This window comes from Rhinolophus ferrumequinum, chromosome X (genome assembly GCF_004115265.2).
Source record: "Rhinolophus ferrumequinum isolate MPI-CBG mRhiFer1 chromosome X, mRhiFer1_v1.p, whole genome shotgun sequence".
NCBI classification, from domain to species: Eukaryota; Metazoa; Chordata; class Mammalia; order Chiroptera; family Rhinolophidae; genus Rhinolophus; species Rhinolophus ferrumequinum.
The window spans coordinates 54,453,503-54,597,681 of record NC_046284.1 but is presented as its reverse complement, the minus strand read 5'-3'; the positions used below and the strand labels follow the sequence as shown (position 1 = coordinate 54,597,681).

Below are 144,179 nucleotides of genomic sequence, written 5' to 3'. Positions count from 1 at the left end.
GACCATATCAAGAGTGGTAGAAGGGGTGGAGATGCGAGGCAGGCTGACTCCAGGCCCAAAGAAAGGGGCTCAATGGCAGAAGTTCCCCTGAAGAGGGAGGGGGGCCCCCAGCCTTACACCAGGCTCCTCGGCCCAGGGGTCCTATGCTGGGAAGGGGAGTCCCATGACAGCTAATAGTAGAAATCAGTGAGGACTCTCTCTGCCCATCCTGGTGGGGTGGAGGGCAGCTAGAGGCCCAGACACCTTCCTGTGAAGCCAGCACATAGACTTGCTCACTGGCAAGCATTCACCTGGTCTCTGGTGGATCAAGTAGCAGCTCGGGGATCCCAGGAGCCTGTGGCGAAGGACTGAACTGAGTGCCTTTGGCACAAGAGTTGGAGGGACTGGGGCCATTATTCCCCCTGTGCAGAGCCTGCACACGTGTGGATTACAGGAGGGCACCAACTTTTCAGTGTTAATCCCTCCCCCAAAGGGCCAGATTTGGGATTGCTTTCGTCTAGTGGAATTTGGTCTGGAGGAATACGTGCGTGCACGCATACTGCCTTGATGATGCCCTGGTTCCCTGCCCTCCACATTGCTTTTGTGGTGCTGCCTGGGACATACCTGATTGCAGGGCCACTGGCCCCATCCCATAGTCTGCAGACTGAGACAGGCAGAGAGACTGTGTAGCAGGAGGGCAGAGCATTTGCTGGAGGGCATTGGTCCAGGAGCTGTGTTGCTCCTTGGGACCCATGGCTGGCCAAGGCATTCTTAGTGCATTTTTGCAGGCTGGTTGCTGGTGCAGGGGCAGAGGCTGCTCTGACTTTGTGGGTGCCACCGACCAAACCCCAGGGTGCCCTGGGGGCCTGTCCCACCCACCTAGAGCTGCGTTGCCAGGGTCACCCTGGGCGCCTGGTGGCCAGCCCCACCTCCACAGGCCATGGAGGTTTTTGCAACAGCAGACAGCCCAGCGTGAACAGATCATAGCATCCTGGGGATATTTTGGTGGTGAGCAGTATCTCCGAGCCTGCCACAGCTAATTGCAGGCAGCTTTTGGGAGCCTGCAAGCCTGAGGTGGTGGCCAGTGCACATGTGGCTCACAGGGATGTGCCATTATTTCCAGGTCTTCCACTGGCGGGCCATATCTGGGACCTCATTGGTCTGGTGGAACTCATGCACAGGCACTGCCTTGTGGTGGGCTGGATTCCTGCACTCCAAACAGCTGGTGTTTAGTAGCCTGGACACTCTTTACTTCTGGGTGGCTGGCATTGCCCAACAGGCTATCTGCAGACTAGAGTAAGTGGAGAGCCTTTTTTTGTTTTTCTTTTTTTCACTTTTCTTTTTTCTTTCCTTTTTTTTCTTTTTCTTTCTTCTTATTTTTTTTAATTTATTTTTAATTTATTGGGGTGACAATTGTTAGTAGAATTACATAGATTTCAGTTGTGCAATTCTGTATCACATCATCCATAAATCACACTGTGTGTTCACCACCCAGAGTCAGCTCCCCTTCCATCACCATACATTTGTCTTTCTTCTTTTCCTTTTTCTTTTTCGTTCTCTTTTCTTTTTTCTGTTTTCTTTTCGGTTGTTTCTCTTGTTTGTTTTGTTACTGCTTTTGGTTACTTTTGTTTTGTTTTGTTTTTTTCTGTTGGTTACTTTTTTTGTTTTGTTTTGTTCTATTGTTTTTGTTTTTTGTATTTTTGTTTGTTTTGTCTGTTGTATTTTTTGTGTGATTGTATTTGTTTTTTGTTGTTTTGTTTTGTTTTGCTTTGTTTTGTTTTGTTTTGTGAGGCGGTCACAGGCCCAGCACTGGTCCAGGAGCCAAGACTACACTGAATTTGTAGAAACCACTGACCACAACTTTTGGTCCCCTGTAATACCACTCCACCAACCTACAGCTGCATTGTCAGGGGCACTCTGGGCGCCTGAGTGACCAGCCTCACCACCACAAACCACGAACGTTTTTTACAGCAGTGGATGGTCCGCAGCACCTTGGAGAGATTTTGTTGGTGAATAGTGACTCAAAACCTGCACCAGAGCTACTCTGGAGCTGCTCTCCGGAATTTGTGAGCCTGAGGTGGAGGCTGGCTGCAGTGCCCTTGGGGCTCTGTACAAGGGGTCACAGGCCAGGTACTGGCGTAAGTTCTGAATCTGCATTAACATTGTAAAAACCAATGGTCTCATTTCGTGAGTCACATGAACTCCATCCTGCCCAGCTAGTGCTGCATCACCGAGGGCACCCTCAAAATGGGGTCAACCAGCCAGATGCACACTCCTAAGGATCCTCTTTCAACAGTTGGGCCTTATGGGGAACTAACAGGTAGCAACAGGACTAGGGGCCTTAGGCCTTGTCTCTAGGCCTAGCACAGGCAGCAGCCAACCACATGTAGCTTTGAGGATCCTACCAGGTAGCCACAGGCCATTAACAGACAGGGTTGAAACTACCCTGAGCAGGAGCCCCATTTTTGATACACCAAAAACAATACACACAGAGGTGAGCCTCAGACCAAACCAGAGCATTACCTGATTCATTCTACAAGTGCAACACCAAAGGAAATTCTCTACATGCACAAGAGCCCACAGGGACCAAGCCTCCTCTGAGGGGGTCAACTTTCACACAGAAGCTCATACACTGTGGACATAGCCAGTTCTCACAGCTTGTCAGCCTGGGAGTCAATCACACCCACTGGCAAGACAAACACAATTTAATCTCACCTTCAACAGGAGAATGCATACAACACAAGGGACACCTCTAGAACACATGCACAGGAGAATAGGGAGACTGTGCAGTTGGAATATAAAGGACACACACTACATAAGGCCACACAGAAAAGACTGAGAGACATAGGAGATCTACCTACTATTACATACAAGCAAACACAGAGCAACAACCAGAATGAGGAAACAGAAACATGTCCCAAATAAAAGAACAGAAGAATCCTACAGAAATGGACCTAAATGAATGAGAGGCAATTACCTTTCAGAGACAGAGTTTAGAACACTGATTATAAGAATGTTTGAGGAACTTAGTGAGATTCTCAACAAAGAGATAACAAACACAAAGAAGGATACAGAAATAAAAAAAAAAATAACCAATCAGAGATAAAGAATACAATAAGTGAAATGAAGAACACACTTGAAAAATCACCAGCAGATTAGATGAAGCACAGGACTGAATCAGTGATTTACAAGACAAGATAGTAGAAATCATTCAATCGGAACAACAAAAAGAAAATAAAAGAAAAACAATGAAAATAGTTTAAGAGACCTATGGGATAACATCAAGTGCAAGAACATTCACATCATAGGAATACCAGAAGGAGAAGAGAGGAGAACAAGGGATCGAGAAACTATTTGAAGAAATAGTGACAGAAAACTTTCCTAACCTGGTGATGGAAAATTATATACAAACCCAGGAAGCACAGAGAATCCCATACAAGATAAACACACAACATGATATATAGAAGATGTATTACAGAATTGTACACTTGAAACATAGGTAACTTTACTAATAATTGTCACCCCAATAATCTTTAATAATAAAAAAAAAGATGAATCCAAACTGGCCCACACCAAGACACATCATAGTTAAACGGTTAAAGACAAAGTGAGAATCCTAAAAGCAGCAAGAGAAAGCCAACAGGTTACATACAAGGGAACTCCCATAAGACTATCAGCTGACTTTTCTACAGAAACTTTGCAAGCCAGAAGGGAGTGACAGGAAATATTCAAAGTGATGAAAAACAAAGTCCTACAACCAAGATTGCTCTACCCAGCAAAACTGTCATTTAAAATTGAAGCACAGATAAAGAGCTTCCCAGAAAAGAATAATCTAAAGGAATTCATTACCAGAAAGCCAGCATTGCAGGAAACATTAAAAGGGCTTCTCTAAGCAGAAGAAAGGTGAAAACAAACTAACAAAGGAAGACCAGAAATATGAATAACAAAATGGCAATAAATAATCACTTTCAATTTGAATGGACTAAATGCTCTAATCAAAAGACATAGGGTGGCTGAGTGGATAAGCAAACAAGACCCATGCATATGCTGTTTACAAGAGACTCACCTCAGATCGAAAGACACACAGAGACTGAAAATAAAGGGATGGAATAAGATATTTCACTCAAATGGAAATAAGAAAAAAGCTGGGGTACCAATACTTATATCAGACAAAATACACTTTAAAACGAAGACTGTAATAAAAGACAAAGAAGGACACTACATAATAATAAAGGGATTGATCCAACGAGAGGACATAACCCTAGTAAACATCTATGCACTCAACATAGGAGCTCCTAAATGTATAAAACAGATTTTGGCCAACATAAAGACAGAGATCAACATTAACTCTATCATAGTAGGGGATTTCAACACTCCATTGACACCAATGGACAGATCCTCCAGACAGAAAATAAACACAAAAATAATGGCCTTAAATGATACATTAGACCAGTTGGAGTTAATCAATATTTTTACAGCATTTCACTCCAAAGCAGCAGAATATACATTATTCTCAAGTGTACATGGAACATTCTCCCAGATAGACCACATGCTAGGCCACAAAACAAGTCTCAATAAATTTAAAAAGATTGAAAGTATATAAAGCATCTTCTCTGACCACAGTGCTATGAAACTAGAAATCAATTATAATAAGAGATCTGGAAAACACACAAATACAAGGAGGCTGAATAACATGTTACTAAATAGTGAGTGGGTCAACAATGAGAATAAGGAAGAAATCATAAGATACCCCGAGACAAATGAAAAAGAAAATACACTGACCCAAAATCTATGGGATGCAGTGAAAGCAGTCCTAAGAGGGAAATTCATAATAAAGCAGGCCTACCAAAAGAAACAAGAAAAATATCAAATCAACAGTCTATCTTTACACCTAAGGGAACTGGAAAAAGAACAGCAAAATAAACCCAAAGGGAGTACAAGAAAGGAAATAATAAAGATAAGAGCAGAAAAGAGACCAAAAACAAAAACAACAACAACAAAATCAATGAAACCAAGACCTGGTTTTTTGAAAAGATAAACAAAATCAACAAACCTTTAGCCTGACTCACCAAGAAAAAGAGAGAGAAGACCCAAATTAATAAAATCAGAAATGAAAGAGAAGTGACAACAGACACCACAGAAATACAAAAAACAAATTAAGAAAATACTAAGAAACAACTATACGCCAACAGATTAGACAATCTGAAAGAAACAGATAAATTTCTAGAAACATACAATTGTCCAAGACTGAATCAAGAAGAAACAGAAAATTAGAACAGACCTATTATAACCATCGAAATTGAACCAGTAATCAACAAGCTCCCAACAAACAAACGCCATGGACAAGATGGCTCCACAGGTGAATTTTCACCAATATTCAAATAAGAATCATCACCTATTCTCCTCAAACTATTATAAAAAATACAGAAGGAGGGAAGGCTCCCAAACACATTTTACGAGGCCACTACTACTCTGATTCCAAAACCAGACAAAGATATTACAAAAAAAAAGAAAACTATAGGCTGATATCCTTAATGAACACAGATGCAAAAATCCTCAACAAAATATTAGTAAAAAGTATTCAGCAATATATTAAAAAGATCATACACCACGATCAAGTGGGATTCATTCCTGGTACACAAGGTGGCTTCAACATCTGCAAATCAATTAATGTGATATACCACATTAACCAAATGAAAAATAAAAAACGTGTGGTTTTATCAATAGACGCAGAAAAAGCATTTAACAACAACTATTTATGATAAAAACTCTTAGCGAAGTGGGAATAGAGGGATCTATCTCAACATAATAAAGGCCACATATGATAATCCCACAGCTGACATCATACTCAATGGGGAAAAGCTGAAAGCATTCCCCTTAAGATCAGGAATAAGAGAAGGTTGCCCACTTTCATCACCTTTATTCAACATAGTACTAGAAGTTCTAGCCACAGTAATCAGGCAAGAAAAAGAAACGAAAGGTATCCAAATTAGAAAGGAGGAATAAAACTGTCATTATATGCAGATGACGTGATACTATCTATATATAGAGAAACCCAAAGATCCCACACAAAAAAAATGATTAGAACTGATAAATGAAATTAGTAAAATAGCAGGACACAAAATTAATATTCAGAAATCACTTGCATTTGTATACACCAATAACAAACTATCAGAAGGAGAAATTGAGAAAACAACCCTATTTACAATAGCCTCAAAAGCAATAAAATATTTAGGAATAAATTTAACTGAGGAAGTAAAAGATCTGTACCCAGAAAATTATAAGACATTGAAGAGATAAATCAAGGAAGACACAAATAAATGGAAACATACACCATGCTCATGGATAGGAAGAATTAATATAGTGAAAATGTCCATACTACCTAAGGTAATATATAAATTCAACACAATCCCTACCAAATTACCAATGACATTTTTTCACAGAACTAGAACAAATAATTTTAAAATTTATGTGGAATAATAAAAGAACCTCAATAGCCATAGCAGTCTTGGGAAATAAGAACAAAGTTCGAGGTATCACTCTACTTGACATCAAATCATCCTACAAGGCTATAGTAATCAAAACAGCACGGCATTGGTATTAAAACAGACACATAGATCAGTGGAAAAGAATGGAGAGCCCAGAAATAAATCCATGCTCACATGGTTTTTTAATCTATGACAATGGAAGCAAGAATTCACACTGGGGTAAAGACAGTTTATTCAATAAATGGTACTGAGAAAACTGGACAGATACATGCAAAAAAAAAAAAAAGAAAGAAAATGGACCGTTGTTATGTCTTGCACAAGAATAAATTAAAAAAGGATTAAAGACTTAAATGTAAGACCCCAAACCATAAACTCCTCGAAGAAAATATCAGAAGTAAATTCGCAGACATCACCGATAATAATATTTTTACTGATATATGTCCTCAAGCAAGAGAAGCAAAGGAAAAAATAAACACGTGGGACTACATTAAACTAATTTTTTTTTTCACAGTGAAGGAAACCATAAATAAAACAAAAAGGCATCTACCGACTGGGAGAAGATATTTTCCAACAATACATCTGATAAGGGATTAATATCCAAAATTTATAAAAAACTAATACAACTCAATACCAAAAAAATGAACAACCTTATTAAAAAATGGTCTGAGGACGTGGGGAGACATTTCTCTAAAGAAGACATACAGATGGCCAGCAGACATATGAAAAAAGGGTCACATCACTAATCATTAGAGAAATAAAAAAAAAAAAAAAAAAACCTACAAGACATACCACCTCACTCCTGTCAGAATGGTAATCATCAATAAATCAACAAATAAGTGTTGGCGAGGATGTGGAGAAAAGGGAATCCTCATGCAATGTTGGTGGGCTTGCAGATTGGTGCAGCCACTATGGAAAACCAGTAAGGCAGTACCTCAAAAAATTGAAAATGAAACTACCTTAGACCCAGCAATTCCACTTCTGGGTATCTATCCAAAGAAATTCAAAACACTAATTCAAAAAAATATATGCACCCCTATGATTATTGCAGCACTATTCACAATAGATAAGATACAGAAACAACAGAAATGCCCATCAGTAGACAACTGGATAAAGAAACAGTGGTACATTTATTCAATGGAGTATTACTTGGCCATAGAAAAGAATGAAATCTTACCATTTGCAACAACATGGATGGACCTTGAGAATATTATACTAAGTGAAATAAGTGAGACTGAGAAAGACACATACCATATGATCTCACTTATATGTGGAAACTAAAGAACAGAATAAATGAGCAAGCAAAACAGAAATAGACTCAGAGATATAGAAAAAATATCTGTTGGTTGCTGGATGGGAGGGGAGAGGGGATGGGGGAGAAGGTGAATGGTTTAGAAAGTGTAAATTAGTAGACACAATATAGTCATAGGGATATGAAATACAGTATGGGGAATATAATCAATAATATTGTAAAGATTATGTAAGGTGACAGATGGGCACTGGAATTATCAAGGGGGTCACTCCATAGACTGTGTAGATGCATGCCCAATGTTCTGTACACCTGAAGCTAAAGAACAATAATATTGTATGTCAAATATATATATATATATATATACACACACACACACATATATATATAATATATACATTTGTGTGTGTGTGTGTATATATATATATATATATATATTCACAGGAGGTAGAGTATAGCATAAGAAGCATAGACAATTGTATTGTAACAGATATATGATCTCAGAGGCATAGTAGCTTGGAGCAGGGGGCTTATCACTTTGTGAGGGGTGTAAATATCTAACTATTATGTTGCTTTGTACACCTATGTCTAAAAGCAAACACAACAAAAACGAATGAACTAATGAGAATTAAAAAAAAAAACAAAAAACATGAATGCACTACAAGAAATCACCAGCTGTCTAAATGAAGCAGGGGATCGAAATCACCAGCTGTCTAGATGGAGCAAGGGATCGAATCAGCAATATGAAAGACAAGGTAGCAGAAAATACACAATCGAAAGACCAAAAAAAATGAGGATAGTTTAAGAGACCTCTGGGGCAACATTAAGCCTAACAACATTCACATCATAGGGGTATCAGAAGGATAAGAGAGAAAGCAAGGAGTTCAGAACTGATTTGAAGAAAAAAATGACAGAACACTTTCCTAACTTGGTGAAGAAAATAGACATACAAGCCCAGGAAGTGCAGACAGTCTCAAACAAGATGAACCCAAACAGGCCCACACCAATACACGTTATTATTAAAAAGGCAAAGTTTAGAGACAAAGAGAGAATCCTAAAAGCAGCAAGAGAAAGGCAGGTAGTTACTTACAAGGGAGCTCCCATTATATTGTCAGCTGATTTCTCAACAGAAACTTTGCAGGCAAGAAATGATTGGCACAAAATATTCCAAGTGATGAAAAATGAGCACCTACAACTAATACTACTTTAACCATCAAGGTTATCATTTAAATTTGAAGGAGAGATAAAGAGCTTCCCAGACAAGAAAAAGCTAAAGGAGTTAATTACCAATTAACCAGTATTACAAGAAATGTTATAGGGACGAGGAGGAGGAGGAGGAGGTGGAGGAGGAGGAGGAGGAGGAGGAGGGGAAAACTAGAATGTAAATGTGAACAATAAAATGGCAATAATGATGGATCTATCAATAATCTCTTTAAATGTTAATGAATTTAAATGTTCTAATTAAAGACTTTGGGTAGCTGAATGGATAAGAAAACAAGACCCATACATATGCCGTGTACAAGAGACCCACTTCAGATCAAAAGATACAGACAGACTCGATGTAAAGGATTGGAAAAAGATATTTCATGTGAAATGAAAAAAAAAAAAGGAAGAAAAGCTTGGGTAGTAATATTTATACCAGACATAACAGGCTTTAAAACAAAGGCTAAGAAACAAAGAGGTACACCATATAATAATAAAGGGATTAATGCTACAAGAGGATATAACCCTTGTAAATATTGATGCACCCGATATAGCAGTACCTAAATATATAAAGTAAATATTGACCCACATAAAGAGAGAGATCGATAACAATACAATACTAGTAGGGGACTTTAACACCCCACTGACACAAATGGACAGATCTTCCAGACAGAAAATCAACAAAGAAACAGCGGCCTTAAATGACACACTAGACCATATAGATTTAATTGATATTTTTAGAGCCTTTCACCACAAAGTAGCAGAATATACATTCTTTTCAAGTTCACATGGAACATTTTCCAAGACAGACCACGTGTTAGACCACAACACAAGTCTCAATTAATTTTTGAAGTTTGAAATCATAGCATGCATCTCCTCTGGCTACAATGATAATAGAAATAAATTACAAGAAAAAAACTGAAAAACACAAACACACGGAGGCTAAATAACATGACACTGAACAATGAATGGGTTAAAATTGAGATCGAGAATGAAATCAAAATATTACTTGAGACAAATGAAAACGAAAACACAATGACCAAAATTTTATGTGACACAGTGAAAGCAGCCCTATAGAGAAATTCATAGCAATAGAGACCTACCTCAAGAAACAAGAAAAATCTCAAATAAACAATCTTACCTTACATTTATAGGAACTAGAAAAATAACAACAAACAAAGCCTAAAGAGGAGAGGAAATAATAAAGATCTTAGTGGAAATAAACAAAATAGAGGCAAAAAAACCAAAAACAAAATATCAGTGAAACCAAGAACTTGTTCTTTGAAAAGATAAACAAAACTGATAAACTTTTAACCGAACTCATCAGGAGAAAAAGAGAGCACCCAAATATGTAAAATCAGAAAAGAAAGAGAAGTGACAACTGATACCACAGAAATACAAAGAATTATAGGAAAATATTACAAACACCAACAACTTGGCAATCTGGAAAAATGGACAAATTCCTAGAAACATACAATCTTCCAAAACTGAATCAAGAAGAAACAGAAAACTTGAACTGACCAATTACTACTGCCAGAATTATATCAGTAGTCAAAAAACTCCCAAGAAACAAAATTCAGGACTGAATGGCTTCACAGGTGAATTTTACCAAACATTCAAATAAGAATTAACATCTATCCTTCTCAAACTATTCAAAATAATTCAAGATGAATGAGAGCTCCCAAGCTCATTTTACAAGGCCACTATTACCCTGATTCCAAAACCTGCAAAGATATCACGAACAAATAAAATTATAGGTTGATATCACTGATGAACATAGATGCCAACATCCTCAACAAAATACTAGCAAACCAAATTCAGCAATACATTACAAAGATTATACATCATGTTCAAGTTGGATTTATTCCTGGGATGCAAGGTTGATTCAATATCCACAAATCAATTAATGTGATATACCACATAAATGAAATGAAGTACAAAAATCATGATTATATCAACAGATGAAGAAAAGGGATTTGACAAAATCCAGCAACCCTTTATGATAAAAAAAAAAAAAAAAACTCTCAGTAAAGTGGGAATAGAGGGAACATATCTCACCATAATAAGGGTCATACATGAAAAACCCACAGCTAACATCACACTCAATGGGGACAACCTAAAATCATTCCCCTTAAGATCAAGAACAATACAAGTATGGCAACTTTCGCCATTTTTATTCAACACAGTACTGGAAGTTCTAGCCACAGCAATCAGACAAGAAAAAGAAATAAAAGACATCGAAATTGGTAAGGAAAAAGTAAAACTGTCATTATTTGCAGATGACATGATACTGTATATAGAGAATCCTAAAGCTTCCACTAAAGAACTATTATAACTGATAAATAAATCCAGTATAGTAGGAGGACACAAAATCAGTATTCAGAAATTGGTTGCACCTCTAAACACTAATAATGAATGGTCAGAAAGAGAAATTAAGAAAGCAATCTAATTTATAATTTCATCAAAAAATACCTAGGAATAAATTTAACCAAGGCGGTAAAAGATCTGTACTTGGAAAACTGTAAGACACTGAAGAAAGAAACTGAAGAAGATATAAACAAATGGAAGCATAAACTGTGCTTATGGTTAGGAAGAATCACCATAGTTAAAATGTCCATACCACCCAAGCAATCTATAGATTCAATGAAATGCCTATGAAAATACCAGTGGCATTTTTCACAGAACTATAACAAATAATCCTAAAATTTACATGGAACCGCAAAAGATCCTGAATAGCCACAGCAATCTCTAGAAAGAACAAAATTGGAGGTATCCCAAACAAATACTACAAGGTTATAGTAATCAAAACAGCATGATACTGGCATAAAAGCAGGCACAGAGATCAATAGAACAGAATAGCAAGCCCCAAAATAAACCCATGCCTATATGGTCATTTAATCGATCACGACGGAGGGAAGAATATACAGTGGGGTAAAGATGGGCTATTGGATAAATGGTGTTGGAAAAACTGGACAGATACATGCAAAAAATGAAACTAGGCCACTTTCTTACACCATATACAATAATAAACTCAAAATGGACTAAAGACTTAAATGTAATACCTGAAACTATAAAACACCTACCGTATTTCCCCCAAAATAAGATAGGATCTTATATTAATTTTTGCTCCCAAAGACGCATTAGGGCTTAATTTCAATGGATGTCTGATTTTCTTCATGTACAACAATCTACATTTACTCATTTATTCATGTAAAAAAATCTACATTTATTCAAATACAATCATGTCATCTTCTTCTGGAACATCGTCATAACTCTCCAAACCCCAAATTTTGGCTTGAATTTCTTGCATCTCCATTTCCTGTAGAACCATCAGCCCCAGTCTCTCATGTCCAGCAATAGAGCTCTCCTTAAATGAGCATTTCTTGTCAGTGTAGCCTGCTCACAGTGCATTGGCAACACAGCTGTCAGTGGTTTTACCCCATGAATTCTTCACCCAAGTCATGCATGACCTCTTGCAGGCTAGGCTTTACAAAGTTTCCACGCTGGTTTCTCTCAATTCTATTTTCAATGTAGTCATTGATTTCCATGTGCAAATGATTCTTGAATGGCTTGTCTCTTGCAATATCATGAGTCTGGAGATAGGCAGTCATTCCTGCGGGAATCATTATTTGATCTATTCTTCTCTCTGCAAGGAAGTTCTTCATGTATTTAGCGCAGTGAATGCTGGCTGAATCCCAGACTAGCAGACCTCTCTGGCCACCTCACAAAACAAGTGGAAGCATTAAATCGATCCACTTCTTTATAACTGCTTGTGTATACCAGGCTTTTTCGGTTTCAAGAACATAAATGCCTGAAACACATTCAACCTTATCTTTCTTGCCCTTAGTGATGGTTAGAGGTGGGGCTTTCTTCCCATCCAGATGAATTGCCAAAATACAGGTAACACGTGCACTTTTGTAGCAAGTGGAGGGAATGTAGTATATTGATGAGGCACCCCTCTGATCAATTGTCATTTGAGATCTTTGGCCCATAAACACTGCAGTTTCATTCATAGCAATCACATCGAGAGTTGGTATTTAGAAAAGTTGATGCCATCAACAAAGGACTTGAATGCAAGTGCATGTTTAATAACTTCGGTATCTTCCAGCTTGAATAGTGTTGTCAATCTTCTTAGAGACAGTTCATATCACTGAAGGAAGCCATTCAGCCAATGAACTGTGGTGCCATTGCAAGGGCAAATGCTTGACTATCAGCCCTGTGCCCAACCAAAGCCTTTGCTCTCCTGTCAGCAATCCATTCACAGATGATGTCTTCCAGCTCAGGAAATAATGGTTGCCGACCTGATCCACACTTGCGCTTCTTAGCATTTCCCTCGTCCACCTGTTGACTGAGGTTATTGTACTCTGCTCGCCACTTTCAGACCATTCGGAGATCCTACTTCTTCTCTTTGCAGAAAGCCATAAGATTCTTGCCCTGGGAGTCCTCCACAATTCTTGTACTCGACGGAATAACTCTTTCTTTTTGCATTCATCTTGTCTGGGGGCCAAAATATTATTCCCTTTAAATCTACCATTAAATCAAGTGTTAATTGAAGACTTACAAGACAGGAGTGGCAACAAAAATGATGACAGTTAAGAATGATGGTCCACACAAAAGCGACGAAAAATTGCAGGCACCAAAATTCAGAAAACGTTTCTTTATTTCACATGAGTGCATTAAGTACATCCATTACTACACACAACGTATTGAATTATGAAGATTCATATTAGACACAACGATGTCTGTTCGTTATCAAGTGCACATGTTATTCGTGCGTTGTGCCTGTACTCCGATTGGTCATTAGGCAACAAGTCTTGAGTTCATCTGTTTACATAGGCATTTACCTCTCATCCAAAGGCGCCTGCTTGGATATTTACAAATACTTAATTATAATTTATATTACATTTATTTTAAGTATTAATGTCAATAATATTAATTTATATTTAATTATATATTAATATTATTTTATAATTCAATACATCTGTCGTGTGTTGCAATGGATGTACTAAATGTGTCCGTCTGTCTGACGATCTTAATTGGGGCTTATTTTTGGGGTAGGGCTATATAGTATGAGCCTCCTGAAAAAATCATGCTAGGCCTTATTTTCTGGTTAGGTCTTATTTTCAGGGAAATACGGTAGAAGAAAATATAGGCAGTAAACTCTCTGACATTGCTCTTAATGATACCTTTTTCTGATCCATCTCCTTCGGCAAGAGAAGAAAAAATACATAAGTGGTACTACACCAAATTAAAAACTTTTGCACAGCAGAGGACACCACCAACAAAATGAAGAGACAGCCTACTGAATGGGAGAAGAAATTTACCAATGATGCATCTGATAAGGGGTTAATATCCAAAATTTATAAAGAACTCACACAATCAACACAAAATCAATCCCCCAAACAGGCCAATCAAAAAATAGGCAGAGGACCTGAGTAGACATTTTTCCAAAGAGGACATACACATGGCCAAGACATTTGAAAAAATGCTCAACATCACAAAGCATCATAGAAATGCAAATTAAAACCACACAATAAGAAACCATCTTACACCTGTCAGAATGGTTATCATCAGTAAGTCAAAAACAAGTATTGGCAAGGACATGGAGAAAAGGAAACCCCTGTGCAATTTTGGTGAGACTGCAAATTGGTGCAGCCACTATAGAAAACAGTTTGCAGGTTCCTCAAATAATTAAAAATAAAACTACTTTATGACACAGCAATCCTACTTCTGGGTATTTATCCAAAGAAATCCAAAACACAAATTCAAAAATATGTATGCATCCTGCGTTCACTGTAGCACTATTTATAAGAGTCAAGATATGAAAGCAATCAACATGCCCATCAATAGATAATTGGATTAAGAAGAGGTAGTGCATATATGCAATGCAATATTACTCTGCCATACAAAAAAAATGAAATTTTACCATTTGCAAAAACTTGGATGGACATAGAGGGCATTATGAAAAGTGAAATAAGTCAGAGTGAGAAAGACAAATACCATATGATCTCACTCACTTATATGTGGGATCTAAAGAACAAAATGAAGGAATAACAACAACAGAAAACAAAAAAAACAAACAAAAAAAACAACAACCAGAAACAGACTCATAGATGCAGAGAACAAACTGATGGTTACCAAACAGGAGGGAGTTTGGGGAGCTGGATGAATAACATGAAGGGATTAAGAAATACAAATTGGTAGTTACAAAATAGTCACAGGGATGTGAAGTACAGCATAGATAATAATAATCAATAACGTTGCAATAACTATGTATAGTGCCAGTGAGTACTAGACCAATTGGAGGGATCATTGCATAAATTATATCAATGTCTCATCACTATGTTGTACACTTGAAACTAATATAAAATAATATTGAATGTCAACTGTAACTGAGAAAAATATTTTTAAATAAATAACAAATTCCATGGCAATTATTTTACTTTTTTCAGTATGTGTGCTGCCAAAGTGAGCACTATTTTACTTTCTCTATGAACCAGAGAAGACTATAATTTTGAATATGTTGATAGAAAGATAGGGATATAATTATTTTTTTTTAATTTGGCTGATGGAGAAAAGATGTATTTTTACTCACTTCCAAACCAATGAGGAGAAATAAAGAGAGAGTGTAAAGGATAAAAGTTCTTTCGAGTGGCAAAAAAATGTCAGGTGAAAATATTTTCTACAAAGGTTTGTAATATTGGCTTATTATATACTTATTGTTTACTGATGAAACTTAAAGAGCTCACCAATTTTATCTTATACTAGAATTGAGGCCATATCAGTGTGGATTTTAAAGATATATGACAGCATGAATTGATTAGTACAGTCGTTCATCACAAATACTAAAACAATCCATTTTTACCCTGTATCAGGACCCTGTATCACTCAAAATAAAGTTATTTGGTTGCATCACATTTGAGGAAGGAAAAGGAATATAATTTTTTGGCTTAACTACAATATTTGATAAGACGATTGTATTAAATATCCTAGGCATTTCACAATAATACTAAAGTATTATACAAGACATCGTTTAACTTCCTTGAAAAAAAGAATCAAAACCAAAATTCAGGATAATAGCCAAGCCTTTGAGATGCAACTATAGCTGCCATGATTGTTTCAGAGCAGGATGCCCTTTGGGATTAGATGCCCTTTGGGATTATAACCAGATTCTAAGGAACTCAATGATTTTTCCTAAAGGAACAGGATGCTACAGAGAGCAATAACGGTGTGTTGGGATCCAACAGAGAGAAAATGGAAATAGGCCTGGATCCAAGACTATCCAGATAAAGATCCTTACCCAGGGCTTTTGTCACAGTAGAAGCCTTGTGAAAAATCTGTTTAGTTTTTGAAAATAAATTTGGACTGTATTTTTTTCCTTTTTTGGTCTGTATTTTTTGAACATTGTTGTGACACATCTCTGTTAAGTAAAATTCACAAAAAAATCTCACTCAAGTTGCAGTTTAGTGAAATAATCATCAAAACTCTGGATCCCCCAACCCATTGGGAATTGTGGAAAAAACTCAACTTACTCTCATTCATCGTAACAAGAGAAAGGAAAAATTAATTCCAAATGCTTCTCCTATTTATCTGCTAAATGAGACAGTGACTTACCTGAGTTGATTTAGCCCCTTTAGGATAAAATTAATGATAATGAAAATTTTAAAAATGAATAATAAACTCTGATCATATAAGCCACACTTTAATGCTCTAGAGGGAAGAGTGTGTGCGTGTATGTATATCAAACACTGATATTAGATAAGAATGTCTTGTGGGTGATCTCAAATGATGATTTCTCAGCAAGTCAATGTGAAAGGCAGTAGCCCAATATCCATTCATGCATGCCTCTCAATACACTCTATAATACCATATCTGTATTCTAAACAACAAACCCATTTGACTTATGCTTGTAAACTGAAAGTGTATGTATACTGTGGGATGCCAGAGTTTGAGGGATAGCAAGTAAAGGCACTATTATCATTCTTCCTTACAATTATCCCCAGTAATATTCATAATTCACTATACCTTAGGTCAGAGTAAAGCTCTTAGTGACTCACAGCGTATGAAGTACCATGTTCCTTTTAGCACTGTCTGCCATCATTAAACATGGAATACAACAAACCCATCCATGCAAGACAGTTTTCCTACCTACAGTTCATAATTCATTAGCATGTCCCCTGTCAAGAAAAACGATTTGGAGACTAATGTTATTTGCCATTTAAATGTATGACTTGGACAATAGAAGAGAATACAGATTGAGCTGTGCTTTATTTTACCCAAATCTGTACAGGTAAACATGACTATATCTTTTGAACTGTAAATGACCTCAGGCATCTTGAGACTGGATTAGAGACCTCAAAAAACACAAAACAAAAAGATCTCACCAAGGATAGATTTTCAGAGTGGCATACCAAAAGAAGAAAAATGAACTGCACAATACATCCTTCTTCCCTTTTTCCTGATCATCCATTATCCCTCAGATTTTCCATTCCTGTTTGTTTGTCTACTTTCCCCATTCTTATTTTATTTTAGATGTGTAATTTTCAATGGGCCATGTTTTTAAGTTCTCTGTACAGTGCCTTAAGCTTTTAGGGAAGAAAGCACTATATAAATCTAATAAATAAATAATAAATAAAGGAAATAACTGGCTATGTGTGAGTGGGGCTAAAAAAGATCTATGGGGCATGGTGATAAATAGAGGCTGAAAATAAGTCAACAATGTAGTATCACTGTTAGTAAAGCCAACCCAGTGCTGGGAGGCACAAATGAAAATGGAGTTGTAATGCAACAACTAAATCCTAAACGCACTTTGCAAATGATTATATAGCTAAAAGGTGACAGCTAATGGGGTGGTATCCACTGGTTACGCATCCTAGTACAATTATTACTTATTTTTGTACCAAATAAATTGGTCAACTCCAACATAGAACTTGCTAAAATTGAAATCACTGAGTTTATAGTTAAGCAGAAAGGTAAGTGGCAAACTTAACATGCACTGACTACTTTTTATGTAGCAGAAGGTTTATATCAATTATTTTATTTAATTCTCACAACAATGCTACGAGGTAGGTATTATCATCCTCACTGAATTAATAAAATTGAGATGCAGGGAGGATAAGTCACTTGCTTAAGATCACACAACAAGCAAGTAACCAAGTCAGGAATCAGTCTAAATTAAAAGCCTATGGTATTTTCACCCTATCATGACACCTTAAGACTACTTGAATTCTAGGAACTAAAGTTGCCCTTCCTGAAAATGGTGAAGTAAAAACTCCTGAAAATCTGCTTTTCCATAAAAGCACCATAACACTGGCAAAAAAAAATTGTCAATTTTTTCAGAACAATAAAAATTAACCAAAGGTTTGCAACAATCCAAGGAGTGTTGGTTCAAAAAAAGTGGCTGAATGTCACTAAGAACAGTGAGCTTTATGGTATTTCAGTTTACTCTGTCCTCGTTGTCTCCAGCTCTGCAGTAACCTTGAAAACTGACAGTCTCACAATGACTGAAGCTGTGGAAACCAACACCCCAGCAGACACTGGAGGGGGAAATGGGTTTATAGCTCCTAAAAGCCCTACTTCAAATTAATTGTCATCATTCCACCTGTCTGGAGACTCCCTGAAAAGCTCCATTCTCAAGGTTTTTCTTTATTTGATCTGACTCAGAGCTCACTCTGTGCAAACAGCCCTTTTCCTATCAAAAACAGTTAGCAGCACTTCTTTAATATTGCAGCTGCCTGAGGTAGCAATATCAGTTGGGGGTAACAAAAGTATGACAAAAAAAATCAGCAATTAAATGTTACTGGTGGCTTTAATAAACCTTCAGTATACTCCTATGAATCTAGAAAGCCATATGCATGTTCAGGGCTTTGTGCAATCCCAGGAAAGATATAAGAAAGCACTAAAACTCTCATATATGTTTGACATTGATATTCTGTGCAAGCAGGGAACATGCCCCCAAAACACATACAGAGCTCTTTGGCAAAGGCAGGGAGACATATTGGTTCAAGGTGCTTAAGGAAATCTCTGATCAGTCATTAGCTGACCCCTAAGATAACCAAGCAGAAACATCAGTGGTCATACATGACAAGAATGCTCACTTTACAGAATAAATTTAGGAAAACTAAACTATCAAACAACATCAACATCAAACAGAAACAATATCTCTAGACCACGGATAAATCACATTTCCAGAGTTCCCATATTACATATTTTAAGTGCCTAGTTTTCAACAAAAAATTATGACACATGCAAGGAAACAGGAGAGTATGATGCACACACAGGTTTAAAAAAGATCTGCCCCTGAAGAACCAAAACATTGAAATTACTAGACTAAGACTTTAAAACAAGTGTCTTAAGTATGCTCAAAGAGCTAAAGGAAACCATGAACAAAGCATTAAAGAATAGTGTGAGAACAATGTTTACCAATAAAGAATATTAATAAGAGATAGAAATTATAAAGGAGAATCAAACAGAAATTTTACAATTAAAAAGTACTGTAACTAAAATGAAAATTTCACTTAGGGCACTCAACATTAGATTTGAAGTCAATAGAACACTTCATCCAACAACAAAAGAACACGCATTCTCCTCATGTGTACATGTAACATTCTCTAGAATAAACCATATGTAAGGTCATAAAGCAATTCTAAATAAATTCAACAAAACTGAAATAATAAAAAAGTATGCTCTTAAACTACAATGGAAGAAAAATTGGGGAAATTTACAAATATATGGAAATTAAACTATACAGTCCTAACTAGACAATGGGTCAAAGAACAAATCACAGGGAAATCAGAAAAGGCTTTGAGATGAATGAAAACAAAAATACCACATACTGATACTTATGAGATGCAGCTAAGTGGTGCTTAGAAAAAAAATTATGGTTATAAATGCTTGTATTTAAAAAGAAGATATTGGGTGGACGGGTGACTCAGTTGGTTAGAGCGTGAGCTCTGGGCAACAGGGCTGCCTGTTCGATTCCCACATGGGCCAGCAAGCTGCACCCTCCGCAACTAGAATGAAGTTAATGAGCTGCCACTCAGCTCCCGGGTGGCCAGATGGCTCAGTTGGTTGGAGCACGGGCTCTCAATCACAAGGTTGCCAATTCAACTCCTCAACTCCCACAAGGGATGGTGGGCTGTGCCCCCTGCAACTAATAACGGAGCTGAGCTGCGTCCACCACAACTGAGATTGAAAGGATAACAACTTGACTTGGAAAAAGTCCTGGAAGTACACACTGTTCCCCAATAAAGTCCTGTTCTCCTTCCCCAATAAAATCTTTAAAAAATAAATAAATAAATAAATAAATAAATAAATAAATAAATAAATAAATAAATAAAATATGAAGATATCAAATAAATAACAACTTTTCACCTTAAGAAACTGAAAAATAAGATAAAACAAAACCCAAAGCCAACAGCAAAAAGTAAATAATAAAGATTAGAGAAGAAATAAAAGAAACAGAATAGTAAAACATCAGAGAAAATTAATAAACCCAAAATTGGTTCTGTACAAAGAACAACAAAAGTGAAAAACCTTTCGCTAGATTAACCCAAAAAACATGAAAGAGACTGGGATTATGAAAAACAGGAATGTAAAAGGAGGCATTACTATTGACTTTAAGGATTATAAGGGAATAATGTGATCAACTGTATGCTAATGAACTAGATAGCCTAAATGAAATGGACAAAATTCCTAGAAGTTACCAAAATTTACTAAAGAAGAAATAGAACATCAAATAACCATATAACAGCTAAAGTAATTTAATTAGTAATAATGATAATGATAATTTAAAAAAAAATTAAAAACTTCCCACAAAGGAAAGTCCAGGTCCAACTGACTTCACTAGTGAATTCTACCAGATACTTAAGGAATACTTAACACCAACATTTAACAAACACTTCCAGAAATTAGAAGAGGAGCCAATTTCCACTTCACTCTATGAGACCAATATTACCCTGATACGAAAACCAGAGAAAAACATCACAAGAATTCGAAACAAAAACTATAGAACAACATGTCTTAAGAATATAGACACAAAAATTTTCAACAAAATATCAGCAAATAAAACCCAGCAACATGTAAAAACGATTGTAAATGATAACCAAGTAGGATTAACTTCAAGAATGCAACATAGGTTTAATACATGACAATCTATCAATGTAACACACCATAATAATAGAATGAAGGACAAAAGCCACATGATAACCTAAACAGAAAAATAATTTGACAAAATCCAATATACTTTCATGATAAAACAAAAGTCAACAAAATAGGAATGGAAGAGATTGTCCTTCAACCTGATAAAAACCATCTAGAAAAAGCTCACAGCTAACATAATGCTTAATGGTGAAGGACTAAATGTTTTTCTCCTAAGATTAGAAACAATATAAAGATGTTTACTCTTGCCATTTCTGTTCAACATTGTAGTGGAGGTCCTAGTCAGAGCAACTAGGCAATGAAAAGCAATAAAAGATATTCATAAGAGAAGGGGAGAAGTAAAATGATCTCTATTTGAGGATCGAATGATCTCAATATTTAGAAATTCCTAATGAATCCATTAAAAAGAGAACCCTATTAGAATGAAGAAACTGGTTGAGCAAAGAAGAAGGATATCAATTTCAAAATTAATTATATTTATATACACTACCAAAGAACAATGAAAAAATAAATTAAGAAACAATTCTACTTACAATAGCAACACAAATAAAATATTTAGGGATAAATTTAACAAAAGTAGTGCAAGACTGATACACTGAAAACTACAAAACATCATTGAAAGATATTAAAGATCTAAGTAAATAAACATGTATCCCATCATTACTGATTGGAAGCCTTAATATTGTTAAGATGGCAGTATTCCACAAATTGATCTACAGAGTCATGAAAATCTCAGGTAGTTTTTTGAAGAAACTTACAAGCTGATCCTAAAATTAACATGGAAATGCAAGGGTGCCCAAATAGTCAAAACAATCTTGAAAAAGAAAAACAAATTTTAATGAGTCACACTTTAGAATTTCAAAACTTACCAAACTACAACAGTAATCAAGACAGTGTGGTATTCAGGTTAAGAACATCGATAAATTGAATAAAACTGAGAGTCTGAAAATAAGCCCTTACATTTATTTTTGTCAATTGTTTTGGACAAATGCACAAAGACAGTTCAATGGAAGAAAGAAAAATTATTTTTGTTTGTTTGTTTTTTGTTTTTGTTTTTTTAACAAAACACAGGAAACATTCAAAAGAATGAAAGTGGATCCCTACCACACACCATATACAAAAATTAACTCAAAATAAATCAAAGCTCTAAATGTAAAAGCTAAAACTCTTAGAGTAAAACAGAGGAGTAAGTTTTCATAACATTGCAATAGACAACGATTTTTAGATATAACACAACAACACAAGAAACAAAAGGAAAAATGGATGAAATGAATTTAATCAAAAATTTAAAATTTTGTGCTTGAAAAGATGCTATGTTGAAAATGAAATGACAATCAACAGAATGGGGAAAACATTTGCAAATCATATATCTAGTAACAGACTAGTATCCAGAATATATTAAGCACACTTAAAATTCAATTATAAAAATAAAAATAGCCCGATTGAAAAACGGGCAGAGAATATGAAAAGATCTTTTGCCAAAATACACAGATATCTAATAATTATATGAAAAGATTCCCCACATCAGGAGCCACCAGAGAAATGCAAATCAAAACCAAAATGAGATACAACTTTACAACCACTACTATACATATAATAATTTTAAAAAATACAATAAAAACTGTTAGAGGGGATGTGGAAAAATTGGAACCATTATACATTCCTGATGGACATGTAAAGATGTACATCTACTATGGAAAACAGTTTAGCAGTTCCTCAGAAAGTTAAACATAGAATTACCACATGAAAAATTATGAATAGAATTACCGTATGACCCAGCAATCCCTCTCCTGGGGATCTACCCAAAAAATCTGAAAACATTTATCCATAAAGACGAGTGTGCTCCAATGTTCATTGCAGCTTTATTTACGGTGGCCAAGACATGGAAACAACCAAAATGCCCTTCGATAAATGAATGGATAAAGAAGTTGTGGTATATATACACAATGGAATACTATTCGGCAGTAAGAAAAGATGAAATACGACGCTTTGTGACAACATGGATGGATCTTGAGATTATAATGCTAATAAGCAAAGTAAGTCAGACAGAAAAAGCAGAGAACCATATGATTTCACTGACATGTGGTATATAAACCGAACACAACAAAAGAACAAGACAAACAAACGAGAAACAAAAACTCATAGACACAGACAATAGTTTAGTGGTTACCAGAGGGTAAGGGGAGTGGGGGATGGTAGATGAGGGTAAAAGGGATCAAATATATGGTGATGGAGAACTGAGAACTGACTCTGGGTGGTGAACACACAAGGGGATTTATAGATGATGTAATACAGAATTGTACACCTGAAATCTATGTAAGTTTACTAACAATTGTCACCCCAATAAACTTTAATTAAAACAAAAAGAATTCCCACATGACCTAGGAATTCCAACACTAGGTATATGCCCAAAAGAATTGAAAACATGTCCTTAAAAAAACTGTATGCAAATGTTTAATAGCAGCATTATTTATGATAGCCAAAAGGTGAAAACAACTCAAATGTCCATCAACTGATGTATGGATAAACAAAATGTGTCATAGTCCTACAATAGAATACTTCTGGGTTACTAAAAGGAGTGAGTAAAAACTCATAAGCTGATATAGGCAAGAGGGAGGATTTGTTACTCCAAATCTAGTTCTACTATGTGGCTTATTTAATTTTGAAGAAAGTATATAAAAATAATAGGAAAAAGAAACAACCAAGAAAAATATCTGATGTGTGTAAAGCATTTTATAGCTGCTATTATCATTCATTAATTAGTTCATTGATTGCTTTATTCACTCAGTAAACGTTGGTTATGTAAGCACTGGGACAGTTCAAAAAATGAATCAGAATTTGTCTCAAGGAACTCAAAGCCTAAGCTAGGAGTTTGTGTTTGGAGAGGGATGGCAGGCATTCAAAGAAACAATCATAACACAATAAAATAATGTGATTTATAAGTTTTAACTATATAAGTAATCAATAAGAGTACAGAAGAAAAATAACTATTCCTTGAAGGAAGCTAAGGAATGAAACACATGCAAATGATTGGAAAAGTTTCAAAGAGAGGATGCTTTCTTGAATGATAATTAGGAACCAATGAAACTAACAAAAGGGAGCAATTCAACAAAACATTTACAAATCATTTCATGGAGAGGATACTCCATGTGCTCTTAACACCAGATTTAAAAGACATTTGCACATGTATTGCCCAGTCTCGTCATTGGCCTGAGAAATAAGTAAGACAATTATTATGATCCAAATTTTACAGCCAGGGAAACCAATGTTCAGGTTAGGAGAGAAAGCAACTTCCTTACAAATGGCAAAATCAAGTCTCAGGCCAGGTTTTCTTTCCACTTCTACAATAGGAAAAAGTAAACGAAAAAAAAGTTATATGGACCTATAAAGCGCAGAGTCAGAAAGGTAAAGGTAAGACATTTAGGCTGAGATAAAGGACTTTTTCGTTCTTTTTGTGATTTTTCAAAACAAGATAAAGAGAACAGACCCTCTGCCCAGATAAAATGAGAAAGAACTGCGCCACTGATGTCTTACCCGTCAAGGATAATGATTTTAAACAGAAACAGTTAGAATAAACCTCTCTAAGAGAAAACTGAAGTTTATAATATATCAGAAGAAAACACCTAGTTGCTGTAAAAGAATTTAAATCTCCTGGACCAGGAGAGTTACATCTGAGGGTCTTGAGTGACCATGTAACTTCAACGTAATAAAAAAAATTACTGCTGTTAATTTTGAGAAATCATGGAGACCTGAATAGGTATATGTTAGAAATATGGAGATAGGCAACTATCCTATTGTTGTCTGGACAAAAATAACTCTCCAGAAAATCCACCAAAAGAATGGTTTATTCGGGAAAAGAAAAAGAAACACGGTCACCCTCAGAGTGTGTGAATGCACACTTGCCAGCCGGTGTTCCAACCAGCTGTCCACATGCAAAAAGCCCCGATTCTAAGATGGTCTCTCTATTTATTAGCATCCCTCCTCTGGAAGTTACCACAGGAAGTCAGGACTAGAGAGTTAACAAGGGGCCCAGCTTCACGCATAGTCCTCCCAGTTCTACAGTTAATTATCTTAAGATGCCAGTTCACTTTTATCATTACTCCCTCTTGATCAAGATCATTTCTCTGAAAGATTATTGATCAACAGTCAGGTCTTCTAGTCTCGGGTTTTCCAGTGTTCAGCCTTTTGTCCCTCAATGTCTGTTCAGCCTTTCATCCCTCAATGTCGGAAGGGCGTCCTCTGGGTGTCATCTCTTACATCATGGGGAAGAGTGCATGGATCGGGAAACAGCTAGTAACCAGTGTCAACCAGCATCAGAAGCAGAGCTTAGATAGATCAAAGTTAAAGGTAGAATTAGAACAACATAGCAACCTAGCTTATGTGGCAGGGGCTAAATGCATAGGACGTCCTATAATTATCTCAAAAGATGTTAGCTTATGGATCCCAAAAGGGGTATATCTGAGATTTCAAAGGACTAAGAGCAATGCTTTTTGGCCAAAGTATTTGAAGTGTTTCTGTAAATCTTGCCAACTGAGTCTTAATAATACTATTAGTGCATTCAACCAATCATGAAGATTGAGGATGGTAAACCCAGTGAAATTGTTGTAGGACTGGCCAAACAGTGCAAACTTGCTTTAGCACCTGACCAGTGAAATGGGTTCCTTGATAACTGTGGAGTTCAAGATGAGTTCCCCATGTAGGAATAATCTTTTGTAACAGTAGCTTGTCTGCAACGGAAAGCTTCAGTCCAGTGAGAAAACATATATATCATGACTAGAACATACTTGTATCTATTTGACAGACCTCAAATGGAGGTATGTTTCCATAACATTCCAAAGTCATGGGCCACCCCAAAGGCATATTTGTTGTCAGTATAAATGTTGACAGCTTTACCCTTTGCTAAAATGCAAGCTCAAGTGAGGGCATATAATTCAGCCTGCTGTGCTAAAGTGGACAGAGACAAGGGTGCTACCTCAATGACTTCAGAAAGTTACAATAGCATAATGAGCACAGTACTCACCATTGTCTTTTTTTAAGTACAAACCATCGGTAAACCATGACAAATCAGCTTTACCCAGAGGAGTCTTCTGCAAATCATCACGAGGAGTCAGAAGGTGATCTGTTAATGTCAGGCAGTCATGAGGGGCTTCCTCAGTCTCAGAATCAACAAAATCCAGCGTGATACTTCTCTAAGAAGTCTCTGCCTAATAAATGGGTAAGGGCAGAAGAACTAAGGAGAAATTGATGTTAATGTTCACCTCTTAAGGGACCTAGACAAAAGGGAATAGGTTCAGATACATAAAACTGTTTCTCCAAGATGATTAAGGGGAAGGACTGGAAAAAGCCCCTCTAATTCCTCAGAGCCCCGTCACAGGGAATTAGGAAGGCCTGAAACAGACTGGTTATCTAGCAGAGAGTGTCTTGTCTGTTTCAACTTATGGCAATCCGTTTTTCAATGTCCTTGCTCCTTGCAGTTATAGGCAAAAAGTTGGAATTCTCTGATTTCCCACAGGGTCTCCCATTTGCCACAGCTGAAACTCAAAAGTCTTCACGGTCTTGCCTTTAGGTGGCTCATCTAGGGTACTAGCAAGCTCATTAGCCAAGTTTACCAAGTCTAGGGTAAACATAGTTCCCCATCCCACTCTGGATCTCATAAACAGGAGGGAAAGGTTTTTATTTAGCCTGTTGACAAACAAAGAATTAAAAGTTACACGTGTGGTGTCAACATCTGAAGGAAGACCAGAATTTTTCTTAAAAACTACCTGAAGTAAAACAAATGAGAAAGAGAAACTCATAGACACAGACAATAGTTTAGTGGTTACCAGAGGGTAAAGGGGGAGGAGGGAGGTAGATGAGGGTAAAGGGGATCAAATATATGGTGATGGAAGGAGAACTGACTCTGGGTGGTGAACACACAAGGGGATTTATAGATGATGTAATACAGAATTGTACACCTGAAATCTATGTAACTTTACTAACAATTCTCACCCCAATAAACTTTAATTTAAAAAAAAAAAACTACCTGAAACCTATTATAATAGTCATGAACAGATTTGTCAGGCCTTTGTGAGCAAGTATGAATTTTGCTCCAATTGATAGACCTTGGAAAACCTTCGGGAATTACTCGATGTAGTTTTTGAGCAAGTTCCCTGGCTTCCTCCCAATAATTGGAGGTTTGCTTTTCTAAATCCCTATCAGGATATTCCCATCCGGCAATCCTCATCCAATGTCTAGCTTGGCCTTCACCAACCAACATATGGATTAGCTGGTACAAATCAGAAAACCCAGACTGATAGGCTTGAATAGTAATATCAAATTCCTCACCAAACTTATTAGAATCCTCAGTTACCTTAGGAAATTCCTTTACAATGGCTCATAACTCAACTTTAGTCCAGGGGATGTAGGAAATGTGAGGTTTATTAGGATCTCCAGAGGGTTTAATCTTAAATTAAAAAGTACTGATAAGTTCCGAGGAGGAAGAGAGAAGAGTAGATTTGAGAGAAGGTGACCCTGGGGGTTGAGTAGAAAGTGGAAGAGGCAGCAATGAGGGACAAGATGGCGTCAGAGGTGGATTTTAAGACAAAGGAGCAGTGGGGGAAGGGCAAGGCAGTGCTGTAGACAAAAAGTACCAGGTTTCAGGTGCCATTCTGTCTCTTTCAGAATTTTTAACAGTCTTCATTAGCTTTGAGACTTTATTTTGTAAAAAGACAACTTTAGATTTACACTCTTGTTTGGAAGCCTCAATATACCACTCCAAATAGGCATTCCATTCCTCTTTCTCAGTTACAACACTCTACTATCCAATTTAGTTTTAAGAAAATCAAGTTTGGGAATCTCAAAAGTTCCCCAAACTGGCCTCTGATTTTTAAAATTACTTAGTCAAATTTGTCCATTTAGTTAAATATAAGCACGGAAATGCCCCGTGGGTTTTAAACATATACTTGGCTGGTGTCCCTGGAGGAGGGACAGTTTTAGAAGTCTTAGACATCAGAGATCTCATTTTTAACACTGGGTCCAAACAATTTACTACTTGAACAACCTGCAGTTCTTTAGCTCACCTCACTCTCACTCTGGAACAGTCTGATCACTGTGAATCAGACCAAAGCTAGAGCCAGTTCCAGGCAAATAACCAACTCTAGGGAGTTCCGTTACAAGCTGAGCTGGGTGGCACTCCGTTAACTTTCTCAATGAGACAGCACAATCTAATACTGGCTAAAACTGACCAATTTCAGTAGAAATAACCTCCTATCTCCAAAGGGGCATTAGGTGATGGCCAGTTTTTTGTCTCAAAGACAGCCTGCTTTCCGAAGAATTCAAGCTAACATGCTACAAGTACTCAGACAACACAAAAAAACAGGCCTTAAAGTATTCACACACGCACACACAGGAACAAACAAAACAAACAAAAATTTTCTAAAAAATTCCTGAATAAAGCCTGGAGAGCACCAGACACAAAAGCCCGCTGGCTCAGATCCAGGAGAGAAACTCACCTGAGGCTTCTAAGCCAGGAAGCAAAGAATCCAGCCAAAACAGCTCAGTTAGGCGCCATAGTTTACTCACCAGTCAGAAGCCATCAATTCTGTTCCTCTCTGTATCCCAGACAGGAACCCCCAAAATGTCGACTGGCCAAAAATAACTCTCCAGAAAATCCACCAAAAGAATTATTTATTTGGGAAAAGAAAATGAAACGAGGTCACACCAGGAGTGTGTGAATGCACACTTGCTGGCCGGTATTCCAACAGGCTGCCCACATGCAAATATCCCGATTCCAAGATGGCTTCTCTATTTATTAGCATCCCCCCCTCCCCGGAAGTTACCACAAAGTTTAACAGGAAGTCAGGACTACAGAATTCACATGGGGCCCAGCTACACCCCATAGTCCTCCCAGCTCTATGGTTAATTATCTTAAGATGATAGTTCACTTTTATCCCTAACTTTCAGGATGTACAATAAGGCATATGTCAAATATGACAAACTGTGAGCTTGGAGTTTATTCATGGCATGACTATAAAATGTATTAAGTGAACATTTGTGGGCATTTAATAAAGGAAGCAGTGATTATTCAGAGTTAATATGGATTCACCAAGAACAGGTCACGCCAATTCCACACAACCTCATTTCCTTTTTACAAACATTTTTCTGATTATAACAATCACACATATACATTTTAGGAAATACAAAACTATAAATAAGAACAGTAAAATAACTCATAAGCTACCCTTACACTCAACTAGAGATAGCTATTTATTAATACCGTGGTGTAATTAAGACTTTTTAAAAATTACATATTTTATATAGTTGATGTATTATACATTTACAATTTTGTGTCCTGCTTTTTTATTTATTATCATTTACCTCAGTATTCATCTAATAAACACATAGTTAATTCCTATTATATACCAGGTAATGTGCTTATTCTGAGCACAAAATGTTTAATTATAAGCTATCCTTCCATTTATTATAATTTATCAAAAATCAGAAATTAATAATTGAATGATATTCTATTATGTATGTGTATCATTTTTTAATCAACCCTTCCCTCATTGATTTTTAAAAATCATTTCCTATTGTTTGCTATCATAAGCAATGTTATTTATAATAAATATGCTGGTAAGGCTTTTTTCTAACTTTTGAATATATCATTGAGACAGTTTCTAAGAAGTGTGATTATAAAGTCAAGGGATACTTTAAGATGAGAAGTAAGGCAGCAATGCTCACTTCAGCCACTTTTATTCCACATAGTCCTAGAAGTCCTAGCCAGAGCAATTAGGCAAGAAAAATAAATAAAAGACATGCAACTTGGAGAAGTAAAATTGTCTGTTTATAGATAACATGTCCTATATGTAGGAAACTGTAAAGACTCCACCAAAAAAACTGTTAGAGCTAAACAAATTTGGTAAATTTGCAGGATACAAAATCAACATACAAAAAATCAACTGCAATTCTATACACCAAAACTGAACTATGAAGAAAGAAAATTAAGTAGATAATCCTATTTGCGATAACACTAAAAATAACAAAATACTTAGGAATAAACTTGACCAAGGAGGTGAAATATCTGTACGCTGAAAACTACAAAACATTTATAGAAGAAATTAAGATTAACACAAATAAATGGAAACATCTGCACTTATGGATTGGAACAATTAATATTGTTAAAATGTGCATAATACCCAAAGCAATCTACAGATTCACTGCTATCTCCACCAAAATCCCAATGGCATATTTTACAGAAATAAAAAAAAAATTCCAAAATTCATATGGAACCACAATAGTCAAGGTGATCTGAAGAAAAAAGAACAATGCTAGAGAATCTAACTTTCAGATTTCAAAATTTATTAAAGCTAAAGTAATTAAAACAGTATGGTACTGGCATAAAGACAGATATATAGACCAATGGAACAGAATAGAGAGATGAGAAATAAACCCACATATATATAGTCAACTGATCTTTGACCCTATATGCCAAGAATACACAATGGGCAAAGGTTAGTCTCTAACAAATGATATTTGGAAAACTGGATATCTGCCAGCAAAATATTGAAATTGGATCCTTACCTTGCACTGTACACAAAATCAACTCAAATGGATTAAACACTTAATCTTCACACCTGGAATTACAAAACTCCTAGAAAACTTCTAGAAAAAATAACAAATAGGGAAAAATATTCTTGAGATTAGTTTTGGAATTGAGTTTTAGGATATAACACCAAAAACACAGGCAACAGAAGCAAAAATAGACAAGTGCAAAGCAAAAAGAATGAAAAAGCAATCTACAAATAGGACTAATATTTGCAAGCCATATATTTGATAAGAGGTTAATATCCAAAATATATGAAGAACTCCTATAACTCAATAGTAAAAGAAAAAACAAACAAACAAAAAAGCTAAGTGAAAAATGGACAGAGGACTTAAGCATTTCTCCAAAGAAGACATACAAATTCACAACAGGCATATGAAAATATGCTCAGTCATTAATTAGGAGGGAAATGCAAATCAAAACCACAATGAGGTATCACCTCACACCTGGTAGGATGGCTATTAAAAAAAAATTGTTCACAAGTACTTGGAGAAAATATAACTATTGCACACTGTTGGTGGGAATGTAAAATGGTATGTCAGCTATGGAAAACAGTACAGAAGATTCTCAAAAAATAAAAATATAACTACCGTATTAACCACTTCTGGTTATATGTCCAAGAGAATTAAAATCAGGATCTTGAAGAGATACCTACCTGCACGCTGACGTTCATTGTTCATTGCAGCATTATTCACAATAGCCAAGATATGGAAACAACCCAATTGTCTATTGGCAGGTGAATATATAAAGAAAATGTGGGAGATCCAAGATGGTGGAGTAGAAAACCACTAAGCTTGCCTCCTCTCATGAATACATCAAAATTGCAACTAAATTATGTAACAATCAACCAGGCTAACCATATGAAGTCATGCTGAACAGAAGTTTTATAATTAAGGATACAAAGGAGAAGCCACGTTGAAACTGGTAGGAGGGGCAGAGATGCAAAATACGCCAGCCCCAAACCACCGTGTGGAGGATGAAAATTGGGCGGAATATCTTGGCCACAGAGGTTCCCCACGGAGGAGCAAGGAACCCCAGCCTCACACAAGCCTCCCCAGCCTAGAGTACCGGTGCCGGCAAGAGGAGCCTTCACAACATCTGACTTTGAAAAACAGTGGGCCACAAGTTTGGGAAGTTCTTGTCAGGAAAAAAACCAAACAAAATAAAAACAGTGGGGATTCCCAACATTTGGATGAGACAGAAGGTGGCTGGAAACCCAGACATCCTCTTAAAGGGCCTTCACAAGCACTCACCCTGGGCTCTGGTGGAGAGACAGTGACTTTGGGGGTGTCAGTGACATATGGGGAGAGACTGAGTTATGTAACTTCAGGGTGAGGATGGAAGGGGCAGTCTCCATTTTCCGAGTGTGGGGGGCCTCCTCCTATGTAGCTGGCAGACGGGTGACATTTTTACTGTGTTGAACCCACCCCACACAGGCCAAATCTGAATCTGACTGGCCTGATGAGCTCCACTACTCCACCCTGCTAACTCACCCTGCTCCACCCAGCTGGCATACCACAAGAGACTTTATCAGCTGCTGAACCTTACAAGAGTCCGCAGGTGGCAGCAGGCCTCAGAGTGTCCTGACTTTTTGTGGAACTACCCCAGACCCAGTACTAGTGGCAGCCACACTTGCTTCACAGTGTGGTCTCTCTCATGTGCCTCCAGGTACAGTGCAGCAGCAACCAACCATGTATGTCTTTATAGCTCCTACTAGGTACTTCCTGGATAGTCACAGGCAGTGGCTGATCTGGGACTACCTCGTAACACCTCCCAAGAGGCCCCAGAACCAACATACTTGGAGGTTAGTTTCGGACTATAGCAGAGCACCACTCAAATAGCCCCATAAGAGACACACAAAAAGTGCAGTCTCAACAGGCACCAGAGCCCACTGGGACAAATTTCGATCCTATGGGTTAAGGCTTTGCACAGCAATCCATAATCTGTGGATGTGGCTAAACCCCACAGCCATTTAGCTTGAGGGTCAATATAACCCACTGACTTGCCAACAGCAATCAAGGCTCTGCTATAACAGGAGGGCACACACAACCCACACAAGGGACACTCCAGAGCACCCAGCTCAGGTGATCAGGGAGACTGTGCCACTGGGCCCCACAGGACCCCTAACATAAGGCCACCTGGCAAAACTGGGAGACATAGGAGCTTTACCTAATACATAGAAACAAACAGAGAGGCAGCCAAACTGAAGAAACAAAGAAATACATCCTAAATTAAAGAACAGGAGAAAACTCCAGAAATAGAACTAAATGAAATGGAGGCAACCAACCTACCAGAGACAGTTCAAAACAATGGTTATAAGGATGCTCAAGGAACTTAATGAGAACAAGAGATAGCAAGCATAAAAAAGGACATAGAAATCATAAAAAAGAACCAGTCAGAAGTGAAGAATAGAGTAACTGAAATGAAGAATAATTAGAAGGAATCACCAACAGACTACATGAAGCAGAGGATTCAATCAGTGATTAGGAAGATAAGGTAGCAGAAAACACCCAATTGGAACAGCACAAAGAAAAAAGAATCCCCCCAAATGAGGATAGTTTAAGAGACCTCTGGAACAATATCAAGCATAACAACATTCACATCATAGGGTTACCAGAAGGAGAAGAGAGAAAGCAAGGGATTGAGAACCTATTTAAAAAAACAATGAATGAAAATTTTTCTATCCTGCTAAAGGAAATAGACATATAAACCCAGGAAACACAGAGTCTAAAACAAGATGAACCCAAACAAGCCCACACCAAAACACATTATAATTAAAATGGCAAAGGTTAACGACAGAGAGTATTTTAAAAGCAGCAAGAGAAAAGCAGTTAGTTACCTACAAGGGAGCTCCCATAAGACTGTCAGCTGATTTATCAACAGAAATTTTGCAGGTCAAAACTGATTATAACAAAAGTCAGTGATGAAAAACAAGGACCTACAACCAAGGGTACTTTAACCAGCAAGGCTATCATTTAAAATCGAAGAAGAGATAAAGATCTTCCCAGACTAGACAAAGCTAAAGGAGTTCATCACCATCAAACCAGTATACAAGGAATGTTAGAGGCCCATTTTTAAGATGGAAAAAAATCAAAATTATTAATAATAAAACGGCAACAACTATCAAAAATTGCTTTCAATGTAAGTGGATTAAATGCTCCAATCAAAAACATAGGGTGGTTAAATGGATAAGAAAACAAGAACCTTACATGTGTTGCCTACAAGAGACTCACTTCAGATTGACAGACATGCACAGACTGAAAATAAAGGGATGGAAAAAGATATTTTATTAAAATGGAAACAAACAAATCTGGAATAGCAATACTTGTACCAGACAAAATAGACATTAAAACAAAGCTATAATGAGAGACAAAGAAAGACCCAATAGAGTGACATCATAGGAATGGCGGCAGCAGGGCGCACTTTCTGAGTTCTCCTCCGGATCTTATTACAAACAGGACCTATAACCCATCAAAGAACTCTTTGCTCATCACACAGAACAGCTAAGAGACTCGTGGATTACTTGAAGCTAAGGATTACTTGAAGGTGGGCTAATTGGGCGAGCACGAGAAGGAAGGAAGGGAGCGGAGTGAAAAGGCGCGGCCGGCGGCCGGAAATCCCAGCCCGCAGCGGAGTCTCAGCCAGCGGCGGCGAAAACCACGGTGGCACCCGCAGCTCCGGGCACGCACGGGATCCCAGGGCGGAATGGAGAGCACAGAGACCAGGAGGTGGGCTCTTTCCCTGCGTCCCACGGCTGATTTCTCCCGCCGGGAGGGCGGTCAGTGGGCCCTGGGGCAGACAAAGAACACAGACTCCATACCTGGGCCCCTCCCCAGCCCCTCTCTTCCAATCCTACCTCACCCTTCCAGAGACTTAAACTGGCCCCTGAACTGAGGAGTAGTGTCAGATTACAGAGGAGCTGTAGTAGTGCTCAGGCTCTGGGAAGCCTGACAGGCAGCCCTGACCCAGGGAGGAGACTGGGAAGTGTGTGATTTTGGCTGGGCTAGGAGAGAAGAGACTCCTCCACCCCCAGCCACCACCTTTTCTGGCCTGCCTAGGGCGGGGCAAGTGCAACTGCAGAGACACACCCAGAGATCAGCAGTAAGGCAGGCGCAGCTCTGGGCTTTCAGCAGATCAGAAATCTCCCGCCCGCACCCCCCCATACACACACACACTGAAGAAGTGCCCTAAGACTCAGGAGTACTGGACACGGGGCTGGTGGTGCTACTCTCAGTGTGCATATGTGCAGGCAAGGGCAGAAACTGCACTGACTTTGTAAAAACTATCATCCAGACCCCTCAGGCCCACGCATTTAAGTCTGCAATCCCAAAGTCACTCTGGGCACCAGGTGACCGGCTCTGCCTGCGCAATAAGCAGGGGGCTCTTTGGTACAGCAGAGGACAACCTGGACATTGCTTAGTGGGCTTAGGCCGAGACTGTCGCTGCTTTTTGTTTTGCTTTGTTTTGTTTTGTTTTGCTTTGTCTTTATATCTTTGATATCTTTGCCTGTGTCGAGTGGGGGTTATCGGGTGTTTTTGCATGTGAATGTATTTGATTTTTTTCTTTGTTGTTGTTGTTGCTGTTGTGCTTGGTGATTTGCTTTGTTCTGAAACTGCCTTGCCGGGGCCCAGCTTGAGAGGCACGGGATTCAGCATATCCAGGGGCCAACTCCAGACCAAACCAGAGTGCTGCCGGGTTTGACCTGCAGGTCACACACCCAGAGGGGGTTCTCTGCAGGCACTGGAGCCCATAGAGGCCAAACCACATCTGGGTGGTCAACCCTCACGCAGCAGAGCGCCCTGCGGGGGGCAGAGCCAAGTCTCACAACGGGTCAGCCCAGGAGTTAACCCCACCTACTCACAAGCAAAAAGCAATTAAAGATCTTCTTGAACGGGACAGTGTGCACAACAAAGGGACAGTGTGAGTCACCTTTGGAGCACACGCAGAGGAGAAGGACGACGTAGTACGAGTCAAATATAAAGGACACATACTACATAAGATAACCTAGCAAGAACTAAGAACTCTAGAGGATCTACCTAATATATCAAAATAAACACAGAGAGTCAGCCAGAATGGGGAAACAAAGATACACGTCCCAAATAAAAGAACAGAAGAAGCCTCCACATCTGGAACCAAATGAAGCAGACGTAACCAACCTTTCAGAGACAGAGTTCAGAACACTGGTGATAAGAATGTTTAAGGAGCTTAGAGAAGACATAAAGAAGGATGTAGAAATCATAACGAACAACCAGTTAGAACTAAAGAACACAATTACCGAAATTAAGAACTCACTTGAAGGAATTACCAGCAGGTTAGATGAAGCAGAGGATTGAATCAGCGACTTAGAAGACAAGGTAGCAGAGATCACCTAAACGGAACAACAGAAAGAAAAAAGAATAAAAAACAATGAGGATGGCTTAAGAGACCTCTGGGATAACATCAAGTGCAACAACATGCGTATCATAGGAATACCACAAGGTGAAGAGAGTAAGCAAGGGATTGAGAACTTATTTGAAGTAATAATATCTGAAAACTTTCCCAACCTGATGAAGGAAACCAACATACAAGCCCAGGAAGTGCAGAGAGTTCCAACCAGGATTAACCCAAACAGGTCCACACCAAGACACATTGTAGTTAAAATGGCAAAGCTTAAAGACAAAGAGAGAATCCTAAAAGCATCAAGAGAAAGACAGAGGGTTACATACAAGGGAACTCCCATAAGACTATCAAATGATTTTTCTACAGAAACATTGAAGGCCAGGAGGGAGTGGCAGGAGATACTCAAAGTGATGGAAAACAAAGGCCTACAACCTAGATTGCTTTATCCAGCAAGGCTATCATTTAAAGTTGATGGAGAGATAAAGAGCTTTCCAGATAAAATAAGCTAAAGCAATTTATTACCACCAAGCCAGCATTGCAAGAAATACTAAAAGGACTTCTGTAAATAGAAGAAAGATCAAAACAACCTAACTACAAATTTGAAAATGGCAATAACTATGTACCTATCAATAATCACTTTAAATGTAAATGGATTAAATGCTTCAATCAAGAGAAATAGGGTGGCTGACTGGATAAGAAAGCAAGACCCTTGTATATGCTGTATACAAGGGACTCACCTCAGAACAAAAGACACACAAGCTGAAAGTGAAGGGTTGTAGTAAGATATTTCATGCAAATGGAAACGAGAAAAAAGCTGGAGTTGCAATACTTATATATGACAAAATAGACTTTAAAATGAAGAACATATTAAAAGATAGTGATGGGCACTATATAATAATAAAGGGATCGATCAGACAAGAGGACATAACCCTAGTAAACATCTATGCACCCAACATAGGAGCATCTAAATATATAAAACAGGTACTGACTGACATAAAGACAGAGATCAACAGTAACACTATCATAGTAGGGGACTTCAACACACCTCTGACAACCAGCGACAGGTCTTCCAGACAGAAAATCAATATGGAAACAACAGCCTTAAATGATACATTGGACCACGTGGATTTAATCGATATTTTCAGAGCATTTCACCCCAATGCTGCAAAATACACGTTTTTCTCAAGCGCACATGGAACATTTTCCAAGATAGACGATAGGTTAGGCCATAAAACAAGTCTTGATAAATTTAAGAAAATTGAAATCATACCAATTCTCTTCTCTGATCACAATGCTATGAAATTAGAAATGAACTACAGGAAAAAAACTGAAAGACACACCAATTCGTGGAGGCTGAATAACTTATTACTAAATAATGAATAGGTCAAGCAGGAGATCAAGGAAGAAATCAAAAGATATCTCGAGATAAACGAAAATGAAAACACGAAGACCCAAAATCTATGGGATGCCGCGAAAGCAGTCCTAAGAGGGAAATTCATAGCTTTGCAGGCCTACCTAAAGAAACAAGAAACATCACTAATCAACAGTTTATCTTCACATTTAAGGGATTTGGAAAAAGAACAGCAAAATAAGCCCAAAGGGAGCACAAGGAAGGAGATAATAAAGATCAGAGCAGAAATAAATGAAATAGAAACCAGAAAAACAATAAAAGATCAATGAATCCAAGAGTTGGTTCTTAGAGAAGATAAACAAAATCGACAAACTTTTAGCCAGACTCATTAAAAAAAAAGAGAGAGAGGACCCAAATTAATAAAATCAGAAATGAAAGAGGAGAAGTGACAACGGACACTGCAGAAATACAAAAAGTTTTAAGAAGTTACTATGAGCAACTATATGCCAACAAATTTGACAATCTGGAAGAAATGGAAAAATTTCTAGAGGCGTACAACCTTCCAAGGCTAACTCAAGAAGAAACAGAAAACCTGAATAGACTGATTACCACCACGGAAATTTAATCAGTAATCAACAATCTCCCAACAAACAAAAGCCCTGGACCAGATGGCTTTACAAGTGAATTTTACAAAACGTTCAAAAAAGAATTATCACCTATTCTCCTAAAGCTCTTCCAAAAAATCCAGAAGGAAGGAAGACTCCCAAACACTTTTTACGAAGCCACTATCACCCTGATCCCAAAATCAGACAAAGACACCACAAAAAAAGAAAACTACAGGCCGATATCTCTAATGAACATAGATGCAAAAATCCTCAACAAACTATTAGCGAACAAAATTCAGCAATACTTTAAAAAGATCATACACCATGATCAAGTGGGATTCATCCCTGGTATGCAACGGTGGTTCAACATTCGCAAATCAATTAATGTGATACACCACATTAACAAAATGAAAAATAAAAATCACATGATCATATCAATAGATGCAGAAAAAGCATTCGATAAAGTCCAACAGCCATTTATGATAAAAACCCTTAAGAAAGTGGGAATAGAGGGATCATATCTCAACATAATAAAGGCCATATACGACAAACCCACAGCTAACATCATACTCAATGGGGAAAAGCTAAAACCATTCCCCCTAAGATCAGGAACAAGGCAAGGTTGCCCACTATCTCCGCTTCTATTCAACATAGTGCTGGAAGTTCTAGCCACAGCAATCAGACAAGAAAAAGAAATAAAAAGCATCCAAATTGGTAAGGAGTAAGTAAAATTATCCTTGTATGCAGATGATATGATACTATATATAGAGAACCCTAAAGACTCCACCAAGAAGCTATTAGAGCTGATAGATGAATTTAGTAAAGTAGCAGGATACAAAATTAATATTCAGAAATCAGTTGCATTTGTATATACCAATAATAAAACATCAGAAGGAGAATTTAAAAAAAAACAATCCCATTTACAATCGCTCCAAAGACTATAAAATACCTGGGAATAAATTTAACCAAAGAAGTAAAAGATCTGTACTCAGAAAATTATAAGACACTGAAGAAAGGAATGAAGGAAGATATAAATAGATGGAAACACATATCGTGTTCATGGATAGGAAGAATTAATATAGTTAAAACGTCCATACTGCCTAAGGCAATATACATATTCAACGCAATTCCTATCAAACTACCAACGTCGTTTATCACAGAAATAGAACATATAATCCTAAAATTTATATGGGACCATAAAAGACCCCGAATAGCAAAGGCAATCTTGAGAAATAAGAACAAAGTGGGAGGTATAACAATACCTGACATCAAATTATACTACAAGGCTACAGTAATCAAAACAGCATGGTACTGGCATAAAAACAGACACATAGATCAATGGAACAGAATAGAGAGTCCAGAAATAAATCCACGCCTATATGGCCATTTAATCTACGACAATGGAAGCAAGAATGTACGATGGAGTAATGACAGTCTATTCAATAAATGGTGCTGGGAAACCTGGACAGACACATGGAAAAAAATGAAGCTGGACCACCTCCTTACACCATATACAAAAATAAATTCAAAATGGCTTAAAGACTTAAATGTAAGATCTGAAACCATAAAATACCTAGAAGAAAATATAGGAAGAAACTTCACAGACATTACCCGGAGTAAGGCTTTTACTGATATATCCCCTCGTGCGAGGGAAGTAAGAGAAAAAATAAACATGTGGGATTATATCAAACTAAAAAGTTTTTTCACAGCAAAGGAAACCATCAATAAAACAAAAAGGGATCCTACTGAATGGGAAAAGATATTTGCCAATGATATATCTGATAAGGGATTAATATCACAAATCTATGAAAAACTCACTCAACTCAACTCCAAAAAAACAAGCGACCCAATTAAAAAATGGGCAGAGGACTTGAAGAGACATTTTTCTAAAAAGGACATACAGATGGCAAACAGACATATGAAGAAATGCTCGACCTCACTAACCATCAGAGAAATGCAAATAAAAACCACAATGAGATACCACCTCACTCCAGTCAAAATTGCTATCATCAATAAATCAACAAACAACAAGTGCTGGCACGGATGTGGAGAAAAGGGAACGCTTGTGCACTGTTGGTGGGATTGCAGATTGGTGCAGCCACTATGGAAAACAGTATGGAGGTATCTCAAAAATCTGAGAATGGAACTACCCTATGATCCAGTAATTCCACTTCTAGGTATCCATGCGGAGAAATCCAAAACTCCAATTCAAAAATCTTTATGCACTCCTATGTTTATTGCAGCACTATACACAATAGCTAAGACATGGAAACAACCAAAATGCCCATCAGTAGATGACTGGATTAAGAAACTGTGGTACATTTATACAATGGAGTATTATGCAGCCATAAAGAAGAAAGAAATCTTACCATTTGCAACAACATGGATGGACCTAGAGAACATTATGTTAAGTGAAATAAGTCAGACAGAGAAAGATAAGTACCATATGATCTCACTTATATGCGGAATCTAAAGAAAAGAAGAAGTGAAGGAACTAATTAGAAACAGTTTTGGAGACAAAGAGGAAAAACTGAGGGTTGCTAGATGGGCAGGGGGGTGGGGGTGGGGGGGAGGGTGAGGGGATTGGAGGGCAGTCAGTGACCACAGAATGGCCACGGGGTTTGAAAATTAATCTGGGGAACGTAATTTAGTGGTTACCAGAGGGTAAGGGGGTTGGGGGGTGGGTGATGAGAGTAAGGGGGTTCAAATATATGGTGATGGAAGGAGAACTGACTCTGGGTGGTGAACACACAATGGGATTTATAGATGATGTAATACAGAATTGCACACCTGAAATCTATGTAATTTTACTAACAATTGTCACCCCAATAAATTTAAAAAATAATAAAAATAAATAAATAAATAAATTCAAAAAAAAAAAAAAAAGAAAGACCCAATAATCCCACTTCTGGGTATTTATCTGAAGAAACCCAAAACCCTACTTTGAGGAAATATATACATTCGTATATTCGTTGTAGCATTGTTTACAATGGCCAAGATGTGTGGGCAGTCTGGATGTCCATCAATAGATGAATGGATAAAGAGTAGGTGATACATATATACAGTGGAATATTGCTCAGCCGGGGAATGGGTTCTTGCCATCTGCAGCAGCATGGATAGACCTGAAGTGTATTGTGCTGAGTGGAGTGTATCAGACAGTGAAGGATAGATGCAATGTGATTTTGCTTATATGTGGAATCTAAAGAAAAAATAAACAAACAAAACAGAAACAGACTTACAGATACAGAAAACATTTTGATTGTTGGAGACAGGAGAGGGTGTGTGGTAATGGGTGAAAAATGGGAAGGGATTAAGTACAAATTGGTTGTTATGAAGTAGTCATGGAGATGTAGGGTGTAGTATAAGGATTACATAATATTGTAATAACTACATATGGTGTTAGATGGGTACTAGATTTATCAGGGTGATAAATGGGAGGGGGTTTGGGGGACAGGGTGAAAAAGGTGACGGGATTAAGTAGTACAAATTGGTAGTTACAAAATAATCATGAGTCTGTAACGTATAGGAAATATAGTCAATAATATGGTAATAACTATGTATAGTGCCAAGTGGGTACTAAAGTAGTCAGGGGGATCACTTCTTAAATTATATAAATATCTAACCATATGCTGTACACCTGAAATTAATTTAAAATAATACTGAATGTCAACTGTAACTGAAAAATGTAAAAAGGGGGGAAAAGGTGAAGGGGAATAAGAGGTCCAAATTTCCAGGTGTAAAACAAATAAGTCATGGGGATGTAATGTACAGCATAAGGAAAATATTCAGTAATACTGTGATAGCGTGGTAGGGTGTCATATCGTTGATGGACTTATCATGGTGGTCACTTCTTTAGGTATATGAATGTTGAAGAACTATTGTGTACACCTGAAACTAATATAATATTGTATGCTAACTATATTTTTAATAAAAATCTTGAAAAAATAAAATGTGGTATTTTTAATATAATAATGGAATATTATTTACCTTTTAAAAAGAAGGGAATCCTGCCATTTGTGACAACACAAATAAACCATGAATGAAATAAACCAATCATAAAATGACAAATAATGCATGATTTCACTTGTATGAGACATATAAAACAGTCAAACTGATAGAAGCAGAGAATACGGTCGTGGTTGACAGGGGCTGGGGTGAGGTAGAGGAAATGGGGAATTGTTCAATGAGCGTAAAGTTTTAGTTATGCTTGATGAATGAGTTCTAGAGATCAGTTTTTCAATATGGTGCCTATAACTAATAATATGGCATTGTGATCTTTAAAATTTAAGACAATAGGTCTCATGTTAACTTTTCTTACCACAAAGAAAGGGGGGACAAAAGGAAACTTTGAGAGGTGTTAGATATGTCTATTACCTTAATTGTGATAATGCTGCCACATGTTCTGCATATGTTCAAATTCATAAAGTTGTACACATTAAATATATGCAGTTCTTTGTAAATCAATTATAACTCAATAATGCTGTTAAAAATAAAGTCAAGGAATATGTGTATTTTAATACCCTTGATATATATTGCCAAATTGTTTCCCATAAGAGTACTATCAATTCCTATTCTCGTCAGTGTAAGTGGATGTCCATCTTACTGAACAGTTGTCAATACTGTTTATTTCTTGGACAAATTGATTGGTTTAAACAAATAATACCATGTCCAAATTTTCAACTTTTTGAACAGCAGTGAAATTGTACATCAATTTTTATATTTAATCATTATATATAACTCTTCTTTTTTGATCTGTCTTGTCATGAACTTTGACCATTGTTATTGGGTCTTGATATTTTCTTATTGATTTGGATAAGCACATAAAATAAACATGAAAATAATACTTTTCCAGTCATACTTGTTATCAATGTTTCCTCAATTAGTGTTTTTATTCTGTTTCTATATTGACGACATGTGATAGCTTTAAAAATGTGTAGTCAAATTCATTGGTCTTTTTATTTATTTTCAAGTGTCTTTATGCTTTACAAATTCTTCTTCATTCAAAGTTTGGTGAGGGACCTCTATTTTTGTCTTTTTGCTACTTCATTTTTTTATATTTCATTTCCTTTTTAAATAGTTATTATGCTGGTAGCTCATTAACATGCTTTAGACACAGTGTATCTAGATTTCTGAAAGGCATTTGTGAAGGTTCTCAGCATCTGCCACCTCACTGGATTCTTTCCCCATGTGCCTGCAATTATGTTCAATTTGTCCTTATTCTGCAAACATAAACTTTTTTTTTTTTAAAGAACTTTCTTAAAATGCTCTCCTTTTTTGACTTCCATGGTAACATTATCATCTCTGGATTCTCCTCATTTCTCTTTTAACCATTCCTTTCCTCTTTGTATTTGACCCTTCTTTTGAACACCCTTTAATACTGGTGTTTTCCTAAACTCTGTCAGTTGTTTCTGCAACCTGTCTGGAGCATTCCAACTACTAACTACCATACCTTCAACTATCATCCATATACCGATGAGGCCCAGATTGATGTCTAAAGTTCAAATTTCTCCCATGAGCTCTATATCTTTATATGAAAGTGCCTTTTGGACATCCATCTGATTGTCCTACTTGGAAAACTGGGTGAATGGCCTTTCACACCCTGCCATCAAATTTTCTTTCCATAATTATTACCTTTTATTTGTTACTCAATCCACTTTTCAGAATTTACAGACCTTACATCTCTCTCACATTTCATGTTCAACATTTGCTAAACCTAATCTGTTCTTAACACCATACTTTGAATGACCGTTCTCCTTGCCTAGGGCATCTTACTTTTCACAAACCCCTACTCATATGTTCAAGATACAGCTCAAATGCCATTTCCTCAATTATGTCTTCCCCACTTTTGTCAGACATGATTATTCTAGTCTCTATATTCCCAGAGCACTTTACCCTTATTTGTCACCACAATGTACTTTCATTCATATGATTAAGTTTCTGTATTCTCTGACTGAACGTGGACTTCTAACTAGTAGGGTATATACTATTTTCATCCTCACAGTCCCAGTGCCTAGAACCTTTCCTATATAATGTGGCTCAATAAATGTTTATTGAATGAGTGATGTATTTGAGGACAGGTAATGAAAGGCAACCTGAATAATATTATTAGGTAAATGATTGGTTCTCAACCTCGGCTACTCAAAATCATGTATGGAGTTTTAAAGAGGCATAATGTGGTCCTGTTATGCAGATTCTTAGTTAATAAATCCAGTCTAGACCCGAGGCATTTGTATGCTTAAAATGCCATGTGTCAATTTGATGCACAACCAGGGTTAAATATCTCTGATATAGAGTCATAAATATACTCACAAATACTCTTTAATAATTGATGTCAACGTAGATGAAATCTCTTTTTAAGATAGTGAAGGGATTTTTGTCTTCGCCCTATCTCATTCAATATTTTCTTCAGTGATTTGGATGAGATCAGAGTGGTATAGTTACTCAATTTACAGATAATCAAAATGAAAGGAGGTCTGTTAATAAACTTTTATTGAGAACTTATTCCATGCAAGGCATTGTGAGATTTATATAAATATCAACTGTCTCACTTAACCCTCAGAATCCCATTTTACAGATGAGGAGACTGAGTTTCAGAGGAATTAAGTTATTTGCCCATGGCACACATTAGATAATAGAGGCAAGAGTCAAATCCAGACCTGTCAGAAACCAAGCCTTACATACCCAAAACAAAGGACAAAGCCAAGATTAAAAAAAAAGCACTAAAAGAATCAAATGATGTGAATTAAAACAATTCAATAGGAGCATGAAGCAGTCTTAGGTTCATAAAATTAACTGCACAAAATTTTAAATAAAAAAAATCAAAGATGAAAAGCTGACACTAGTAAAGCAAATATGTTTATATGCTGCCAGTGATACCATCAATTGATAAACTCATTTTGGTAGGAAATTTGGCCTCATATATTTTAACAAACACTAATTATTCATATACAAATATTTTACCATTTAGCAAGATCCCATTTTGCGTTTAAAAAATAAAACTTGTTTGTGTTTGTATATATGAGTGTGTGAGTTTGTGTGTGTGTGTGTGTGTGTGTGTATGTGTGTGTGTGTGTGAATGCATATGTGTCCTGAAAAGGATGTACACTAAACTGTTAACAGTGATTTCCTGTGTGCTATGGGTTGCTGGGTGAGGAAAAGAGAATTTTTTTTAAATTCATACACAATAAAAATAAATAAGGATGAATTATAGGTGATTTTTACTTTTGTGCGTGTTTTGTGTCTTTCAATTCCCTAAGTATTTTACAATATGTGTACTGTATGATTCAGTATTTCAGTCTCTCAGAACTTTTCTTAATAAAATAATTCAAAATAATAAAAAGCTCTATTACAAACATAACCATAATGATGCCATTTTTAAAAGCAAAATTCTATGAACAACTTAAAACGCTAATAATAATGTAATGGTGAAATAAACTGGGGGCACATAAACGTGACAGACTGTTTTTTCATAAATTAAAAGTAACAACTGCAACCACAATGTAGCATTATGGATATTATTCACAAAATAACTTTTACTAATAATAGAAAAAATAAGTTTCACATATGTACCCTAAGACTATATAGAGTACAAACATACACGGATGAAACTTAGAAGGCATGGAAAGTATGGATTCTTGAGTCAAACATCCTGGATTTCACACTCACCTTAGCCAGTTTTGTAACTTTAGACAAGTCACTTAACCTTTTTGTGATCAACTTCCTAATCTATAAAATAAGGATTATACTTATTAAATCAGGTAGTTTGAGAATTTAATGAAAAGTGCATTTTAAAAGATTTAGAACAATGTCTGGAACTTCCTAATAACCATAGCGTGCATACTGTTGGCTAGGCATGTTCTATGGGTATTATATATATTAACAGGTTTATGCCTTAAAACAACCCCATGAGGTATACATTATTCTTAGCTTCATTTTGTTTGTTTTTTCTTTTTTTTTGGTAAGGAAACTGAGGAACCGAGACATTAAGCAACTTGCTAGTCACATAATCAGTAAGTAGTATGGGCAGAAATCAAACTCAGGCAAGCCTGACTCAAGATTTCATACTCCTAAACATTATGCTACACTATAGGTCACACAAATGAGAGCTTGAAAACTTTATTATTTTTTAACATAGCAAATTTAAAACAAGAGAGATTTAAATGTTGTTTCAATATTGTTTAAATTAAAGAAAAGGCTTATTTAAAAGATATAGCTTGAAATTAAAAAGCAAAATTTTAAAACTGAAAAAAATATACTTTAATACTGAAGTAAAAATAAGAAAAAAAAAACTGAAAACTAAAATTTGTCCCAATCCTTAGAAAAACATCTGCAATCCTTTTCTATACCACATTTTTAGGTAATGAATTGTATCTATATGTTGTCCAAACTGAAGAAGCATTCCTTCTTGTCCTCAGAGTTCCTTATTCACACTTTAAAGTCATTCCTAAAGTTGACAAATGAATCTGTTCTCACTTTTCTACCTTATTTAGATTTGTCATGTCCCCTCTCAGGCTTTGCTGTTTCAGGAAAGTATTTTATAAACCTTTTGTGACAACTTGCTTTGTCTTCTTGTACCATTTGACTTTAGATATTCTGTTTACCAAATGTAACTCTTCTTGCACAACTGGTGATTCAACTTTCAAATTAAACATATTAAGAGAAAAGAGTCGTATTTGATTAGTTGTTTCTTCAACCCTCTGTTGTAATGCTCTAAAGAACACTAAACAATTATTTTATTCAGTCTGAAACACATTTAGCTTTAACTTTCACCTATAAATCCATCATCCTGTTAGATTCTAGCTAGTAGAAATCATGGGATCACTTCATTATCAAAAATCACATTCCTCAAAATTGATAGGTTACAGGATGTGGAGTACAGCATAGGGAATAGTCAATGGAATTGTAACAGCTATATACGATGCTATAGGGGTAGTAGATTGGGGGTGGGGGATTACCACTTTGTGAGGGGTGTAAATGTCTAACTATTACATTGTTTTGTACACCTGAAACTAAATTTAAAAAATTTATAGGTGATACCAACTTTCAACTTTACCAATTAAGAAGAAAAAATAGTCATCACAAAATCCACCATCAAGCATACTTGCTTTCTGGTCTTCACACCTATATATCAGTGTTTAATTGCTTCATCTTTCCTTCCAGGTTGAACATCTCAGGCAGATAAATTTTCCTTTTTTTCCTCTATTTTATAAAATATATATATATATATATATATATATATATATATATATATATATATATATATATATATATATATATATATGTAGCCATTTGTCTACATATTTGCTACTTGTTTTCTGGCCCTCCAGTGCTACTGTACTTTCAGTTATAACATGCAAATACCATCCTGGCTCTAACCTTCCATATTTGACCTCTACTTTCCTCCCCCAAACTCTAATGATTTTTGGAGCAGGTACAGTGACATTATGGAGGTCAGAGAAGATCTAATGCCCCAGTGCTCTTCTTTCAGGTCTCAGCTCAAGAACTCCTTCCTCAGTGAAGATTTCCCTCCCCTCTTTGACAGGTCAAGTCCCATTATCATGTTCTCATAACATCTTACACTTCTCCTTTACAATATTTTCATTCTTCTGAAATTCATTCATTTATGTGATTATCTGATTAATGTCTATCTCCTCCACTAAATTAAAAGTTCCATGAGGGAAAGCTGCATGTGTGTTTTTGTTCTCCACTGAATAACAGCACCTAAATCATGTCTAGAAAATAGTATTTGCTGAATAAATGTTGAATAAATTAATGAATCTATGACCCTATATTTCTCATATACAAAGATTCAGAGAAACAGTACCACCTCTGTATAAATACCCTACATCTCCAAAATGGCATCTGATCACAACAGCAAATTTACTTCAAAATTTGCCAAGACTGGAAGCCAAATTCAAGCCTTGAGGTAACCACACAATTTAAGCTATTATAGGTATACACTGAGCACAGTGCCACATTCATAGTTTGGAGTTGAAAAGTCCTTGTTGAATCACTGACTTGGCAGACAGTGAGGAGTTATTTGAATATTGTGCAAAATGGGATAAATTAAGAAAATGTGTCGGCATTTTTTTCTTTTCTGAAGCAGTTTTTAAAAATTGAAATGGAAAAAAAAAGGCATATATACAGACTTCGAATTGAGGAAGACTGAAGCAAGAAGAGGTATTGGTAGACGCTATTTTTTTCTCCATTTAATTGGATTTCAGCAGGTTGCGGTTGGCCGAAGTGGGAAAATGCTCTGGGGAATTGAGATTTTGAGATGGATTTCCTTCCCACCCATATATTAATCTTAAAGAACTGTGTCCAATGTTGGAATACACATTTTTAAATAGCTATAAAGAGGTTGAATAGCATCTAGAAAATAATGACAAATGTGACTAAAATGTATTCAAATAAGATGTAGAGAAGAATTAAAATTCTTTGGACCAGAGAAGAGAGGGCTAAGCATTGTTTTGTAATTGTTTTCAGGGTTTTTATTTTGTTTTTCACCCAAAAGTAACCATTCCCCATATCAACTATGTCAAATTAAAAGGAGCTGTTTTTAACAGAAACTTGCCAAGCCTGTTTAACACAAAGAATTCCCTGACAGTAGAGATTATTAGTTATAGAAATGAGTGATTTATGGAAGCCAGAAATCTCCTTTACTAAGGATCTTTAAGAAAACAGATCAGCTCTTCATAAGTTGGAAGCCTTTGTGGTGCTAGCTACTTCAAGGCAGAAACAGGGCTGATATGGCTGTAGTGTGGACTGTATGACCTCTTAAGTCCTTTCCAGTCCTGGATATCTATAAATAATGAAAAGTTCACCAAAGCACGTTAAAATGCTTAACACATGCAGCTCTCCAGACAAAACCATCATGCTGATTTTATGAAATGCCTAGATATTACCTCCCAGCAGCAGTCCATAGAAGCAAATATTTATTGTATCCTGATAGAAGTCACATTTAACTATAGATTTATATGAAGTGTGAAGGTATTATAGTCAAGCATTAAAGGGATAATACTGAACATGAGCTCAACAGGTTGAGCCTAAGATGTGCGGGCCATTTCCACATTCTAAGCATGGTGCAAACATGAAAAATAATATGTCATATTATATATGCCAAATATATCACATTCAACAAAATGAGATAACTGGACCTATATGCTTCAGAATAAAAAATAAATAGCCATAGGACTGCTGTACAACACTGAGATTCAACAGAGACTAGATAGCTGCTTACACAAACCATCACTAAAGAAAAGAAAAAAAGAATCCAAATGGTCTCCTTAATGTAGCAGTGATGGTTTTTTCATGTGACTCATGATTTATATGCCTAACTTGATTCAGTATATACTGAAGTTCTGTGCATGTGGACTGTAGACAGCATATAGCCTTTAGTATTTATAGCAGAAATGTCACATTATATTAACTACACTATATAAAAACCTACAGTTCTGAGTTAAATTGCAAAATTAAATTTATTATTGGAGCACCAAAAAAAATATGTGTGTGTGTATGTATATATACAGAGGGTGACAAAAAATGTATACGCATTTTAAGAAAGGAAAAAACTATTAAAATTATAATACTCAATATATACCAATAACAAAAGATGAATACAAGTCTTTCATATATATAATGAAATACATATACATATGTATATGTATTTCATTAATCGGTCTTTCATAGTTTTATACACAGTAAGTGAACAATATGTATAATCAAGCAGAGAAAAAATTGAATGAACCAACCTAAGGGACTCATGGAATGTTAGCAAACTAAAAACATCCACTCTGGGGGAACCATAGAGCTAATCACCTTTAATTTTAGAGTATCCCCCCCATTCATAACTTTATTCAGAGAATCACACAAAAATCTCATGTTTGGAAACTTTCCATTTACTTACCTTTGGTCATTTGACTCTGAAATATCTCATCTTGATGAGGCCAAAGAGGTCAGATAGACTTGCAAGTGAAAATGAAATACTCACTCCCCCATACCCCTGACTTCTTAATCTGGTGATTTACCATTTAACAAGAACTTCTGCAACTTCATTAAGAATTTGTATCTGAGGTCCCAACAACCTGGATCCCTTAAGAAGCTCTGCCTGTAGCCAACTAGACTTAAGTCAAAGGGCCACTGAAGAATAGGAGTAGACCTGTGACCACACTTCACCAGAACAATCCTAAGGCAGGTCTTTGGCAACCTAAAATTCTGGGACCTTCCCCAGGGATAACTAGAAGCCCTGTGAAGCTCTTATCTTAGTTTATATAGTCCTTTGATAGATGGCACAAAGGAATTAATACAGTTTCCAACATCAATTATCCTTCACACATAGAGTAATTAATATGCTAAGAGAAACCATTAATAATATTAAAGCCAGCAATGTAACCTATGGATCTGCCTCATTTACACTTTTGGAGAGTTCATTTTAAACAGAGACACAAGGTTGATTTAATTTAGATACTGCAGCATTCAGTTGCTGCTATCCCTTTTTGACAGGAAAGAAACCAAAATCAAAACCAAGGTTTCTCCAAGATCTCCTCCTCCTCATAAAAGAGACACATGCGGACGTCATAGGAATGGCGGCAGCAGGGCGCACTTTCTGAGTTCTCCTCCAGATCTTGTTGCAAACGGGAACTATAACCCATCGAGGAAATTTTCGCTCACCACACAATATAGTGGAGAGATTCGTGGATTGCTTGAAGCTAAGAAATTCTTGGGGGTAAGCTAACTGGACGGAGCAAGGAGAGGAGGAGGAGAAACGGCGTGGGAGCGCCCGGCCGGCAGCGGCGGGAGAGCCCAGCCCCCAGCGGAGCCTCAGCTGGCGGGGGCGAGGACCGAAAACCACGGAGCCGGGCAGGCGCGGGATCCCAGGCGGAGCGGAGAGCGCAGAGACCGGGGGTAGGCCCTTTCCCTGCTCCCACGGCTGATTTCTCCCGCCGGGAAGGCGGCGCGCCCTGCGGCGGACGGGGGGGCGCAGTCTCCATACCTGGGCCCCTCCCCCCCGCCCTGCTCTCCCAATCCTACCCCGCCCTTCCAGAGACTTAAACAGGCCCCTGAACCGAGAAGTGGTATCTAACGCTCACGCTTTGGGAAGCCTGACGGGCAGCCCTGACCCAGGCAGACTGGGCAGTGTGCGTGATTTTGGCTGCGCTAGGAGAGAAGAGACGCCTCCACCCCCAGCCACCACCTTTTCTGGCCTGCGGGAAGAGGGCGACGCACGGCTGGGCTGGGAGAGTGAAGACCCCTCCATCTCCAGCCCCCACCCTTCCTGGCTTGCCTAGGGTGGGGTGGGTGCAGCGGCCGAGACACACCCGGAGATCAGCAGTGAGGCAGGCGCAGCTCTGGGCTTTCAGCAGATCAGAAATCTCCTGCCCGCACTCACACACACACACTGAAGAGGTGCCTTAAGACTCAAGAGTTTTGGTCACATATCTGGTGGTGCCACTCTCAGTGTGCATTTGTGCAGGCAAGGGCAGAAACTGCACTGATATTGTAAAAACTATCATCCAGACCCCTCAGGCCCACGCTTTTAAGTCTGCAGTCCCAAAGTCTCTCTGGGCACCAGGTGACCGGCTCTGCCTGCGCAATAAGCAGGGGGCTCCTTGGTACAGCAGAGAACAACCTGGACATTGCTTGGTGGGCTTAGGCCGAGACTGTCGCTGCTTTTTGTATTGCTTTGTTTTGTCTTGTTTTGCTTTGTCTTTATATCTTTGATATCTTTGCCTCTGTCGAGTGGGGTTATCAGGTGGTTTTTGCATGTGAACGTATTTGATATTTTTCTTTGTTGTTGTTGTTGTTGTTGTGCTTGGTGATTTGCTTTGTTCTGAAACTGCCCTGCCGGGGCCCAGCTTGTGAGGCACGGTCAGCAGATCAGAAATCTCCCGCCCGCACCCATACACACACACTGAAGGAGTGCCCTAGGACTCACGAGCTCTGGACAAAGGACTGGTGGTGCTCCTCTCGGTGTGCATACGTGCGGACAAGGGCAGAAGCTGCACTGACTTTGTGGAGACTATCATCCAGACCCCTCAGGCCCACGCTTTTAAGTCTGCAGTCCCAAAGTCTCTCTGGGCACCAGGTGACCGGCTCTGCCTGCGCAATAAGCAGGGGGCTCCTTGGTACAGCAGAGAACAACCTGGACATTGCTTGGTGGGCTTAGGCCGAGACTGTCGCTGCTTTTTGTATTGCTTTGTTTTGTCTTGTTTTGCTTTGTCTTTATATCTTTGATATCTTTGCCTCTGTCGAGTGGGGTTATCAGGTGGTTTTTGCATGTGAACGTATTTGATATTTTTCTTTGTTGTTGTTGTTGTTGTTGTGCTTGGTGATTTGCTTTGTTCTGAAACTGCCCTGCCGGGGCCCAGCTTGTGAGGCACGGTCAGCAGATCAGAAATCTCCCGCCCGCACCCATACACACACACTGAAGGAGTGCCCTAGGACTCACGAGCTCTGGACAAAGGACTGGTGGTGCTCCTCTCGGTGTGCATACGTGCGGACAAGGGCAGAAGCTGCACTGACTTTGTGGAGACTATCATCCAGACCCCTCAGGCCCACGCTTTTAAGTCTGCAGTCCCAAAGTCTCTCTGAGCACCAGGTGACCGGCTCTGCCTGCGCAATAAGCAGGGGGCTCTTTGGTACAGCAGAGGACAACCTGGTCATTGCTTGATGGGCTCAGGCCGAGACGGTCGCTGCTTTTTGTTTTGCTTTGTTTTGCTTTGCTTGGTTTTGTTTTGCTTTATCTTGTATCTTTGATATCTTTGCCTGTGTTGAGCGGGGGTTATCGGCTGTTTTTTTTTTTTTTTTTTTTTTTTGTTTTTTTTTTTTCCTCTTTGCTGTTGTCGTTGCTGCTGTGCTTGGTGATTTGCCTTGTTCTGGGACTTCCCTGCCGGGGCCCAGCTTGGGTGGCACGGGACTCGGCATATCTGGGGGCCAACTCCAGACCAAATCGGAGTGCAGCCGGGGTTGACCTGCAGGTCACATACCTAGAGGGGGTTCTCGGCAGGCTCTGGAGCCCATAGAGGCCAAATCACATTGGGGTGGTCAACCCTCACGCAGCAGAGTGCCCTGCGGGGGGCAGAGCCAAGTCTCACGGCAGGTCAGCCCAGGAGTTGACCCCATCTGCTCCTTAGCGGGAAGCAATTAAAGATCTTCTTGAACGAGACAGTGTACACAACACAAGACTCACCTTTGGAGCACACGCAGAGGAGGACGACGTGGTGCGAGTCAAATATAAAGGACACATACTACACAAGATAACCTAGCAAGAACTAAGAACTCTAGGGGATCTACCTAATATATCAAAATAAACACAGTCAGCCAGAATGGGGAAACAAAGATACACGTCCCAAATAAAAGAACAGAAGAAGCTTCCACAACTGGAACCAAATGAAGCAGACGTAACCAACCTCTCAGAGACAGAGTTCAGAACACTGGTGATAAGAATGTTTAAGGAGCTTAGAGAAGACATAAAGAAGGATGTAGAAATCATAACAAACGAGCTTAGAGAAAACATAAAGAAGGATGTAGAAATCATAACGAAAAACCAGTTGGAACTAAAGAACACAATTACCGAAATTAAGAACTCACTTGAAGGAATTACCAGCAGGCTAGATGAAGCAGAGGATCGAATCAGCGACTTAGAAGACAAGGTAGCAGAGATCACCCAAACGGAACAACAAAAAGAAAAAAGAATAAAAAACAATGAAGATGGCCTAAGAGACCTCTGGGATAACATCAAGCGCAACAACATGCGCATCATAGGAATACCAGAAGGTGAAGAGAGCAAGCAAGGGATTGAGAACATATTTGAAGTAATAATGTCTGAAAACTTCCCCAACCTGATGAAGGAAACCAACATACAAGTCCAGGAAGTGCAGAGAGTTCCAACCAGGATTAACCCAAACAGGTCCACACCAAGACACATTATAGTTAAAATGGCAAAGCTTAAAGACAAAGAGAGAATCCTAAAAGCAGCAAGAGAAAGACGGAGGGTTACATACAAGGGAACTCCCATAAGACTATCAAATGATTTTTCTACAGAAACATTGAAGGCCAGGAGGGAGTGGCAGGAGATACTTAAAGTGATGGAAAACAAAGGCCTACAACCTAGATTGCTTTATCCAGCAAGGCTATCATTTAAAGTTGATGGAGAGATAAAGAGCTTTCCAGAAAAAAATAAGCTAAAGGAATTTATTACCACCAAGCCAGCATTGCAAGAAATACTAAAAGGTCTTCTGTAAATAGAAGAAAGATCAAAACAACCTAACTACAAATTTAAAAATGGCAATATCTATGTACCTATCAATAATCACTTTAAATGTAAATGGATTAAACGCTCCAATCAAAAGACATAGGGTGGCTGACTGGATAAGACAGCAAGACCCTTGTATATGCTGTATACAAGAGACTCACCTCAGAACAAAAGACACACACAGGCTGAAAGTGAAGGGTTGGAGTAAGATATTTCATGCAAATGGAAACGAGAAAAAAGCTGGAGTTGCAATACTTATTTCTGACAAAATAGACTTTAAAATGAAGAACATACTAAAAGATAAAGATGGGCACTATATAATAATAAAGGGATCGATCCGACAAGAGGACATAACCCTAGTAAACATCTATGCACCCAACATAGGAGCACCTAAATATATAAAACAGGTACTGACTGACATAAAGGCAGAGATCAACAGTAACACTATTATAGTCGGGGACTTCAACACACCTCTGACCACAAGGGACAGGTCTTCCAGACAGAAAATCAATATGGAAACAACAGCCTTAAATGATACATTGGACCACTTGGATTTAATCGATATTTTCAGAACATTTCACCCCAATGCTGCAAAATACACCTTCTTCTCAAGCGCACATGGAACATTTTCCAAGATAGATCATATGTTAGGCCACAAAACAAGTCTTGATAAATTTAAGAAAATTGAAATCATACCAATTGTCTTCTCTGATCACAATGCTATGAAATTAGAAATGAACTGCAGGAAAAAAACGGGAAGACACACCAATTCATGGAGGCTGAATAACTTATTACTAAATAATGAATGGGTCAAGCAGGAGATCAAGGAAGAAATCAAAAGATATTTCGAGATAAATGAAAATGAAAACACGACGACCCAAAATCTTTGGGATGCCGCGAAAGCAGTCCTAAGAGGGAAATTCATAGCTTTGCAGGCCTACCTAAAGAAACAAGAAACATCACTAATCAACAGTTTATCTTCACATTTAAGGGATCTGGAAAAAGAACAGCAAAATAAGCCCAAAGGGAACACAAGGAAGGAGATAATAAAGATCAGAGCAGAATTAAATGAAATAGAAACCAGAAAAACAATACAAAAGATCAATGAATCCAAGAGTTGGTTCTTAGAGAAGATAAACAAAATCGACAAACCATTAGCCAGACTCATTAAAAAAAAGAGAGAGAGGACCCAAATTAATAAAATCAGAAACGAAAGAGGAGAAGTGACAACGGACACTGCAGAAATACAAAGAGTTTTAAGAAGTTACTATGAGCAACTATATGCCAACAAATTTGACAATTTGGAAGAAATGGACAATTTTCTAGAGGCGTACAACCTTCCAAGGCTAACTCAAGAAGAAACAGAAAACCTGAATAGACTGATTACCACCACGGAAATTGAATCAGTAATCAACAGTCTCCCAACAAACAAAAGCCCTGGACCAGATGGCTTTACAGGTGAATTTTACAAAGCGTTCAAAAAAGAATTATCACCAATTCTCCTCAAGCTCTTCCAAAAAATCCAGAAGGAGGGAAGACTCCCAAACACTTTTTACGAAGCCACTATCACCCTGATCCCAAAATTAGACAAAGACACCACAAAAAAAGAAAACTACAGGCCGATATCTTTAATGAACATAGATGCAAAAATCCTCAACAAAATATTAGCAAACAGAATTCAGCAATACATTAAAAAGATCATTCACCACGATCAAGTGGGATTCATTCCTGGTATGCAGGGGTGGTTCAACATCCGCAAATCTATTAATGTGATACACCACATTAACAAAATGAAAAATAAAAATCACATGATCATATCAATAGATGCAGAAAAAGCATTTGATAAAATCCAACAGCCATTTATGATAAAAACCCTTAAGAAAGTGGGAATAGAGGGATCTTATCTCAACATAATAAAGGCCATATATGACAAACCCACAGCTAACATCATACTCAATGGGGAAAAGCTAAAACCATTCCCCCTAAGATCAGGAACAAGGCAAGGATGCCCATTATCTCTGCTTCTATTCAACATAGTTCTGGAAGTTCTTGCCACAGCAATCAGACAAGAAAAAGAAATAAAAGGCATCCAGATTGGTAAGGAGGAAGTAAAGTTATCATTGTATGCAGATGATATGATACTATATACAGAGAACCCTAAAGACTCCACCAAGAAGCTATTAGAGCTGATAGATGAATTTAGTAAAGTGGCAGGATACAAAATTAATATTCAGAAATCAGTTGCATTTGTATATACCAATAATAAAACATCAGAAGGAGAAATTAAAAAAACAATCCCATTTACAATCGCTCCAAAGACTATAAAATACCTGGGAATAAATTTAACCAAAGAAGTAAAAGATCTATACTCAGAAAATTATAAGACACTGATGAAAGGAATGAAGGAAGATATAAATAGATGGAAACACATATCATGTTCATGGATAGGAAGAATTAATATAGTTAAAATGTCCATACTGCCTAAGGCAATATAGATATTCAATGCAATTCCTATCAAACTGCCAACGTCGTTTTTCACAGAAATAGAACATATAATCCTAAAATTTATATGGGACCATAAAAGACCCCGAATAGCAAAGGCAATCTTGAGAAATAAGAACAAAGTGGGAGGTATAACAATACCTGACTTCAAATTATACTACAAGGCTACAGTAATCAAAACAGCATGGTACTGGCATAAAAACAGACACATAGATCAATGGAACAGAATAGAGAGTCCAGAAATAAATCCACGCCTATATGGCCATTTAATCTACGACAATGGAAGCAAGAATGTACGATGGAGTAATGACAGTCTATTCAATAAATGGTGCTGGGAAACCTGGACAGACACATGCAAAAAAATGAAGTTGGACCACCTCCTTACACCATATACAAAAATAAATTCAAAATGGCTTAAAGACTTAAATGTAAGGTCTGAAACCATAAAATACCTAGAAGAAAATATAGGAAGTAACTTCTCAGACATTACCCGGAGTAAGATTTTTACTGATATACACCCTCGCGCGAGGGAACTAAGAGAAAGAATAAACATGTGGGATTATATCAAACTAAAAAGTTTTTTCACAGCAAAGGAAACCATCAATAAAACAAGAAGGGATCCTACTGAATGGGAAAAGATATTTGCCAGTGATATATCTGATAAGGGATTAATATCACAAATCTATGGAAAACTTACTCAACCCAACTCCAAAAAAACAAACGATCCAATTAAAAAATGGGCAGAGGACTTGAAGAGACATTTTTCTGAAAAGGACATACAGATGGCAAACAGACATATGAAGAAATGCTCAACCTCACTAACCATCAGAGAAATGCAAATAAAAACCACAATGAGATACCACCTCACCCCAGTCAGAATGGCTATCATCAATAAATCAACAAACAACAAGTGCTGGCGCGGATGTGGAGAAAAGGGAACGCTTGTGCACTGTTGGTGGGATTGCAGACTGGTGCAGCCGCTATGGAAAACAGTATGGAGGTATCTCAAAATTCTGAAAATGGAACTACCTTATGATCCAGTAATTCCACTCCTAGGTATCTATCCGGAGAAATCCAGAACTTCAATTCAAAAATCTCTATGCACTCCTATGTTTATTGCAGCACTATACACAATAGCTAAGACATGGAAACAACCAAAATGCCCATCGGTAGATGACTGGATTAAGAAACTGTGGTACATTTATACAATGGAGTATTATGCAGCCATAAGGAAGAAAGAAATCTTACCATTTGCAACAACATGGATGGATCTAGAGAACATTATGTTAAGTGAAATAAGTCAGACAGAGAAAGATAAGTTCCATATGATCTCACTTATTTGCGGATTCTAAAGAAAAGAATAAGTGAATGAACTAATCAGAAACTGTTTGGGAGACAATGAGGAAAAACTGAGGGTTACTAGATGGGCGGGGGGAGTGGGGGGTGGGGGGGAGGGTGAGGGGATTGGAGGGCAGTCGGTGACCACAGGATGGCCACGGGGTTTGAAAATTAATCTGGGGAACGTAATTTGGTGGTTACCAGAGCGTAAGGGGGTTGGGGGGTGGGGGGTGAGGGTGAGGGGGATCAAATGTACGGTGATGGAAGGGGAGCTGACTCTGGGTGGTGAACACACAGTGTGATTTATGGATGATGTGATTCAGAATTGCACAACTGAAATCTGTGTAATTCTACTAACAATTGTCACCCCAATAAATTAAAAAAAAAAAAAAAAAAAAAAAAAAGAGACACATGCATACAATTTTTACAAAGACAAATGTAGCTTACCATATTCTGGAAAGGCAGCTCAACATATCAAAGACCAGTCGCTCTAGTAATCTTAATGTTATAGATCAAAATATATGAAAGAGAGGAAAATAGAGAGGAGGATGACAAATTACTGAATTTATAAATGTATAACTCAGTGAGATTTTTGCAATTCTCATTAGATGTCCTTAGTATTGAATGGATCTGAAGGTTCTGATTGCCTTTGCACAGATTATGTTCCAGCTGTCTTCACATATTTGAACACTCAGGTATTGGTCCAAGACTGTGCTCTCAGCCTTCCATGTATTCTGCATACTAGGAGCAATTTATGAATCTATCTACAAAGCCATTCACAGTGCATGCAAGAAAGGGTAATGTAAAGCTCTAAGATTGAAAACAGTAGCTCCAGATGGAGGAGATCCAAGATGGCAGAGTAGATAAACAGTGTGCCTGCTTTTTTCCATTAACACATTAAAATTACAAGTAAATTATAGAACAATCAACCTGGAGAATCATCTGAAGACTGGCTGAACATAAGTTTTATAACTAAGGGTATAAAGAAGAAGTCACGTCAAGACTGGTAGGATGGGCGGAGACATGAAATAGGCTGGCCCGAAACCACTGTGTGGCAGTTGAGAACCACGAAGAATATCTTGGCCACAAAGATTACCCTGGAGGAGTGAGAGACCTCAGGCCCACACTGGCATCCCAAGCCTAGAGTTCTGGTGCCAGGAAAAGGATACCCCACAACATCTGGCTGTTAAAAACCATGAAGATTCCGACCATCCAGGTGAGATGGGAGGTTGTGAGAAATCCAGACATCCTCTTAAATGGCACACACACAGACTCTCTCACTTGCAGGCACTAACTTTGTGCTCCAGCAGAGGGACAGTAACTTGGGGGGCATTGGAAGCATATGGGGGACCGACTGAGGTATGAGGCTTAGGAGTGAGGAAGACAGTCACCATGTTTGATGGGTGGTGGACCTCCTATCATGCTGCTGCCATATGGACATCATCTTTCCTGTGTTGAGCATTCCCCCACATGGCCAAATCTGAACCTGATTGGCCAGGTGAGCTCTGTTGGGAACCCACCCCACCAAACTCCCCCAGCACCTAAGGAACTTTCTCCATGAGCAGCTAGCCCTACCTGCATTGCACTCTTTCTTGAAAAACTATGAGAGTCTGCAGGACCCAGGTGGGTGGCAGCTGGCCTCAGTGTGCTCTGAGACTTTTGCTGAGTAGCTCCAGGCTCATCCCTGGCACCAAACCAGAGTCTATATTAACCTGGTGACCACAGCTCTTCCCACTCTACTGACTCCCTGAGACTCTCCTCACCCAATTTGTGTACTGTACAAGGCTTTATCAGGGCCTGAACCTTAAGAGAGCTGGCAGGTAGCAGCAGGCTTCTGGGTGTCTGGGTTTTTTGTGGAGATATCCCAGGCCTGGTACTGGTAGCATCCATCCTCAGTTTGCAGTGTGGCTTCTCCCACATGCCTCCAGGGTTATCAGAGGGAGTGAACAACCATGCATTGCTTTGTAGGGCCTACCGGGTAGACCCAAGCTGGTAACATGCGGTGGGTGACCTGGGCATGCACCAGAGCCCCTTGCAAGAGGACCGAGAACCAACATATTTGAAAGTTGGCTTCAGATCACAGCAGAGCACCACCCAGTTTGCCCCACAAGTGGCACAACTAAAGGGCTGTCTCAATAGACACCAGAGCACACTGGAGTGAATCCCACTCAGTGGGGTAAGCTCCCTGCACAGCAGCCCATAAGCTGTGGATGTGGCCAAACTCCACAGCCAATCAGCCTGAGCGTCAATCCCACCCACTGACATGCCAATAGCAATCAAGGCTCAACTACAAGAAGAAGGCACACACAACCCACACAAGGGACACTCCAGAGCACCCAACTCAGGTGGCCAGGGAGACTGTGCCAGGACCCCACAGGGTACCTACTACATAAGGCCACCTGGCCAAGACTGGGAGACATGGAAGATCTACCTAATGCATAGAAACAACAGAGAGGCAGCCAAAAGAGAAAACAAATAAATATGTCCTACATGAAAGAACAGAAGAAAACTCCAGAAACAGAACTAAACAATGTAGAGGCAAGCAATGTACCAGATACAGAGTTCAAACAACGATTGTAAGGATGCTCAAGGAAGTTAGTGAGAACTTCAACAAACAGGTATCAAGCATAAAAAAGAACATAGCAACGATAAAAACGAACCAATCAGAAGTGAAGAATACAGTGACTGAAATGAAGAATTCACTAGAAGGAATCACCAGCAGACTAGATGAAGCAGAGGATCAAATTAGCAACTTAGAAGTTAAGCTAACAGAAAAAAACCAAATCAGAACAACAAAAAGGAAAAAAGAATCCAAAAAAAAATGAGGAGAGTTTAAGAGTCCTCTGGGAGAACAGCAAGAGTAACATCCACATCATAGGAGTACCAGAAGGAGAACAGAGAATGCAAGGGATTGAGAACCTACTTGACGAAATAATGACTGAAAACGTTCATAACCAGGTGAAGGAAATAGAAGCAGAAGTTCAGGAAGTGCAAAGAATCCCAGACAAGATGAACCCAACAGACCCATACCAAGACACATTATAATAAGAATGGCACAGGTTAAAGACAAAGAGAGAATTTTAAAAGCAGCAAGAGAAAGGCAACTAATAACTTATAAGGGAGCTCCTATAAGATTGTCAGCTGATTTTTTAACAGAAAGTTTGCAGGCCAGAAGCGATTGGCACACAATATTCAAAGTGATGAAAAGTAAGGACCTACAACCAAGATTACGCTACCCAGCAAAGCTATCATTTAGAATCAAAGGACAGATAACAAGCTTCCCAGACAAGAAAAAGCTAAAGGAGTTCATCACCACCAAACCAGTATGCAAGGAATATCAGAGGGACTTCTTTAATATGGAAAAAAAGATCAAAATTATGAATAATAAAATGGCAATAACTATATATTTAGCAACAATTACTTTCAATGCAAATGGATTAAAAACTCCAAGAGAATCACTTCAGATTAAAAGACACACACAGATGAAAACTAAAGGGATGGTAAAAGTTATTTCATGAAAATGGAAATGAAAAAATAAAATAGCTGTCATAGTAATACTTATACCAGACAAAATAAACTTTAAAAGAAAGGCTGTAACAAGAGACAATGAAGGACCCAGTAATCCCACTTCAGGGTATTTATCTGAAGAAACCGAGATGCTACTTCGAGGGGACATGTGCATCATTATGTTCATTGCAGCATTATTTACAATGGCCAAGATGTTGAGGCAGCCTGGGTGTCTGTTGATGGAAGAATGGATAAAGAGCAGATGCTACATCTATTCAGTGGAATATTACTTGGCCATGAAAGGGAATGAGTTCTTGCCATCGGTATAAATGGACCTGGAGGGTACTGTGCTAAGTGGAGTGTAAGACAGAGAAAAACAGATGCAATGTGATTTCACTTGTATGTGGAATCTAAAGAACAAAATAAACAAACAAAACAGAAACAAATTCATGGATACAGAGAACTATTGATGGCTGCCAGATAGGACAGGGTTGAGGGTGAGTGAAAAAGGGGAAGGGATTAAGAAGTACAAACTGGTTGTTACACCGTAATCATGGGGATGTAGGGTATAGTTAAGGAATATAGTCAATAATATTGTAATAACTATGTATGGGGTCAAATGGGTACTAGATGTGTTGGGGTGACAGATGAGAAGGAGTTGGGGGACAGGGTGCAAAAGGTGAAAGGATTAAGTACAAATTGGTAGTTGCGAAATAATCATGGGGATGTAAATTAAAATGCAGGGAATATAGTCAATAATAATGCAATAACCATGTATAGTGCCAGGGGAGTACTAGGCTAGTCAGGGGGATCATTTTTTAAATTATACAAATGTGTAACCACTATGATGTACACCTGAAATTAATACAAAATAATACTGAATGTCAACTGTAATTGAAAACTTTAAAAAGGGGGGGGCAAAAGGAGGGGAATAAGAGGTCCAAATTTCCAGGCATAAAAGAAATACTGTGTCTCCCCGAAAATAAGACCTAGCCGGACCATCAGCTCTAATGCGTCTTTTGTGTTATATAGATGATGTATTACGGAATTCTAGACTTGAAACCTAAGTAGTTTTACTAACCATTGTCACCCCCAATAAATTTAATTAAAACAATAAATATAAATCTTTTTTTTAAATTTAAAAGTCCAGTAAACTCAGTAAATGATCCAAACATAGCTATTATGTTTTAGCTGATTTACAAATCCCACAGATTTTTGTCCTGTTATCTATACACTTTATAAAAGGGGAAGAGGGAACAAAAGCTTTGATGACACAGTCTCTACATAAGTCTCAAGCTGCTGCAATTCCTTTACCTTGCTCTCTCATATTCATTAAACAGTCTTGCAATTTGTGAATCTAAGACAAGTAGTAAGAAAAGGTAGGCATTGTGAGATTCAGCCAGTGCAAACCAGGTGGAGCATAAAATGAAACCTCCAAAATGGAGGTTTTGCAATTCTTCTCAATTGTACATCTGAAGGATTTCCCTTAAAACTAGCCCTAAAGACCCATTCAAATGAAAACGGTTGCAATTTTAAGAGGAAACATCTCTGAAATGGCTCAGACAGCTCTTGAACATTGTGGCCAGCCTTTCTTTACCTGGGCCTTTTCTTACTCACCTCTGTCTTCATCCTCCTGCCATCAATGACAGGTGACCTCTTTCCTCCTATATGTTATCCTGCTTTTACAGGGAAAGATTTCCTGCAATCTTACTTGAGTTCCTGCAGCATTCTCTCTTTTGCCTCTGTTTGCATTAGGGTTTCCAAGTGGGAATTCCCTCCTGTTCTCAGGAATGTTTTTCGCTTTCCCATTCCCAAATCCCAAGAAAAGTTGGTCAGGAAATCGGAAAAATAGGCTCCTTGAACTCAGTAATACCCACAGTGGGAAATAAACGTACTACTTACAATGTATCTCTAGACATTTTTCCTATTTATCACTAGGTTTTCTGGGCGGGAATTCCCGCCTGTTCTCTGGAATTTTTTTTCTGTTTTCCATTCCCGAATCCCAAGAAAAGTTGGTCGGGAAATTGGGAAATTAGGCTCCTTGAACCCAGGTGGTTGGTATTATGGGCTGTCACTTTGTGGAAATGATTCATCGTAGAGAACAGAAAACAGTTTATACCTCGGGATTCGGGAACCGGAAAGAGAAAAACATTCCTGAGAACAGGAGGGAATTCCTGCCTGGAAACCCTAGTTTGCATCTTTGTCTTTCTTTTCTCTTCCATTCTTACTTTGAGCTCTTTTCATTATCACCACTTGTTAAGTCTCTTAAAGCACTTCCTTCTTCTGCTCATATTCTGAGTACTCAATACACTTTTAGCAAGGTTCCTGTATTTTCTCTGATTTTATGGTTTGCAAGACCAGTACTCTGAGAACTATTTCCACATGAGTTTATTGCCATCAATTCAGACATGTTGTCACCAACTGTAGGACCTTGACTGGGAGTTTGGTCTGAACAACCTCCATAGATGAAAAAAGGGGAATATAATATGCTTTGCTACTCAATTCTCCTTTTCAAAAGGCAAAAATACAAATTTTCATAGAATTAGCCTATCACAAATATTAACTGCTTTCAAAGTACTCTTTAAAAGATGATAGGAAATTCAGAATAAGTTACTGAACTCACCAATTTAAAATTATTCTCAGCCACTGCATAATTAAAAAATATTACACCAAATGTGTGAATTTGGAGTTAGTCCTTGTTAGGATTTAATCATGGTTCTGGTAAAACTAGCCAATAGAGCATCAAAAGTTGAAGCAGATTGCTCTCCTCTTTGATAACTATTAGATAAAATATTGTTTTGGCAGACATTCTGCTACCTTTATGATCCTTTTTCTGGAACTTTTGAACAAATTTGTGTACTAAGACCTTCCCATATCTGAAAGCTGACTATAATGCATGCTTATTATTTTTTTTACTCATGCTAAAACATGTAATACTGTCCATTATTTTCATAATCCCCACTCCCAGAGAAAAACAATCTGTCCTCCCCTGACTTCAACTCTTTCTTTTACTTTTACTCCCTAATCCAATATTCTGCTAATATTCTGCTAATGTCTTTCAGTACAATTTCAATCATGAGTTTTCCTAATGCCATTGTTCAATTGCTAAATAAAACCAACAGATTTATTCAAAGACTTTACCACAACATGTTTTAACAATTTTGACTCTCTTAAATCACTACAGATCTAAATTTGTCTCAGTCTCCTCTAGACCTGGTAACTGGATGACTATATATACCTTGGGATCATTCTCAAGATATCAATCATTTCAAACCTTGGCAAATATGGGATCATTTGCCTAAATGTCTGACATAGCAGACAGAGTCTTTGCTTCATTGGATTTTCACTGTAGCTTTATCAAACAATATTTCCCCCCTTTTAGGCACCTACACCATCCCCTTTATCCTTCTTTCAGTCTGGAAAGAAATTAAAATACCATAATTTTTCCCATGTCTCACCTGCACATATACTTTTCAAAATTGTGTACCATTTCCCCAATCTACTCCCTGCAACAACTGACTTCTGCTCTAGCTTTTCCGGTCTCCTATTCAATTATAAACATATCACAATTCCAAGATTATTCCTAGGGGAGACAATTCTGATTCTCCCCCATTCTCTCCCTCTCTCTCTGACCCCCAATCTCCCTGTCTCTCCGCCTTCCTCTACTTCTTATTTCCCCTTTTCCCCCTCTCCCCCTTTTGCTCTTTCCCTCTTTTTCCCCTTCCTCTTTCTTTTTCTCCAGCAGATCCTACCTATCCTTGAATTTGAGCCTACAAATAGTCATCTAGTTTTCCAGAGCCTCATTCCATTTGAGACTCTCTTTTCTCCCCACACGTGCTACAAGTACTAGAAATACACACCACAATCTCAACAACATCCAGTATCTAGGAATTTTATCATCCTCTCTAAAATTTTGCTTGAGAATACTTACCATTAATTAATCTTCTATTACATATAAACAAACTGAGATGTGGCTCAAAGTGATAATTATGACGTGCAAAATTTATGACTATGGTCTATTCCTTTTGGAACGTATCTTTACCATTTATTTTTTTAAACAAACTTAATTTTGAAATAATTTTAGATTTACAGAAATGTTGCAAAGATAGTAGAGATGTCCCCATCTACTCAGTTTCTCCTGGTGCTAGCATCTTGTATAAGCATGCTTCATTTGTCACAACTAAGGAAATAATATTGGTACATTACTCTAGCCAAATTTGAGACTTTATCCAGATTTCACTAATTTTTCATTAATGTCCTTTTTCCATTTGAGGTTCCCACATCACCAGCACATATTGTAATCATGCCTCTTTATTTTCCACTGTTCTGTGACAGTTTTTCAATCTTTGCTTACATTTCTTCATGACTTTGACAGTTTTGGGAAGTACTTGTCTGGTGTTTTACAGTATGTCCATCAATTTGGTTTTGCCTGATGCTTTTTGTGTTTTTGTTGTTGTTGTTGTTGTTTTGTTGTTGTTGTTTTTTTTGTTTTGTTTTTAATAGTTAGACTGAGGTTATGGATTTAGGGAAGTAAGATCATAGAGGTGAAATGCCATATTCATCCCATCATACACAGGGTATATATGATCAACATGTCTTATCACTGGTGACGTTAGCCTTGATCACCTGACTTAGACAGTATGTTCCAGGTTCCATCATTATAAAATTACTTCTCCTCTTCATTCCATACTCTATTTTTTGGAACTGAGTCACTAAATCAATACCTCATTCAAGGGGGTGGAATTAAGTTTCACCTCTCAGAAGGAAATTTATCTATGTAAGTTATGCATGGGCGATTTGTCTATTCTTTATTTATTCATGTATTTACTTATTTACTTTAAAATTTATTTATATCAGTTTGGATTCATGTATATTTATTTATATTTAGGGTCATAATCCAATACTATATTATTTATTTCATTCAACTAATTGTTCTGGCTTTGGTTACTGAGAGCCCTTTCAGATTGGTGACTGTGTCCCTTTGACATACCCCCATCAGTTTTTGAGCACTTTCTTAATTTATGGTACTACAAGATGTGCCAGCCTCATTTATATGTCCCATGCCCCAGTCATAGAGTGAACCATTTCTTCACGGAGCCCTATCTCCTTTTATTAGAGAATAATATTGAAAACCATGATCTTACCTACCATTATTTTGCCCCTTTCTTTAGATGCCCCCTGTCCTAGGCCTATTCAACTCCTCATAAACCCGGTACTTTCATGTTGTTTCCACATTAGCCCCATCTTTGTCAACTCTGTTGGAAAAGTGTACTATTCCCAGCCTTAATCTTAACATTCTTATAATTAATTGGAGCACTTCTTTGCTTAAAAATCATAATAAAAGTCCTTGAAGGGACAGCAAGAAAGACTGGAAATAGAAAATAACAAACTACTGGATTAAAACACAATTTATAACTTCTTAAAGCACCATCTCTGACCAGACAAATGAAATGAAAACAAGCCTGAGGAGTCGACTAACACAGACTCATATCAGCCAAATAATTTAAATAATATAGATATGAAAACCAACAAGCAGAATATTTTTAGATATTCACATATTGGCAGAAATATTTTTAGAATGTCTTTGCAATGTTTTGTTTGTTTCTTTCTTTCTTTCTACCTCTTAAATGTATGGATAGTTTTTAAAGGCCAGATGGTCAGTAATTCATTGTTTAAAAAAAGGATGGGGATTGCACAGGTGTCACTGCCACGAATACTGATTCATGAATTAATGGTTATCTTGAACTCCTTCAAGTGGATTGCCTATCAAAAAAGCCTTGAAGGTATAATCCATATAGATTTAATAAAAGAGAACCAAAAACTCATCAGAATACTTTCTTTAAAAAGAAAATTTTGATTGTGAAATTTATATCCCTTTATGGAAAATTTCAGTTTCTCTGTGCATTTCAACATCCTTGGTTTTGAAACAAAGGAAGATTTTGTTAGGGAAGGAAATGTTCTCTTCTTTGAAAATACTTTTCTTAGACAGTTGCTGTACATGTTAATAAATATTGACTAATTTTCACATTATATAAAAGCCAAAATGATTTTTTATTTATGTCAAGCATCTTGACACATCCTAAAAACTTAATTTCTTAACCTTGAAAAGCAGAAATGAAAAGGAAGTCAATCCTTTTCTTAGCTCAGTTCCAGATGGGCACAATCAGTATTTGTTGGTTGAAGAAGCCATGAATGCACATTTTAAAGTTATTTAAGAGAAAATAGACTTTTTTCCCTTTAGTCTTCCTGTAGATGAAACAGGCTTGAATCAAAAAGGGATTTTATTTGAATCCATGTGTTCGAGGCCAAGAAATACAGCTGACAAGGTATCCCCTGCTAGGAACCAGAAAGGAAACTAGAGACATTTCAAAAGGACAAAGGGAAGGAAACTTTTAAAAATTCTTATCTGTCTTTGTTATGTCCTTTTCTTAAACTATATAAGGTTATGCTTAAGATGGGTTTCTCATTTCCTCTTTGAAACTACATGATGAAGAAGAAATGCATAAAACACAGCATGTGTTTGAAATAATATGCTGTAAGCTAATCCAAGCCAGAAAGATTGAAACAAAAAGAATAACCATGCTTTCATTGAAACCTTCTTTCTAGAAGGTTGACCAAAATTATAAATAGTGTTGTTGTTTTCCTGGGGTAAAACCAATTTTCATGCTTTGGTACTAATAGTGACTAACTGAAATTGCAAAGGAAGGTGTCACATGAAGAAAACAGCCATGTTGGAGGGGAAGGAGAAATGAGCCTAGAGAAGCAGAAAATCAAGCAAAGAGGGAAGAACAAACTGAGTCTCAAAAAGAACATTTTCTGCCACAGAATGAAGAATAAACCCAAAAAATTATGGCTAGGGGAAATGACTGAAATGTGCCCACTTGCAACTGGGCACATACTGCTAGTAAACGTGGAAGAGGATCCAAGAGATAATAATATGGTTTATCTTTAATTTTGGTAGCTTGATAATGAGGTCGGCATCTTTGTTAAAGGTATAAAAATTGAAAAGAAAAACATCTCACTGCTTCAAGGATGAAATTCTCCTCTATACATAACTGCACACATTTTATATGTCCAAATAAATAATGTGTTACACATTATAAATTTTTATAGTTATTTTTTTTTTATTTTGTTGGTGTCATTTAGCCCCAAAAGTGTGCTTTAAAAAGGATGAAATTCTCCTCTATACATAACTGCACACATTTTACATGTCCAAATGAACAATGTTACACATTATAAATTTTTATACTTATTTTTTTTTTATTTTGTTGGTGTCATTTAGTCCCAAAAGTGTGCTTTTAAAAAAAGAAACCCTTAGAGGCAAAAGAATAAGTGTAGACAGAATTTGTCACTTCCCCAGAATTAACATCCACATAGTTCAGATAATTTGAGTCCTCCTGATAAGAACAGAAAAACTATCAGTTAGATAACACATTACACTCAGGATTTGTCAGCCTGGGCAATATTTATTCATTTCAGGAACTTCTACATAAATGCCTTAGATTTCCTCTATTGCTTTTCTCTATTCCCTCCCTTATACATAGAACAAGTGTTTGGGAGGTCATTCTTTCCAACTTGAATCCAAAGATTCTATCTTTAAATGCTGAGTTTGAATATACAAATCATATACGAGGTCTGACAATAAAGTTCACGAATTTGTTGAAACAATGTCACTAACCTGTTTTTTTCCTCTCTCTTTTTTTTTAATTTATTGGGGTGACAATTGTTAGTAAAATTACATAGATTTCAGGTGTACATTTCTGTATTACATCATCTATTAATCCCATTGTGTGTTCACCACACAGAGTCAGTTCTCCTTCCATCACCATATATTTGATACCCCTTACTCTCATCTCCTACCCACCACCCCTCTTACCCTCTGGTAACCACTAAACTATTGTCTGTGTCTATGAGTTCTTGTTTCTCATTTGTTGGTCTTGTAATTTTGTTGTTTTTGGTTTATATACCACATATCAGTGAAATCATATGGTTCTCTGCTTTTTCTGTCTGACCTATTTAGCTTAGCATTAAATTCTCAAGATCAATCCACGTTGTCACAAATGTTCGTATATCATCTTTTCTTACCACCGAAGAATATTCCATTGTGTATATATACCACAACTTCATTATCCATTTATCTATCGAAGAACATTTTGGTTGTTTCCATGTCTTGGCCACTGTAAACAAAGCTGCAATGAACATTTGGAGCACACATGTCTTTATGTATAAATGTTTTCAGATTTTTTGGGTAGATACCCAGGAGAGGGATTGCTGGGTCACATGGTAATTCTATTCGTAATTTTTTGAGGAACCTCCACACTGCCTTCCATAACGGCTGCACCAGCCTGCATTCCCACCAACAGTGTATGAGGGTTCCTTTTTTTCCCCAGCCTCTCCAACACTTGTTACTATTTGTCTTGTTGATGATAGCCATTCTGACTGGGGTGAGGTGATATCTCATTGTGGTTTTTATTTGCATTTCTCTGATGATTAGTGATGTTGAGCATTTTTTCATAGGTCTATTTGCCATTTGTATGTCCTCTTTGGAGAAATGTCTCTTCAGGTCCTCTGCCCATTTTTCAATTGGGTTGTTTGTTTTTTTGTTGTTGAGTTTCATGAATTCCTTGTATATTTTGGATATTAGCACCTTATCGGAGGCACTGTTGGCAAAAATCTTCTTCCATTCAGTTGGTTGCCTCTTTATTTTCTCGATGGTTTCTTTTGCTGTGCAGAAGCTTTTAAGTTTCATATGGTACCATTCATTTATTTTAGCTTTTACTTCCATTGCCCATGAGTCAAAATCATAAAACGCTCTTTGAACCCAAGGTCCATAAGTTTAGTACCTATGTTTTCTTCTATGCAGTTTATTGTGTCAGGTCTTATGCTTAAGTCTTTGATCCATTTTGAATTAATTTTGGTACATGGTGACAGATAGCAGTCCAGTTTCATTCTTTTGCACATGGCTTTCCAATTCTGCCAGCACCATTTATTGAAGAGGCTGTCTTTTCTCCATTGTATGTTTTTTGCTTCTTTGTCAAAAATTATCTGTCCATATTTATGTGGTTTTATTTCTGGGTTCTCAATTCTATTCCATTGGTCTATGTGTCTGTTTTTCTGCCAATACCATGCTGTTTTGATTATTGTAGCCCTGTAGTACAAGGTAAAGTCAGGTAGTGTGATACCTCCAGTATTGTTCTATTTTCTTAAAATTGCTTTGGCTATTTGGGGTCTTTCGTGGTTCCAAACAAATCTGATGACTTTTTGTTCTATTTCTTTAAACAATGCCTTTGGGATTTTGATGGGGATTGCATTAAATCTGTATATTGCTTTGGGTAATATGGCCATTTTAACTATGTTGATTCTTCCAATCCATGAGCATGGAATGTCTTTCCATTTCTTTGTGTCTTCTTCAATTTCTTTCAAAAATGTCTTATAGTTTTCAGCATATAGGTCCTTCACATCCTTGGTTAAGTTTGCTCCTAGGTGTGTTATTCTTTTTGCTGCAATTGCAAAAGGAATTGTTTTTTGTATTTCTTTTCCTCAGATTTCATTTTTAGTATATAGGAATGCAATGGACTTTGTACGTTGATTTTATAGCCAGCAACTTTACTGTATTCGTTGATTGTTTCTAGTAGCTTTTTGGTGGAGTCTTTAGGGTTTTCTATATATAGCACCATGTCATCACAAACAGTGATAATTCAACTTCTTCATTCCCAATGTGGATGCCTTTTATTTCTTTCTCTTGCCTGATTGATCTGGCAAGGACTTCCAACACTATGTTTAAAAGCAGACGTGATAGGGGACAGCCCTGTCATGTTCCTGAACTTAGAGCAAAGGGCTTCAGTTTTTCACCATTAATTATGAAATTAGCTGAGGCCTTGTCATATATGGCCTTTACTATGTTAAGGTATTTTCCTTCTATACCTATTTTAATAAGTGTTTTAATCATAAATGGATGTTGTATCTTGTCAAATGGTTTTTCTGCATCAATTGATATAATCATATAATTTTTGTCCTTTATTTTGTTTATGTGATGTATCACATTGATGGATTTGCGGATGTTGAACCATCCTTGTGCTCCGGGGATGAACCCCACTGGGTGTGATGAATGATCTTTTTAATGCTTTGTTGTATTCTATTGGCTAGAATTTTGTTTAGGATTTTTGCATCTGTATTCATCAGAGATATTGGTCTGTAGTTTTCTTTTTTTGTGTTGTCCTTACCAGGTTTTGGTATCAGGGTAATGTTGGCCTCATAAAATGAGTTAGGGAGCACTGTCTCTTCTTCAATTTTTTGGAAGAATTTGAGCAGTATTGGTATTAGATCCTCTTTGAAGGTTTGGTAGAATTCACCAGTGAAGCCATCTGGTCCCGGACTTTTGCTTTTGGGAAGGTTTTGGATGACTGATTCAATTTCATTACTGGTGATCGGTCTGTTTAGATTTTCCAGTTCTTCACGGTTCAGTCTTGGAAGGCTATATGTTTCTAAGAACTTGTCCATTTCTTCTAGGTTATTGAATTCGGTGGCATATAGTCCTCCATAGTATTCTTGGATGATCCTTTGTATTTCTGTGGTGTCTGTGATAACTTCCTCTTTTTAATTTCTAATTTTGTTAATTAGTGTCTTCTCTCTTTTTGTCTTAGTGAGTCTAGCCAACGGTTTGTCAATTTTGTTAATCTTTTCAAAGAACCAGCTCTTTGTCACATTAATTTTTTCTATTGTCTTTTTGTTCTCTATTTCATTTAGTTCTGCTCTGATTTTTATTATTTCTTTTCTTCTGCTGACCTTGGGTTTCACTTGTTCTTCTTTTTCTAGTTCTTTAAGGTGTAACATGAGGTTATTTATTTGGGATTTTTCTTGTTTCTTGAGATAGGCCTGTAATGATATAAATGTCCTTCTTAAAACTGCTTTCGCTGCATCCCAAAAATTTTGGTAGGATGTATTTTCATTGTCAGTTGTTTCTATGTATCTTTTGATCTCTCCTCTAATTTCTTCTTTGACCCAGTCGTTCTTTAAATGTATGTTGTTTAATCTCCATGTATTTGTGTTTTTTCCTGCTTTCTTTTTGCAGTTGATATGCAATTTCAAAGCCTTGTGATCAGAGAATATGCTTGGTATGATTTTAATCTTCTTAAATTTGCTGAGACTGATTTTATGTTCCAATATATGGTCTATCCTTGAGATTGTTCCATGTACACTAGAAAAGAATGTATACTCTGATGTTTTAGGATGAAGTGCTCTATATATGTCGATTATGTCCATTTCATCTAATGTGTCATTTAGGGCTGCTATTTTGTTATTTATTTCTGTTTGGATGATCTATCCATAGCTGTCAGTGTTGTATTAAGTCCCCAGTATAATTGTGTTTTGGTCAATTTCTCCCTTTAGTTCTATTAGTAGTTGCTTGGTATATTTCGGTGCTCTCTGATTGGGGGCATAAATATTGATGACTGTTATGTCCTCTTGTTGTATAGTTCCCTTTACCATTATGAAATGTCCATCTTTCTCTCTTGTTATCTTTTTCACCCTGAAGTCTGTTTCATCTGATATCATTATGGCTACACCTGATTTTCTCTGGGTATCATTTGCTTGGAGTGTCAATTTCCACCCTTTCACTTTGAGTCTATGCTTGTCCTTGTAGCTGAGATATGTCTCTTGGAGACATCATATGGTTGGATTTAGTTTTTTGATCCAATCTGCTACTCTGTGCCTTTTTATTGTTGAGTTCATTCCATTTACATTTAGGGTGATTATTGATATGTGAGTATTTCCTGTCATTCTATCTTTAGTTTTCTGGTAAGGCTGTGTCTCCATTGTTTCTTTGCCTTTTTGTTGTTGTCTATTATTTCTGTATGGTAGTATTCTATGATGTTTCCCTCTGTTTCTTCTTTTATTACAGTATATATTTCAGTTCTGGATTTTTCTTGAGTGGTTACCCTTAAGTTTAAGTAAAAGAAAGTTTGATATTTAGAGTATTCCATTTTCTTTAGCACGCTTACTTTCTCCATTCCCATATTCCGGTTCATGCCTTTACTCTCCCCTTTTTTATGTTTTGGTTGCCACATATTGGCCCTGTTGATGGTCGTCTAATAGCCTCCTTTAGTATTTCTTGTAGTGCAGGTCGTGTATTAGAAAATTCCCTCAGCTTCTGTATGTCTGGAAAGGTCTTTATTCCTCCCTCATATCTATAGGATGTCTTTGCTGGATACATTATTCTTGGCTCATAATTTCTCTCTTTCAATAGTTTGAGTATTTGGTTCCCCTCCATCCCGCCTTGTAGAGGTTCTGCTGAAATATCTGATGATAATCTCATGGGCTGTCCTTTGTAGGTTACCGTCTTCTTTTCCCTGGCAGCCTTGGCGATTCTTTCTTTGCCGTTGATTTTAGACAGCTTCAATACAATATGCCTTGGAGAAGGCCTGTTGGAATTGAGGTAAATAGGTGTTCTATTTGCTTGTGGATTCCAGGATCCCATTCTGTCCACAAGTTTGGGAAGTTCTCATCAACAATTTGTTTGAATATATTCTCTGTTCCCTTCTCTCTTTCTTCTCCTTCTGGTATGTCCATTATTGTTATATTGGTATTTCTGATGGAGTCAGAAAGTTCTTGTAGAGTTCTTTCATTTCTTTTAAGTCTCAAGTCTCTTTCTTCTTCCATCTGTGTAATTTCCAGGTTTCCTTCTTCGATGTCACTGATTCTTTCCTCTATCTGGTCAACTCTACTACCTAAGCTGGTTATTTCATTCTTATTTTCTTCTACTGAGTTCTTAATCTCCAGAAATTCTATTTGGTTCTTTTTTAAAATTTCAATCTCTTTCGTAAAATATTCATGTTCTTCTTTGATTGTGTTTCGGAGTTCATTAAACTGCCTTTCTGCATTTTGTTGGATCTCATTGAGTTTTTTGAGAACTGGAATCTTGAATTCTCTGTAGTTTAAGTCACATATTTCCATATCTTTAAGTTCCTTTTCTGGAGACTTTTCACTTTCTCTCTGAGCTGTCTTGTTGCCTTGGTTATTCATGGCAGTTACTGATTTATTATTTCTCTTCCTCGACATCTACAGGAGTGGCTTCTGCAACAGGTTGGTAGGAAGAGGTCTTTCTTTTGTTTTCCAGTACTTGTTGGTAGAATGTTTTATTTTCTCTCCAACTGCAGCCTTTTTTTTCTCTCTCACATGGTAGTGCTATGTTTTATCTGCACTGTTCCAGCCTCTCACACCATGCGGGGATTCCCTGGGAGCAGGCTTCTCCTCTGTTAATAGTTCGCTTGGGTCACAGTGCGCAGTGTCCGTATGGGTATGCGGAGAGCTTTTGAATTTCCAAAGCTCTTCCTGCACCAGATTCAGAGCCCATATATTTCAGCAATTTAGTTTACTCCTGCAGGGATCCGCCCAGATAGGTGGGGCCAGGGACGGGGTGAGTTGTGAGAGGTGGCCCAGAGCAATGGCGGAGACCACCACTACAGTCTGTCCTGCTTCCACAGCTCCCTCCCCTCTGCCGGAACTAGTTGGGCTGCCAATCTGTGTATGTGGTCCACATTTCTCAGAACAGCAAATATTCTGTTCTTTAGATCTAACACTGCTACTGTTCCACTTCGAGCACCGGGGCAGGTGGTGTCGTGGTGAGCTCTGGAAGGGTAGGGAGGGGGTGGCTAGTCTCAGTGCCTAAGGCTTCTGTTTTCTGCTCAGCAGTGAGGGCTTAAACCACCATTTTCAGCCTTCTTCCCTCAGTCTTTGCTCCGAGGTCTCTGCCTTGAGCGTTGGGTGCAGCCGTGATATATGCTGCCCCCTCAGCCCTGTGGGCCATAAGCGGAGCCCTAGCAGTCTGAGTTCTTCCCTCTCCCGCAGCTGCGGTAGTTCCGGGATGCAGCGAGCTCGGAGCACTGAGCTAGGTCTGCATCCTGCGCCTGCCCACGTGGCTCCATCTCCGCACGTCTCCATTCCCTGCTCCCCTGCTCATGCGATTCGCCCACCTTTTGGCGAATTCAGTAGTGGGCCTCTTCGTCTTGCCAGTTTGCTGTGCAGGGAGTCCTCTGTGTAGTTATTGTTGTTCGATTAGTTGTACATTCCAGGGGAGCTTTACAGAGGCTCACCTCATGCCGCCATTTTGATGACATCTCCAACCTTTTTTTTTTTTTTTTAATATCAGGGATTATTCATTATGAATTTGTACCAACTGGCAGTTAACCAAGTTTACTATTTCGAAGTGTTGAACAGAGTGCATGAAAAAGTTAGATGATCTGAACTTTTCACCAACAATTCATGGCTCTTGCATCACAACAATGAACCAGCTCACACGGCACTCTCTGTGAAGGAGTTTTTAGCCAGTAAACAAATAACTGTATTGGAACACCCTCGCTACTCACCTGATCCATCCCCCAATGACTTCTTTCTTTACCTGAAGATAAAGGAAATATTGAAAGGAAGATATTTTGATGACATTCAGGACATCAAGGGTAATACGACGACAGCTCTGATGGAAATTGCAGAAAAAGAGTTCCAAAATTGCTTTGAAGGGTGGACCAGGCACTGACATCGGTGAATACTTCCCAAGGGGAGTACTTCAAAGGTGACTGTAGTGATATTCAGCAATGAGGTATGTAGCACTTTTTCTAGGATGAGTTCACGGACTTAATTTGCAGACCTTGTATATTATGTCAAATTACAAAGATGTGTTCATTTGCAGGAATACTCCCATCTCACAATAATTTGAAACAATCCAAACTAACTTCTAATTCTGTAGAATTATTTGTCTATATGAGGTAAGATTATTTTTTTAGGTCTTTATTTTGACAAAATTTGTAAAATTTTTATTTTAAATTATACAATCAGAACTTCTCAAGTGCTCCATAATGTTTATAAACTTATCTATGTAATAAATATGTGTGATGTGTACATATATTAGAGCCAATGTTCAATGATTGATTAATGGCTAATGTTAGTCAGAGACTGGCTAATATTCAGTGTAATCTGAAATTCACGAAATAAATGTTTCCTGGAATATTATTCTGCCATAAGAAAAGATGAAATAGTGTCATTTGCAACAACATGGATGGATCTTGAGACTGTAATGCTAAGCGAAATAATTCATAGAGAAAAAGGAGAGAACCATATGATTTCACTGATGTGTGGTATATAAGACTGGAAACAACAAAAGAACAAGAAAAACAAATGAAGAAACAAAACTCATAGACACAGACAATAGTTTAATAGATACCAGAGGGTAAAGGGGTACGGGGGGTGGTAGATGAGGGTAAAGGGGATCAAATGTATGGTGATGGAAAGAGAACTGACTCTAGGTGGTGAACACACAATGTGATTTATAGATGATGTAATACAGAATTGTACACCTGAAACCTATGAAACTTTACTAACAATAGTCACCCCAATAAACTTTAATTTAAAAAAAAAGAAATAAATCCTTCCCTTTGATGAAAAAATTAGTCCAATTTCTTGAATCAATCATGAAAACTACAACCACAAAAATACACTAGGAAGAACTTTTTCTGTTGGTTGAATTTCTATTAACTGTAACAGAGCCATCCAGGTATTTTTAGAATTTAACCTTGGCTGTTGTGAATAATGCCACAATGAACATGAGATTGCAAGTATTTCTTTGAAGTTTTGATTTCAATTCATTTGATTATATATCTAGAAGTAAGATTGATGGATTATACGGCAGTTATATTTTTAATTTTTGGAAGAAACTCCATACTGTTTTCCATAATGGTTGCACCAATTTATGCTCCCACCAACAGTGCAAAAAGATTCCCTTTTCTATATCCTTGCCAACATTGTTATCTTTTGTCTTCTTGATGATAGCAATCCTAACAGGTATGTTATATCTCATTGATATTTAAATTTGCATTTTCCTGATGGTTAGTGATGTTCAGTACCTTTTCATATGTCTCTCGGCCATTTGTTTGCCTTCTTTGGAGAAATGGCTATTCAGACTCTCTGTCTATTTTCTACTGGGTTATTTGTTTTTTGCTATTGAGTTATAGGAGTTCCTTACTTATCAGATATATGGTTAACAAATATTTTATTTTAATAGGTTACCTTTTCATTCGCTGATTGTTCCTTTGTTGTGTGGAAGTTTATAGTTTGATGTAATCCTAGTTATTTATTTTTGCCTGTGTCATTTTTTTTTTTTTTTGGTGTTATATCCCAAAGAATCATTGCCAAGACCAATGTCAAGGAGATTTTTCCCTATGTATTGTTATGGGAATTTCAAAGTTGCAAATTTTACATTTAAGTCTGTAATCTATTTTGAGTTGATTTTAGTGTGTGGTGTAAAATATGAGCTGAATTTTACTCTTTTGCATGTGCATGTCCAGTTTTGTCAGCTTCATTTATTAAAGAGTTTATCCTTTTCTCATTTTGTATTCTTGTCACTGTGGAAGATTAGTTGACAGTATATATGTGGCTTTATTCTTGAGGTCTCCATGTCTATTTTTATGACAGTACCACACTGTTTGAATGCTATAGCTTTATAACAAAATTTTAAATCAGGAAATGTGGTGTCTCCAGCTTTATTTCTGTCAAAAAATGCCATTGGAATTTTGTTAAAGATTATACTGAATCTGTAGATCACTTTAGGTATAGACTTTTTCACAATACTAACTCTACCAATCCATGAATATAGGATACTGTTCCATTTATCTGTGCCTTCTTCAATTTCTTTCATCAATGGTTTATAGTTTTCAGTGTACAGATTTTTCACCTCCTTGGTTAAATTTATTCCTAAGTATTTTATTCTTTTTTAATGTTATTATAAATTGGAATGTTTTCTTAATTTCTTTTTCAGATAGTTTGTTGTAGTGTATCAATATGCAACTTATTTTTGTATGTGGCTTTTATCCTGCAAAGTATTTAATTGTTTATTAGTTAAAACACATTTTTGGTGGAGTCTAGAGCTTTCTATGTATAAGATCATGTCTTCTGTAAACAAAGACAATTTTACTTCTTCCTTTCTTATAGGGTTGCCTTTTGTTTATATATCTTGCTTAATTACTCACACAAGGACTTCCACTACTATCTTGAATAGAAGTGGTGAGAGTAGGCATCTTTGTCTTGTACCTGATCTTAAAGGAAAACCTTTCATTTTTTTCACTCTTGAGTATAAGATATGGACTTATCATCTATGATGTTTATTATGTTCAGATATATTCCTTCTCTAATTTGTTGAATGGACATTGAATTTTGTCAGATGCTTTTTATGCATCTACTGAAATGATTATGGGATTTTTAACCTTCACACTTTTAATAAAGTGTGTCACATTTACTCTTTTGTATACATTGAGCCATCCTTGCATCCCAAGGATGAATCCTATTTGATCATAGTCTATCATCTTTTTAATTTGCTATTGAGTTTTGTTTGCTAGTATTTTGTTGACGATTTTTGCATCCATGTTCATCGGGGATGCTTGCCTGTGATCTTCTTTTCTTGTAGTGTGCTTTCCTAGGATTGGTATCAGGGTAATGCTAGCTTCATAAAATAAGTTAGGAAGTTTTATCTTCTTTCCAATTTTTAGAAGATTTTGGAAAGCTTTGGTATTAATTTTCTTTAAAGGTTTGGTAGACTTTACCAGTAAAACCATCTATTCCTGTGCTTTTCTTTGATGGGAGGTTTTTGATTACCCATTCAATCACTTCTCTCATTATTGGTCTATTCGGAGCTCCTGTTTCCCCATGATTCAGTCTTGGTAGGTTGTATTTCTAGGAATTTATCCGTTTTTTTTTTCCTAGGTTGTCCAATTTATTGGCATGTAATTGTTCATAGTAGTCCTTTATAATCCTTTTTATTTTTGTGGCAATGTTTCCTCTTTCGCTTATATTCTTTTATTTATTTGAGCTTTCTCTCTTTTCTTCTTAGTTACTCCACCTAGTGGTTTGTCAATTTTGTTAGTCTTTTCAAAAAACCAACTCTTAGTTTTTTTTTGCTCTTTCTATTGTTTTTCTAGTCTCTACATCATTTATTTCTGCTCTGATATGTATTATTTCCTTCCTTCTCTGATCTTTGTTCTTATGTGATTCTTCTTTATCTATTTCCTTGAAGTAAAAAATTAGATTGTTTATTTGAGATCTTTCATTTTTCTTAATACAGGTGTTTCTCATTACAAAATTTCTGCTTAGAACTGATTTTGCTAAATCTCATAAGTTTCTTTTATGTTGTGTTTACATTTGCATTTGTCTCAAAATGCTGATGATATCCCTTTTGATTTATTTTCTTTGACTATTGATTGATCAGAAATGTGTTGTTTAATTTCCACACATTTGTGAATTTTTCAGTTTTCCTCCTGTTGTTAATTTCTAGTTTCATTCCATTGAAGTTGGACAAAAATATTTGATATAATTCTAATCTTCTTAAATTTTTAAGACACTTGTTGGGGCCTAACATCTGATCTATCCTGGAGAATGTTCCTTGTGCACTAGAGAAAAATGTGTATTCTGCTGCTATTGGGTACAATGGTCTGCATATGTTTGTTACATTTATTTGGTATACAGTGCAGTTTGAGTGCTGTTTCATCATCGATTTTCTGTCTGGATGATATATCCATTGATAAAAGTGGTGTATTTAAGTCCCCAACTATTATTATCTATTTCTCCCTTCAGTTCTGTTAATACACACTTTATACATTAAAGATTTTTTGACTTTAGGTGCTATACAATTATAATTCTTATAGTCTCTTGATTAATTGACACTTTTACTATTATATATGACCTTCTTTGCCTCTTGTGACAATTTTTGACTTAATGTCTATTTTGTCGGATTTAAGCATAGCTACCCCTGCTGTCATTTGATTACCATTGCATGGAATATCTTTTTCCCTCCATTCACTTTCAGCCTATGTGCATCCTTAATGATAATGTAAGTCTTTTGTAGGCAGCATTTAATTGATTCTTGTTTTTATCTATTCAGCCACTCTATGTCTTTTGATTGGAGAATTTAATCAATTTACATTTAAAGTAATTAGTGATAGGTAAGAATTTCCTATTGCCACTCTGTTGTTTCCTGACTGTTTTGTAGTTCCTTTGCACTTTTCTTCCTCGCTTGCTGTCTTTCTTTGTGATTTTTTTTTTTTAGTGGAATGTTGTGATTCCTTTATCTTTAACTTTTGTGTATCTACTACAGGTTATTTCTCTGTGATTACCATGAGACTTATGTAAAGCTTCTTATAATTATAACCCTTACTTGTAAAATGAGGAGTCTGGACTAGTTGATTTCTCTAAAGTATATTTTGTTTAATGTTTCTTTAAATTTCTCTATGTGCATATGTGATTATTAATAGTTTATTTTCAGTTCATTAGGTGAGTTGTTGAAGCCAGGAAAGATTTAGTTTGACTAGAGAGCTCCAGTTGATAAACTGATATAAGAAATTGTGGGATGGTGAGGGAAGAGTTAGGTAAGTTCCAGAGGTACCTCAATACAACATATCCAAAATGGAATTTACTATCTTCTCCCTGCCCAGGATCACCTTTATCAAGTTTATTACATTACATAATTTTAGAGAATCATTGTAAAATACAAAATGAATCATATCACTACACTGAAATGTTAAAATATAAATGACTCACCATGTCTGTCAGGATAAAGTCCAAACAACTTTGCATAATATATGAAGTTCAACATTTTCTAGTCCCTGCCTTCTTCTCCCACCATAATATAATGCTTCACTTTCTTATGCCCTATATTAACAGTGTGTTGAATTAACCTTCTAGACACACTCCCCTCTTTCTTTCTCACTCTCATTCTATCTCTGTCTTCTCCATGTTTTTGTGTAACTTGTAGCAGATCCAAAGTGAAATGAGCCTCATTAAGACAGAATCCTATAAAGTGGGCTGCTTATCTGATTTTATTCAATCCAAGCAACCAAGTCCTTAATAGTTATGAAGTGTCTGCCCAATATAGGCATATTCATTTGAAAGCATCTAGAAAGATATTTCAACATAGAATTTTATTTCGATACCAAAGTACTTACTGAAAATGCCCATTCACTGTCTATAATGAAAAGTAAAAACAATTTATTCTGAATAGACAAAAACTAAATCTATAAAGCACTCAGAATGAATTTAGATAGCAGCCTTCATGTTTCCTCACTAAAGAAGCACTAATAATTCTTACAATTGTTTAAAGTAGTTATTGGACTAGTTTAGTCTAGCCTGATTTCTCTTTTGCGGGTCCAACATTAATCTTATACCATATAATTTGTTCTCTGGAATAGATCCTTCTTGCTGCAATTTCTAATTACAAACCATAGAAATGTCTTGTCATTTTCTTAAGACCTTTGAGTACTCAATATTTGCCCATCAATTTCATCCCAAGTCGTTGCCTCCTTCCAATATGCTCTGCAAATATACAATTGGTTTTGGAAGCTCTCCAGCTCTTTAACCTAAAGGCTGTGTATCTAACTTCTCATGAGCAGCTGGAGCCTCTCTGACATGTCGATGTTTCACATGTATGGTGACAGAAAGGACATTGTAAACTGCCTTTGCAATTTGAACTGGACCTTGGAGAAAAAGGAGAACTGAAAGGGATGGGGAAAAAGAAAAAGGATATTCCAAGAAGGAGAAGTAGTATAAACAAAATCATAGATGAATGCATGTCCATGACAGTTGAATAAGACAGTAAGGAGGCAGATCTGAACGGAGTAGAGAGTACATATACAAGAAAAGTTGAATGAAACCTCCCCCAACCCTGCCAAGAATGTTCTCTCCTTGCCTTTTCATTTAACTCTAACTAGTTGATACATTCTCTTACAATCCTTTTCCTACCCAGAAAATCTGTGTTTGGTGTCTTCTAATACAGTCTTGGCACCCTGTACTTCCCCAGCAAATATTTATACCTGATAGTATTTTTCTGATTATTCATTTGTCATTTCTCCTGTACCAATAGTTCTCAAACTTTAGCATGTATCAAAATCACCTAGAGCAGGGATCAACAAAAGGCTGTTCAAGGACCAAAACCAGCCCAGATCCCTGTCTTTAAATAAAGTTTTATTAGAGCTCAGACATGGTTATCTTTTTATATATTGTTTATGGCTGCTTTAATGCTATAGCAGCAGAGATTAGTTGTTGCAACAGGGACCTATCGTCCACAAAGCCTTAAATATAAATGTCCTTTAATAGAAAATGTTTTCAGACAGCTGACCTAGAGTGCTTCTTAAAAGAGATAGCTCTGCTTCGTGTCTAGAGAATCTGATTTAGTAGGCTAAGAGTTGGGCCTAATGTGAATTTCTAACAAGATCCCCAGTGATAATGATGATGATGCTAGTATGGGACAACACACTGAAAATCATGGCCCTAGGCCAATGAATATCAACCTTGGTTAAACATTAGAATCATCTACAGAATTTTTACAAATTGATATGTCCATCCCACACCTAGACCAATTAAATTAGAATCACTAGCGGTGAGACTCAGATTTATGTACTTTTTTTATTTCCCCAGGTGATTCCAATATGTGGTCTAGACTGAGAACTCTTGCCTTAAGCTCTGAGAGGGTAGGCTCTCTGACTTAGGCAAGTGTCTAGCATATTGTAAGAGCTAAAGTAAATGATTCATGGATGAATTAATACTTTTTTCAGGTAAGTAAAATTATGGATAGAACGTTGATGGGGCAATCCACTATTCGACTCAATTGGGCAACTCAATGTTTTGTAACTTTAAAAATTTCTAAGCTTCATGAATCACTTTCTCTACTTTCATCCTCTTCAGGAATGCAGCCACATTAAAAAAGAAATATAACAGGCAGACCACCAGGCTGCCAAACAGCTCAGTAGATTTAACAAGAGGTGAGAAAGAACACAACTAACTTAGTCATTTTTTTAGGTAGCACGCTGAAGTTTGGCTAATTCCCCAAGGTACTAAATCCAACAAAAGAATACATTTTCCATTTATGATGGGCATAGCATTTCTCTCAAACCCCCGAATTAGAAAACTATTGTGAATGTGGATCCTTTTACTTAAAGAGACTACGAGAGGGTAGAAGGAGGAGGTCAGATTATTTTTAAAAGTCAACTGCTACATGGGGAATGGGAAGCATGAATTCTCCTAATTTGCCTGTTTCCATGGTAAGAAGAAAAAAATGTTAATAACTTCTTTCAAGTTATTCTGGGAAGAAAAATACATTAGGTTAAATTTTTCCCCAATATAGGAAATCTAACAGCAAATAGGACAGTCCCTTAAAAAATGAAGTCAGAACAGCGATACCATTTCCCTTCCTTTCGCACAATCCACTAGTTCTGTACATCAAATGGCTCTGCCTTTGAAAACACTATTGCAGTAACCAATTCAGCTGGGCAGCAAACATAGTGAGAAGGCAGAGAGAAAAGGGAAAAGGGTAGAAACCAAGCTACATGTTACCCATTATCTGAAGTTTGGGAGATAATATGGAAGAAAGGCCAATGAACTGAAAGGGAAAATAATGAAATACATATCAAACAGAGAGAAACAAGACTGAAAGTAAAAGAGATTCTGAACACAGGGTAGAAAATTATATCAGTAAATGAGACAGAATAGGGGAGAAAAACACCAAGCTAAGAGAACAGGAAGGGAATAACAAAAACAAAACAAAGCTACAGATAGAGAGGTAGATAAGTAGATGATAGACAGATAGATAGATAGATAGATAGATAGATAGATAGATAGATAGATAGATAGATAGATGATATTTAGATACATAGAGATGTTTATATAGCTTTATTTTATTTTCCTCAGTAATAGCAGCAAGGAAGATCAGGCTTCTATCGATGAAGCAATGTCCAAAACCCCTACAAATATATGTCCCAGGCTTTGAATCAGAAATTTAGGAGCCAGATATATTAGGAGCCAGCCCTCAAATTGCTGATTGTTGTTTATAACTCAAGTTTTAACACCTGAGTGAAATCATTCATTTTGGGATCATTACAAAGCCAAAAGTAAATGAGAGCATCCTTTCATGTATTTAGCAACATTTTCATCTTAGTTAATGATGGGCCTATTTAATCATATTATGTTAGACAATAGGACAAATTTGGATCTTATTCCTGACATCCTTGCATGAAATACTAACCTGATGTTTATAGTGAGTCCACTTACTTAGGCTTAAAAAACACACTCCAGGATTTTGTGCTCTTATCACAAAATACCAAATTTGCACTGCAGAAAGAAGTTTTCCAGAAGCTGAAACCAAAGTAGCTAGTGGCAAATTTTGGCATTTAGGGACTAATACAGGTAGCAGAATTTGGCTTTATATGTAGTTATATGCTATTGTGTGAGACAGCATATGTAAACAGTAATATGTAAACATGTAAACAGTATGGCAATACAAAATGGAAATAAAATTGTGATAAAATCAGGACAAAAAAATAATTGTAGAAAAAATAAGATGAAATGAGAGGTAAAGCCAAATGTATATTGTGAAGAAAGGTATACTTGCTAGAAGGAAATAATAAATTTGGTTTCAAGTAAATTAGCAGCCAACATGAAAGGGAAACATAGCCATGCACACAATTTGCATTGTTCTTGAAATTATCTTAAGCCATTCAAAAAAGCACCACTTTTCCTCTTATCAAGAGAAGAATTTATCTATGGTTCCTCATAAGGAGGGCACTATGAAATGTGGTAAACAATTATCTACATAACCTTACATGAAATACAACAGCTAGTTTCAAAGGGTAATTTCTTATAAGATCCCATGTGCAGACTTTAAGGCTATACTTTTTGATGATTTTCTGGAATGGAGCTATGGAGCTGTTCTGTCCTCCTATTTTAAGTTCAGAGGTGCATGCTAAATATCCTACAAAGACACCCACTTAATAAAAAAAGACAACCCTAACTCCATCTGGGAGCATAACAAGAGGGTACCAAGGGAAAGTTAAAGTTTCTGCTCCATTAAAAAAAGAAACAAAATTTCATAGACATAGACAATAGTTTAGTGGTTACCAAAGGGTAAAGGAGGAGGAGAGTGGTATATAAAGGTAAAAGGAATCAAATATATGGTGATGGAAGAAGAATTGGCTCTCAGTGGCGAATACACGTTGTGATACATAGATGATGTAAATTATAGAAGTGTATACTTGAAACCTGTGTAAATTTACTAACCATTGTCACCCCCATAAACTTTAATTTAAAAAAATGGCTTTACCCCAAGAGACAAAAAAGATCAAAGCTATAATAATTTTAACCGGGAAAAAATGTAAGTATGTGTAACCAAATACACTCCTCAACTATAAAACCAGTCTTATTATAGCAACTGCAATAGATGTGTTTACAAAATATCATTTTCTGGGCATACAACCCACCTTCTTGAATATACAAAAACCTCTTCCCAGCCCTCTTGAAATTTGGCAGGGCTATATGGTTGGCACTTATCAATGAAATGGGATTGTGTCACTTATGGGCTGAAGTAGCAAAAAATCTCTGGACAATTCTATAATCTCTCTTCTCCTGTTAGGATGCCAGAGAGAAGAACTTAGGTTGGGATCATGAAATCATAAGATTGCTAGATTGTTGAGTTATTGAATGGAATACAATGAGAAATTACCCAATCCCCCAGCAGACTTCAACTGAGTGAAAAATAAACTTTTGTTGTGTTAATCCAATGAGATTTGTTACTGCTACATAAGTTTAACCTATCATGACAAATACAGCATCCATATAAAGTTTATCTCCCTTATGAGCTCCATGATAAACTCGTTACAACACGTACTTCTAAATCACTGAAGGAGTTGATGTACTATATAGGATACTTACCCATGCCAGTAAGTGTAGGGTAACATGTACTATTAAAAAAAGTTTTGATTTTTGAATATTCTGTGAATTCCTTCTTTCTGACACTAAATAGTCCAAAGTTGAGTAAAGCCATTGTATCATTAAGGGTCCTGGCAGGAAACAGATAGCATATATTCAAATGGGCTAATTGAAGAAGATTTATGAAGATACTTTATAAAAGTGTTCACAGAGTTAAAATAATAATAATAGGGTAAGGAAAACCAACAAGTTCACATTAACATCCCAGGCTAGCAAGAGTATAGATCCATCAGCCTCCTACAGCTAAAGGGGTAAAGGAGATAACATGGTTTTCATAATCCAGGTAAAGCAGGAGCTCTAGCCTTTGGGGGAAAAAAACAAAATTGCAGGCAACTTTTGGCCTGATCTGTCTTTTCTCCAGCCTTCTGATCTTCTGTAAGTGCATCTCATTTGCTGTATGCAACAAGAAGCCAAAGCAGAGCAGAAGAGAGACTGTTACTACAGTCCAGAGAGGCCCATCATCCAAGGCACAAAAGAGGGTGGATGTGGGAAGATAATGGATCTGCAGGGAGAAGTGAAGTATAACCAGGACAGCCATTCAAAGCTATGCCATCTTCATATTAGATAATTTTTCTATTTCTGTTCTCTATAGGGGAAGAACAGTACAAAGCAATATCAAATCATTTCATGCACTCTTATTGTATCCCTAGTAGATATTATTATTTTAATGATAAAAATACCATCCCTATCAACTCCCAAAGTAGCATTAAGGTAAGGTTTGTGTAAATAACAATATTTAAAAGTTCATATTGAGCTCATGATTTTAACCCCTAGCCTATTTCTCTGTACAAACCTGTACAGAGAAATACTTAATAGGGTTCTGTAATACTTAATAGGTTTCTCCAAAAAGTAATACTTTATTAAGTTCTCCAAAAAGTGATAATTAATATAAAAAATGAGTAATGGAGAAACAAGTTAGGAGGCTATCATAATATGTCAATTAAAACTTTCTGAGGTCCTGAGGAAAGATGGAGAGGAACTGGAAAACAAGGACAGATAAGACAGATAATCTCGAGGTTGAACATATAGACTTAAAGGAATTGATTGTAGAGGATGAAGACATAAAAAAAAAAAGAAAGAAAAGAAAATGCTTTCAATTTGCCTGAGAGAATGAGCCAAGAAATCTCTGGTTCTGATCTGGCATCTTGTAGCCAATTTGAATGGACCCAATGTTTGAACACCGAGTTTATTTCAAATGGCAAACTGGCCAGCCAACTCCTGGAACATCAATGTTGTACATTTAGGAAATCGGAACAAGCTCTTCTTCACTATTCCTCAATCTTTTCTTGACAGGGAATTTACCCTCTGACCTGAGATATATAAGCTATTTTTCAAATCATTCCTATATCTCTGATCCTCAGATTTATTTCATATCTGCTCCCCATGTTCTACAGCACAAAATAACAATTCAGGGTATATTCCCTAACAGAGTCTTAGTTGCTTTCTGCTGCAAATGTAAGTAATTTACACATGACATTATCTTAGCAAATAATTTGATAACTATTAATAAAATATTATAGCACTCTTATAGATAGCTTTCTAATAAAAAGAAATATTCATAGAGCCTCAAGCAAAACTGAAAATTGGACAAAGATTGTCTTCAATGTGTCCCTCCTCTGCCAGGCACTACAAGCCTACAAGAGCCTACAAGCTACTCCCCATACAGCCCATGATTTCCTAACACAGAGACCCTTCTTGGACCTAGAATGTGACCATCCTGTGTTCTCAAATTCATTGTCTTACTTCTCAAAATCTAATCCCTCAAGTTAGTAGTATTCATTTACAAAAATAAACAAATTCTGTCTAACTTGTTACCAGATACTATAGTATCTTAAGCCTAAAGTGTTACAGTAAATAGCAGGGGATTTCATTCACTGTGACAGAACAGTGGATAAGATTTTTTTTTTTTTTTTTTTTTTTTTTTTAGTAAATGAGTTTGTTTTCTTTTTTGTTGTTTTGTTTTTCTCCAAATCCACACTATTGAAAATTAGTCTTGGGTATACTTGCTTTAAATATATAGCATGGCAATGGGGTCAAGATGGCAGAGTACGTAGGTCCTGAGCTCACCTCCTCCCATAGACACACTAAAACTACAACTAGTGATGCGTAAGAGGGGCAGAGACACAATCTGGGTAGGATTCTAACTCCAATGTGGCAATTCACGAATAGGAGGTATATCACGACTGTGATGGTCTCCCCTGAGGAGCAAGAAGTCTGAGCATCACCATGCCTCCCCCCATTCCAGGGACTTACATTAGGAGGAGGAGAGACCACATCTGGCTTTGATAATTGGAGGGGCTTACATCCAAGAGGGTCAAAACAGTTATAAGAAAATGAGCCTTTAGTCTTAAAGGACCCATGCACATCTCACTCACTACAAGATTCAGGTCAGAGGCAGCATTTTGAAAAGTACCTGGGTCATACATGAAACAAAAAAGTACACTGACTAACTATAAGGTGAATCCTGGAGAGACAGGGATCAGGAGGAACTCTCTCCACAGATGGAAGTTCTCGCAGGCACCGCTGTTTCTTTGTTTCTTTTGATGTGCTCTCCTTCTACCTGGTTAGCCTGGCACAGGCAGGTGCCAAATATGACACGCTCCATTAACCTGGCTAATACCATTCAGCCTCACCTGGCATTTCACTGAGGTTTCACCTTGTCCAACCTGTCCACCCAGGCCACAACCCATCTTAAGCAGCTCCAGCCCAGGCCAAACACACAGCAATTGGCCTCAGCTTACATGTAGCACCTGTCAAGTGGCACCAACGCTAGCACACATGACAGCCAGCCCTGGCTTGCATTTAATTCTTCCCAAGTAGTTCCAGACCCCATATATGCAGCAGCTGGCCTTGGCCTGCACCAGCACCCAACCCAAATAGCTCCACAACTGACAAACCTAGTAGGGAGCCTCGGCTGGCACTGGATCCCCTCCAAAGCATCTCCCAATCTCTGGGGTGAGCCCCACATACCAGATCATCTGCATCAGTCAGAGCCAGTACTTGCAGGCAGTTGACATGGGGGTGAATCCCACCCACCAGCATGGAAGCAGAAATTGCAGCTCAACTGCAACAGAAGGTCACACACAACTCACACAGGTGAGACCCGCAAAGCACCTAGTTCTGGTGACTGGTGTGTATGTTTGTGTGTGTGTGTGTGGGGGGGGGATTGGGGGTTACACCACTGGAATGCACAAAACACCGTCTACATAGGGCCACTCTTTTAAGACCAGAAGATGTACTAATCTACCTAATACATAGAAGTAAACAGAAAGATAGACAAAATGAAAAGACAGAAGAACATGGTCCAAAGAAACAGAAAAAAAATAAAAAAAGGACAATATCTCTGAAAAAGAACAAAGTGAAACAGACAAGCAATGTACCAGATAAAGCAATGGTTAAAAGATGCTCAATGAACTCAGGAGAAGAATGGATAAGCTCAGTGAGAACTTCAATGAAGAAAAAGAAAATATAAAAAAAGAACAATAAGAACTGAAGAATACAATAACCAAAATGAAAAATACACTAGAGAGAATCAAGAGCTGATTAGATGATACATAAAAATAAATCAGTAATCTGGAAAAAAAACCAGAAATTATATGATTTCAACAGCAAAAAGAAAAAAATAATTAAAAAAAATAAGTATAGTTTAAGGCATCTCTGGGACAACATCAAGCATACTAACAACATTCATATCATAGGGGTCCCAGAAGGAGCAGAGAGAAAGGGACAGAAAACCAATGTGAAGAAATAATCACTGAAAATTTCCCGAACTTGGTGAAGGAAAATGACATCCAAGTCCAGAAAGCACAGAGAACCTCAAAGAAAATGAATCCAAAGAAACCCACACCAGACACATCAAATTAAGATGCCAAGAGTTAAAGATAAAGACAGAATCTTAAAAGCACCAAGAGAAAATCAGTGAGTTACATACTAGAGGACCCTGATAAGACTATCAGCTGATTTTTCAGCAGAAATATTGCAGGCTAGAAGGGATTGGCAAAAAATATTCAGTGATGAAAGAAAGAGAGAAAGAAAAAAAAAAAAAAACTACAACCAAGAAAACTGTCCCCAGCCAGCTTATCATTCCAAACTGAAGGAGAGATAAAGAATTTCTCAGACAAGCAAAAGTTAGAGGAGTTCATCATCACTAAAATGACACTACAAAAAATGTTAAAAGGACTTCTTTAAGTGGAAAATAAAAGGCCAGAACTGAAAATAAGAAAACATAGAAAGAAAAAAAATCTCACTAGTAAAGGAAAATATTTATTAAAAGCAGAGAATCAACCAATTATAAAACTACTGTGAAATATAAAAGACAAAAGTAATAAAATCATGTGTATTTATAATAATGAATTAAGGGAGGTACACACACCAAAAAAAAAAGTGAAAAACATGACATCAAAAAAATAAAATGTGTGTGTGTCTGGGGGTTAAGTAAATATTACTTTTAGAATGTGTTCCAACTTAAGCAACTACAACTTAAAATAGACTGCTATAAACGCAGGTTGTTATATATAAATCTCATGGTATCCACAAACTAAAAACTATCATAGATACAAAAAATAAAGAGAAAGGAATCCAAACAGACCACCAAAGAAGCTCATCAATTCACAACAGAAGGAGGGAAAGAGAGGAAAAAAGGAGCAGAGAACTACCACAACAATCAAAATCTATTAACAAAGTGGCAATAAGTACATGCTTATCAATGATAAATGTAAAGTGACTAAATGCTCCAATCAAAAGGCACCCAAGTAGGATAGCTGAATGGATAAAACAAACAAGCAAACAAACAGACGAAAATATGCAAGACCCATACAGATGCTGCTTATAGGAGACTCATTTCAAATCCAAAGACACACAAATTGAAAGTGCAGTGATGGAAAAAGATATTTCAAGCAAATGGACACAAAAAGAAGCCTGAATTAAGTAATATATATATATATATATATATATATATATATATATATATATATATATATATATATATATATAATTTTAAACACTATAAAATGGAATTTTTCTTTAAAGTCTGTGTGATATGGCCACCTTTGTTGTATATACTTATAGGTAGACATATTTGCTCCTTTTTTTTCAGACAAAAAAGACTTTAAAACAAAGTCTGTAACAAGAGACAGAGAAGAACATTATATAATGATAGAGGGATCAATCCAGCAAGACAATATAACACTTGTAAACATCTATGCATTCAACATGGCAGCCTCTAAATACATAAAGAAAATATTAACAGACATAAAGGAAAATATTGAAAAAAATACAATAATAGTAGGGGCTGTTAACACCCCACTTACATCAATGGATATAGATCATCCAGACAGAAAATCAAGGAAACAGAGACCTTAAATGACACATTAGTTGAGGTCAACTTAACAGCTATTTAGAGAACTTTCCAACCACAAGAGCAGAACACACATTTTTTTCAACTGCATGTGGAATATTCTTCAAGATATACCACATGCTAAGCCACAAAACAAGCCTTAATAAAATTAGGAAGATTGAAAGCATATCAAGCATGTCTTCACAAAATTATGAAACTAGAAATCAATTACAAGAAGAAAATTATATAGAAATGGCGGCATGTGGTGAGATTCTTGAAATCTCCCCTGGAATTTACAACTGAACAACTGTAATTCCACAAAGGACTCCCTACACAGCAGAGAGGCAAGACAAAGAGACATGTAACTGAAAACATCTAAAGGTGGGCAATTGGGCGAATTGGGGGGGGGGTAAGTGGGAAGTGTAGAGATGCCGGTTGCGCAGGCGCAGGACGCAGATCAAGCTCAGAGCTCTGAACTCCCTGCATTCTGGAGCTACCAAAGCTCCGGGAGAGGGAATAATTCTGATTGCTAGTGCCCCCCTTATGGCCTACAGACCCTCCTGAGGGATCAGCATATAATGCAGCTGAACCCAATGCTCATGGAAGTGATCCCTGAGCAAACACTAAGGGAAGAAGGGTGAAAACAGAGATTTAAGCCCTCACTGCCAAGCAGAGGATGCAAGCAAGGCTTAGGCACAGAGCCTAGCCGACTCCTCCCTTCCTCCCAGGGATCACCCTACCCCCACCTGGCGTGTGCTAGAAGTGGAACGGTAGCAGTGTCAGATCAAAAGAACAGAATTTGCAATTCTGAGACTGCATCCCACAGCCAATGTCTCACAGCCCAACTAGTTCTGGTGAAGGGGAGGGAGTCCTGGGGGCTATGCTGGTGGCCACCAGCATTGCTAACAGCCACTTCTCAAAGGCCAGACCACCCCCGCCTCCACCTATCTGGGCCAATGCCTACAGGGGGAAAAAGAGCAAATGAAACACACAGGCTCTGAATCTGGTACAGGAAGACCTTTGGAACTTCAGAAGCTTTATTCATCTCCCCACAGAGGTGGTGCCCTGAGACCCAGGCAACCTGCTCACAGAGGAGAAGCCCACCTTCCAGGGAATACCTGCATTGCTTAAGAAGCCAGAACAGTGCAGATGAAATATAACACTAGAGTGTGAGAGCGAATCAAAGGCTGCAGTTGGAGAGAAAATAAAATATTCTACGAACATCTACTAGAAAACAAAGGAAAGACATTTTCCTACAAACTTGTTGTAGAACCCACTCCTTTAGCTGTCTAGGAAGAGAAATAAACACAATAATTGCTATTAGTAACCAAGGTAACAAGACAGCTCAGAAAGAAAATGAAAAGTCTCCAGAAAATGAACTTAAAGACATGGAAATATGTGACTTAAATGACAGAGAGTTCAAGACTGCACTTCTGAAAAAAACTCAATGAGAAGCAAGAAAACAAATCAAGCAGTGTAATGAACTCAAAAACACAATCAATGAACAAAGTGAACATTTTACCAAAGAGACTGAAATTTTTAAAAAGAACCAAATAGAATTTCTGGTGATTAAGAAGTCAATAAAAGAAATGAAGAATGAAATAGCCAGCTTAGATAATAGAGCTGACCAGATGGAGAAAAGAATCAATGATACTGAACACAGAAATATGGAAATGACACAGATGGAAGAAGAGAGAGACTTGAGACTTAAAAGAAATGAAAGAACTCTACAAGAACTTTCTGACTCCATCAGAAAGACCAATATAAGAATAACGGGCATACCAGAAGGAGAAGAAAGGGACAAGGGAACAGAGAGTATATTCAAACAAATAGTTGCTGAGAACTTCAAAAAACTTGTGGAAAGAACTGGATCCTTGAATCCAAGAAGCAAATAGAAGACCTAATTACCTCAACCCCAACAGGCCTTCTCCAAGGCATATTGTATTGAAGCTGTCAAAAATTAACGACAAAGACAGAATCCTCAAGGCAGCCAGGGAAAAGAAGACGGTAACCTACAAAGGAAATCCCATTAGATTATCATCAGATTTCTCAGCAGAAACTCTACAAGCCAGGAGGGAGTGGAACCAAATATTCAAAATATTGAAAGAAAGAAATTATGAGCCAAGAATAATGTATCCAGCAAAGATATCCTTTAGATATGAAGGAGGAATAAAGACCTTTCCAGACATAGAGAAGCTGAGGGAATTTTCTAACACAAGACCTGCACTACAAGAAATATTGAAGGAGGATATTCAATCAGCAAAAATAGGAATAATTTGTGCCACAAAAGCATAAAAGAGGGGAGAGTAAAGGTCTGAACAGTCATAAGGGAATGGAGAAAGTAAGCATGCTGAAGAAAATGAAATGCTCTAAATATCAAACTATCTCTTACATAAACTTAAGGGTAACAACTCAAAAAAAAATAGAGAACTGAAATATATAACATAATATAAGAAGAAACAGTGGGAAAATCATCATAGAATACCTGAAATACTAGACAGCTACACTGAAATAATAGACAGCAACAAAAAGGCAAAGAAACAATGGAGACACAGTCCTACCAGAAAACCAAAGATACAATGATAGGAAATCCTCACATATCAATAATCACCCTAAATGTAAATGGACTGAACTCTCCCATAAAAAGGAACAGAGTAGCAGATTGGATCAAAAAACTAAACCCCATCATATACTGCCTCCAAGAGACACATCTCAGCTACAAAGATAAACACAGACTCAAAGTGAAAGGGTGGAAATTGACACTCCAAGCAAATGGTATCCAGAGAAAATCAGATGTAGCAATACTGATATCAGATGAAACAGACTTTAGGAGAAAAAAGGCAACTAGAGACAAAGATGGACATTTCATAATGATAAAGGGGACTACACAACAAGAAGATATAACAGTCATCAATATTTACGGCCCCAATGTGAAACATAGCAAGCAACTACTAAATGAAGTAAAGGGAGAAATTGACCAAAACACAGTCATAGTGGTGGACCTAAGTACATCATTGACGGTTATGGAAAGATCACCCAAACAGAAAATAAATAAAGAAATGAGACATTAGATGAAATGAACATGATTGACATTTATAGAGCACTTCACGCTACAACATTAGACTATATTCTTTTCTAGTGTACATGAAACATTCACAAGGATAAACCATATATTGGGACACAAAACTAGCCTCAGTAAATTTAAGAAGATTGAAATCATACCAAGCATATTCTCTGATCACAACGTTTGGAAATTGGATATCAACCGCAAAACGAAAGGAGGAAAAACCACAAATACGTGGGGATTAAACAACATACTTTTAAAGAACGACTAGATCAAAGAACAAATTAGAGAAGAGATCAAAAGATACATAGAAACAAATGAGAATGAAAATACATCCTATCAAAATTTTGGGGATGCAGCGAAAGTAGTTTTAAAAGGGAAATTTATATGATTACAGGCCTATCTCAAGAGAGAAGAAAAATCCCAGATAAATAACCTCATGTTATAACTTAAAGAACTAGAAAAAGAAGAACAAAAGAAATCCAAAGTCAGCATTAGGAAAGAAATAATAAAAATCAGAACAGAACTAAATGAAATAGAGAACAAAAAGACAATAGAAAAAATTAATGCAACAAAGAGCTGGTTCTTTGAAAAGACTAATAAAATTGACAAACCATTGGCTAGACTTATTAAGATAAAAAGAGAAAAGAAACAAATAAACAAAATCAGAAATCGAAAGAGAGTAACTTATCACAGATGCAACAGAAATACAAAGGATCATCCAAGAACAAAATGAAGGACCACATGCTACCAAATTCAATAACCTAGAAGAGACGGAAAAATTCTTGGAAACATATAGCCTTCCTAGGCTGAATAAGGAAGAACTGGAAAATCTAAATAGACCAATCACCAGTAACGAAATTGAATCTTTCATCAGACACCTTCCCAAAAGCAAAACTTTGGGACCAGATGGCTTCACTAGTGAATTCTACCAAACCTTCAAAGAGGATCAAATACCAGTGTGGCTCAAATTCTTCCAAAACATTGAAGAAGAGACAGTACTCCCTAACTCATTTTATGAGGCCATTACCCTGATACCAAAACTTGGTAAGGATAACACAAAAAAAGAAAATTACAGACGAATATCTCAAATGAATACACATGCAAAAATCCTAAACAGAATTCTAGCCAATCGAATACAACAATGCATTAAAAAGATTATTCATCACGACCAAGTGGGGTTTATCCCCGGGGCACAAGGATGGTTCAACATCCGCAAATCCATCAATGTGATACATCACATAAACAAAATAAAGTACAGAAATCTTACGATTATATCAATTGATGCAGAAAAAGCGTTTGACAAGACACAACATCCATTTATGATTAAAACACTTAATAAAATAGGCATAGAAGGAAAATACCTTAATATTATAAAGGCCATATATGACAAGCCCTCAGCTAATCTCATAATTAATGGTGAAAAACTGAAGCCCTTTGCTCTATGCCCAGGTACACAACAAGGCTGTGCCCTATCACCTCTGCTTTTCAACAGAGTACTGAAAGTCCTAGCCAGAGCAATCAGGCAAGAGAAAGAAATGAAAGGCATCAAAATTGGGAATGAAAAAGTTAAAGTGTCACTTTTTTGCAGATGACATGATGCTATATGTAAAAACCTAAAGACTCCACCAGAAAACTATTAGAAACAATAAATGAATACAGTAAAATTGCCGGCTACAAAATCAATGTACAAAAGCCCATTGCATTGTGATATACTAACAATGAAATCTCAGAAAGAGAAATTAAAATAAAATTTCTTTTGCAATTGCAACAAAAAGAATAAAATACCTAGGAACAAACTTAACCCAGAATGTGAAACACCTATATGCTGAAAACTATAAGACATTTTTAAAAGAAACTGAAGACGACACACAAAAAAAATGGAAAGACATTCCATGTTCGTGGATTGGAAGAATGAGCATAGTTAAATGGCCGTATTACCCAAAGTAATATACAGATTTAATGCAATCCACACCAAAATCCCAATGGCATTTTTATAAAGAAATTGATAAAAAAAAAAAAAATCATTAGATTTGTATGGAACCACAAAAGACCCTGAATAGCCAAAACTATCCTAAGAGAAAAGAACAATGCTGGAGGTATCACACTCCCTGACTTCAGCTTGTACTGGAGAGCAACAATAATCAAAACAGTACAGTATTGACAGAAAAACAGACACACAGACCAATGAAATAGAATTGAGAATGCAGAAAGGAAAACATATAAATCTGAACAGATAATTTTCGACAGGAACCCAAAAACATACATGGAGAAAATACAGCCTATTCAATAAATGTTGCTGGGAGAATTGGAAAGCCACATTCAAAAGAATGAAACTAGACTGCTGTCTATCACCCTGTACCAAAATTAATTAAAAATGGATCAAAGACTTAAGCATAAGACCTGACACAATAAACTGCATAGAAGAAAATATAGGTACTAAACTTATGGACCTTGGGTTCAAAGAGCATTTTATGAATTTGACTCCATAGGCAAGGGAAGTAAAAGGTAAAATAAATGAATGGGACTATATCAAACTAAGAAGTTTCTGCACAGCAACAGAAATCTTCAACAAAATAAAGACCCAACCAACCAAATAGGAGAAGATTTTTGCAAACAACGCTTCCAATAAGGGGCTAATATCCAAAATATATAAGGAACTCATACAACTTAACAACAACAACAACAACAAAACAAACAATCCAATTAAAAAATGGGCAGAGGACCTGAAGAGACATTTCTCCAAAGAGGACATACAAATGGCCAATAGACATATGAATAAATGCTCAACATCAGAGAAATGTAAATAAACATCACAATGAGATATCACCTCATATCAGTTAGAGTGGCTATCATCAACTAGACAAATAGTAACAAGTGTTAGAGAGACTGTGGAGAAAAAGAAAACCACATACACTGTTGGTGGGAATGCAGGTTGGTGCAGCTGCTATGGAAGACAGTGTGGATGTTCCTCAAAAAATTACGAATAGAATTACCATATGACCCAGCAATCCCTCCCCTGTGTAGCTACCCAGAAAATCTGAAAACATTTATCCATAAAGACATGTGTGCTCCAATGTTCATTGCAGCTTATTTTACGGTGGCCAAGACATGGAAACAACCAAAATGTCCTTTGATAGATGAATGGATAAAGAAGTTGTGGCATATATACACAATGGAATACTACTCTGACATAAGAAAAGATGAAATAGTAACATTTGTGACAACATGGATGGATATTGAGATTATATTGCTCAGCGAAATAAGTCAGACAGAAAATGTCGAGACCATATGATTTAACTGGCATATAAAACTGAAAACAACAAGAACAACAACAAAAAACAAACAAATGAAGAAACAAAAACTCATAGACACAGACTATAGTTTAGTGGTTACAGAGTCTAAAGGGGGAGTGGCATGGTAGATGAGGCTAAAGGGGATCAAATATATGATGATGGACTGAGAACTTACTCAGGGTGGTGAACACACAATGTGATATATAGATGATGTATTACAGAATTGTACACGTGAAATCTCTGTAACTTTATGAACCACTGTCACCCCAATAAACTTGAAGAAATAAAAGATGCAGAAGTTGAGGTGTTTATTTCAAATACACTGTACTAATTTTTTACCAATAAAGATATTTTAACCCCCAAAAAAGAAGAAAATTATGAAAAACGCAAACATGTGGTGGTTAAACAATATGCTACTAGACCATCAATTGGTTGACAAAGATATCAAAGGGTAACTCAAAAAATATCTTGAGATAAATAAGACTAGTAGAACAATATTCTAAAATTTAATGGACATAGCAAAAGCAGTTCTAAGAGGTAAGTTCATAGAGATAAAACCTACCCCAGAAACAAGATAAATCTCAAATAAACAATCTAAGCATACACCTAAAGAAACTACAAAAAGCAGATGGGACAAGGCAGATTGGGAAGCCACAGTTAGAGCCTGCACATGAGGGGTCAGCAAGTACCCTTCTGCAGAGCCTCTGCCCCTGCAGTACAGGCCAGGCCAGGTCTGCAACTGGCTGCCACAGCCCAGTGGGACTCCTCCCTCTTCTGCAATGTCCCCCCAAGGCAGCAAAGGCTGCAACTGCCAATGCGGCCTCCCAAGGGCAATCATGGAAACTCAGGAGTCACTTGCTCCCCAGCCTATAGTGATGGTTATTGAAGAGGAAGGTGGCAGTCCACATAATGTTGAATTAACTGTTTCAACTAGTACTCCAAAGAAGAAATCAACCAAAGTCTAAGGTAAAAATTAGGAAGAAGGTGAGTTGAGTGGAGATGCTTCTGTGGAAGATGATGATTTTGTCAAGGGTGGTGAGGACAAAGAAAATCAGAAAGCTCTTCAAAGGAATCTAAAGACAGGAAGACATCATCTAAAGATGACAAAGGAAGTACAAGTAGTACTAGTGGTATCAGTGGAAGCTCTACTAAAAATATCTGGATTAGTGTACTTTCTTTTAATACCAAAGCTGCTCATTTAAAGAACCTGTTTGGCAAATATGGAAAGGTTCTGAGTTCAAATGCTCAAAGTCCTGGGGCAAAGTGCTATGGCATAGTAACTATGTATTCAAGCACAGAGGTGTGCAAATGTATTGCACATCTTCATCTCACATCTTCAACTCCATGGACAACTGATTTCTGTTGACAAAGTTAAAGGTGATCCTTCTAAGAAAGAATTGAAGAAAGAAAATGATGAACAGAGTAGTTCAAGAAGGACTGGAGACAAAAAAGAAAATATATGAGTGATAGAAATAGCAAGACACAGCCTCTCGCAAAGAAGAAGAAAAAATGTCATCTGAGAAATCTGGAAAAAAAAAAAAAAGGAAAGCAAGGATACTAAGAAAATAGAAGGTTCAGAGTCCCGGACAAATGGTAATACTAAACCAAACTAAAGACGATCATTGTAAGCCATAAAGAAGAGGAAGATATGAGAAAAATCATGGAAGAATCAAGGAAAAGGAGAGAGCTAGCTTAGATTTTTAAAAAGGGGCAAAGACCACTGAAGGAAAGACATTTTGCCTTTTGAAAAGATTAAGGAACAGAGACTGAGAGAACATTTAGTTCATTTTGAAAGACTGCGACAAGCAGTTGAACTTCGAAGACAAAGAGAGATTGCAGAAAGAGCATCAAGAGTGAGAACACATTAGAATAATTCATGAACGGGAAGAATGAAACCACTTACAGAGAGAGAAAGAGAGAGATTCTAGAAATTGAAAGGCAAAAACTAGAGAGAGAGAGAGACAATAGAACACGAACACTTGGAAAGGGAATGCATTCATATTGAATAGAAATGTCATAAGAAAGCTGAATGTATTGCTTGAGAATGAGAGGAACTGAGAAGACAACAGCAGCAGCTTCATTAGGAACAAGAGAAAAGGAATTATTTGACATACGCATGTGATGTAGATCATAGGTGAGATGATCCTTACTGGAACAAAAATAAAAAGTTCTATCTAGATACAGATGCATGATTCAATCATGGATCTGACTACTCTCACCTACAGAACAGATTTAATGACCTTGATCACTGAGAGAGGACAAGTTTCCTGAGAGTTCAAAAGCACAGTCTTCATCTTTTGAAAGGTAAGAATATTTTATTCGTCAAAGTGAAGAGAAAAAACCACATCCTACTACATGAAGAAAAGATCCAGGTTTTGAAATGTATCCCGAACATTTCAGAGATTCCAGAAAAAATGAGCCTCCACCACCAAGAAACAAACTTAGAGAAACAGACAGGCCAAGTACTAGGGGAATGAGATGAGAGAAGAACTATAATCATTCATGACAGGCCCAATATCATTCACCCTAGACATCTTCAAGAAGCAGGGCTCAATCCATCTAGACCAATGACCTGGAAAATGAAGGAGGCATGTCCAACAACAAGAGGGAAACAAGAATTGAAAGGCCAGAACAATCTGGGAGAGAAGTGTCAGGTCACAGTGCAAGAAAAGCTTCCCCTGGGAGTCACAGCAGTGCTTCAGGCTATGGAAATGGAGAGGGAGACAGAGTCATCACAGATTGAGGAAGTGAAGCACAGCACTATCCTGAAGAACAACATGTGGTTGAATGCCATGGACTGAACACAAGTAGACCAAGTAAAGAGTGTCATGGTCCACCTTCTCAAGGGCCTGGCTGTCATGATGCAAGGCGAATGGGTGATAGCCAGACAGGTGCAGGCATGATAAGCCAACATACAATTAATGCATCCCCAATTAATAATATCGGACAAATCAGTGGCAATGCCATGCTCTGGATTTAAGCCATTTAAGGGTAGACCTCCATGATGATTCTGAAAATTAGTTCTCTGCCATAGTTTCAAGATAATGTATTGGAATTTCCTGTAAATTTCACTTGACTACTTATGAAGAGGACCTCTGACTTGCTGGAGTGTTCTGTTGGACTTTTCTTTTTTCTCCTTTTTAAAAATTTAACATGGTTGTTTTTCTCAATTTTGGAGATGTTTAAATACTTCTGTTGTAACTTTTAATAGTTTTGTGTATCATTCAACTTTTTTCTTGCAGCACCAAGACATTAGAAAAGACTGGAATCAAAACCATTTTGTTTAATGCTGTGTGAATATAAACAGTAGTTTGAAGCTGTGTGGTAGTAGTGCTCTTTGCAGCACTAGCTGTGTGCTATCAGACTCTAGAGTTACTTCTTGCCATCAAGCATTTTCAGCCTCCACTTTGAAGGCTATCTAAGCTTAAAAGGTCTGCTGTATAATTTTTAGAGAATGAGATTGTTCCTTGCATTTCTGAATATTACATAACCGATGGTTCAGAAGGCACTGTTACAGTAAATACACCCATGTATCCTGGTTTTAAAAATGTAATCTTTTTTTTTTAAATAAACCTTCCTAGTCTATTAAGAAAAAGAAACTACAAAAAGCAGAACCAAAAAGGGCAAAAGTTAGTAGAAGGAAGAAAATAATAAAGATCAGTGTGGAAATTTATGAAATAAAAACTAAAATATAATAGAGAAGATCAATGGAACTAAGAGCTAGTTCTCTGAAAAGATAAACAAAATTGACAAAACTTTATCCAGACTCATCTAGGAAAAAAGGGACATGGCTAAAACAAATAAAATCAGAAATGAAAGAGAAGTTACAATCAACACCACAGAAATACGAACGATTGTAAGTGAATACTACGAGCAACTATACATCAACAAATTGACAATCTGAAAGAAACAGACACATTTTTTAAAATGTACAATCTTCCAAGACTGAACCAGGAAACAAACAGAATCTGAACAGACTGATTACTAGTAACAAAATTGAATCAATAATCAAAAAACTCCCAACAAACAAAAGTCCAGGACCAGATGGATTTACAGGGATATTCTACCAAACATTCAAGGAAGAACTAATACTTATGCTTCTCAAACTATTCCTAAAAATGGAAGAAAATCAAATACTTCCGAATTCATTTTATGAATCCAGTATTACTCTGATATAAAAACCAGACAAAGACATTACAAAAAAAATTACACAATATTCCTGATGAACATGGATGCAAAAATTCTCAATAAAATATTAACAAACAAAATTAAACATTACATTAAAAGGATCATACCCCCTGATCAAATGTAATTTATTTCAGGGAGGCAAGGATGGTTCAATGCCCACAAATCAATCAATGGAATACACATTAACAAAACAAAAGATAAAAACCATATAATCATTTCAATGGATGCAGAAAAGGTTTTTGAGAAAATACAACATCGATTTATGATTTAAAAAAAAACTCTCAAAAAAGTGGAAATAGAGGAAACATATCTCATCAAAATAGAGGAGATATATATATAAAACAAACCCACAAATAACAACATACTAAATGGTAAAAAGCTAAAAGCCTTTTCCTAAAATCAGGGGAAAACAAACAAGGATGCCCACTTTCACCACTTTTATTCAATATAGCATTCGAAGTTGTAGCCACCACAAATATTTAGAAGAAAAAAAAAAAAGAAGTAGAAAAGGAATCCAAATTGTAAAGGAAGAAGTAAAACTGTCACTGTTTGCTGATGGTGTGATCCTATATATCAAAAACCCTTAAGTCTCCACTAAACAACAATTACAACTAATAAATTAATTCGGTAAAGTTGTAGCATTCAAAATTAATATACAGAAATCAGTGGTGTTTCTATACACTAATAATGAACTATCAGAAAGAGAAATTAAGAAAATATTTCCATTTACAATTGCATCAAAAATAAAATAAAATAACGGAATAAATATAACCAAGGAGGTAAAAGACCTATCCTTTGAAAACTATAAGACACTGATGATAGAAACTGAAGATGAGACAAATAAATGGAAGGATATACCAGGTTCATAGATTGGAAGAATTAATATTGTTTCAATGTCCATGTTATTCAAAGATATTTACAGATTCAATGTAATCCCTATAAAAATACCAATGATATTTTTCACAGAACTAGCACAAATAATTGTAAAATTCATATAGAACCAAAAAAAAAAAAAAAAGAAAACCCAAATAGCCAAAGCAATCTTGAAAAACAAGAACAAAACTGGAGGTATCATGCTCCCTGATTTCAAAATTCATTACAAAGTTACAATCAAAACAGTATGGTATTGGCACAAAAACAGATACATAGATCAGTGGTGTAGAATGGAGAGCACAAAAGAAAACCCATGCTAATATGTACAATTAATCTATGACAAAGGAGGCAATAATACAAAATAGGAAAGTGACAGTTTCTTCAATAAATAATGTTGAGAAAAGTGGACAGATGTATACAAAAAAAAAACTAGACCACTTTCTCACACCATATACAAAATAAACTCAAAATGGATGAGAGACTTAAATGTAAGACCTTAATCCATAAAACTCCTAGAAGAAAACATAGCCAGTAAACTCTTTGACATTGCTCTTAAATATATATATTTGGTATATCTCCTCTGGCAAAGGAAACAAAAGAAAAAAATAAAAACTGGGACTACATCAAACTAACAAGCTTTTGTATAGTGAAGGAAACCATCAAGAAGATGAAAAAGCTATCTACTGAATTGGAGAAAATATTTGTAAATGATATATCTGATAAAGGGTGAATGTCTAAAATACAGACAGTGCCAAAAAAAAGTATACACATTTTAAGAAAAGAAAACTATATTAAATTTTAATGCTCAATATATACCAATAACAAAAGATGAATACAAGTCATGTTTGACTTGTGCAGTTACAAGAGGTGCTCAAAGTAGTTACCATCAGCGTCCAGACACTTCTGATTATGGCAAACTAGTGCTTGAGCAACATTGATCAGTGTGCCCACTTGCATAAATTTTTTGGCACCCCCAGTAAATAAAGGACTCATACAACACCACATAATAAAAAAAATCCAATTTTAAAAGGGTCAGAAGACTAGAATAGACATTTCTCCAAAGAAGAAATACCCATGACCAACAAACATGTGAAAAGATGCTCAACATTATTACTTATCAGGGAAATGCAAATTAAAACCACAATGAGATATCACATCACATCTGTCAGAATGACTATTATCAAGAAGACAACAAATAAAAGTGTTGGCCAGAATGTGGAGAAAAGTGAACGCCTGTGCACTGTTGGCAGGATTGTATATTAGTGCAGCCACTATAGAAACCAGTATGGAGATTGCTCAAAAAAATTTAAACTAGAACTACCATACAACTCATCAATTCCACTTCCAAGTATTTATCCAAAGAAAACAAAAAGACTTAATAGAAAAGATATATGTGCCTCTGTGTCCATTGCAGCATTGTTTACAATAGCCAACATATGGAAACAACTTAGGTATTCATCAACAGATGAATGTATAAAGAAGTGGTATGTATATATATATATATATATATATATATATATATATATATATATATATATATATAATGGAATATTTCTCAGCCATAAAAAGAATGAAATCTTGCCATTTACAACAACATGGATGGACCTAGAGGGTATCATGTTAAGTGAATAACATAAAGACAAATACTGTATAATTTCACTTATATGTGGCATCTAAACAAAACGACAAACAAATAAACAAACAAAAGAGAACCAGAGTCATAGATACAGAGAACAAAATTATGGTTTCCAGAGGGGAAGGGTGTAAATGATGGGTGAAAAAGGTTAGCAGAAATAAGAGGTACAAACTTCCAGTTATAAAATTAGTAAGTCACTAGGATTAATGTACAGCATCAAGGAAATGGTTAATAATAGCATAATAACCCTGTACGATGACAGATAGTTACTAAACTTACTGTGGTGATTACATTGTAAGGTCTGTAAATGTTGAATTAATATGTTGTATACCTGAAACTAATATAATATTAATTATACTTTAATAAAATAAATTTTAAAAATATATAGCATGATTATAACAGTGAAAAATGCAAATGCAGGGCTCTGAACAATATGGATAATGCTATCCAGATTGAGATGTTTGTCCCGAACTCCGAACTGGAAAACTGACATACATGTGCCCTCCAACTATTGCCATCCTGAATTATTCATCCTTTTGACAGGAAGGAAAAAGCTAATGTCTTACTGCCCTACACCTCAAACCTATCCCTTCTTCTAGTATAATTTGACTCTAACTTAGTCAGTCTTCCATTCACACAGACCCCCTAAACTAGAAACCTAAAACTTGTCATACTCACTGTCTTCTTCATCATATTTCATATAGAAAAAAATCACTAGTCAAGTCCTGTTGATTTTAGCTACAAAATTTAAATGAAAGTTGTCAACTCTCCTTTGCTTCCCTTCTATTTTCTTAGTTAACCTGATTATCACCTCTCCTTTGGAGCACTAATATAATTTCTAACGTTTGCCTCTTCCAATTGCTCCTCTGTTGCCAGAATGATTTTTTAAAAATTAAGCTGAAATAACTAACAACTTTTTAGAGTAGATTAGCCTTCACTTCCCCTATGAAGTTTACCCCAATTCTTCAGAGTTAGCTTTCTCTTTCCTCTGTGTCCATCTCTCTATTATAGCAATTTACATACCACACTGTTATAAATCTACTTCCATATCTATTTCTCCATTAAACTTGGAGTGTAGAAACTATGTTTTCTTCATATATTTATACACACAGTTGTGCCAAGACACAGAATTTGTTTGCTACTCATATTTGTTGAAATATTTACCATTATAATTGTTCCTTAAGTTTATGGCCTGGAAGGTCTTAATTGAAATGCAAACATTACTTTTGAAGAGGAATTTATCCATTCAGCTATTAATTGGTTAAAGCATCACAATAGACCCATCAGAGAGCAAGACCACTAAAAGTTGGATTCCAAGACATATAGGTGATGAAAATGATCTAGAAAAGTCTATAGCATTGTAATGATATGTGCTAGAGAAGATACATGCATATAGTTAGATATTACATATAGTTCTCAGGGAGCCAAAAGTCTTCCCAAGGACAGGTACACAAGAAATAGGGAAAATACGGAAATAATACATTAAAATGTTCAAAGAAGAATTTAAGTCAAACTATACCAACTTCCTCACTATGCTCAGAACGTGTCTTGAATATAGCTAGGTGCTACTTTCCTTTTCCCCAAAAGGACCTAATTTACCTTTATTTCTCACCCCCTTTAATGCTAAATGGCCCCACATTCTGTGCTATTCTATCACACTGGTACTGGATAAAAGATTTGTCATCATCATCATCATTCATTCATTTATTCATCCATTCATTACTTCACTTCTAAGGTCATTTATTTCTAAGAAAGAAAAAAAGCTAAATAAATTCTTTCTTTAAATTCACTTAAACAACCAGAACTAGGCTTGTGGAATTAGAGGAATAAGAACTTCTCATTTGCACTATAGCTTAGAACTATTCTCTAACCTGTTCTTGAATTGCTCCAAGCTGTGATTTGACTGATAAAATACCAACGGACCAATGCTGAGTGATTGCATCTACCCCTTGGGCATCTAAAATTCATAACTTTATGAGTAAAGAATATATAAGCATCTAAATTGAATATATATATATATATATATATATATATATATATATATATTCTGAACATAAAAATGAATTTCACTTAATAGCATTACTATTCATACAGATATGTACCATTAACATATGTATTATATTTTTTCAATTTTTTAATTTATTTTTTATTTTTTAATTACAATTCACATTCAATAGTGGTTAGACATTTACATAATTTGCAAAGTGATCCCTTCGATAAGTCTAGTATCCATCTGGCACCATACATAGTTATTACAATATTATTGACTATATTCCCTAAGTTGTACTTTATATCCCCATGAATATTTTGTAACTACCAATTTGTACTTCCTAATCCCTTAACCTCTTTCACCCAGCCCCCCCAACCCCCGCCCATCTGGCAACCATCAAAATGTTCTCTGTATCTATGAGTCTGTTTAGTTTTGTTTGCTCATTTATTTTGTTCCTCAGATTCCACATACAGAGGGTGCAAAATAATGTATACACATTTTAAGAAAGGAAAAAGCTGTGTTAAAATTATAATACTCAATATATACCAGTAAAAAAAGATGAATACAAGACACGTGTATATATTTTTTGGCACCCCTAGTATAAGTGAAATCATGCTTATTGCAGTGTTATTTACAATAGACAAGATATGGGTGCAACCTAAGTGCCGATCAATAGATGACTGGATAAAGAAAATGTGGTCCATATACACAATGGAATTGTGTATATTCGACCATAGAAAAGAATGAAATCTTACCATTTGTGACAACATGGATGGACCTAGAGTGTATTATGCTAAGTGAAATAAGCCTCTCATTTTATATACAGATATCATAACCCTTAGTATGAGAGTCACGAATCCGTTAGGAATGGCACTGTAATGTGGTAAAATTTTATTACATTTTTCCAATAAATAATGTTTGGGATTTTTAACCTCTTGAGGATATATATAAATGTCTAGGAAATTATCACTAAGATAGCATTAAACATTGGTAGCTGGAACCAGTCCAAAAATAAAGATTGCATCAAGTAGTTAATGTAGTGGCTAGGAGTCATTTTTGGATTACATATTCAGTTTAAACTATAGAGGACAAACTTGGTGGTACTGATTCCTCATTGATGTACTTTAAGCTATGACACTGACAAAATGGGTATGTCGACTCATTTCTAAATTTCCATGCAAAAAAACATCCAGAGATGCAGCAACCTCTGTAACATAAAGAGGTAAGTTCCTAGATTCATGATGAATGATGCCCAAATCTGAACCTCAGCTGTATACACAAGATTAGCATTAAAATAACCATAAGCCACACAGTTCTTTCAGCAATTGTTGGAACTCACAAGGCAAATGATGTTGAAAGAAGATGAAGGAGGTGGAGAAGGAAGTAGAGAAGCAGAGGCAGCAGTGGTGCATACAATTTATGGCCATATGCAATGGCCCCACATTGGCAATACTTAGTAACTTTTCAAACATGTAAACTTTCAGACAAAAAAAAATCAAAACAAATAAGCAAACAAAAATACCCAAGCATCAGTTCTTAAATAATCTGTTTAGCTGTTAACACAGAATATCATCCGGTTGCATTAGGTTTATGGTATAAATAAACAACACTGTATTCCCTTAATGTTTGCCAATTATGTGCCAAGAAAAACTATGTATTGAGGTTTTCAGTGTTAATGTACTAGAATTTTTCACATTTCAGATATCTAATTATATTTGCTTCTGATGGTGATGTAAAGTTTAGGTATTCAGGATTGAAAAGGCAGCTCTAACGTTTATATATTTACCTTATTAAAAATCAATATGTTGCACAGACAGTTTACTGTTGTGGGCTTACCTTGGAAATGTGCTTTCTAATCAAATACATTATCTTCTGCCTCCTATGCAAGATTTTCAAAAGTATGATTGATTGATATTTTTAAAAATGAACATGATAGTCATATTAACCAGAACTACAGAACCCAACTTTATAAAAAATGGATCCTCAATATTTATTAAAGTAAAAAATAATCACATGGATATATAGTACAGCATGGGAAATATAGTCCATAATATTCTAAGAACTATGTACGTGTCAGATGGGTAATAAGCTTGTTGGGGTTATCACTTTGGGACGTATATAAATGTCTAATCATTATGGTTTTTGTACACCTGAAACTAATAAAAATAAATAAGTAAATAAGTAGAAAGAAAGAAAGGGGAGAGAAAGAAAGAAAGAAAATAAGAAAAAGAGAGAGAGAGAGAGAGATAATGTTTGGCCATTTTTGTGACCTGCAAAGTATATTGGGCATAGCCACATCAAGTACTTATTTATTGAGCCCCACATTCAGGCACTGTGTACAGAAGGGAGTGGGAATTAGACAAGTTTCTTTCTTTCAAGACATTTACAATACAATACAATACAGGAAATACAAAACATTACGTATCATACATGCTATAATGAATGTATGTAAATGGTACAGTGATGTCACAAAAAGGGTGCAATTAACTCTGCTGGAGTGATGGAGAAGAATTTGTTAAAAGGAAACACTTTAGCTGGATCCTGAAGCACGAGCATTTTACTAGGTGGATGAAGAAAGGGAAGAGGTTACTCAGGAAATAATATATGCAAAATTTCAGAAATAAGAACCAATGCAGCACCTTAGGAACACTGTGAGTACTATTTTAAAACTATCATACACTGAAGAGTTGGTGGGAGGCTAAGAAGAGCATGAAAGATGAAGCTAGAGAAATATTTAAGGATGAGACCACGATGAAGATTGTTTGTACTTCATGCTGTAGTAAGTGAAATAAGTGATGGTGAGTCTGAATGATTTTAATCAGAAGAAGACCATAATTAGATTTTATTTATAAACACCCACTCTAATAGTGAAGTGGTTAATGGAATATAAGGGGATTTAAGGTAGGGAGTTACACTGTGAGACAAACACAAGAGTTTGCACAAGAGATGACAGCCTGGACAGAATTATTGGCATTGAGGATAGAGAAAAGGGAACTGAACATAGTAGAAGAAAGTTAGGAGAGAGAATGTCCAGCATCTTCCATCCCAGATGGAAAATGAAGAGATAAAATCAACAGAACTAATTTCTTGTGAGTACTTTAGAACAGCTAAGTATTGAGATTGATGGAATGAACTCTAGACTTATGAGCAAGAAAACCTGGCTTTTAGTCCCAGTTCTGCTATTAACCAGTTATGTTACGTTGGAGGAGTCATTTCTATCTCTCTGGATTTCAATTGCTCATCTTCAAAATGTAAATTGTTGCTTGATAACTTGTGACATTCCTTCCATCTCTATGATTCTATGCCTCTATGGGTGATTTGTAGACAAGGCGGCAGGCAGTTCCTAATTTAGGTAACTCCCTAGTTTCTTAGGTAACTCCCTTACCTAAGGAGGAGAGGAAATCAAACCCCTGGAGTAGCAGGCAGGATGGAAGATCTTTGTGCCACTTAAGAAGAATCATAGAATGAGAGTAGTCACTTCTCATTATCAAGGTGCTGATTATTCATTTTCCAGATTATCTGTGACCTCCACATCTCTTCTTCCTGACTGTCTGGCTTTTAGGCATGTCTTTGTTCATTAACATCTCCAATGTATGGTGAAAAGGGAAGGAGGGAAGCATAAGCACCACATTTTGCTGCTTACTAGAAACTCTGTCTTTTTTATTTCAAGTGGATTTAAGAGGAAAAAGATTAAAGATATAAACTAAAAAAAGAGGCTTCAGGATTATCAGTACATTTCAATTATACAGGTTATATTGCAGATAACTGGCAGTTTAATGTCATAAATTACTTGCAAAGAATGAAAACAAACGATATGAAAGTAAACTTTAAATCATAGCAGACAGAAAGCAAAATAAAAGCTCATTTAAAGATCAATTTTACTTCTTGGTGTGCAAGCAATATTATAGCATCATTGCATCCAGGACATTCTCTATAGTCTGGCCCTGCTTAGCTTAAAATTATTTGGACAATAAATGTCTTTGCTACTTCTTTTTGAATTTTGTCCAATGGGCTAATAGTGCTCAGATGAAAATGTTTTGCTCTCTTGCAGATGGACTGGTAGGTGGGAACAATGGGAGTTTCTATGCTCCTCAAAAAATTAACCAATTTCCCTGTGAAACACCCAGTTGAACTTACTATAAAAAGGAACCGAATATAAATTAAAAACAGGCAGACTGGCCTAGTACTCAAAAGAAAACAAAAAATAAATACAAATAATAAAATAAACTATGTAGGGAATTTGATTTTTGGAACTAAACCATCATATGTGGTATCTGAATACCTAGCCAAGAAGACAGTTTTATGAAGTGTGAGGATTTGCCACATACAAATACATTATCATTTAGGCTTTTTGTTAATCATTACCAAATGCCAAAGTATTCTTGTACTTTCATTTATCCCTTATCTATACAAATCCTATGGAAATTGGTACCAATGTTCAAGGGAAGTTTGAGTAGACACAGAGAACTCACGTGCTTTAAAAAATAAAGGTTTAAAATAATTAAGAAAAATAAAGGTTCAAGCACCAAGGTAATTTGGATACTCTGAAGAGTATGAGATCAACACAACAATTCTCCAGACTTTAAAACACCACTTGTGTGAATAATAAAATGGCATCTGATGATTTACAGTCGCAAAGCATTTTCTTTTAGATTATCTCATTTAACTTTTACAATGGCTTTTTACCTTGAATACTGTCATCCTTACTTACAGATGAGAAAACTGAGGCCTGGGGAAATTCATTAACTAGCTCACATAACTGATTAATAGCAAAATTTGGATTTGAACTTGGATCCTGGGTTGACAGTTTCAGTTCTTATACCTCAGTTACCATGTTGATTATAAATTTTGTTCAGAAAAACTAATTATTCATCGAGTTCACTATGGAGGAGCAAGCTGGATAAGTAGATCAGTGAGGGATCTGAATTAATGGAAGCTTAACTAAAATGCTCAGGAGATGGGGTCTTCTCATTATTGAAATCCTTTTTTATCTCAACCTGTTTTGTTGACCATAATTATAATGTGTATTCAACCATTTTTATGGCATACTAAATAAAGAATATAGAAATATAATTGAATCTTAGTGGTTTACACAGTAAACTAAACAAGTATCTGTTTATTGACAATCTACAGAGCTTCAAAAGCAGCATTCTGGTTTTTATTATGATTGTTCAGGAGTGTGAGTAAAAGTATAGGGTTCTTAAGCAAATTTATACTGACTTCAAGACACACCAAGGAAGTTATTAGAATAAATCACTGATAAGACCTTGTTGTCTTATTTGCTTCTTTTTCAATGAAATCAAGTTTTTAAAAAAAATCTGTTAGGGATCTTGATGAGTTGAAACTTTACTGCAATATATAAAGGTCTTTCACTGTAAGTTGGTCTCCCTTTCAGCACATCTAGACACAAAGCCATGAGTCATCAGACTAAACAAAATATAAACAAGTTGAGAGTTGTGGGTCAAGTGAAACTCATTCCCATTTCTTGGAATGCTCTATGAGGATCCTGGAGAATGGCTGAAGTTTTCATTTATTCTTGAGACAGAAATCACAAAGGAGTATAACTGCTTGAAACATCTACATGGACATCAAATACACATTATGGAGAGAAAAGGGGTATAAGGGATACTGTCGTGTGGGCAACACTAGCACCATCCTGGTATGTTGAGGGAGAAATCAACTGGCTGCTCTATGAAGTGGAGTCAAAGTTCCTGGGGAATTCAAGATGGACTTACATTCAATATTTTACAATACACTCCCAATGACAAATTCAGTAAGCAATATAGAGATCTATACGGAAAAGCAAGTCTATTTGAAAATAATTATATATATATATCTCATATACCCGAGGTAGCAAAAAAATGTATACAAGTGGACACTTTGGTCAATGTTGCTCAAGCAGTAGTTCACTGTAATCAGAAGTGTCTGGACGCTGATGTTAACCACTTTGAGCATCTCTTGCAATTGCAGAAGTCAAACGTGACTTATATTCATTTTTTGTTATTGGTGTATATGGAGTATTAAAATTTTAATAGTTTTTTCCTTTCTTAAAATGTGTATACTTTTTTTGGCACCCTGTATATATAGGTACATATGTGTATTCTACAGTGAAAGAGATTTAGAATACTGGAAATTTAAACTTTAACATTTTTTTTTCTGTATCTTATTTTTCCATTTATTTGGGCTACATAATTAAAAATATTTCATTCATTCATTTACTTTTGCTTTTACTTCCCTTGCCTCTGAGGTCAAATTCATAAAATCCACTTTGAACTCAAGGTGCATACGTTTAGTACCTATACTTTCTTCTATACAGTTTGTTTCAGGGCTTACTCATATGTTTAGGCCTCTGATCCATTTTTGAGTTAATTTTAGCACATGGTAACAAACAGCAGTCTAGTTTCATTCTTTTGCACATGGCTTTCCAATTCTTTCAGCACTATTTATTGAAGAGGGTTTCTTTTCTTTATTTTACGTTTTTGGCTCCTTTGTCGAAAATTATCTGCCCACATATACGTAGGTTTATTTCTATTGGTGGTTTCAATTCTATTCCATTGGTCTGTGTGTCTGTTTTTCTGCCAACACTGTGCTGTTTTGATTGCATTATTTATGGTGACCAAGACATGGAAACAACCAAAGTATCCTTCCATAGATGATTGGATAAAGAAGATGTGGTGTGTGTGTGTGTGTGTGTGTGTGTGTGTGTGTGTGTGTGTAATGGAATATTACTCGGCCATAAGAAAAGATAAAATACTGCCATTTGAAACAATATGGATGGATCTTGAGATTATCAGGCTAAGCGATATAAGTCAGACAGAAAAAGTTGAGAATCATATGACTTCACTCATATGTGGGATATAAAACTGAAAGCAACAAAGGAACAAGACAAATAAACAAAGAAACAAAAACTCATACATACAGACAATAGTTTAGTGGTTACCAAAGGGGAAAGGGGGTGGTAGAAGAGAGAAAAGGGGATCAATTATATGGTGATGAAAGGAGAAATGATTCTGGGTGGTAAACACACAATGCAATATACAGATAGTATATTACAGAAATGTACACTTGAAACATATAATTTTACTAACCATTGTTCTGTGGCCTAACATGTGGTCTATCTTGGAAAATGTTCCATGTATACTTGAAAAGAATGTACATACTGCTCCTTTGGGGTAAAATGCTCTAAAACTATCAATTAAATCCATCTGATCTAGTGTATCATTTAAGGCTGCTGTTTCCATGTTGATTTTCTTTGTGAAAGATCTCTCCATTGGTGTTACTGGGGTGTTAAAGTCCCCCTATTGTGATTGTGTTACTGTTGATCTCTGCTTTCTGTTGGTCAATATTTGATTATACATACAGAGGGTACCAAAAAAATGTATACATATTTTATGAAATGAAAAAACTGTATTAAAATTATGCTGATGGTAACCACTTTGAGCACCTCTTGTAACTGCAGAAGTCAAATGTGACTTGTATTCATCTTTTGTTATCAGTATATATTAAGTATTACAATTTTAATACAGTTTTTTTTCCTTTGTTAAAATGTGTCTACATTTTTTTTTTTTGGCAATCTCTGTATTTAGGTGCTCCTATGGTGGATGCATAAATGTTTACTAGGGTAATGTCCTCCTGTTCAATTGATCCCTTTATTATTACGCAATGTCCTTCTTTGTCTATTATTATAGTCTTCATTTTAAAGTCTATTTTGTCTGATATACGTATTGCTACCCCAGCTTTCTTTGTCATTTCCATTTGCGTGAAATATCTTTCTCCATCCCTTTACTTTCAGTCTGTGTGTGTCTTTCGATCTGAGGTGGGTCTTTTGTAGATAAGGTTTTGGTTTCTTATCCATTCAGCTACCTTCTGTCTTTTGATTGGAGTGTTTAATCCTTTCACATTTAAAGTGATTATTGATAGGTACATAGTTATTGCCATTTTATTATTCATACTTTTTATCTTTGTTTATTCTTCTGCTTAAAGGAGTCCTTTTAATATATTTTGTAATACTTGTGTAGTGGAAATGAATTCCTTTAGCTTTTTCTTGTCTGGGAAGCTCTTTATCTCTCTTTCATTTTAAATGACATCCTTGCTTGGTAGAGTAGTCTTGGTTGTAGGCCCTTGTTTTTCATTACTTTGAATATTTCCTGCCACTCCCTTCTGGCTTGCAAAGCTTCTGTTGACAAATTAGCCGATAGTTTTACAGGAACTCCCTTGTAAGTAACTAGTTGTCTTTGTCTTGCTGCTTTTAGGATTCTGTCTTTGTGTTTAATTATGCTGTCTTTGTGTTTAATTATCATTTTAATTATGATGTTTCTTAGTGTGGACCTGTTTTGCTTCATCTTGCTGGGGACTCTCTGTGCTTCCTGGTCTTGTATGTCTATTTCATTCACCAGATTAGGGATGTTTTCAGTTATTATTTCTTCAAATATGTTCTCGATCCTTTGCTTCCTCTCTTCTCATCCTAGTACTCATATGATGTGAATGATTTTATGCTTGATGTTGTCCCACATGTCCCCTTCATTTTATTATTATTTTTTTTCTTGTTGTTCCAATTGGGTATTTTATGCTACTTGTCTTCTAAATCACTGGTTCAGTCCTTTGCTTCATCTAGTCTGCTGTTGATTTTTTTCTAGTGTATTCTTCATTTCAGTTATTGCATTTTTTTATTTCTGACCGGTTCTTTTTTTATGGATTCTATGTTCTTCTTTATGATTGCTATGTCTTTGCTGAAATTTCCACTATGTTCCTTATGCATTCTTATAATCAGTGTTTTAAACTCTGTCTCTGCAGGTTTGTTGCCTCCATTTCATTTAGTTTTATTTCTGGAGGTTTCTCCTGTTCTTTTATTTGGGACATGTTTATTTGTTTCCTCATTCTTGTTGCCTCTCTGTGTTTGCTCCTATGTATTAGGTAGACCTCCTATGTCTCTCAGTCTTTGGTTGTGTGGCCTTATGTAGTAGGTGTTCTGTGTTATCCAATGGCACAGTCTCCCTGATCTCCTGTGCATGTGTATCAGGAGCGTCCCTTGAGTGTGTTGTGTATGTTCTCCTGTGTTAGTTGAGCCTTGATTGCTTTTGGTGTATCATTTGGTGGGATTGACTACCAGGCTAACTGACTGAGTATTGGCTATGCCTATAGTGTATCAGAAGCTGTGTGCAGGCTGGCCCCTTAGAGGAGGATTTGCCCACATGGGTTCTTGTGCTTATTGAGACCCCCCCTTTAGGTGTGCCACTAATGAAGGTTACCAGATAGTGCTCTGGTGTGATGTGATGCTGGCCTCTAGGTGTATTCTTTCTGGTGTCTCTTTGGCAATGTTCCCAAGCAGGCCAATTTTAGCCTTGCCTATTACCTGCCCGTGGCTATCTGGTAGGAGCCATAAAGCTATATGTGGTTTACTGCTGCCTGTGTTGGACCTGGAGGTGTGTGGGGGCGGCCTCATTGTGAACAGAGGCCAACTGCCACCAGTAATGGGCTTGAGGCAGATTAGCAAAAGGCCCAGGGCCCCCGAGACCTATTGCCACCCACCAGCTTCCCATAAGACTCAGTCATTGAAAGCCTCTCTAGGTGTGTAGGCAGGGCTGGACGACCTGGTGTTAAGAGTGCCCTTGGTGATGCAGCACTAGCTGGGTGAGACAGAGTTCCAGGGAGTCACAAGATGTGGCTAGTAGTTTTTACACAGCCACATGCAGATTCAGTTCTTTCACCAGGGCCTGTCCTGTGACCACTTTGCACAATGCCCTGAGAACACCACAGCTAGCCATTGCTTGCCGTGGGCTTGCAAATCCCTGAGAGCTGCCCAAGAGAGGCTATGGCATAAGTTTTCCGTTACTGTCCAGCACCAAAAGCTCCCCGGACTATCACGGGACTTCCACTGCTGTAAAAGTCTTCCATGGCTTGTGGGGTAGGGCCAGCTACCCAGGCACTCAGAGTGCCCCTGGCATTGCAGTTCTAGGTGGGCAGGGTGGGGTTCCAGAGAGCTAAGAGGTGTGGGTGGTGGTTTCTACAAAGGCAATGCAGTCTCAGCTCCCGCACCATTGCTGAACTCCTGATCACCCTGCAAAAATGCCTCGAGAACATTGCAGTCAGCCAGCAATCGCTTCAGGCCCTCAGGTCCTGGAGAACTGCGTGAGAGATGCTGCTGCACAGGACCTGTGTCATCGCACCCTACCAAACATTTCCCAGGCCAGTGCCAGCAGTCTGATGCTACAGAAGTCTTCCACAGCATCTGGGGCAGGACCAGCAACCTAGCTCTCAAGAGTGTTCCTGGTGTTGTAGCAAGAGCTATGCGTGGGGTGGTGACCCTGGGTGTCACTGTGGTGGTACAGGCATGCAGATTCCACCACTCCAATGCTGTCCCAGACTTCGCCCTTTGGAGGAAGGCTCAACACAGAAAAAAATGATGTCTTCCTATAGGCTACACATGTGTCAGTCTCCACACAGGGCCAGTGATGGCTTCTGTCCCTCCAGTCCTCATTCTGATGCCACACAACTCAGTCTTTCCCCACACATCCCTGGGCCTCTTGAGTTGCTGCCCTATCCATCAGAGACCAGGTGAGTGTTTGCCCATGAGTGAGTCTGTGTGCAGGCTCTATAAGAGGGGGTCTGGGTTTCCAGCTGCCTTCCATCTCACCAACTCAGGCAGACAGGCTCCTTGCTGATTTTCATTGCCAGATGCTGTGGGGACTCCTCTTCCTGGCACAGGACTGCTGGGCTGTGGAGCCTGGAATGGAGCTGGGACCCTCCCTCTTCAGGGAGGACCTATCCCCCAAAGGGAGGTGCCCCTCCCAGTGTTCAACCACTATCTGCATGTTTGGGGTCAGCCTGTTTCACATCTCCACCCCTCCTACCAGTCTTGATGTGGCCTCTGTTTTACATCCTTAGTTATAGGGTTTCTGTTTAGCTCTTTCAGATGATTCTTGAGGTTGATTGTTGTATAACTTTTTTGTAATTTTGGTGTGATCCTGGCATGCAGGCGGTATAGCATTTACCTAATTTGCCATCTTGGACATCCTCTGTAAACATTAACAATTTTGATTAACAGCTTTTTCAGGTCTTTTTAACACTCTCTTACCTCAAAGAACAAATCTTCAGATCCCTCTTTGCTGAGATATTGCTTGGAACAATAGACATCCTCAAATAATCATTCTCTCATTAACACAAGAGAAAGAAGTACTGCCACTACCTCTTCTTTGCCTGTGGCTCCTCATAACCATAAATAATATTTCAGAAGCAATCTCCCTCGTTATTTATTATTCTCCAGTGATTTTTTTTCCTCTAACAGGGATTGAATGTGCCTTGCATTATATTATAATCAAATTCTAACATGTTCTGATCCATGTATTTTGTGTATGATAGTGATCTGAATGCAATGTAATAACCCATAGAATTAATCTATGTGCATTTCAATATTCAAAAAGCTAACAAAATTTTTGCTAATTAGCATAGGCATTAACATTCATTTTTAGCTACAATGCTAAATCACCTGAAGAATAATTACTCTGAAAACTACACCAAATGTTGCACATTTAGTTTCCCAGTTTCTTCATATAATATGAATTGAAGAACGTTGGGATAGTTTCATACTATAGCTAAACTCAATGATTCATTTTTCAACTGTCTCCATATAAACAATTTTTATTTCAGAATATATGCTAAACACAAGCAATCTGTACTGAATGATAGATATTTTAAAATATTAACCTTTCACAGAGAATAGAAAATATAACCAATTGATTTTTTTGAATTCTTCAACTAGCGTATTAAAAGTGATCAGCTAAATTTCATCTTATTTTATATTGTATTTTCATAAAAACTTATGAGAGAGTTTGAGTTCTGATAACAGTCACTTCCCAAGGAATGCAGGTGCTCCCATGGTGTGGGATTGAAATTTCCATCACAAAATTTGGGTGGCTGAGAAACAGAAGCCATCCATAAATAATCTAATCTAGCCATAGAAGTAAGACTAGCATCAGGTGTCCAAAGGCTCAAAAAAATGTTCAAATAAAAATTTAAGTTACACTAATCAGAGGGATCACTGTATAAATTTCATAAATCTCTAACCACTGTAGTGTATACCTGAAACTAATATAAAATAATACTGACTGTCTACTGTAACTAAATTAATTAATTAATTAATTTACAAAACAATTTAATATATTCCACCTTCTTTGATAGTCCCTTATTTGGTATATCTGGATCTTTGGGCAGAGCTAGCACCTCTGTTGGACTAAAGTAAGTTGGTAGGGCATTGGGTCTCCAGAACTAAGAAATTAAGAATGTGTTAATCAAATAGTCATATAATGTTAAAATCAGCAGGTTTCTGGCACAGAAATAACACAAAAAGTGAACATTGATATACTGGTAAAGTGGTCCTATGAAGCAGAAATAATGTCAACAGGAAAAAAGCAAAAAGTATTAGAAACAAACTTAAGGATTAAAAAAAAATAATGACAACCACAGATACAGGAAAGAAGAGGCCTTATTAAAAAAAAATCTATATAGCTGACAGCTATGGATAGATCATCCAAATAGAAAATAAATAAATATCAGCTCAAAATGACACATTAGATGAAATGGACATAATTGACATTTATACAGCACTTCATCTAGAATATCAACTATATATTCTTTTCTAGTGTACATGGAACATTCTCAAGGATAGACAATATATAGGGATATAAAACTAGCCTCAGTAAATTTAAGAAGATTGAAATCATACCGAGCATATTCTCTGATCGCAAGGCTTGGAAATTAGATATTAACTGCAGGCAAACCCACAAATATGTGGAGATTAAACAACATACATATAAAGAACGACTGGGTCAAACAAGAAATAAGAGGAGATATCAAAAGATACATGGAAACAAATGACAATGAAAATACAACCTACCAAATTTTTTGGGATGCAGCAAAAACAGTTTTAAGAGGGAAATTTACATCATTAAATGCCTATATCATAAAACAAGAAAAATTCCAGATAAATAAGCTCACATTACACCTTAAAGAACTAGAAAAAGAAGAACAAATGAAACTCAAAGTCAGCAGAAGGAAGGAAATAATAAAAATCAGAGCATAACTAAATGAAATACAGAACAATAAGACAAGAGAAAAAAATAATGCAACAAAGAGCTGGTTCTTTGAAAAGATTAATAAAATTGACAAACCCTTAGCTAGACTTACAGAGATAAAAAGAGAAAGATACAAATAAAATCAGAAATGAAAGAGTGGAAGTTTCACAGATGACACAGAAATACAAAGAATCACCCAAGAACACCATGAAGGATTATATGCCACCAAATTCTATAACCTAGAAGAAATTGACATGTTCTTAGAAACATATAGCCTTCCTAGACTGAATCACGAAGAATTAGAAAATCTGAATAGACCAATCAACAATAAGGAAATTGAATCAGTCATCTGAAACCTTCACAAAAGCAAAAGTCTAGGACCAGATGGCTTCCCTAGTGAATTCTACCAAACATTCAAAGAGGACAAAATACCTGTCCTACTCAAACTCTTCCAAAAACCTGAAGAAGAGACAACACTCCCTCACTCATTTTATGAGGAAAACATCACCCTGACACCAAAACCTGGTAAGGATAACACACACACAAAAAAAAGAAAATTACAGACCAATATCTCTAATGAATGCAGATGTAAAAATCCTAAAGCACATTCTAGCAAATCGAATACAGCAATGAATTAAAAAGATTATACATCACGATCGAGTATGGATTTTCCCAGGGGTACAAGGATAGTTCAACATATGCAAATCCATCAATGTGATACACCACATAAACAAAATAAAAGACAAAAATCAAATGATTATATCAATAGATACAGAAAATGCGTTTGACAAGATACAACATCCATTTATGATTAAAACACTTAATAAAATGGGTAATGGAGGTAAACACCTTAACATAATGTAGGCTGAATATGACAAACCCCCAGCTAATCTCATAATTAACAGTGAAAAACTGAAGCCCTTTGCTCTATGTTCAGGAACACGACAGGACTGTCTCCTATCCCCTCTGATTTTCAATATAGTAGTGGAAGTACTAGACAGAGCAATCAGGCAAGAGAAAAAGAAAAAAGCATTCAAATTGGGAATGAAGAAGTTAAATTGTGACTTTTTGCATATGACATAATGCTATATATAGAAAGCCCTAAAGACTCCACCAAAAAGCTATAGAAAAAAAATGAGCACAGTAAAGTGGCCGACTATTAAATCAACTCACAAAAGTCCACTGCATTCTTATATACTAACAATTAAATCTCAGAAAAAGAAATTAAAAAATTGCTTTTGCAATTGCAACAAAAGAATAAAATACATAAGAATAAACTTAACCAAGGATGTGAAAGACCTATATCCTGAAAACTATAAGAAATGTATTTAAAGAAATTGAAGAAGACACACAAAAAATGGAAAGACATTCAGTGTTCATAGATTGGAAGAATCAGCATAGTTAAAATGGCCACATTACCAAAAGCAACATACAGATTTAATGTAATCCCTATCAAAATCTCAATGGCATTTTTCAAAGAAATAGGTAAAAAAATCATCAGGTTTATATGGAACAACAAAAATCCCGAAAAGCCAAAAAAATCATAAGAAAAAAGAACAATGCTGGAGGTATCACACTCCCTGACTTCAGCTTCTACAACAGGGCAACAATAATCAAAATAGTGCGGTATTGCCAGAAAAACAGACACACAGACCAATGGAATAGAATTGATAACCCAGAAATAAAACCACATAAATACGGACAGATAATTTTTGACAAAGAAGCCAAAAACATACAATGGAGAAAGACAGCCTCTTCAATAAATGGTGCTGGGAGGATTGGAAAGCAAAGTGCAAAAGAATGAAACTAGACTGCTGTCTGTCACCATGTATCAAAATTAATTCAAAATGGATCAAAGACCTAAACATAGGACCTGAAACAATAAACTGCATAGAAGAAAACACACATACTAAATTTATGCACCTTGGATTCAAAGGAGATTTAATGAATTTGAATTCAAAGGCAAGGAAAATAAAAGTTAATATAAATGAATGGGAGTATATCAAACTAAAAAGCTTCTGCACAGCAAAAGAAACCATCCACAAAATAAAGAGGCAACCAAATGAATGGGAGAAGATTTTTGCAAACAACGCTTCCAATAAGGGGATAATATCCAAAATATAGAAGGAAATCATAAAACTCAAAAACAAAACAACAAACAATTCAATTAAAAAATGGGCAGAGGACCTGAAGAGACATTTCTCCAAAGAGGACATACAAATGGCCAATAGACATGAAAAAATGTTCGACATCAATAATCATCAGAGAAATGCACATAAAAACCACAGTGAGATATCACCTCACACCAGTTAGAATGGCTATCATCAACAAGACAAATAGTGACAAGTGTTGGAGAGGCTGTGGAGAAAAAGGAACCCTCATACACTGTTGGAGGGAATGAAGACTGGTGCAGCCGCTATGGAAGGCAGTGTGGAGGTTCCTCAAAAAAATTAAAAATAGAATTACTGTATGACCCAGCAATCCCACTCCTAGGTATCTACCCAAAAAATTTGAATACATTTATCCATAAAGATATATGTGCTCTGATGTTCATTGCAGCTATATTAATGGTGGCCAAGACATGGAAACACAGTATGCTTCTATAGATGAATGGAAAAAGAAGTTGTGGTATATATACACAGTGGAATACTACATGGCCATATGAAAAGATGAAATTGTACCATTTGCCACAACATGGCTTGATCTTGAGATTATTGTGCTAAGCAAAATAATTCAGACTGAAAAAGTAAACCATATGATTTCACTCATATGTGGTATATACAACTGAAAACAATGAAAGAACAACACAAACAAATGAAGAAACAAAACTCATATACACAGACAATAGTTTAGTGGTTACCAGAGGGTAAGGTGGGCGGGGGGTGGTAGATGAGGGTAAGGGGGATCAAATATATGGTGATGGAAAGAGAACTCAGTCTGAGTGATGAACACACAATGTGATATATTGATGATGTATTACACGATTGTACACCTGAAATCTATGTAACTTTACTAACAATAGTCACCCCAATAAACTTTAATTAGAAAAAAAAGTATACCTTAAGAGAGGAATTCATAACTGACTAAAGTAGGTGTCAATATAGCAATACTATTTGCAAAGATGATCCAGAAATATACTAAAAAATATTACACTAAGCAAGGGATTATTTCACTGTTTAATAGTCATATAAGAACTGGTCTTGGCCACTGTAAATAAAGCTGCAATAAACATTGGAGCACATATATCTTTACGTATAAATGTTTTCAGATTTTTTGGATAGATACCCAGGAGAGGGATTGCTGGGTCATATGGTAAATATATTTGTAATTTTTTGAGAAACCTCCACACTGCCTTCCATAGCGGCTGCACCAATCTGCATTCCCACCAACCATGTATGAAGACAGCCCCTTTAGCTGGTGTGAGGTGATATCTCACTGTTTTTTGTTTGTTTGTTTGTTTTGTTTTTGTTTTTTTGTTTGTTTTTTTTTGCATTTCTCTGATGATTAGTGATGTCGAGCACTTTTTCATATGTCTATTGGCCATTTGTATGTCCTCTTTGGATAAATGTCTATTTAGGTCCTCTGCCCATTTTTCAATTGGATTGTTTGTTTTCTTTTGTTGTTGAGTTATGAGTTCCTTATATATTTTGGATATTAGCCCCTTACAATGGAATAGTATTCTGCCAAAGGGAAGATGAAATAGTGCCATTTGTGACAACATGGATGGATCTTGAGATTATTACGCTACGTGTAATAAGTCATACAGAGAAAGTCGAGAACTTTATGATTTCACTGATATGTGGGATATAAAAACTGAAAGTAACAAGGGAAGAAGACAAACAAACAAACAAAAACTGATAGACATAGACAATAGTTTAGTGTTTACCAGAGGGTAAAGGAGGAGGGTATAGTAGATGAGGGTAAACAGGATCAGATATATGATGATGGAAAGAGAACTGACACTGGGTGATGAACACACAATGTGATATACAGTGGTACCTCGGTTTTTGAAGGTCTATGTTGAAAATAATTTTGGTTTACAAACACCATAAATTTTATGGATCTATGGTATCATTAGATAGGAAAACTCATGCCAAATTTTCAGTTTTAGGAGTTGATTTTAAAGGTCTGAGCGGATTAATCTATTTTGAATTATTTTCTATGGGGAAACTGTGCCTCAGTTTTCGAATGTTTCAGAACTCGAATGGACTCCCGGAATGGATTATGTTAAAAAACCGAGGTAAAACTGTATGGATGATGTATTATATAATTGTACACTTGACACCTATGTAATTTTACTATCTCTTGCCACCCCAACAATCTTTAATAAAATATAAACTAGTCTTGAGACGTCATCAAAATGGCAGCGTGAGGTGAGCCTCTAGAAATCTCCGCCAGAATTTACAACAAATTAAACAGCTATAACTCCACAAAGGACTCCCTGCACAGCAGACAGGCAAGACGAAGAGGCCCACCACTGAATTCACCTAAAGGTGGAAAAATTGCACGAACAGGGGAGGAGGGAAGGGAGAACTGCGGAGATGGAATCGCACGGGCACAGGACATAGACCTAGCTCAGTGCTCCGAGCTCCCTGCATCCCGAAACTACTGCAGCAGTGGGGATGGGAAGAACTCAGACTGCTAGGGCTCTCTTTATGGCCCACAGGTCTGAGGGGACAGCAACTAACACGGGTGAACCCAACGCTCACAGCAGAGACCTCGGAGCAAAGACTGAGGGAAGAAGGCTGAAAACGGCGGTGTAAGCCCTCGCTGCCGAGCAGAGAACAGAAGCAGGAAGCGTTGGCACTGAGACTAGTCACCCCTTCCCTGCCATTCAAGAAATCACCCCACCCCCACCTGCCTGGTGCTAGAAGCGGAACAGTAGCAGTGTCAGATCAAAAGAACAGATATTTGCAGTTCTGAGAACTGTGGTCTGAAGACACAGATTCACAGCCCAACTAGTTCCGGCATAGGGGAGGGAGCTGTGGAACCAGGACTGGCTGTGGTGGTGGTCACCGGCATTGATCCGGGCCACCTCTCACAACTCACCCTGCCCCTGTCTCCACCTCGCTGGGCGGATCCCTGCAGGAGTAAACAGAAATGCTGAAATGTACAGGCTCTGAATCTGGTGCAGGAAGAGCTTTGGAACGTCAAAAGGTCTCCGCATCACCACCGGGATGTGGCACCCTATGACCCAGATGAACTGTTAACAGAGGAGAAGCCTGCCATCCAATGAATCCTCCCATTGTGTGAGAAGCAGGAATAGTGCAGAGAAAACATAACACTACAGTGTGAGAGAGAATAAAGAATAAAGTTTCTCTCTGCAGTCAGAGAGAAACTAAAACATTCTACCAATACGTACTGGAAAACAAAACAAAGACCTGTTCCTATCAACCTGTTGCAGAACCCACTCCTGTAGATGTCTAGGGAGAGAAATAATAAATCATGAATTGCCATGAATAACAAAGACAAAAAGACAGCTCAGAAAGAAAGTGAAAAGTCTCCAGAAAAGGAACTTAAAGATATGGAAATATGTGACTTAAATGACAGAGAATTCAAGATTGCAGTTCTGAAAAAACTCAATAAGATACAACAAAATACAGAAAGGCAGCTTAATGAACTCAGAAACACAATCAAAGAACATGAGCATTTCACCAAAGAGATTGAAATTAAAAAAAAAAAAAGAATTTCTGGAGATTAAGAACTCAATAGAAGAAATTAAGAATGAAATAGCCAGCTTAGGTAGTAGACTTGACCAGATGGAGGAAAGAATCAGTGACATTGAACATAGAAACCTGGAAATGACATGGATGGAAGAAGAAAGAGACGTGAGACTTAAAAAAAATGAAAGAACTCTACAAGAACTTTCTGACTCCATCAGAAAGAGCAATATAAGAATAATGGGCATACCAGAAGGAGAAGAAAGAGAGAAGAGAACAGAGAATATATTCAAACAAATTGTCGATGAGAACTTCCCAAACTTGTGGAAGGAACTGGATCCTCGAATCCAAGAAGCAAATAGAACACCTAATTACCTCAACCCCAACAGGACTTCTCCTAGGCACATTGTATTGAAGCAGTCTAAAATCAACGACAAAGAAAGAATCCTCAAAGCAGCCAGGGAAAAGAAGACGGTAACGGACAAAGGAAAGCCCATTAGATTATCATCAGATTTCTCAGCAGAAACTCTACAAACCACAAGGGAGAGGAACCAAATATTCAAACTATTGAAAGACAGAAGTTATTAGCCAACAATAATATACCCAGCAAAAATATACTTTAGATATGAAGGAGGAATAAAGACATTTCCAGACATACAGAAGCTGAGGGAATCTTCTAATACACGACGTGCACTACAAGAAATACTAAAGGAGGCTATTAGGCCACCAGCAACAGGGACAATTTGTGGCAATCAAAACATAAAAAGGGGGACAGTAAGGCCTGAACCGGAGTACGGGAATGGAGAAAGTAAGCATGCTGAAGAAAATGGAATACTCTAAATATCAAACTTTCTTTTACATAAACTTAATGGTAACCACTGAAAAAAAATCAGGAACTGAAATATATACTGCAATAAAAGAAGAAAGAGAGGGATACATCATAGAATACCACCACACAGAAATAACAGACAATAACAAAAAGGCAAAGAAACAATGGACACACAGTCTTACCAGAAAACCAAAGATAGAAAAGGATGATAGAAAATCCTCACATATCAATAATCACACTAAAAATAAATGGACTGAACTCACCAATAAAAAGGCACAGAGTAACAGATTGGATCAAAAAACTAAACCCAACCATATGCTGCCTCCAAGAGACACATCTCAGCTACAAGGAGAAGCATAGACTGAAAGTGAAAGGGTGGAAATTGACACTCCAAGCCAGAGAAAATCAGGTGTAGCCATACTGATATCAGATGTAACAGACTTCAGGGTAAAAAAGATAACAAGAGACAAAGATGGACATTTCATAATGGTAAAGGGGACTATACAACAAGAAGACATAACAGTCATCAATATTTATGCCCCCAATCAGGGAGCACCGAAATATACCAAGCAAGTACTAACAGAACTAAAGGGAGAAATTGACCAAAACACAATTATACTAGGGGACCAAAATACATCACTGACAGCTAGGGATAGATCATCCAAACAGAAAATAAATAACGAAATAGCACCCCTAAATGACACATTAGATGAAATGGACATAATTGACATTTATTGAGCATTTCATCCCAAAATATCAGACTATATATTTTTTCTAGTGTACATGGAACATTCTCAAGGATAGACCATATATTGGGACAAAAAACTAATCTCAGCAAATTTAAGAAGATTGAAATCATACCAAGCATATTCTCTGATCACAAGACTTTGAAATTGGATATGAACTGCAAAAGGAAAGTGGGAAAAAACAAAAATACATGGAGATTAAACAACGTACTTTTAAAGAATGACCGCGTCAAAGAAGAAATTAGAGGAGAGATCAAAAGATACACAGAAGCAAATGAGAATAAAAATAAGTCTTACCAAAATGTTTAGAATGCAGCGAAAGCAGTTTTAAGAGGGAAATTTATATCATTACAGGCCTATCTCAAGAAACAAGAAAAATCCCAAATAAATAACCTCACGTTACACCTTAAAGAACTAGAAAATGAAGAACAAATGAAACCCAAGGTCAACAAAAAAAGGAAATAACAAAAATCAGAGCAGAACTAAATGAAATAGAGAATAAAAAGACAATAGAAAAAATTAATGTGACAGAGAGCTGGTTCTTTGAAAGATTAATAAAATTGACAAACCCTTGGCTAGACTCTAACACAAAAAGAGAGAAGACACTAATTAACAAAATCAGAAATGAAAAAGGGGAAGTTATCACGGACACCACAGAAATACAAAGGATCATCCAAGAATAGTATGAAGGACTATATGCCACCAAATTCAATAACCTAGAAGAAATGGACAAGTTTTTAGAAACATATAGCCTTCCAAGGCTGAACCATGAAGAACTGGAATATCTAAACAGATTGATCACCAGTAACGAAATTGAATCAGTCATCCAAAACCTTCCCAAAAGCAAAAGTCCGGGACCTGATGGCTTCACCAGTGAATTCTACCAAACCTTCAAAGAGGATCTAATACCAATCCTATTCAAACTCTTCCAAAAATTTGAAGAAGAGACAGTACTCCCTAACTCATTTTATGAGGCCAACATTACCCTGATACAAAAACCTGGCAAGAACAACACACACACACACAAAAACTACAGACCAATATCTCTGATGAATACAGATGCAAAAATCCTAAACAAAATACTAGCAAATCGAATGCAATAATGCATTAAAAAGATTATTCATGACCAAGGGGATTCACCCCAGGGGCACAAAGATGTTTCAACATAAGCAATTCCATCAATGTGATACATCACATAAACAAAATAAAGGACAAAAATCATATGATTATATCAATTCATGCAGAATAAGCATTTGACAAGATACAACATCGGTTTATGATTAAAACACTTAATAAAATAGGTACAGAAGGAAAACACCTTAACATAATAAAGATCATATATGACAAACACTCATCTAATCTCATAATTAACGGTGAAAAATGGAAGCCCTTTGCTCTACGTTCAGGAACACGACAGAGCTGTCCCCTGTCACCTCTGCTTTTCAACATAGTGTTGGAAGTCCTCACCAGAACAATCAGGCAAGAAAAAGAAATAAAAGGGATCCAAATTGGGAATGAAGAAGTTACATTGTCACTCTTTGCACATGACATGATGCTGTATATAGAAAACCCTAAAGACTCCACCAAAAAGCTATTAGAAACAATCAATGAATACAATAATGTGGCTGGCTACAAAATCAATGTACAAAAGTCCATTTCATTACTATATACTAACAATGAAATCTCAGAAAAAGAAATTTAAAACAAAAAATCCTTTTTGCAATTGCAGCAAAAAGAATAAAATAGCTAGGAATAAACTTAACCAAGGATGTGAAAGACCTATATGCTGAAAACTACAAGACATTTTTAAAAGAAATTGAAGAAGACACAAAGAAATGGAAAAACATTCCGTGCTCATGGATTGGAAGAATCAACATATTAAAATGGCCATATTACCCAAAGCAATATACAGATTTAACTGAATCTCCATGAAAATCCCAATGGCATTTTTTAAAGAAATAGAACAAAAAATCATCAGATTTGTTTGGAAACACAAAAGACCACGAATAGCCAAAGCAATCTTAAGAAAAAAACAACAATGCTGGAGGTATCACACTCCCTGACTTTAGGTTGTACTACAGGGCTACAATAATCAAAACAGTATGGTATTGGCAGAAAAACAGACATGTAGACCATTGAATAGACTTGAGGACTCAGAAATAAAACCACATAAATATGGACAGATAATTTTTGACAAAGAAGTTAAAACATACATTGGAGGAAAGACAGCCTCTTCAATAAATGGTGCTGGGAGAATTGGAAAGCCGTATGCAAAAGAATGAAACTGGACTGCTATCTCTCACCATGTACCAAAATTAATTCAAAATGGATCAAAGACTTAAGCATAAGACCTGACACAATAAACTGCATAGAAGAAACATAGGTACAAAACTTATGGACCTCGGGTTCAAAGAGCATTTTATGAATTCGACTCCAAAGGCAAGGGAAGTAAAAGCTAAAATAAATGAATGGGAGTATATCAAACTTAAAAGCTTCCACACCACAAAAGAAACCATCGACAAAATAAAGAGGCAACCAACTGAATTGGAAAAGATTTTTGCACACAATGCTCCCATAAGGGGCTAATATCCAAAATACACAAGGAACTCATGCAACTCAAGAACAAAACAAAACAAAACAAAACAAAACAAAAAAAAAAAAAAAACAACCTATTTGAAAAATGGGCAGAGGACCTGAAGAGACATATCTCCAAAGAGGACATACAAATGGCAAATAGACCTATGAAAAATGCTGAACATCACTAATCATCAGAGAAATGCAAATAAAAACCACAATGAGTTATCACCTCACCCCAGTTAGAATGGCTGTCACCAACAAGACAAATAGTAACAAGTGTTGAAGAGGCTGTGGAGAAAAAGGAACCCTCATACACTGTTGGTGGGAATGAAGACTGGTGCAGCCGCTATGGAAGGCAGTGTGGAGGTTCTTTTCTAAGTGGCAGCTGTATGCTAAATATTTTATAGACATCTCGTTTAATCCTCCCAAAATCCTACCCCACAGGTAATGTATTTTGTCTCATTTTACAGATAACAAAATTGAGTCCCCTGACCTCAGTTTTTAACTCTATCTATCCAATGAGGCATCTTGCCGCTTCATTTTGGATTATTCACCATTCTCCTCCCATTTACAGTTTATTTTACCATGCCTGAAGATTACCCTGCCCCTTGGTCAGAATAATTTATCTGTCTGGCTGAGCTCCGAGCTCCTGCAATTGGGGCTGCTCCTACAGGCACTTGATACTCTTCATGAGGTTGAAACCACCTGTTTTACCATGAACAATCAGCTATTAATTTGTAAACTTAGAGTTTTTTTAAAAGATGTTTTAAATTTATTTATTTTAGTTAGTTAGGTAGGTAGGTAGGTAGGTAGGCAGTTATTTTAAATGTCTTGCCAATTTTCTTTCTTTTTTAAAAAGATTTTATTCCACTCCGTCAATACAATGTGCCTTGGAGAAGGCCTGTTGGGATTGAGGTAATTAGGTGTTCTATTTGCTTCTTGGATTCGAGGATCCAGTTCTGACCACAAGTTTGGGAAGTTCTCATCAACAATTTGTTTGAATATATTCTCTGTTCCCTTCTTTCTTCTCCTTCTGGTATGCCCATTATTCTAATATTGCTCTTTCTGATGGAGTCAGAAAGTTCTTGTAGAGTTCTTTCATTTCTTTTAAGTCTCAAGTCTCTTTCTTCTTCCATCTGTGTAATTTCCAGGATTCTATCTTCGATTGGGGGTGGGGGGGTGGAAGATGAGGGTAAGGGGGATCAAATATATGGTGATGGAAGGAGAACTGACTCTGGGTGGTGAACATACAATGGGATTTATAGATGATGTAATACAGAATTGTACACCTGAAATCTATGTAAGTTTACTAACAATTGTCACCCCAACAAATTAAAAAAAAAAAAGATTTTATTGTGGTGACAATTGTTAGTAAAGTTACATAGATTTCAGGTGTTCAATTCTGTAATACATCATATATATATCACATTGTGTGCTCACCATCCAGAGTCAGTTCTCTTTCTATCACCATATATTTGATCCCTGTTAACCTCATCTACCCCCTCCCTGCCCCATTACTCTTTTTATTTATGGTGGCCAAGACATGGAAACAAAGTGTCCTTTGATAGATGATTGGATAATAAACATTTGGTATATCTACACAATGGAATTGTACGCTGCCATAAGATGAAATAATGCCATTTGCAACAACATGGATGGATCTTGAGATTATCGTACTAAGTGAAAAGATTTTAATTAAAAATATAGGTAACATACAACATTATGTTAGTTTCAGGGGTATGCCATAGTTATTCAACATTTATATAACTAAAGAAGTGATCACCATAAGTCCAGCAGCCATCTGGCACAGTACTATGCTATCACAATATTATTGACTACATTCCCTATGCTGTATATTATATCCCCATGACTTATTTGTTTTATACCTGGAAATTTGTAACTCTTATTCCCCTTCACCTTCTTCCCCCCTTTGTATTTTTTTAATTAAAGCTTACATTCAATATTATTTTATGTTAATTTCAAGTGTATAGTATAGTGGTTAGACATTTATATAATTTAAGAAGTGATCCCCTGACTAGTCTAGTACCCACCCAGCACTATACATAATTATTACCATAACATTGACTATATTCCTTGTGCTTTACTTTACATCCCCACAATTATGTTTTAACTACCAACTTGTACTTTTTAATCCCTGCACCTTTTCCACCCTGCCTCCCCAACCCCCTCCCATCTACCACCCCAACAAATCTAGTATTAGTCTGACACCATACGTAGTTATTACAATATTGACTATATTCTTTAGGCTGTACCCTACATTCCCATAACTACTTTGTAACGACCAATTTATACTTCTTAATGCCTTCCCCTCTTTTCTCCCAACTCCCAACCACCACCCCATCTCTCAACCATCAAAATGACTTCTGTATCTATGAATTTCTTTGTTTTATTTGTTAATTTTGTTCTTTAGATCTCACATATAAGTGAAATCACATCGCATCTGTCTCTCTAACACTCCACTCAGCACAATACCCTCCAGGTCAACCCTTGCCTCCACAGATGGCAAGAACCCATTCCCTTCCATGGCCAAGCAATATTCTATTGTATATATGTACCTCCTCCTCTTTATCTATTCTTCTATAGACAGAAACTTAGGTTGCCTCCACATCTTGGCCATTATAAACGATGCTGTAATGAACATATGAATGCAAACGTCCCCTCAAAGTAACATTTTGGTTTCTTCAGATAAATACACTAAAGTGAGATTACTGGGTCCTTTATTGTCTGTCTCTTCTTATAGCCTTTGTTTTAAAGTCTATTTTGTCTCATAATATTGTTACCCCAGATTTTTGTTTGTTTGTTTGTTTCCATTTTCATGAAATATCTTTTTCCCATTGCTTTACTTTCTGTCTGTGAGTGTCTTTCAATCTGAAGTGAATCTCCTGTAGGCAGCATAAGTAAGGGTTTTGTTTTCGTATCCATTCCGCCCTCCTATGTCTTTTGATTGGAGCATTTAATCCATTTCCATTGAAAGTAATTGTTGATAGATATGTAGCTATTGCCATTTTATTATTCATATTTTTTTCCATCTTAAAGAAGTCCCTCTAACATTGCTTGTGATACTAGTTTGGTGGTGATGCACTCCTTTAGCTTTTCTTGTCTGGGAAGCTCTTTGTCATTCAATTTTAAATGATAGCCTTGCTGGGTAGAGTAACCTTGGTTGTAAGTCCTTGATTTTTATCACATTGAATATTTTGTGCCAATTCCTTCTGGCCTGTAAAGTGTCTGTTGAGAAATCAGCTGACAATCTTATGAGAGCTCCCTTATAAGTTACTAGTTGCCTTTCTCTTGCTGCTTTTAGGATTCTCTCTTTGTCTTTAATCTTCGCCATTTTAATTATAATGTGTCTTGGTGTGGGCCTGATTCAGTTCATCCTGTTTGGGACTCTGCCCTTTCTGGACTTGTAGGCCTAGTTCCATCACCAGGTTAAGAAAGTTTTCAATCTTTTTTATTTTCCAAATTGGTTCTCCATCACTTGCTTTCTCTCTTCTCCTTCTGGTACCCCCTATGATGCAAATAGTATTAGTCTTGATGTGGTCCCAGATGTCTGTTAAACTATCCTCAGTTTTCTGGATTCTTTTGTTGTTGTTGTTGCAATTTGGTGTTTTCTGATATCATGTCTTCCAAATCATGGATTCAATCCTCCGCTTCATCTAGTCTGCTAGTCATTCCTTCTAGTGCATTCTTCATTAGTTATTGTATTCTTCACTTCTGACTGGTTCTTTTTATTTAAGGTTTCTATGTCCTTTTTTATGCTTGCTATCTCTTTGATGAAGCTCTCATTAAGTTCCTTATGCATCCTTATAACCACTGTTTTGAACACTGTATCTGGTAGATTTCTTGCCTCCATTTCATTTAGTTGTTTTTCTGGAGTTTTCTCCTATTCTTTCATTTGGGATGCATTTCTCTGTTTTTTCATTTTGGCTGCCTCTGTGTGTTTGTTTCTATTTGTTAGGTAGATCTGCTATGCATTCCAGTCTTGGCCAGGTGGCCTTATGTAGTAGGTGCCCTGTGGGGCCAAGTGGTGCAGTTTCCCTTGTCACCTGCTCTGGGTAGTCCAGGTGTGTCCCTTATGTGGGTTGTGTGTGCCCTCCTGTTATAGTTTTGCCTCGATTGCTTTGGCATGTCAGTGGGTGGGATTGACCCTAAGGCTGATTGACTGTGGAGTTTGACCTCATCCACAGCTTATGGGCTGCTGTGTGGGGTCTTACTGCCCTGAGTGGGATTCGCCCCAGTAGGCTCTGGTGCCTGTTGAGACTATGCTTTTTTGCCACTTGTGGGGCTAATTGGGTGGTGTTCTGCTGTGGCCTGAAGGCAACTTCCAAATATGTTGGTTCTGGGGCCTCTTGGAAGGGGCTCCATTACAGGCCCAGTTCACTCACTGCCTGTGACTGGCCAGGAGCTATCTTGTAGGAGGTACAAAGCGATCTGTTTGTTTGCTGCCTGTGCTAAACATGGATGTGCGTGGCAGAGGCCACACTCTGAACCAAAGATGTCTGCCACCAGTACCAGCCCTGGGGTAGCTCTCCAAAAAGTCAAGACAGCCTGAGGCCTGCTGCAACCTGCTGGCTCCTTTAAGGTTCAGCCACTATAGTTCCTTGTGCAGTATGCAACTTGGGTGAGGCACAGTCTCAGGAAGTCACTACAGCAGGAAAGATTGTGATCACCAGGTTAATTTAAATATTAGTTTGGTGCCAGTACTGAGCTTGGAGCTACTCAGCAAAAATCTCAGAGCACACTGAGGCCAGTCACCACCAACTTGGGGTCTGCTGGACTCTGATAATTTTCCGAGAGAGTGCAATGCAGGCAGGGTTGGCTGCTTGCCAAGAAAGTGCCTCTGGTGTTGGGGGAGTTGGGTGGGATGATGTCCCAGTGGAGCTCATCAGACTAATTCAGATTCAGTTTTGGCCATGAGCATTGGAAAAGCTCAACACAGGAAATATGGTGCCTGTCTGCCAGCTGCACAGGAAGGAAGACCCATCACAAGGAAAATGGCAATTGTCCTCCAGCCCTCGCTCTGAAACCACACACTTCAGTCTGCCCCATATGCCTCTGCCACCCCCTGAGTCACTGTACCTTTGCCAGAGCCCTGGGTTACTGCCTGTGAGTGACTCTATATGTAGGGCATTTAATAGGCTATCTGGGTTTCTTGCATCCTTTCCTCCCACCAGGATGGTCCAAATCCCCACTGTTTTTCATAGCCAGATGTTGTGGGTGCTCCTTTGCCCAGCACCAGTCCTCCAGGCTGGGCTGCCTGGTGTGGCACTGGGGTCCCTTGTCCTCCAGGGGGAACCTCCTTGGCTGAGATATCCCTCCTGATTCTCAACCACCACATGGAGTTTTGGGGCTTGTTCTGCATCTCTGCCACTCCTACCAGTCTCAAAGTGAATTCTTCTTTTCATTTTAGTTATAGGACTTCTGTTCAGCTAGATTTCAGATGGTTCTCCAGGTTGAATGTTCTATAATTTACTTGTAATTTTAATGTGTTCACAGAAGGACACAGGCACAGTGTTTATCTACTACACCATCTTTGATCTCTCTCCAGAACATTAAATTTATAGTTTTAACAGAAAGTATCTCAGAAAGCATTTCCTCTGAGATGGCTGACCTGTCTGAAGTCATGTCCATTTAATATAGGGTGGGTACTGAGAAAATGGCTACTATATAGTCTTGGAGAATAAGGTGTTGTGAACCCAGAATCTAAACTGAGCCTTTTCCTTCCCCTTTGGATAACCTTTTCCCCCCTCATTATAGACAATACATGAATGGTTGTATAGAATAGATGATTTTGCATTATGATCTATTTTAATTTATTGATGAAAATACAATGATAACTCATATTTAACTATGTTAATTAAAAGAGATAAATCAAAACATACAATAGCCTGTTCATCAAAAAGATCATGAAAAATGTTCCTATATCATCTTTTCTTACCGCCATATAATATTCTACTGTGTATATATACCACACCTTCTTTATCCATTCATCTGTCGAAGGACATTTTGGTTGTTTCCATGTCTTGGCCACCGTAAACAAAGCTGCAATGAACATTGGAGCACACGTGTCTTTATGTATAAATGTTTTCAGATTTTTTGGGTAGATACCCAGGAGAGGGATTGCTGGGTCATATGGTAATTCTATTCATATTTTTTTTTTTTAAATATTGTGTAACGGAGTTTTTTTTTTTTAATTTATTTTTAATTTATTGGGGTGACAATTGTTAGTAAAATTACATAGATTTCAGGTGTGCAATACTGTATCACATCATCCATAAATCACATTGTGTGTTCACCACCCAGAGTCAGCTCCCCTTCCATCACCATACATTTGATCCCCCTCACCCTCATCCCCCACCCCACAACCCCTTTACCTTCTGGTAACCACCAAATTACGTTCCCCAGATTAATTTTCAAGCCCGTGGCCATCCTATGGTCACCGATTGCCCTCCAATCCCCTCACCCTCCCCCCCACCCCCGACCCCTCCCGCCCATCTAGCAACCCTCAGTTTTTCCTCATTGTCTCCCAAACTGTTTCTGATTAGTTCATTCACTTATTCTTTTCTTTAGAATCCGCAAATAAGTGAGATCATATGGTACTTATCTTTCTCTGTCTGACTTATTTCACTTAACATGTTCATAATTTTTTGAGGAACCTCCACATGGCCTTCCATAACGGCTGCACCAGTCTGCATTCCCACCAACAGTGTATGAGGGTTCCTTTTTCTCCACAGCCTCTCCAACACTTGTTACTATTTGTCTTGTTGATGATAGCCATTCTGACTGGGGTGAGGTGATATCTCATTGTGGTAAAATGTATATTTTTCAATTCTGGTGGAAAAAGGGGGAAAAATCTATGTGATCCAAAACAGTTTCATTCTCAATTGAAATTTCAGAAAATGATGAGAATCTAAGAATCCCAATGAATTTGAGAGGGTTTATTCTACACCCTACAGGCATCTGGAGAGCAAAACATTCCAGGACCAGTCTCTTCTTGGAGTCAGTCAGCAAATCATTTTAGTTCTAATAATACCAATTTTTCACACACTTTTCTTTTTCGCTATATCTACACAGTACCTAAAAACCAGTTGTATAAGGTCATTGTTTTTGAATTGGACAAATGTCTATAGCCAACTTAAATCAATGTTTAAACCAGGGAGACTAATCAACAGTCTTTGGTTGACCATAGCGGGTTTTCCCTACTTTGATAACCATAAAAGTTTTAATTATGTTCAAGAGAAATTTCTACTGCTTTTATATTAACTACTTTTCCATTTTTAATCTTCGAATGATAAAAGAAACTATTAAATATTTCTATAATGATCATTGAAGATAAGATTTCAATTATTTCTTGTCTTTAAAGCAAAAATCTCCATCCCAGTAGTTTTTGTTCTCATATGAAAAGAAAAACCCACTCTAAACATTTTTTACTACTCTGCTCTGAATTTTGCACAATTTTTCATCTTGATTTTAAAAGTATGGTGAAGCTATTTCATAGTAATCACCAAGATATGATAACCATTATCATTATTTATTATTATTATTATTATTATTATTATTATTATTATTATTATATCAGAAGAAACAAAAGTTATACTAGCCACTTCTTAGAACATAACATTAGATCATAATCCAAAGCAAAAGTTTAAATCTATAAACTGGTATACACAGGAAGGAAGAGGTAGAACTCACAAGTCAATGCAGGAGCCCAGTTGTCAGCACTATAACTATAATTATAGGTCACATAGGCCACTGCTCTACACAGTACAGACTAATACAGAGTGACTTAAGAACAACGTAGGAGCCCAGAGATTCGTGCTAGGATGTTATGTCCTGAGTCAGACCAGGACGGAGAGCCTCAAGTTTGTCAGCTTCAAATGGGATTGTCTGGAAACTGGGACAAAGTTGAGCCTGCAGGTGGGTAATTCACTAGTTCAAACTGGGAGAATTCAAGAAAGTAGAAGCATGAGAAATGAGGTGGGAGCTAATATCTTTTCTTGGCAAGAACAAAGATGAATATATGCTTCTTGGTAAATGAAAGTGCTTTGCACATACAAGCAGATACTTCTTATTTTGCTTTTTACTGTGAGCTGAGGTCCATTGTACACATTTCTTTTTTACAACAAAAGAATATTAGATTATCAAAGACTCATGTGTACCCTTTATGGAAAGTAGAAGAGGGTAAGGGGGGTCAAATATATGGTGACAGAAGGAGATTTGACTTTGAGTGATGAACACATAATGCAATATATACATGATGTATTATAGAACTGTACACTCGAAACCTATATAATTTTATTAACCAATGTCACCCTAATAAATTTAAGAAAAAAGAAACTATTCAAGTTATACTTTAAAGATTGGAATAAGTTTAAGAGATTAAACTGCCAAACAAGCTATATACTTTTTGTAATGCCAACAGAGAAATATTAAAAAAAAAACAAATCTTGCTAGCAGCCTGGAAATCTAACCCATCAGAGATTTTCCATGTTTTATAGAACCCCAGAGCTAAGAGAAATCAGAAAGACCAACCATCCAAGTTGATCTCTTGATAACTATAGGAATGAACTCTACAAGCACCCAGCCCACTGGTTATTCAGCATTTATTTAAACATTTCCAGAGTTGAGAAGCCCATTCAACTTTCAAATAGTTTTGATTTTTAAATTACAGCTAATACCCACTCATCTATACTAGTTTGGTTCTTTGGAGCCACTAAAGAGAAATCTAATCCTCTATCTAACAGTCCTTAACGATTTATAAAAAGGTCTGGATGGGTCACTGACATTACCTTTTTAAATTTTTTTTATTAAATTTGTTGGTGTGACATGGAATTTTACTCGATCATATGAAAAAAATGAAATACAAACATTTGTGACAACATGGATGGGTCTTGAGATTATCATGGTAAGTGAAATAAGTCAGACAGAGAAAGTCGAGAACCATATGACTTCACTCATATGTAGGATATAAAACTGACATTGCCTTTTTAGCTGGTAAAAAAATGCTGTCATACATTGAATTCACATAGAGAAAGAAAAGAAAATGGAGGGAGGGAGGGAGAGATAGAGGAAGGGAGGATGGGAGAGAGAGAGAGAGAGAGAGAGAGAGAGAGAGAGAGAGAGAGAGAGAGAGAGATATCAAATCCTACCTTGACACATTGTGTGGATGATAAACATAGTCAAGTCCACATGAAAGTCACCTTCTGCTACTGTAGTGACGTGATTATTAAACTAAAAACTGCCTTCAGGCAAAGTCTATGAGTCCGTCTATATCATGATTATATCCCTGGCACACATTAAATAAGGAACAAATGTTTTTGGTTGTGGTAATACATGGTTTCAACAGACCAAAACAAAAAAGGTAGAATTAAAAGTCAAAGACATGTTTTGACAAGAATGCAAGGTCAGCTAAACCAAGGGCCTAGAAGAAAGGTTGTCCTGTTGTTTCTAACCTATTCACAAGTTATTAGGAGAAATATTTTAATTCTAATAATACCAGGCTCTCACATGCTGTAAACATATAGAAATATGTTTACACTGTGCCTAAAAACCAGTTTGACTAAACTGTTTTATTGAATTGTACAGCTGTGTAGACACAGCTTTTAAGCATTTTTTTTAAACCTAAGGGGAAATAGTATGATTCTTTAAAAAACCAAATATGATGTGCTTAGTACAGAAGAAAAATGATGATGGTGATGATGATTATGACGATGACAGATAATATTGATTCACCATTTTTACATGCCAGATAATGTGCTAATTGTTTTACATACATTGTTTCATTTATGCCTCATGAGTTATGTATTGTTATATTCATTTAAAGATGAGGAAAATACAGCTTAAAGAGTTCATGTAACTTACCCAAAGTCTCAGATCAAGTATTGGAGCCAGAATTAAACTGGGGTCTGTCTGACTCCTAATTTTCCTTTGTGGGGCCACTAAAGAGAAATCTAATCCTTAATAATACCTTTGACGACATTATTGTCAACAAATTTTCCTTCAAATTAAACATGATACCATAGCAAGTACATGACCAGATCCACTTTCATCCTTGTTCTTGTTTTCAAATCCTTAATAATTTTTGCCTTAATACTGGATTGTCTCCATGATTTTTTTCTCTGTTTAAACCCTGTCAGAATTATAGATGCTCCTCGACTTATGATAGGGTTACATCCCGATAAGTCCATCATAAGTTGAAAATATCTTAAGCCAAAAATGTATTTAATATACCTAATTTACCAAACATCATAGCCTAGCCTCACCTACCTTAAATGTGCTCACAACACTTGCTTTAGCTTACAGTTGGGCGATTATCTTGACTTTCATTTTAAGAGTAATTTCCTTTCCCTTATTCTTATCAGAAGCAGGAGACACAGGTTGGCATTTTGTAGACATGACAGGATGCAAAAACATGATACACAATATTCAAAAAGTGCTGGCAACACTCTACACTGTAGAGTATCATTTGTTTCCCTTCATGGTCGCATGGCTGACTGGGAGCTGCAGCTTGCTGCCAGTGTCCAGCATCACGAGAGTATCACTAGCATGGGAAAAGATCAAAATTCAAAGTACAGCTTCTATTGAATGTGTATGACTTTTGCCCCTTCGTGAAGTAGAAAAGCATAAGTTGAGAAATGTCTGTATATGCAGTAACCTTAGGAAGCCAAAAGAGGCGCTTCTTATCTAAAAATTGTTCTCAGGATATAAAAGCAAAGTAATTACCAGGCTATATGCCACTTTCTACAGTTGCTCTCCTTTCTCTTGCTGCAGTTGAATGATAAATGGAAAATGGCCAAGAGAAAAATCACTTGGTGATGATTTCTGGTCAGAAATCATAAGAAACACATTTACAAGTGTGTAGAAATAAAGTTGAGCTTGTTCTAGGTAGATATACTGACACCCCCCCAGAACAGCTGTGCCAAACAACTCCATCACAGAACTGCCTATCCCAGAGACTAAATTCAAGCCTTAGGTTTTAAAAGTACTCACAATTCCATCTATGGAAGTGAGGCCGAACACATAGAACATGTCAACACATTTGCTCCTTCATTCTGTACTTAACATATTTTCCTTCAGAGAAAGGAAACAAACAGCCAGAGAAGTATTTCAGTGTTTTATTTTTTCCTTTATTCTGTCTAACCAATCAGAAGTAACATGATGAGTGGTAAGAGAACAGGGTTTGGACTTGGAAAAGCATGGATTAAAATTCCCAGCTCTGCCACTTTTTACAAACTGTGTAATGAGTCAACTTTACCTCTCTGATCCTCAGCTGTAAAATGTGCATATTATACCTGAATATATATTATATATGTTTATGTATATATGCTTATGCATGTTATGTACAATCTATGAGGCATGTGTGTATATACATGCCTCATAGATTGTAAAAATTATATATATGTATATAATAAAGTACCTGTCACATAGTAAATTTTCAAAAGCAAATATTGCAGTGGGTATTAATTTTTCTTGACACTTTTGTGCATATTAGAAATGTCACTTTTTTATTATACTCTGAGCCCCCAACCTATTGGGTCAGAAGTAAATTAAATATCCTCCATTATTGGATATCCCAAGACTCTTACATAGAGCAGAACATTGGAGAAGGCGTGTGACTGTAGGTTTACACCAGTCACCACTGGTAAGTTTACACTGGTTCTATGAAGTTAGGAAATTCAGTAGCTTCAATACACTACTGGCTAGAAAAATATGTTATCAAATAATGGGCCTCATATTTGGCATTCCTAGGTATACCACACAGGTATACCACAAAGCCTTCCACACAAACTACACACAGCCCAAGCACCCCAGTTTTCTTTTTTTAATTAAAATTTATTGGGGTGACAATTGTTAGTAAAGTTACGTAGATTTCAGGTGTACAATTCTGTATTATATCATCTATAAATCCCATTGTGTGTTCACCACCCAGAGTCAGTTCTCCAGTTTTCTTGATACCTCAATCTACCATCCCCTCCCTAGTGTCAAGGTCTATTCTCTCACTATCTTGCTGCTGCCTCCTACCTACTTTCAAAGATCTCACATCAGGACTTCTTATTTCAATTAAGCTCTTCAATGAGTTGAGTCTTTCCAAAAGTCAGAAGAAATTTTATTGTTTGTTTGCTGGTTTGTTTGTGGTAACTTTGGCAATGTAAACTACACCCCACACCCAGGCACAAAACAGTCTAACTACCTTCTAGAAACAGGAAAGAAGAAAACACAGAACAAAACACATAACTTATTATGTTTCTTCTAGCAAATAAGAAAAACAAACAATCCACACTACTCAATGTTCTAATCAATGATCCTGCTGCACTGTTGTTATATCATTTCTAGGCATAAAGGTAAAGTAAGTGAAATAGGCCTTTCATTCAGCTTTCTTCTCCCTTCCTTAGAGTCCCTTACTCCTACCAGGTGCCCAAAGCCCTCATAGGTCTTGATGCTCCAAACATGACTATTGTTACCAACTCATATCGGTTTGCCCAAGACAATTGTGGTTTTAAAACTGAAAGTCCTACATCCCAGGAAACTCCTCATTCCTAAACAAACAGGAAAGGTTAGTCACACTAGGCATAAATTCCATCCTTTGATAGCACTCCAAGTTCTAGAACTTCTGCTTCCCTGTTAAAATGCATGCTCCCTTTGCTAGTTAATCTGATAAATGAATTCAAAATAAGGTATACATGTATCAACTCTCCCAGATAACATCTACATTTTAGCTAGGATATACAAATCCTAACATCGTTATTTTAGGCAGTGTAACAGGGATGATGCCAGAAATATACCAAGGGATTGAGGAAACTTTTAGGGCACTTAAACCTCACCATTTGAGTGCCACCTACTTGGCCTATGAGAACTAACATGTAACACTGATGGTATGTCTCACTCTCAAACATCTGGCTTAAACAAAACATCCGAGGATTTTTTTTTAACATGGTGTCATGCGGGGTCTCTGGTCCCACTCCCCACATTAGAATGCAGGGCATGGTGAGACCAAAAAGGAACACCCACGGAGCCATAGATAGGGGAGTCATACCACTATAGTCTCACTGGCAGCTGGGTTGGAGACATAGGAAGCAGGAGCCACACTATCCGCAACCTGCCGTCCACTTCTCTCTGCCAACCAACCTCACTTGCTAGCTGCAATCCGCTGTGCTCACTGCAATCCGCTCTTGCTAGCTCAGCCACCACCTTCTTGCTAGCCCCCATTTTCTGCTAGTGTAGCCACAGCAGTTATATTAGTGTCCAATGGCTCACTGGTTACAGCTGACGGCCAATTAGCCACAGCTGATGGCCAACTAGTCACAGTTGATGGCCGTCTACTACCTGAGCCAGCACCTTTCCACATGAGACCAACAGCCTGGAAACTGCTCTCTGGGACTCTGTCCCCACAGGTACCTTGACCTTACCCTAGAACCATTAAATCAAAATTGCTGGGGTGGGGCTAGCCAAGGCAGAGGATTCTGTTTTCAAAGCTCCCAAGGTGATTTTAATATGCAGTCAAGGTTGAGAATCAGTGCTATAGAGCATTTGAGAGTTTGGGCAAGCAGATACTCCCTCACACACTCTTCCTGGTTAATCAGTGAATATGGGAAACTTAGAGTTTCCTTCATTAGAATTCTTGCAAAGACTAATCAATTCCTCCTTGCCAGCTGCATTGCATTCCACAATGAAAACACTGCAACATTTGTTTGCATATTGATTTGAGAAAAAAAGTCCTCTGATATCTTCACCATTATCTTTGGCCCACCATCTGTATTATAGCTTATTTATAATTGGTATCCAATCCTAATCACATCTAAACTGGAGACCTTTGTTCGATATATACATCAGTTTCCCTCCTATGACCTTAGTACATGCACTATAATAATTAGCAACCTGGTGACTTTCCTCATAACAAGACATTCTTGGCACCTTCTGAATCCGGAGATGGTCATAATATTACCCATTTGACCTGCTGGTGGCTCTGATTTTTCAGGGTCTTGATGAGCTGTGTTAAGAAGTCTACGTTTGATACTTTCTTGCAAATTCAAACAGATGTTTCCCATCTTATGACTCAATGATGCATGATGCAAACCTAAAGCAGTAGAATTTAGGGCACTTAAGTTTTTAATCAAATTAAAAATCCATGACTTGACTTCTGCAGCACTAGCACTAAACGTGTCAAAATAGAACCTTGGCTCAGAGAGGATTTTAATCTCAGCCTTGACAGAGAATAACCTACCTGTTTTCCTTGAGAAAGCATTTTGCCTTCATTGCCTCCTTAATTCTTTTGAGATCATAAATATGATTGCTTAGTGTTGATATGTTGTGCTGATAGATGTATTTGCCTATTATGTTTGGCCCTAGACTACAATCAAATTTCTCATAGTGCATCAAGCAACTTTCATTACTGACTTGGGTCAGATTGAAATTATCAGGCTAGAGCTAAAGTCCCCTGATCCAGTTCATTCCTTGTTGCCATCATTCTGTAAGGGACTTCATTTCTTTCCTTACAGAATTTTGGTTCAGGAATCTGAAAG

At 36.9% G+C, this 144,179-nt stretch overlaps 1 pseudogene; it reads left to right on the top strand.

Annotated features, from left to right (window-relative positions):
- Positions 1 to 31,594: 31,594 nt before the first annotated feature.
- LOC117038544 (SAFB-like transcription modulator) lies at positions 31,595 to 101,078 on the top strand (annotated as a pseudogene).
- Positions 101,079 to 144,179: the final 43,101 nt, after the last annotated feature.